This window comes from Peromyscus eremicus, chromosome 9 (genome assembly GCF_949786415.1).
Source record: "Peromyscus eremicus chromosome 9, PerEre_H2_v1, whole genome shotgun sequence".
Classification (NCBI taxonomy): domain Eukaryota; kingdom Metazoa; phylum Chordata; class Mammalia; order Rodentia; family Cricetidae; genus Peromyscus; species Peromyscus eremicus.
The window spans coordinates 67,237,718-67,374,740 of record NC_081425.1 but is presented as its reverse complement, the minus strand read 5'-3'; the positions used below and the strand labels follow the sequence as shown (position 1 = coordinate 67,374,740).

Here is a 137,023-nt window from a genome sequence, read left to right as displayed (position 1 = left end):
ACAGTTTCTGGATTCCAGGTGTGTACCACCATGTCTGGCTGAATTCTTTAAATGTGGTTATGGGGAGCTATATAAGTAATAAAAACACAACCAGAATCTAGATGTGATGCTGCCAGTTTATAATCCTAGCATTTGGGAAATAAAGGCAGGAGGATCGGTAGTTCAGTGTCGTGTTCAACACATACATAGAGACAACAGAAAATTTGAGCAGGAAACATAATATAAAGAACTATATGGTGGCTTTCATTCATCATTCACTCAGAGAAAATGTTCAGGTATTTTCTGTGTATTTAGTACAGCTCTAGGCATGCAGGCAAAGAGAATGGAAAGACACACCTCAGCTCACATGTTGCTTACACTGTAGTAAGGGAATCAAAATCTTCCTAACGTGTTAGGAGATAGTAAATACTATGAAGAAAGACAGCACACACCTTCATCCTGGCACTAAGGAGGCAGTGGCAGGCAGGTCTCTGGTAGTTCAAGGCCAGCCTGGCCTACATGTGAGACCCTGTCTAAAAATATTTTAAGTAAAGAAAAGCAAGGTTGGAAATCAGTAGATATTCTAATTTTAAATCAAATGGTCAAGGGAAACCCTCATGTCCAAGGTAACAAATAAAACCATGAATGGTGTAATTGAAAATATACATTTATTAGCATGTAAGAAACTTTCTGTATTTTCCTGTAAAAGTCATGAAAATTGTGTGTGTAAGTGTGAAGTATCACACTGTGTGTGTGTATGTGTGTGTGTGTGTGTGTGTATGTGTGTGTGTCTGTCTGTCTGTCTGACTTCCCTATTTAAATGAAGACTTCAACAAGGGTAGATCAAGATACCATTTATGGTTTTGTCTGGTGGGTAGATATTGTTCTTTCTGCTATCAGTATTTTCTGATTTGGGAGGGGTAATGAACATAAATATCTGATACAGCACCTTAAAGTTTTTTTGATAGAAAGTTTTTAAAAAGTTAACCAGTCAAGCCCTGTGGGGGCATATAAATATAAATACAAATTTATATTTCCAATCTCAGTATTCCCAGGAGCGGGAAGAGAACTAAAAACTGGGGGCCAGTCTGTCTACATATGAGTTCTAAGCCAGCAGGGCTACATAGGCAGACCTCTTATCAAAAACTTAGCCACTCAGTGGGTTGGTGAGAGGGCTCAGTAGATAACAAGGCTGGCCACCATGCCTGGTAACCTAAGTCCCATCCCACATGGAAGAAAGGTTGTACCAAGTCCCAAAAGTTGTCCTCTTACCTCTACACAAGTGCCAAGACGTGTGTGTTCCCCACCTCAAATAAATAAATAAATATAAAAAGAAAAAAAAAGTTAACCAATCATTGAAGCTAGAGAGGTGGCTTATTGGCTGAGAGCATTTGCTGTCGATGGTGAGGAACAGAGTTCGGATCCCAGGATCTGTGTCAGGTAGTTCACAACCGCCTGTAACTCCAGCTCCAGGACATTACTCACCCTCTAGTTTCTGTGAGCACCAGAACACACAGATGCACACATAAATAAAATGTTTTAAAAGTTATCCAGTCAGGCCGGGCAGTGGTGGTGGCACACGCCTTTAATCCCAGCACTCGAGAAGCAGAGCCAGGCGAATCTCTGTGAGTTCAAGGCCAGCCTGGTCTACAGAGCAAGATCCAGGACAGGAGGCACCAAAACTACACAGAGAAACACTGTCTCGGAAAAAAAAAAAAAAAAAAAAAAAAAGAAAGAAAGAAAAAGTGCCTACTGCTCTTGCAGAGGACCTGGGTTCACGTCTCAGCACCCACAGAGCAGCTCACAACTACCTATACTTCCAGTTCCAGGGAATCTGATACCCTCTTCTGGCTTCAGGGGGCTCCTATATACAAGACTTAAACATAAATCCACACAGGCACATGTATACATAGACATAAAAACAATAAATCTTTTAAAAAATACCAGTCCAGTGAAATATAATGCAAGCCACAAATAGTGTAAAAAAAACTCATTAGAAATATAAGAGCAGCTGGGTGGTGGTAGCACATACCTTTAATCCCAGCACTTGGGAGGCAGAACCAGGCGGATCACTGAGTTCATTCCAGGACAGCCAAGGGTACACAGAGAAATCCTGTCTCAAAACAAACAGAGAGAGAGAGAGAGAGAAGAAAGGAAATGAGATATAGTTGCAGACATACTTGATATATAATCTTATATTCTACTGCTTTGACTTGGCATTATTTTTTTTCCGAGTTTAAGAATATTTTGAGCCAGGTGTGGTGGTTCACGCCTTTAATTTCAGCACTTGGGAGGCAGAGGCAGGTGGATCTCTTGAGAGTTCGAGGCCAGCCCAGGGCTGTTACACAGAGAAACCCTGTCTGGAGACCCCACCCCACCCCCCAAAAAAAAGAATGTTTTGTACCTTGCAAAAGGTACAAAATAATCTTTTGTTGGATATTATGGTTTGCTTACATTTTTGACTCTTTCTAGAATTTATAGTTTTCAGTGTCATACTTAATATAGTTTATGTTTTAAAGCAGACAATGTAGATTTTTTTTTTTTTTTGAGACAGGGTCTCATGTAGCACAGGCTGGCCTCAACTTTCCTATAATTGCGGCTGGCCTTAAACTCCTAACCCTTCTGCTGTACCTCCCAGGTGCTAGGAATTCAGGAGTATGTCACCACGCCTGGCTCTGTAGGTATTTTGTTTTTAAAGACTTAAAAACGTTTGATGTATATGTGTGTGAGAGATAGTGAATGTGCATGTGTGTGTTGGTGCCTGTGGAGCCCGGAAGGTGTTGAATCCAATAGAGCTGAAGTTGCAGGTGGTTGTGAGCATGTGGGTGCTGGGAACTGAATTCAGGTCCTTTGTAAGAGGACCAAGCACTCTTGTCTTTTATTTTGCTTTGTTTTTGAGACAAGTTATTGCAGTATAGCTCTAGCTACTCATTCTGATACTCTCTATGTAGTTCAGACTGGCCTGGAACTCATGGCATCCTCCTGCTTCAACTTCTCAAGTGCTAAGATTTCAGATGTATACCACAATGCTGAGAAAACCATAACCTCAGAAGGCTGAGAGAGGAGGATCTTAAATGTGAGGCCATATTGAGCTACACAGTTAAAAAAAAAAGTTGGGGGGGTGGTGGCGCATGCCTTGGGAGGCAGAGGCAGGTGGATCTCAGTTTGAGGCCAGCCTGGTCTACAGAGTGAGTTTCTAGACAGCCAATGCTGCACAGAGAAATCCTGTCTGGAAAAACTCCAAAGGATTTAGGGGCATAGGATTTTGGAAGTACTTTCCCCACAACGGAGAGAATCCTGTGAGATAAGGACCAGTGCTAGTTACACAATCCTGGGCTTGCCAAAGGCAGAATTAAACGGTATTTAATAGTTGGGCGTGGTGGCACACACCTTTAATCCCAGTGCTTGGGAGGTAGAGATAGGCTGATCTCTGTGAGTTCAAGGCCAGCCTGGCCTATATATTGAGCTTCAGACCAGCCAGAGCTCAGTCGTAAGTCGTCGCCTTGATTCAGTTGGGTGCTGTGAAACCTTCAAGTGTTGAATTGGCTACAATCAGTATAAGAGAACTTGCTTCTGGAGTGCCCATCTTCAGTGGCCAACTTTAGTTCTGATGAATTCACAGCAAGAGGTTGACTCTGCTCCCAGCTCCCAACATCTTGAGGTAAGGAATTCCAAGAAGTGTGGGCAACAGTGGGGTGTAAGGAGTGGTGCTTCTGACTCTGGTTTGCTTAGAGGTGTTTTGCCCAGCCCTCCCCCTCCAACCATGTTAACTTTGGGGTTGTGTTTATATGCATACACCTCTCAAACTTGTAGTTTGGTCTCGATACAAAAAGTCTTCTTGTGGATTTAGCACTGCTATTCATTACCCCTGTAAATGCGTGGGAATTTCTAATAGATTGTGGGAACCTCCTGCCTCCAGGGCCAGCTCTCATGGCTATCTAAAGGTGCAGAGCTGTCTTGAGAACTTGCGTGGAGAAAGTCCTCTGGGGTCTTCAAGAAAGGTTTGAAAGCTAAGAAACTACAGCTGAAAGGTGGCACCTAGAAGGAGCAATCAGTCAGTAATCACAGCGTGTACTCTGCTGAGTGTATATCACCACTTATAGATACAAATATAAACAGCACTTGGTCCCTTGTCTGCAGGCACTCATCACCTAGTTAGGAAAAAGCACAACATTGTTAAGTGCGCCGTGGCTAGGTCCACTTGTCTCACGACAGGAGGGGAAAGCTGGAAGGCTTGCTCCCTGAGGTGGTCTGGTTTAGGAGAAACCGCACATATAGAGGCAAAATCTGGACCTCAGATGCAAGCTAGCCGAGTTCTGCAAGGTCTGAGGCCACTTGAGGAATTTTTAACCTTTCAGCTGGCCAGGAAGACCAGGGTGTTTTAACTGTCTAGGCAAGAAAACAGACTGAAACTAAGCAGGCTGAAGGTCTTAAAAGAAGATCTATGCAGAACGGGGACACAACTCCGGACTAGAAGGTCTGGGTTAGGATTAGTGAGGTTTGCCGTTTATGTCACCTTATTGGATGATGCCAGTAACTAAGTTGAGAAAAGTACACTCCCCTCTAAAAAGATCTTCAGAACATCCCACCTACCGGGGCTTTTCTTGTTAGACAAGTTTCCAGAAATCTCCGACCCTTTTCGGTCCTCTGTCTTCCAACAATTAACCCCCAGCCGTGGTTTTTTGTTTGTTTGTTTTCGATTTAATTTTTGACACTGGGTCTCTATGTAGGGCTGACTGTCCTGGAACTCGCTATGTAAACCAGGCTGGCCTTGAACTAACAGATTCGCTTGCCTCTGCATTCTGAGTGCTGGGATAAAAGGTGTACGCCACCACGCACGGCTGAGGAATTCCCTAGCTTTAAGCCTGGCAACCCTTTCGGGAGCAAGGTTCACCTGTCGCATAACGGGTGTCAGCTGGTCGAATCTCACAAGCCAATCGGCATCTGAGAATGGGCCCCTTCGGCGAGGCGTTTGGAAGATTAGGCCTTTCCACTCGCTAGTCAGGGACCAATCGGGAGCATCCTCCATGTTGTGGCCCCGCCCATGGGCGGAGGATGAGCGGAAAGTCGTCACAGTGCGGGCGTATTGTTACCTAAGGACTCGACAGGAGGTGGGGTGTGTTGATTGACAAGCATATTTCACCTACCGGGATCACAGAATTTGGCGCAGTGGCCCGCCTTAGAGGTGGGGTCTTGTTTGATTGCCAAGTAGAACTCCCCAATAGTGTTCGAGCTCGAGGTGACGGGCAGGCTGACTGACTAATGAATCCTTGGCGTGGCCGGCACAATTCTCCAATCGCCAAGCGGCGGGCCCCAGTCTGAGCGGCGATGGCGGCGGCAGCGGCGGCGGCAGCAGCAGCGGGGGCTGCGGGCGGTCGGGGCTCCGGGCCGGGGCGGCGGCGCCATCTTGTGCCCGGGGCCGGTGGGGAGGCCGGGGAGGGGGATCCGGGGGGCGCAGGGGACTACGGGAACGGCCTGGAGTCTGAGGAACTGGAGCCTGGAGAGCTGCTGCCGGAACCCGAGCCCGAAGAGGAGCCGCCCCGGCCCCGTGCCCCCCCCGGAGCTCCGGGTCCTGGCCCCGGCTCGGGAGCCCCCGGCAGCCAAGAGGAGGAGGAAGAGCCGGGACTGGTCGAGGCCGACCCCGGGGACGGCGCCATTGAGGACCCGGTGAGGGAAGGAGGCCGAGCGAGCGGGCCGGGTCATGCGAGGCCCCGAGCTCGGGCGGGAGGCAGGCAGGCGGGGGGTGGGGTTGGGCGGGGAAATAACGTGGCTGATGGCGGGCCGGGGCCGTTCGTGAACGGGCTGATGGGGCTTCGTGGGTGCCTCTAGGGTGGCTCTGGAGAAGGTAATTTGGCTTTTACTTTTGTGCTGTTCTCTCTCTCTCTTTTTTTTTTCCTCTCCCCTAATTACGATCCTCGCACGAGGCGAGGGAAATGGCCGAGCATGGATGGCTGTGGCCGGGCCCAGACAAAATGTACGGCACAGCCCCTGCGTCTGTGGCTAACCTTCTGCATGCCCTGCTCACTCGTTGTAGGAACTAGAAGCGATCAAAGCTCGAGTCAGGGAGATGGAGGAAGAGGCTGAGAAGCTAAAGGAGCTACAAAACGAGGTAGAGAAGCAGATGAATATGAGTCCACCCCCAGGCAATGGTGAGTAAAATCGGCTATTGCTTGTAGAGCCCGGGTCTTCGGGTTTATTTGTGGGGGTAGGGGGAGGCGGTGATCGGCAGTGTGGCCTTAGAGGCTCGGGACCTTGAAGCTGCTTGTCTGAGCAGTTTTTCTGGGCAGGTGCTGTGGTCATAGTCCGTTGAGTGTTCTACTGACCTTTGTTAGATACAAGCTGTTTGGACGGTGATAGTCTTGTGCCTTCCTTTGTCTCGTTTATAAATGTGTTTCTCTTTGTTCTTAGTCTGTCTGTACCCTTCTTGTGGAGATCGCCCGCTGGCGTTTGACCTTCAAAACTAATACTTTTCAGTTAGAGACCCTAGTTGGACTTAGAAGATACTGAAGACTGTGGGGGACTTATTTAATCTAGAAGTGTCAGAACTCAATCCATTGAATTTTGAATTTTGTTCACTCTGAGGCATTTCAGCCAAAGCAAGCCAATAGAAACTTGATTTGGGAAATGTAAATTCTTCTATAATTCTTTTTAAGGGGGTAATTTCTCAAATATGTATTGAAACCTACTATTCTGGGCACTGTTCTAGGAAATGGGTATAGTAGAACAGACAAATCTTAGCCTAATAGTGGTGGGGGTATATATATTGATCCAGCAGAAAATATGCTTGTTTAAAAATTTTTTTTCCCGCCCCCCCTCCCCTCAAGCTGGCCCAGTGATCATGTCTCTTGAGGAGAAGATGGAGGCCGATGCCCGTTCTATCTATGTTGGCAATGTATGTATTGAGAAAGGGTTTGATTTGGGTTTAGGGGACATTCTTTTTTTTTTTTTTTTTTTTTTTTTATTTTAGGTAGGGCTTGTTATATAGCCCACACTGGCCACTGATTCAAAGTGATTCTCTAGACACAGCCTCCTAAGTACTGACATTACAAAACTACATTTTTGTTTGTTTTTTGTTTTTTTGGAGACAGGGTTTCTCTGTGTAGCCCTGCCTGTCCTGGAACTCTTTTTGTAGACCAGGCTGGCTTCAGATCTCAGAGATCCACATGCCTCTGCCTTCTGCGTGCTGGGATGAAAGGCATGTGCTACCGCCACCTGGCAGGAGTACATTCTTATTTGAGAGAGTTCTTGAATAATTTTGGAAGGAATCTAGAATTGGTTTGGGGGTTGGGGGAAGGTTGTGAGGAGATAAAGGTAATGAAAAGATTCTAGCGTTAGAAGAAAAGAGGAACAATATTTGATGTGCCTTGGACTGGACTAAAGATGTCTATGCAGGGTACCTGTTTAAATAGGAGTTTTCCCAGTACTTTAAAATGTTCCTTTCCGTAGGTGGACTATGGTGCAACAGCAGAAGAGCTGGAAGCTCACTTTCATGGCTGTGGTTCAGTCAATCGTGTTACTATACTCTGTGACAAATTTAGTGGCCATCCCAAAGGGTGAGTAGGGGACTAAGTTGATTATTTTACCACAATTTAGAAATACATAATACTTTTGATACTACCACCACTCTCCAAGCTGGGGATTGAACCCAGGATCTTGACTAGGCTGAATATGTGTGCTGTTGAGCTGCCAGTGTGAACTCATGTTCTAGTTTTTAATATTTTTACTTTTTGAGATAGTTTTTCTGTGCAGCCCTGGCTATCCTGAAATTAGCTCTGTAGCCCAGGATGGCTTCAAACTCAGAACCACCTGCTTCTGCCTCTGCCTCTGCTCCTAAGTGCTGGGATTAAAGTCATGCACCACTACTAGCCAGACTTACATTTTATGTTTCTGTAGACTAGGAATCAGTTGTTAAAAACAAGTGGATTTGCCTGTTCTCTGTTGTCAGCAGTGGTATGTTAATATCTTTCGAAACCAGATAATACGGACTGGGCAGGGGTGCGGTTGTAAACCAGGAGAAGGGATGGCAGCATCTAGTTGGCACCAGGTGTTATGTATGGCTCTATGAAATCTGGCTTGGTTATGTTTTGAATTTTTGTGATGCTGGACCCAAGGGACTCAGGATGCCTGCTAGGCAGGTGCTCTTACTGAGTCACACATACACTCACACCCTTTTTCAGACTTTTTAATTGTGAAACAGGGTCCTAAGTTGCCTAGGCTAGACTTCAACTCTGTAGCTTGAACAGGCTTTGAACTTCGGTTGTACTGCCTCAGCCTCCAGAGTAGCTGAGATTACAAGCTGTGTTCACTATGCCCAAAGTAGTTGGAAATTTTTATACTGTTATTTAAATTATTTAATTACTTAAAAATGTTACTGTGTTGTATTCCAATGAACTGTATTTACAAGTTGGGTTTAACCTCTGAGCTATTTGTAAAATCCGATAAAATGACAAGTTATTCTTTCCAGGTTTGCGTATATAGAGTTCTCAGACAAGGAGTCAGTGAGGACTTCCCTGGCCTTAGATGAGTCCCTGTTTAGAGGAAGACAGATCAAGGTAAGCATAGTGCCTTGGCTATGGGTTCTGCACAGATTCTCTGCCTTGACTCCAAGGTTTTCTGTCCTCTCCTTCTCAGGTGATTCCCAAACGAACCAACAGACCAGGCATCAGTACAACAGACCGGGGCTTCCCGCGTGCCCGATACCGTGCCCGGACTACCAATTACAACAGCTCCCGATCTCGATTCTACAGTGGTTTTAACAGCAGGCCCCGGGGTCGAGTCTACAGGTCAGGATAGATGGGCTGCTCCTCTTCCCCGCCTCCCAAGAGCCCTTAGGCTTCATTCTCTACTGATCTGAGGACCCTCGATCCCTTGTCCTCCTTTTGGTGTCCGGGGACTTGATCTCCTTCTGTGCTTGCAGAGGGAGGAAGTAGTTGTAGGCCAGTTCAGGAGGCCAGTTCTGTTTCTTTGAGCAGAAATTGGTGAGGATAGAGATGTCTCCTCCCTCCGCTTTCTTCCTTTGGGAATTGGTGGCAGTGAACGTGTTTACACTGAGAATTGTAAGGCCTCGGAACAGGGAGAGCTCTGCTTGGATATTGATGGCTACTTTTCCCAGAGTGGGAGGTGGGGGCGTTTAAGTGGATTCCTGGGAAGCATCCAGTGGCAGGCTGACCCCCACTGTGGGAGGACTGATGCCAGTGTGTTCCAAGGTTAGCGGTTTGACGGCCTGGTGGCACCATACTGTGGCTGTGCTTTACCAACTCTGTCCTTGCATTGCAATTGTATGTTAAGATAAACCGTGCCTTTTCACCAGGTAGGGTTTAAGAGCTGTGGAGCACTGGATAAGCACTGGATCCTTTTCTGTCCCGCAGTGTCTTAGGTGTACTCCTCACCCCATTTCCCCTCAAGGCCCCCGTTTGCCAGTTGTTATTCCTGGGAGTGAGCGCTCCCTTCGGTCACGGGGCAGTGCGGGCCCACGGGGAGGGTCTTGCACTAACTCTCTAGTGACCATGTTAACACCTAACTCTCCTTCTTTCTTCCAGGGGCCGGGCTAGAGCGACATCATGGTATTCCCCTTACTAAAAAAAGTGTGTATTAGGAGGAGAGAGAGGAAAAAAAGAGGAAAGAAGGAAAAAAAAAGAATTAAAAAAAAAAAAAAGAAAAACAGAAGATGACCTTGATGGAAAAAAAATATTTAAAAAAAAAAAAAAAGATATACTGTGGAAGGGGGGAGAATCCCATAACTAACTGTGAGGAGGGACCTGCTTTGGGGAGTAGGGGAGGCCCAGGGAGTGGGGCAGGGGCTACATATCCCCTCGGGGATTCGCCATGGACACATCTCAACTGTGCAAGCTGCTCCCCGTATCCCTGCTCCCTCACCCGAGCTCTTTGGGCCTGCTCAAGGGTAGGTGGGCACGGGTGGTAGGAGGGCTTTTTTTCACCCAGGGCTCTGGAAGGACACCCAACTGTTGCTTGTCTCCTTCCCTCGTCTTCTCCCTGCCTTTTGCAGTAGTCCCTGCCTGCCTGCTCCTGTCCTGCCAGGTCTCCGCCCACCCTCCCCTTCCTTCCTCGGGCTCCCTGCCCCTCCAGTTTGCCTGGTGATCTATTTTGTTTCCTTTTGTATTTCTTTTTCTGTTTTGAGTGTCTTTCTTTGCAGGTTTCTGTAGCCGGAAGATCTCGCTCCCAGTGGCTCCAGTGTAAATTCCCCTTACCCCTGGGGAAATGCACTACTTTGTTTTGGGGAGTTTTGGGGTGTTTTTGTTTTTCAGGTGTTTTTGTTTTGTTTTATTTTTTTCTTTACCTTTTTTCCCTTTTATTTGGAGGGAATGGGAGGAAGTGGGAACAGGGAGGTGGGAGGTGGATTTTGTTTTATTTTTTTTAACTCATTTCCAGGGGATGGGAATTTTTTTTTAAATAATGTGTCATGAATAAAGTTGTTTATGAAAAAATTGTTTGGCACTTTGGGTGTAAATATCATTTACATACCAGTTCTCTTAAGTCACAGGTGGTTGTTAGTTTAGGGGGAAGTACTGGTGTTTTAGAGAGGGGTTGCTACTTGTAAATTAAGGTAGAAGTTAAATTACGACGAGTTACAATGCATTCAGTTGAGGATGGTGGGTCTTCTTGCCTGTAAAAGAATTAAGAGTGGTGAGTTTTTGCTTTTTGATACAAAGTCATGTAGCCCTGGCTGATATGGAATTGCTTGTCTCTCCTCGAAGTTCCAGTGACCCAAGAGCTTACCTTCGCCAATTCCTGGATTATAGGCATGCACTGTGCCCAGACAGATTGAGTAACATCTCTGAGCCAAACATGGCGGTGCTCACACCTTTAATCTCAGCGCTTGGGAGGCAGAGGCAGGCTCGTCTCCCCAGGCCAGCCAGAGCTGCAACGTGAGATCTTGTCCCCAAAGTGTTCCTGACAAAACCTGAGTGCAAGTGACTCCATGACCACTTTCCTCTTTGTAAGTTTATGCTTCAGTATGAATTTAAGAAATGCAAAGTAAGTGTGGACAAGTGTAAAGATCTCTTCCTGAGCAGGCTTACTGCCCTGCCCGTTTAATCGGAACTCAGGAGGCCCGACCTCCGTGAGGTCATCTCAATCTACAGAGGTGCAGGCCCGAGAGGGCTAGAGTTATATCATACTGTCAGACTGAAGTCCTGGGTACATATTACCAAGAGAAGATTGTAGGGTTTTGTTTGACTTGCCTCTGTACCATACTTGTACTACCTGTGGAGGCCAGAAGAGGGCGTTAGAATCCTAGGGACTGAGTGCTGGGAATCAAACATGGTGGTGCACGCCTTTAATCCCAGCACTTGGGGAGCAGAGGCAAAGCTGTCACTGAGTTCGAGGCCACCCTGGTCTACAGAGCAAGTTCCAGGACAGCCAAGGCTGTTAAATAGACCAGCCCTGTCTCAACAACAAAACCCCTGGGTTTTTTTTTTTTTTTTTTTTTTTTTTTTTTTTTTGGTTTTTCGAGACAGGGTTTCTCTGTGTAGCTTTGTGCCTTTCCTGGAACTCACTTGGTAGCCCAGGCTGGCCTCGAACTCACAGAGATCCGCCTGGCTCTGCCTCCCGAGTGCTGGGATTAAAGGCGTGCGCCACCACCGCCCGGCACCCCTGGGTATTCTTGAAGAGCAGTCAGGGCTCTTAACCATTGAGCTCTTAATCACTCCAACCCAAGATGTATTTTAGCCTCTGCATGTCCATTTTACCATTCACTAGTTCTGATAATGTCTTGATACTGCCTATGACCTACATGCTCTTCAAAACTCAAACAGTTGTGTTCTACATCCACGAAGCCCTAATACCTTGTGTTTCTTTCAGAAACTTAACAACCAATGTTTTTTAGCATTGGCCCATTCTACCTCTTGTAAAGATGCCTTTCTTGAGATAAATGTGTGATCTCTGGAGCTTTCTGCAGAGGTTAATTAACAGAAAGCAGTCTAAAGTCCACTATATGTTAGAAAAATGGGAACTTTGGGAAAAACTCCAGCATTTAGAATACCGAGACAAAAAGATTAGAGATCTAGGCTAGCCTGGGCTACAAAGTGTGATCCTATCTATTTTTATTTTATTTTTTTTTTAGAAATAGTACTTTTTTTTGTTTTGTTTTTTGAAACAGTTTCTCTGTGAAACAGTCCTGGCTATCCTTGGACTCACTCTGTAGACCAGCCTGGCCTCAAACAGAGATCAGTCTGCCTCTGCTCCCAAGTGCTGGGATTAAAGGCGTGCACCACCACCACCACCAGGCCTTGGTTTTTAGAGACAGAGTTTCTCTGTAGTTTTGGTACCTGTCCTGGAGCTCGCTCTGTAGACGAGGCTGGCCTCAAACTCACAGAGATCCGCCTGGCTCTGCCTCCCGAGTGCTGGGATTAAAGGCATGGGCCACTGCTGCCTAGCTGTGATCCTATTTTCTATTCTTGTTTTCTGTTGAAATTATTAGGAGGAAGGCATGTGTCTCAGAGCACACGTGGAGGTCAAGACGATAACTGAAGTTCTGGGGATCAAACCCTTGTCAGGTTCCATGACCAGGGCTTTTTTACTCACGGGCTGTTTGGTTTGGTCATCAAAAACAAGAACATCATGCCAGGTATAGTGGCTCATGCCTTTAGTCCTGGCATTTGAGAGGCAGAGGCAGGTATATCTCTGAGTTCAAGGCCAGTCTGGTCTACGTGGTTCCAGGACAGCCAGAGCTACATAGTGAGACCCTGTCTCAAAAAAAACAAAGGATGTGAAACACTGAACTTGTCCAAATAAATACTGGCTTGGTCTCACGTATCCACTAGGGGGCACTAAATGGTTAGTTCTGAAAGATCCCTACAAATGGTTTTGAGATAAGATCTCACTATGTAGCTGTGGAAGGCCAGTACACAATATAGAGACCAGAGTGGCCTGAAACTCGGAGATCTGCCTACTTCTACACCCCATGTGTTTTAAGGCATGCTGCCAGAACAAATTAGTTTTTATGAACTGTTTTGAGATAGTTTGACTATGTAGCCCAGGCTGGCCTGTAACTCACAGATCTCCCTCTGTCTTCTAAGTGCTGGGATTTCAGATGTGCACCCACACACCTGGCAGGTGAGTGGCTTTTTAGCCCTCTCTGGTCTCCATTTTTAAAAGTCCATTCTACACTTCTCACGTCGGTTATTTTCTCCATTCTGCTTTCACTGCTGGATCAACTCATTTCTTACTGCTAAAAAGACTTGTGATGCCACCAACAAGCAGAAACTCGGAATTAGGCCTTTCCAAGTTTGGTCCTAATCAGGCTGTCTTGCTGTATTTGTACCACATATCTGGACCAGGCAGTTAAGACCGTGGTGTTCCCTTGAACCCCTTGGTTACTAGTTCCTTTCCCATGCTTTAGAGGCAGAAGAATGGAAAGAAAGTTGACATTCTTGGACAGACCTAGTTTTTGGTAGATTATTTCTGTCCGATTCTGGCTAACTGAAGAATAGGAGTAAGCATATTATTGGAGTTCTGTTGTGAAAGCTGAGTATTTAAAGATTGGGGGAATTTTTGTTTTTGTTTTTTTGAGACAGGGTCTCACCATGTAGCTCTGACTGTCTTGGAACTCACTCTGTAGACCAGGCTGGCCTCAAACCCAGAGATCAACCTGCCTCTGCCTCCTGAGTGCTGGGACTAAAATAAAAGCATGTGCCACCATGCCTGGGTATACTTTTTTTTTCTTTTTTCTTTTTCTTTTTTCTTTCTTTTTTTTTTTTTTTTTTGAGACAGGGTTTCTCTGTGTAGTTTTGGTGCCTGTCCTGGAGCTTGCTCTGTAGACCAGGCTGGCCTCGAACTTAGAGATCCGCCTGGCTCTGCCTCCCAAGTGCTCGGATTAAAGGTCTGCGCCACTAGCGTCTGGGTATACTTTTTTCTAATACCAATCCAGTTAGAGTTCTTGAAATGCACTGGGTTGTCTTGGCTTGTCTTCTGTCGCTCACAGACCCTCAGTGTAGACTTTAAATTCACCAAATCTGCTGGGCATAGTGCTCTATGTCTTTGATCCCAGCACTCAGGAGGCAAAGGCAGGTGGATCTCTGTGAGTTCAAGGCCAGCCTGGTGTACATAGTTCCAGGACAACCAGAGCTACGTGGAAAAAAAACAACAAAAACCCCACTATTTTTCCTCTCTAGGCTTATTGATAATCACTTATTCAAGTATTTATTGGGCATTTCTCAAGCATGGGTTCTTCCGTTAAGGATGTTAAGCTTGTTAAAGAAAAATAGTCATTCTGTAAAGGGACCTTACTAAAGAGTAGTGTCTGTCATACCTCTGTATGCCACCAAAAACTTCTAAAAGGTCCCTAAGTTTTCATTAAAATTTGTTGTTACATTTATTCATTGTGTGGGGGCAGGGGGTCGTTCATGTGGTCAGGACGACCTGCTGGAGTAGCTTCTCTCCTTGCACCGTGTAGACTCTAGGGCTTGAGCTCAGATACCACACTCCAGAGTAAGCACTTTCTACACAAAACTGAGGAATCAACTGTTGTTATGTAATACGCTCCGTCTATGGTATTTGGTTCTAGCTGCTGGGTAGATGGGTGTGAACCACCGCATCTGACTTTAAAACTTAAAAGTTTTTAATTAATACATGTTAGGGCTCTGATGGACAACCCTGTGGAGACAGTTCTGTGGTAGCGTTACATAGGATGCAAGGATGAAATTCAAGTCGCCAGGCCTGCGTAGCAAGCACCTTCATCCTCTCAGCCATCTTGCTGGCTCTAGAAGTGTAATTTTTTTTTCTCTGTGTAGCTTTGGAGCCTGTAGACCAGGCTGGCCTCAAACTCAGAGATCTGCCCACCTCAGACTCCTGAGTGCCGGATTGAAAGGGTGGGTTTTTTTTGTTGTTGTTGTTGTTATTTTATTTATTCATTTGTTTATTTGCATTGGTGCTTTGCCTGCATGTATGTCTGTGTGAGGGTGTCCAATCAAATCTTGGAGTTAGAGACAGTTGTGAGCTGCCATGTGGGTTCTGGGAATTGAACCTGGGTCCTCTGGAAGAGTAGTCAGTGCTCTTAACCATTGAGCCATCTCTCCAGCTCCCTAAAAGGGTGTTTTTGTCAGGGAGCTTTTCCCGTCTTTCTTTAATAGAGTATAGCCCTACTATGGTCTGAATATTTGTAGCCCTAGATTTATATATTGAAACCTGTTCCCCAGTGTGAGGATCTTTGGGATCTGGGTAAGTCACATGGGCTCTGCTTTTATACAAATGATTAGTGCCCTTCTCCAAAAATACCAGACTTTGCTTGTGCTCTCCACCGTGTGAGATGCGGTAAAATGTCTCTGATCTATATACCAAACTATGCAAAGCCACTCCGTGTACTTTGTTGTATGACAGTCTCTTTTCCTTCTTTTATACCTGTCTGCATTTTCTATACAGATTGGAATTATTTGTCTTAAGAGTTTTTCGTCAGTTAAAGTGAACAAGATGAGGAACATGTATGTACTCGCTTTCAGACCTGAGGCCGAACCAGACATTGGTAGCTAGCTAATTGCTGTGAACATTGGTTGCATGGCGACCGGATGAGGTTGTCTTGAGAAGGCAGGACGTGTATTTCATGTCACTTCAAATAACGTTTTTTAAAAACAGTTTTAAAGAGTGACGTATTACTTTACTGTGTGCTGGGCGGCAGGGGTGGAGCACAGTGCTATGTGGAGATCAGAGGACTACCGTTAGAGTCTGTCCTTCTGTCCCACCTTATGGGGCCTGGTAATGGAACTTGGCCTGTTTCCAACTACTTCTTAACATTAGAGATGTACCTCCATATTCTCTTGGTTTTCCTCTCAATAGTCCATTATGACTCAGTTGTAAACCCTACTAAGACATTTACAAAGCCCAGATTTCAACCAGTACAAAAAGAATAGTCATTTCTCTTATTTGCCTGAAAACTATTTCCTTGAAATTCTTGGGGGTTCCTAATGAACTTAGAGAAATAGCCTGGTGGTGGCGCACACCTTTAATCCCAGTACTCAAGAGGCAGAGGCAGGTAGATCTCCGTGAGTTTGAGGCCAGCCTGGTCTACAGAGTGAGTTCCAGGACAGCCAGGGTTACACAGAGAAACCCCGTCTCAAAAAACCAAAACCAAAATAAGTAAATTAATTAATTTAAATAAATAGAGAAATACTTTTTCACATGGCACTTAAAATATTTCCTGTCTTGTGCTGGATATGGTGGCTCCCAGTACTTGGGAGGCTGAGGCAGGAAGATTACTGTGAGTTCAAAGCCATCCTGAATTACATAATTCTGGGCCAGTTGAACCCTACCTCAAAAAACCCACACCGTTTCTGACTGTTGTGCAGGAAGAAGATTGTAGGCTCCTCCTTCTCAAGATCTGCCTGCTTCACTGGCCAGTTCATGTAACCTTCAATAAGTTGCCTCTCCAAGCCATAGTCGTGGAACAGCCTCAGAGACAGTCACTTTTTCCTTAGGGTGAGAATCCAGTAAGGTTGTATGGTTGGAGACATTGATGTCAGTTGTTTGGGCTACACACACACGCTGACCATCTCCCTAGACTAGAGATGGGTGACCACACCTCCCAGATGGCGTGTACCTTTCTCTTGTTCACTTTTTTTCCTTTGTTTTTTTTGAGACAGGGTTTCTCTGTGTAGCTTTGGTGCCTATCCTGGATCTCGCTCTGTAGATAAGGCTGGCCTGGAGCTCACAGAGATCCGCCTGGCTCTGCCTCCCGAGTGCTGGGATTAAAGGCGTGCGCCACCACCGCCCGGCTCTCTCGTTCACTTTTATGTGCCTCCCATACAGGAGCTGTGGCAGCTTTCGGGTTGGTTTTCATCCTCAGTCTTTCTTTGGTTCTAAAGAATGAGGCTTTTCATTGAAATATCTCTTAGCCAGGACTTGGGGTAAAGGCCTGTGAATCCCAGCACTCAGACAGCTGAGGCTGGAGGATTGTGACTTTGAGGTTAACCTGGGATACAAAAAGAGACCCTATCTTGAAAAATAAAAATTAAAAAAAAAAAAAGGAAGATGCTCTACTCCAGTTCAAGCCGTAATTCAATCCCATTTCACACAAACTGAAAAGCAACACAGTCACTTGACTCCATGAACAAGAGTTGAGTAGAAGCAGCTGCCTAGCTTAGAACCCTGGCCCTGCCACTGAATGGCAAGCTCCGCAATCTCTCTCAGTTCTCATCTTCCCTGTTATGTGATGGAGCAGGAATAAAAATGGCCCCTTATTGAGGGACCGTGAAGACGAACCAAGGGTACTCCAATGAAGTCTCCAGGAACACTATTATTTGGAGCTTGGTAGCATTGATAGCGTGTGAGTGGTCTTAGACATGAATTGGCAAAGGGGAAGGAGAAGGGAATCCCAGTGTTGCCAAGAGCTAGATGACCGACCTCTTTTTTCTGGAAGAAGGATTTCCATTTTCCTAGGAAGTCTACGCTGAGAACTACGCCCAAGATAAAGCCCACCCTCTCCAACCTCTAGGCGTCTGCTTTGCCTGTGCAGTTGGCTTGAGTTAGGTGCACCACGTAAGGAATCTACCTCTGAGGGCTTCTTGCCTGTGAAGGTAAGGCCTCACCTCCTTCTAGAAGCAGTCTTCTAGCCTGGGCTACATAGCAAGTTCAAGGCTAGCCTGGGCTATATAAAAAGATTCCATGTCAGGGGCTGGAGAGATGGCTCAGAGGTTAAGAACACTGGCTGCTCTTCCAGAGGTCCTGAGTTCAATTCCCAGCAACCACATGGTGGCTCACAGTCATCTGTAATGAGATCTGATGCCCTCTTCTGGCGTGCAGGGATACATGCAGACAGAACACTATATACATAATAAATAAATAACAAATACTTCATGTCTAAAGCAAAGAAACCCCTTGATACTCCTAACCACAAACTTCTCTTCCTTCTTATATATTCCTAGTGTGGGGTCTTTGTTGTTGTGATTTTAGAGACAGTGCTTCACGTACCCCAGGCCAGCCTGACCTCTGGATGTCACAGACGGTTCCCTTGAGCTTTTGATCTCTTGCCTCCACCCGAGTGCTGAGATTGTAGGCATACACTATACGCACAGATGACCAAGCCTCAGGTTCAGGGTAAAGCACTCTCCCAACTGAGCTGCAGGCTCCCACTGCTACTTCCCAGGGAGCCGGGACAGTGAGAAACTCCGCTCCTCACTGCCACGGGGAGTGTCCAAAGTTTAGTGGGGAAGCGGCCAGCATAGTGATGGACCCTAGTTCGTTCTTCCTTTTTTTTTTTTTCCAGTGTTTGTTTGTTTTGTTTTTTTTTTTTGATGTGTCTGTGTGTGTGGTTTTTTTGTGTTGTTTTGTTTTTGTTTTGTTTTGATTTTTTTGGACAGGGTCCCACTCAGTATCACTGGCTGGCCTGGATCTATGTAGACCAGGCTGGCCTCCAACTCAGAGATCCTCCTGCTTCTGCCTCCCAACAGCTGGGATTAAAGGCATGTGCCACTGTGCCCAACAGAACTCTAGCTGTCTGGGCTCTAACAGGGTCCTACTGTCTTTGTAACTTTAGGAAGTTATCGAATCCTTGAGCACTGGTAAGAGTCATGCTATGGTAGACAGCCACTGTTCATTTCTAAACAATATCCAGTCTCACCCTAACTGCTCGGTTTTCTTCTTCATGACCCTCAGTATTAGGGGTGGAGCAGAATGCTACTCGAGCTGGCCAATCACATGCTTGCTAGAGAGGGACTTGCACGAGGCTTCCCGGAAGGAATTCTAGTGGAGTTCATGCTTGCCTCTCCATCCTGTGAGCTCTCACTTCAGCCTGCTCCCCATCGGATAAATTCCCTTTGGAAGTCAATTTCAAGAGACTATCTTATCTTCATGCACATGCATGTGGGTGCTTTCGGGGGTCAGAAGACTGTGTTAGATTCCTGGAGCTGGAGTCATAGGCAGCTGTGAGCAGACACTTGTGGATGCTGGGAACCCAACTCTGGCCCTCTGGAAGGTCAGCAAGCACTCACAACCACTGGGCCATCTCTCTACCCCCTAAAGATAATTTTTACAGCTCCGCAAAACAAAGCCTTAACTGCTCCAAACAACCTTGCAGCTGTTGTAAGGATGAAGTGAGACCAAGTGTGTGAAGCACCTAGCAGAGTCCCAGCAGGGCTGGCAGTGAGGGGTGGTCCCTGCCTATGCGCTGACACCTAGGGGCAGCGCACAGTACCGGTTTGTGTCCCACTGAGAAGTCTTTCCCCAAGAGACGAAAGGACAACACGTGGGAGGGAAGTCCAGGCTATGATATGCTCATTTATTCCAAATGTCTTTTATTGAAACAGAATGAGAGAGCGAGGAAGAGCTGAGGTCTGGGAAGATGTCTTTGGGCACAGGATGGAGCCCAGACCTAGTGGTTAGAGTATGATGCTCCGCCCACCCCGTACTGATTGTTGCTGACAATGTGAACGTAAAGCAGCGGGGAGGAGATGGGGTTGGGGACCGGCTGGAGTGAGGTGCCTTTGAGCCTTCGGTGTGGGGTGGCCTTGCCTTCCTGTCTACCTTGCTAGGGCCCTTGGTCACCTTCCTGTCCGGCCAGCCTCCCACCAGGGTGCTCAGAGGCTGTTTAGAGGGCAGGGTTGGGAGTGGCTAGCAGCGGGACATGGTCACAGCGGTTAGGTGGTGGCTGTCTCAGTAGGGAAGGCCGGCGACACAGTTCCCCATCCCGGAGTACCTCTGGCAGAAGCTTGCGCTTGGTCTCTGGCAGCAGCATAATGCTGAGGATGCAGAGGAGGGCACAGGCCGCCAGGACCACATGCTGCAGGAAGGCTCCATGGCCCATGTGGAGGCGCTGAGCTGGACAACTCAGACCCCCAAGAGCCCCAAGGGCCATGATGAGGCCCAGGCCACGGCCCCTGAGGAACATGGAGAAGGCGCTGAGCCTAGAGCTATGGGCTCCTGTCCAACAGCTTCTCTTTGTCACCCTTCATCCCTTTATCTCAGCCAAAGGCCACAAGGTCTGGCTGGCCCTGCCCCTCCCCCCCGGCAGCACCCCCCTCCCCCTGGCAGCACCCCCTTCCCCTGGCAGCACCCCCCTTCCCCTGGCAGCACCCCCCTCCCCCTGGCAGCACCCCCTCCCCCTGGCAGCACCCCCTCCCCCTGGCAGCACCCCCCCTCCCCCTGGCAGCACCCCCTTCCCCTGGCAGCACCCCCCTTCCCCTGGCAGCACCCCCTCCCCCTGGCAGCACCCCCCTCCCCCTGGCAGCACCCCCTTCCCCTGGCAGCACCCCCTTCCCCTGGCAGCGCCCCCCCTCTCACCGGACAGTGGTTGGGATGACTTCTGAAGCAAGGAGGGTACTGAGGATGGCAGAAGCTTGGGAGGAGAAGAGTCCAAGGACAGAGAAAGTGGTGATGGCAGCATCGTTCAGATCTGGGGGACGAAAAGGGAAGATATGAACGGAGGTGGGGATCACACACCCAGCCTGGTCTCTGACATCCTCCTCCTGGCTCTCAAACCCCCTGGCCCATGCTGTCTGCGTCCTGGGCATTCAGTTATGGAATGGAGGAATAGATAAATCTGCACAGCTGGACAGTGGTCTGGGGAAAGTCTGAGTCTATGTTAGATGTAGGGGCCAAGCCTTCCTGAGACACCTCTGTTGGGGTTTCCTAGCTGTAGGATTCCCACAACGTGGAGAAGGAGAAGATACTCACAATCCCACAGGCCCAGCAGGACCAGGGAGGCAATGCCCGTGAGAGTCATTGAGAGAAGCAGGATACCCCGGCGGCCAAAGCGGTCCACGGTGACCCCCAGGAAGACGCAGGCCAGGGCCGCTGTGCCACTGGCCAGCAGAGAACACAAGTAGAAGTCTGATGGACTCCCTCCTCCTCCCACAGGCTGGTAGCAGTGGCGAATGGCATGGGCGATGAAACTACGCAACAGGTCCAAACAGAGAGCAGCGTCTGAACCCCTAGCCACAGCTTCCCACAGCCTCATCCTCCGCAGGGGTTCCAGAGGCTTTCCCCACCCAACCAGCCCCTATCCCAGCTACTGGCCTGGCCCTCAGCTCAGACAGCCAGGCTCACTTGGTGAAGCCCAGGATAAGCAGATTCTTCCAGATGTTCCGGTAGTTGAGGAGAGACGCGATGGAAAAGGTGGATGTTGCAGGGAGAGGGCAGGTATTCTCCAGTTCTTTAGGAAAGAGGGGCGCAATTAGAAATGGCTGAGACCCCAGGATCCCCCGCGCTGGAGTGGAAGGGGGTGCAGCTACAGCCATGCAAAGGTCATCAGGTGTAGGGACCCCTTGCTTCTTACCCTGTAAGGCTTCCTGGGCCTCTTCTCCCAGCATCTGCCCATGGGGCCGGTTTCGCTCAGCCAGGATCCTCAGCACAGACTGAGCCTCCTCAATCTGCCGCTTCACGATCAGCCACCGTGCGGACTCCAGAAACAGACCGGGCCAGCTACGGGCAGGTGGTAGAGTACACAGTAAAGCCTTCTTTCTTTCTCTGGACCCAGGGATGGGACACTACCCCCTCTGAGGAACTGGGCAGCTTGGCGGGGGCTAAGGACTAGGCTGGAGGTAAAGAGGGGAAGAGGCAGGCCACAGATGGAGGGTAATACTGACCCATAGAACAGGAAGAGGATGCAAAGGGGCGGTGATCATTCGCTGCAGGAATCGCCAGTCCTTAGAGACAAGGGCCAGGCCCAGGAACAGGAAGTGCCCTCCCACCCCTACCAACTCCCCTGCCAGGGCCACCCGAAGCCTCTGGGTTGGGTCGCACAGCTCCAGGCCTGGAGACAGAGCAGGGATGAAGGGAGGAGAGGCCAGGGAATCAGGAGGTGTGAGAAGACAAGAGGAGAGAGGGAGGGATGGAGGAAAGGACAGAAAGCTAGGTCAGGCCCTCAGCAGAGGCTGCAGCCATCACCTCCCACAGACTGACCTCTGGGTACAGGGAGGAGGAACCTTTACCCATCTATCTCTTCAAACCCAGCTGGGCTCCAGGATCGGAGGCGCCTAGGTGCTCAGCATCCCTAGTTTACAGGTCCTTTCACATTGTTCTGTTTGACCTTCATATCGACCTTTGTCCAAGGTCAAATAAGTTTCTTAGGATTTCATTTAGGGTAGGGTTTGAGACAAGGTCTCACAATGTAGCCCAGGCCACACTCGAACTCACAACCTTTCTGCTGCAGTCTCTCGAGTACTGGAGCTACATGTATGCTGCCATACGCGGCCAATATTTCGCTTTTAAAATGGGGCTCTATTCTCTGACAGAAGGAGGGTCAGGTGAGGTCTTTAGAGATCACGGCGTGTGGAAAGAAGGTGTGGGGAGAAGCAGGACCCTTGCCTGGGCTCTTTAAAAAGCTTGGGCAGAAAGACAGCTGGGATTCTGGACAGCTGAAATTTGGGACCTAGGGGCAGTGAAAATGGCCTGGAAAAACAGAAAGGTGCCATGAGACCCAAGGCAGAGGTCCCTGGCAGGGTGCCACTTACGCATCAGGTAGACACCAAGGTCGACACCAGCCAGCAGGAAGCCCAGGAGGAATCGAAGAGCCATAATGCCTGTGGAGGTGCCTGCAGCAGCTCCTCCCACTCCACAGGGGCCCACAAGCCCCAAGGTCAGCAGCACGATTCCACGTCGGCCAAACCTGGAAAGTAGGGAGGACTTCTGGCCACCCAGACTCCCGGATGGAGGACGTACGGGGTGGGTCCTAGCTGCCTGCTTCAATACTGGTGTGAGGATGAGGTTCAGGGAGCCAGAGTCGTACTGGAGCCAGAAAAGATGGCAGGGTGTGTGTGGTGGCCCTTGCCTTTAATCCCAGCCCTTGGGAGGCAGAGGCAAGCGGATCTCTGTGATTTTGAGGCCAGCCCCAGGAGTTCCAGGACAGTCAAGACTACTACACAGACAGACCCTGTCTTAATTTGAAAGAAAAAAAAAGAAGAAAGAAAGAAAAGATGGCAGAGGATCAGGATGGGGGCTATGTAACATGATGTCTGACTACTGAGCAATGGGGTGCAGCTACGGTTTTATGGGAAGGGGACAAATGACTCTTGGGGACAGGGCGGTACATCAGTCAGAGATGAGGGCTTTAACCATGGATGTGAGATCAACCCCGAAGGTTGGAACCTTCATCCTTGTTGGCAGAGGTATTGGTCAGAGGTAATAAGTAGAGTTTGTCTTGAGTGAGAGGCGAAGGAGGTCATCCATCTAAGAAGAGCTCCTAATCTGTGCGGTAACCACTGGCCAACTGTACATGCAAAGAGTTGTTTATTCATTAGTGATGATACAGCTGTTGTCCTCTGGGGATGAGACCACTGCTTCATAAAGCTGGGGCTTGGGTCTCATTACACATATGGGTAGGCAGTGGTATGGGCCATTGGTCAGGACATGGAGCTACTGATTCAGGGAATGGGTCTACTAATCTATGGGATCAGAATAATTATTTTTGGAGACTGGAGAATTGATCTCTAGTGATAGAACAATTGAGGGTCTTAGTGTAGTGTGTGTGTTGGGTGGGGTACCAACAGTCCAAATAGATTAATCCATGAAAACAGATACTAAGGATAGGGAGATGAGTTACTAGTAACTGGTACTGGTCACTGACCCCAAGCAAGGACAGGGCTACTGATCTTTAGGAGCTGAGTTACTGACTGTTCAGAGATGAGGGATAGTCCATGGGAGATGAAGACAGGGTCAGTGGTCCTCAGTAGGAGGGAAGCATTGATACCTTAGAATAAGGCAATTAACATGATAGGTAAGAGCTATTTTTCATAAGGGTGAGCTGACTTGATTAATGTGACTCAGGCCTCTGACTTCAGACTAAATTATCCATCATTAGGAATGAGGCCATTATTCCATAGGAATATGGCTACTAGCATGTGGAAATCCAGCTACTGATGCTGGGAGATAAGCTACTACTCTGTGGGTGTAGGATCATTGGCTCACTGGTACATGTGATAATTAAGCAGGGAGGATGGCTATTGTTTTTAAGGAAACTGATCATTAATGCCTTTGGACCATAAGTCACTTAGGCAGGGGTGTAGATCACAGGTTGGTGGTCAGTGGTCCTTGTTTTCAGAAGCAGAGAAGAGAGGGATTTGGATCTACCCAGAGTTCCTAGTTAGCCAGATGAACTGTTGCTCTTTGGAGATGACACCACTGATTCATGGAAATGTGGGTTTTGGTCCAAGATGATCTGAAAGCTCTGGCCAGCCATGAAGATAGGACTGTTGGTCTGTGAGGCTCTTTTGGGAGTCAGTGATCCACAGAGCAGAGGCACTGGGTGGCAGGCGTGAAGTATGAGTTACCTTCGAGAGTTCCTTATGGAGATAGCTAGTAACCGTAGGGGATGGGCCACTGGTCAGAGATGGGGTCATCCGTTTGTAAAGTTGAATTATTGATCGATGGGAATGGGGCTGTTGATATTTAGGAATTAACATTAAGCTTTAGGAACTTGGCCACTGAGATGAGCGAACAGTCTGGGTAGGCTATTAGCCAGTGGAGATGAATCTGTCAGTCCATGAAGATGGAAAGAAAGGTGGCTGGGATGATAAGGGCAAAGGAGAGATAGAATATGGAATGTGGAGGTTTTGGTTGAGGAAGTGATGTTTAACTTTGGAGATGAGGCCACTGACTTATGGATGTGGATCTCCTGGGGATAGGGTAAGAGGTCACAAACATCAGGTCATTTCCTTGTGTGGAAGTGGGTATGGAAGGTGTATTTCTTGATGGGGGAATGAAACTGAAGCCGTTAAACACAGGAGTCCAGAGGAGACGGTAGAATACAGTCAATGGAACCATCCTTGTCCTCTTGCAATCCCAGCTGCCAGCACCCCCTCCTCTCTATCAGCCCTGCCCCCACAAAAGTCCTCACCTGTCCGTGGGGTAACCGAGGAACAGGTAGCCGGAGGCAAAGCCCAAGATGAAGAGGATCTGCTCCAGGATCACCTGCCAGCCCAGGTCACACACCAGATCCCACTGGGGACACGAGAAGAGAGGTGCAGCCGCATCAGGCCGGGCCCTCGCTGCCCTGGTCCGCTCCCACTCCAGGTCCCGCCCGGCTGCCTCACCTGACCGATGGCGTTGGTGGTGAGCACTGGGAGTCCGTTATAGTCCCAGTCCTTGAGGCAGTGGTTGAAGTCCGGCGGGGCAAAGCCACTACACGACGGGTCGGTACTGGTGAGGACTCGGCTGGCGGCGCTGGCTGCTAGGGCCGCTCCGGCGGCGACGCTGACGCCGCTGGCGTTGGGGGGCTGCTCCCAGCCCGTAGCGTTGGGGGGCAAGGCGCCGTAGTGGCAGTGCAGCGGGGGCGCCAGCGTGAAGATGGGGTCTGAGGCCATGCCCAGCGCCACGAAGAGCACGGGCAGGCAGCAGAGGCCGAGCTGCAGCTGCTGGCCGCCACCCAGCGCCCCCACCTGGGCGAGCAGAGCCTCGAAGCTGAGGGGGCCCGGGGGCGCGGCCAGCGACAGGCTGCTGCCCAGCGCGTCGCCCTCCCCCTCCCTCCGGCGCTCCCGCTCACCCTGCAGCTGCTCGGGGGGCACCGCATCTCCGAGGCTCCCGACCTGCTGCGGCGAGGGGTGGGGGAGAGAAGGTGAGGCGGGGGAGGCCGTGGGCACGCGGGGGGGATGCAGGGGGATGCGGGGGGACGCGGGCGGGGAGGCGGGGCGCACGGCGCGGGCGGGGAGAGGTCGGCAGAGCCCCCCCCCCCCCCCCCCGGGCGCAGACACTTACTCCATTGGCGTTGGGGGAGATCTCCACGGTGCTGTCGATTTTGTTGCCGCCCCCGCCATTGGGCTCGGGGGTCCCGGTGGCCACTCGGGGAGCCAGCTTGGCGACCGCAGGGGCCCAGGGGGCCGCGCCGAAAGGATGATCTGTTGTCTGGCCCGGCTGCGAGCGGAGGGCTGGCTGGGGCGCAGAGGGCCAGGAGACCCCGCTCTGCAGCTCTGCAGCCGCGGGCGCCTCCTCCGTCTCTACTGTCTCTGCGCGGCTTTCCCCTCCCCTTCCTCCAGACTCTCCTCCCCTTCCCACGTCAGCAGAACCTGGGTCCAGACTGTTCGTCAGAGATGAAGGGGGGCCAGGGCCCGCGTGGAAGTAGGGGTCGGGGGTCCCCGTTGTTTGTTCCTTGGGGCTGGAGGCCATTGCGGTTAAAAAAGAAAAAAAAAAGAAAATGGGAGGTGAAGGATGGGAGATAGCTGGGGCGAACGCCGCGGTTCCTCCTCATTCCAATCTTCTCCGTCACTCAGTCATCCACCCTCCACCCCTCCACATTCATTTTATCGATACAATTTATTAAGTGCCTACTGTATCTCAGGCCGTCCGTGAGGTCTGAAGGGTTAAAGGATGGACAAGATAGCCTTAGAGGTGGTTTCTAGGGGAGGCAGATATGTAATTCCGTAATTGCAGGATGGTTTATGCAGATGGAGGAATTGGTTGGCACCGTGCGTGCGTCGCTCTCTAGCTTCAGTGCTCTGCTGGGGGACAGGTCTCTGGGTTTCCACACACCCAACTTGATTGACTCACCATTTTCCAGCAACATTTGGCACTGTTGACCACCTCATCTTCTAAACTTCTTCTTTTGGCTGCCAAGTCTCACCTTCTCCTGGCTTGTTTTCTCCACAGCAGTCACATGCTCCTCCTCCTCTTCTTCAGCATCACTTAGAGCTTATGCCTACCTTCTCATCTCACACCATTGCTTCGGTGCTATGTGCATAGACACCATCGACCCAGACAATACACACCTGTTTCCTATTTCCACCTCTTCTCAGAGTCCTGGGTCAGTGAAGCAACCTCTTGGTAACCCACATAACCTTGAATGTCTCTCTCTCTCAGTCCTCAAGAGAGGAATCATGAGACACCCTCCCCCATAATCTGGGTATCTTCGGAGGCTTCCCTCTTTGAGGAAATGGCACCCTCAACAGCCACCCATGGTCAGATGTTCGCTGTTTGCCCTTGGAATGCCTTCTTCACCTCATGACGTCCCTCACAAGATCCTACCTGTGTTACTCCCTCTATAGTTCTCTCGCTCAGGTGGACTGTAGTACTCTGAGTTCCCAACTGGTGTTCTGAGCCCACTTCCTTTCTCCCCATCTGTTACTTGAGATTTAAATTTTTTATTTATTAGTGTATAAGTGGTGCTGTGTCTGGGTAGGTGTGCACGACACGCTGCGTATGTTGGAGGTCAGAGGATAACTTTAGAGGTCTTCCATCTTTTCATGGATTCTGGAGAAGGGTGACTGCCAAGTTTGCATGCCGAACCACCTTGCCAGGCCCCCAAACGGGGGTCTGACTGTGTCTCCGGCTCAACTGCCTTCAATGACTTCTCTCACCAAGGAAAACATTTCCAGACAATGCACACCTGGGCCTACATGCCTGGTCACGTGCCCTCAGTAGCCACATTCCACTTCTCCCCCCCCCCCCCCAACTCCGCATTTCAACCACCCGGCTGGCTGTCTTTCCGTTTTTTCCAGCATCACAGGGCTTTTGCACAAGCTGGTTCCTATGCTCAAGGGCTTCTTCAACATTCCCTCATCCTTTCGCTGTCAGGTGAAGCATCTTTGCCTCCAAGAAACCTCTCCTGAGCCCCAGACTTGGTATGCAAAGTGTGGCTGAAGGATTCACAGCATCCGCATGGCTTGCGAGACTGCTAAAAATGCACAATCTTGGCATTATCTAGACCCTTGAACTGGAACCAGTAATTTTCTTTCTTTTTTTTGTTTTTTTTGTTTTTTTTTTTTTTGTTTTTCAAGCCAGGGTTTCTCTGTGTAGCTTTGTGCCTTTCCTGGAACTCACTTGGTAGCCCAGGCTGGCCTCGAACTCACAAAGATCCGCCTGGCTCTGCCTCCCGAGTGCTGGGATTAAAGGCGTGCGCCACCACCGCCGCCGCCGCCACCACCACCCGGCTTGGAACCAGTAATTTTCAACTGGATAACCAGGCATACAGATATTAAAATTAGGCATGTATTCCTCAAACAGATGTCACCCTCAACCACAGAAGTCCAAAAAGGAGTATCAAGTCTCAGTAAAGAAATCCTATGCTATTGTTTTTCTCCCAAGCCACACCGGAAGAAGTCTAGGCCACAGAATCATTCCTTCATTACTTCCTCTGCTCAGAAATTTCCCAAATACAGGCAACTCTTCTCTGACGTAAGTACCCTCAGACCATCTCCCCTTAGTGTCTCTCAGAATTACTGTGCTTCTTATGGCCTGAATTCACCGGGGCTATTTGGGCTCCAATCCTCTATCTTGAAACAATTCCTTAATATTTTTTTAAAGACATGGTCTCACTATGTAGACCAGGTACAGAAATCCACCTACTTCTGCTTCCTAAGTGCTAGGAGTAAAGATGTTTGGTAACCCAGCTTAATAATTCTTTAATTTTATGCATTTTTTTGTTTTCCAAAATCCTGTAAGACCATTTTGATCACCCTCATACTAAAGCTAAAGGCAGGACTCGGGAGAGGGGTGATTTACCTACAGACACACAAGTACATGACACAGCTAAGACTTGAACTCATGACACATCTAAGATATGAACTGAAGACGACCCCTTTTCCAAGTTCAGAGTCCTTTCTGGAAAGCATATCTGGGAGATGGGGATGGCCTTCAATGTATCGGGTGAATTTGTTGGCTCCCATATCTGAAAATGTTTTCCTTCAGGTAGGATGAGAAAGGTGCTCAAAACCGAAGAAGCAGATGCACAGGGGTGCTAAGATCCAAAGAGTCTGATTGAAACGTGAGGTGCCCTGACACAGTCACCGAGCCAGGTTCCTGGGACACCACAGCCAAGGCGACGATGGCTGCCTTCTCTTGTGGTTAATGGCTGGCGTGAATGTCATTTAAGCCATGGGCTCTAATCGCATCAAAGTCTCGCGGCTTTCTAACCTCCTGCATTCATCTGCGGTCTCAGCTACTCTAAGCGATGGACCCGAGTAAAGCAGAAGGGATGGACTCTCCGGAAGTCACCTAAGGACGCCAATCAGCCACCAGCAGCTTTTCGGTTGATTAGCATTGGCCTGTGGTGGGACACTGAGGCTACCTTTCTAGTTGGGGTGCTCTTGAAAGAGGGACCTTTTGAGGCTGTTGTGGCCAAATTCTCCGCATCTGCACCTCTTCAATGACATCACGTGACAACGAAGTCTGGAGGCACTAGCCACAGACCCTATTTGGTTCTTCCATTCTGTGTCAGCTCAGGAATCACCTCCCAGCCTTCCTGGTCAGGATCTCCCTCCCCAATCACTCCATTCACCTAGTCTCTCTTATCACACAATTATTTCCATCACCAACAACTTATTTGAGACAGGGTCTCATAATGTAGACCAGGCTGGCCTCTAACTCACAGATCCACTAGCTTCTGCCTCCCAAGTGCTGGGATTTAAGGTATGCATCCTGATACCTGGCTTTTTGTTTGTTTGTTTTTCCTTAATGCACTCACAGTAACTGACTTGACGTCTACCCCAGTTTTGCTGGAAGAGTACATTCACTGTGTACCTGTAGAACTTTGTCTGGCCCATTGCAGGGGCTGAGGACTAGTCTACCGAATAGATTTTGAAGGAGCAAAATTATCCCTCATCCTGTGTGTCCCACAGGAATGGTGAGGGGTGCAGGTCTTCCCCCTCAGGCTCTCAAGAAGCATAGTCGGGGAACCAGACGGAGGGTTTATTGAGGTACATGCCATGCCCGTGGCCAGCTTGCCTGACCTGTGAGGGGTCGAGCCCTCCAGTGTTCCCCAGACTATTACATTCTGGGCAATTACTGCCCTGGCCCACTCTCAGAAGAGAGTGAGGTGCTGGTCATCTTCAGCCAAGAAACGGGAGAGAGGCTCTGTGTGGCCCCAAGTCTCAGCGACCTGACTTTCCGTGTTCCAAACCCCCCAAAAGGCAGAAGGCAGTACAGCAACCTCTACCCCAGGCTGACGAGGACAAGGCGAGAAATATTAAATATAAATAATTTATACAAAATGGCTCATACAAAAAGCAGTAGGTATGGGGAGGGGGAGGCGGGAAGAGACGCCTCGGCGAGTGGCTGAGATGACCCAAAGAGATGAAAAGGGGAAGGACCCTCTCCTTCCCTCAAGCAGAGTCCTCTAGCTACCGTCAACATGGAGCAGGGCTCTGGCAGGCAGGGGAAGCTAAGGCTGCACGAACGGGCGCTCAGGGGAGCAGGCCAGCGAGCAGGGTGGTGAAGCGCAGGGCCTGCCCCGCGAGCTCTGCTACGCATCGCGCCATCTCTTGGACGGCAGTACCAGACGGGTAGCCCAAGGCGGCCCCCTTGACAGCAAGCACAGTGGCCCGCAAAGTCTGGCCGAGCCTTGAACCTGCAGCCCCAACCTGTGCTCGGAGAGACGCGGAGGCTGCCAGCCGGCCGAGGGTGTCCCCAACGAACACCAGGCGGTGAGCAGCTACCACCACTCGCTTGCCGTGGGGCACGAAGAGGCACGGCGGCTGGTTAGCCTGGGTACTGGCCATGAGGGCTGCCACGGCGGCCTGCAGGGCCGAGTAGTGGCTCTGGCATTGCCCTGCGTAGAAATGCAGAAGCTGTAGGTCTCCAGTGGACAGGACCAGCGGCTCCTCGGGGGACGGGACTTCCTGTGGAGCAAGAGGAGGGTCAGCGAGGACAGGGTCGGCAAGGCCGGCGTCCCTCATGCCCTCTGCTCCCTGTTGAGTGCGATCCCTTCAGCTCTTTCTCACCCTCAGAGAACTGAGATTCTCAGGGACAGCAGCAAAGGGCCCAGAGTTGACAGAGAGGTCTGGATTCAAACAGGCAACTTCAGAGAAGTCGCTGAATTTCCTTGGTTCTCTGTCTCTGGAGCCTAGAGCTGGGGATGGGGTTCTTTGTCCGAGACTTGCCCAGTCTGGGTAAGGCCTGCACTTGACTCCCAGTATCTCGAGAACAAACAAGCAAAGCCAGCCAGGGAGTGGCGCTCTATACCGTCCACCGTAAACGACACAAGCCATGTTTTTAGCAGCCACATTAAAAAAGTAAAAACGTTATCTACGTCCAAATGTTTAAAAAGTCAGAGCATCCAAATGTGATCAACTGACTTATGTTCATACCAGCTCTGCAAAATCAAGTCTGAGCCGAGCATAGTCGCTCACACCTGTATCTCCAGTACTTGGGGCCCTGGGACAGGAGGCTTACTGTGAGTTCAGTCAGTCACGGCTGTATTAAAAAAAGAACCCACAAAAAAAAAAAAAAAAAAAAAAAAAAGCCGGGCGGTGGTGGCGCACGCCTTTAATCCCAGCACTCGGGAGGCAGAGCCAGGTGGATCTCTGTGAGTTCGAGGCCAGCCCGGGCTACCAAGTGAGTTCCAGGAAAAGGCGCAAAGCTACACAGAGAAACCCTGTCTCGAAAAACCAAAAAAAAAAAAAGAACCCTGATACGTTTTTTTTGTTTTGTTTTGTTTTGTTTTGTTTTGAGACAGGGTTTCTCTGTGTAGTTTTGGTGCCTGTCCTGGATCTCCCCTGTAAACCAGGCTGGCCTCGAACTCACAGAGATCAGCCTGCCTCTGCCTCCCGAGTGCTGAGATTAAAGGCGTGCAGTACCACTGCTGGGCTGTATTTTAGTTTTTAAACATTTATTTAGTGTGAGTGACTGCATGTGTGTTGCAAACATGCCATAGCATGTATGTGGAGGTCAAAAGACAACTTATGGGAGCCAGCTCTTCCACCATGTGGGTCCTAAGGGTCCAGCTCAGGTCATTAAGCTTGGAGCAAGTGCCTTTATCCACCAAACCACCGCACCAGCCTCTGATACACATCCCACTTGAGTTCAGACTAGCCACATTCCAAGCGCTCAGAAGCCACACGAGGTTAGCTATTAGATGGTCTAGCCTGGATCTCGGGATACGGTGAACACCAACTGAGACAAAATGTTGAACTGGCTTATCACAGTGTACTGCATGCGGTTTAAGTACCGCATGAGCATTACCTGTGACCGTGATGGCACATACAGCCTTCCTAGCACAGGATCTGGGACTCAGGAAATACCTGATGAACAGGGGGGCTACTGTTCAGCCTCCTGGCCTTGGCTAAACTCAGGTATAAATGGGGCTGAGGAAAATGCCTCACTTTCAAGGCCCAGAAGGATAAAGCAATTGCTACAGAACCCCAGGTTACTCAGTGGTGGAGCCCAGCTTAGTCTCTTAGGAACCCAGGAATTCACTGCTGGAGAGAAGGCACCTGGCCAGCTCTGATCCATCGCCCAGAAATTCTTTCTGCTCTCCTAGCTACCTGACTTCTTTCCAGCACATTCTCCCTCTTTTCCTAAATTCCCACTGAACTCTGCCATGTTCCAGCACCTTCTGTTGACTAACTCCTCTTTGCTTTGTCCTTGCTTCCCATCTCAGGCCCGCCCCACCCCATCTCAGGGACCGTTTGGTCAGGAATATCTATCTACTCCCTTAGGCTCAGTCCGTCTTGTCTAGCACACCCCTCCAGGTTTACCTGCTGTTCCGGCAGCCCCCTCTCCAGCAATTCGGGATCCGCTGGGAAAGCTTTATCCAGGGGTCTAGAAGTCTGAGCTTTATCCACACCCTGCAGAGGGATCCCGTGTCAGTGGTAGGGAAAGGGGGCAGACTGCAGGCCTCCATGGCCTCTGGGCCCCTCCCTCCTCCCCTCCTTCAGGGAAGTATTCCTGGAATCAAAGCTTGCAGGCCTAGCACTGCCCGGGACAGCTGTTTAGCTTTGTGCTGGGATTAGGGTTGGATGTGGCACTCGCTCAAATGGTGTGGATGAGTGCTGGAGTCCCAGGCTAGAGGGCAGAAGGCCAGAGGGAAGGAAAGAGCTCGGGAGACCCTCCTGGCGGGGCTGCCCAGGGTCTCACCTTGAGGTGCACATAGTCGTATTCCTCAGCCATCGGGATGCCTTCATACTCGTTGTGAGGGCCCGCTGGATCATCGTCTACCTCCCTGCACTCTGGATCTCCCTCAGGTTTGAGGCCCCCATAACCAGGCAGGCAGGGTGGGGGAGGGGGTAGAGGCCTGTCCTGGATACTGCCCTTTCGGCCTGGGGCAGGAGAGGGAGCTGGGGAAGGGGTGGGAGCCTCAGAGACAGGCAGGGCAGGCAGAGGGCGGCGGGACAGGCTCTCGGTGGAGGGCAGCCTGGGCCTGTGCTGGGGCGGAGGACTTTTGGTCAGAAGCTGGGCCACAGTGTCCAGGTCAGTGGCGGAAGACGCTCCTGGAGAGGGGGACTCTGGAGACGGGGACTCCGGCCCCAGCAGCGGCACATCATAGATGCCTTCATCTGTGTCCCTGCTCTCCCCATTTGCCAGTAGTTCCTCGGGGGCTTCATACAGGTTGAGGAGAGCTGAGGCCCGTTTCAGGTTTGAAGGGGCAGCGTAGAGGGGAGGCCCTGGTTCCCGGCCCCCTTCCCACTCCAGATCTGACTCCAGATCTGGCTCCAGCTCGGCAGAAGGCTTCAAGGCCAGAGGCACGTCGTAGGGAGCTTCATCCTCTCCAGGGGTCTGTGGGACAACTGGAGCCAGAGGACAGGAAAAGGAAGCTGGGGAGTCATACGGACAGTTGGAGGGAGCCCGGAGGATGTTGGGAGGCACATCATAGACCTGGAGGGAGGGATCAGTGTTAGCCTTCAGCTCAGCAGTAGACCACCCCTGAGAATTCTGGCCCTCATCCGACATACACAGAGCTCTCACCTCTAACACATCTCTGGGGGCAGTCAGCTGTGTCCCATTGACTCTGGGGACCTTGTAGATGGACTCGGGAGAGGGTGAGCAGGATCTAGCTGGAGGTCCCGAGGCAGGGCAAGGTCGAGCTGGTGGTGGTACCACATACACCTAAGGGATGAAGAGTATGTCAGGAGTGGAAGTCGTTGGTTGACACAGGTGTGTAACTTCAGGAACTTACATTGTATCCTCCTCCTCCCTCCACACTCCCTGTGCTGAGCTTAGAAGCAGGTGGCAGAGAAACATCAGCCAGCTAAACGACTCAGTCAGGATCTCCCCGACACCTATCCCCAGGCCCTGGAGTGGGCCAAGAATGCCAGGCAGGCCTGGGATGATGAGAGGCCCCAGTTCTTACCTCCTGCTCCTCACTGCCACGCTCTGGGGTGGGACATGATGAGCCAGGCTGGGTGAGAGGCGCTGGGGAGAGGCTAGGCTTGGGTGCCAGGCCAGCAGGCAGGAGCTTTACTCTGTTTGCAGGCACAATACCCTGCTGGCCATGCAGGGAGCAAAGGCACCAGCCGTCCAGTCCACCAGCACCCTCCCTCTGGAGTACCCGTAGAACATCCCCTCGGCGGAAGGACAGCTCCTGAGGGGACTCAGCAGTGTTGTCGTAGAGGGCCCTGGCAAGCTGGGCCTGGTAGGGGAGGTTAGGAGAGGAGAGTTCTCACACACAGATACGAGGTCATGTAGAGACTAGACCAGCCTCCCATTCCATTCAAGCTTAAAAAAAAAAATCGTATCAGCTGTTCCTGATTAGGCTCTGCCTGGCCACCGTCATGGAGGGCACACTCCTCTTCCTTCTCGGTCTCTGACCTCTTTCCCATCTTGGTGCCTTTGCACTTATATTTTCCCTACTCCAAGTACTCTTTCCTGACTCCATCTGACTGATCCTTTGTCATCCTTCAGTTCTGAGAAAACGTCTCCTCAGAGAGGCCTTTTTACTCCCTTCCCATCACATTCCGTGTCTGTATCCACTTACTGTTTCCTTCAGAACTCTTTCTATTACTTAGGTTGCGTTATTATTGAGTTCTGCTACGACACTAAAAGCCCTGTAAGAACAGGGGCTGCTATACCCCATAACCCCTACAGTAGGGTCCCACTCAGAACTGGTCCTCCATACACGTTTGTTGAGCACATGAAGAGGTCTCGCTTGGGTCTCCAACAGAATTTCTTTTACTCCTCCAAGTAAATGTTAGACTGAGCAACTATGGAGACCCACCTTTCTGAGGGAGCCTGGAAGAAGCCTCGTGTAGACGGAGTGTTAAGGTATGCTTGAGAAAGCAAGCAAACAGAAGCCACCGCTCTTCCTAGCCTGGACAACCACACACAGTTCCACCAGAAGAGGCAGAGGCAGCGGGAGGACGTCTCTTTCCAGGCCTGTCTAGCAGGGAACCGAAGCTTTTCCCATTGAGGGCCGTGAACTCAGCTACCAAGTCACAAACTCAAAGCGCCAGGGACTGTTTCAGTCTTTACACTAGATCTAGTTCTCATAATCTCCATGTTAGAGGAAAACGGGGCACAGGTTGAGGCGTGGTCCCGTGGCATGTGGCTGATGCACCCGTCAGAGCGTGGACTGACGTCAGAGCCTAGACTCTCTCAAGAGCGCTCTCTGTGGCCCATCTACAACCACAAGTGTGATGTCCTTTCCACATGTATGTATTCTGTTTGTGTGTATGTGTGTCACAGTGCACATGTGGAGGACAGAGGACAACCTGCAGGAGCCGGTTCGCTCCTTCCACCGTGTGGGTTCTGGGGACTGAACTTGTGCCGTCAGACTTGGCCGCAAGTGCCTCGGCCTACTAGGCCATCTCACCAACCCTTCTTTCTTTTAAAGTTTTTTATTGTGTTAGCACAGCAGTAGAGTAGAGGGACAGTGACTCCCAGGTGAGTAAGGTGCGTCTATGGCTCCTGTACTCGCCCGCCCTCAGTTCTAGCTCCTCAGCGCTCTTATTCCATGATGTCCTTTAGCAGACCCGAGTTTATTTTATTCACTCAGAATATCACAGCACATTATCGGCTTCAGTTGTGATTTCTCAATGACCGACTGCCAGGAGGATCCCAAGCAGCTGTGGCTCACCCAGAGACACCAGAGAACAGCCAGGCAGACACTGCTGGCCAGGTAGCCAGATGGACTCTCTAACTCAGTTAAAAGTCTCCAGTCAGGGGCTGAAGGGATGGCTCCGTGGTTAAAAGTGGACACTCATCTTCCAGAGGACCCACGTTTGGTTCTCAGCAGCCACACTGTCTAACTTACAACTACATGTTAGTCTAGTTCCAGGGGATCCAATGCCTCTAGCCTCTGTGGGCACCTGCACTCATGTGTACATAGCCACACGCAGATACACACGTACACATAACTAAAATAGATAAGTAAAAGTATTTCATTAAACTGAGTCTGGCGACAGAGGCCTACAATCTCAGCTACTTGGGAGACTGAAGCCATCCTCTGGTTGAAAGTTTGAGGCCAGCCTGGGCAACCGAGTAACACCCTATCTCAAAATGAGAAGAAGCCTGGGGGACTTGGGTTGTAACTCAGTTGGTGGAATGGTCACCTTAGCATGCGCAAAGCCCTGGAGTCTATCTTTTGCTACTGGGGTTGTGGTGGCACACGCCAGTTACCCCTGCACTTGGGAAGTGGAGGTATGAGGATCAGGGGTTTAAGGCCAGTCTGAGCTACATCATACTTTGCCTCAAAACAAACAACAAAACCACCAAGTATCTGAGTATGTAACTCAGGGATAGCACACTTCCCTAGAATGTTTGAGGCTTTAAGTTCAATCTGTAATACTATAAAAAAACAAACAAACAAACATCATCATCAAACAGACAGACGAATCTCCATCGGCAGCGGGATGCTGCTAGCCGGCGGGAGAAGGAAGCTCTGCTCGCTCACAAGCAGGCTGGTCCTCTGGGATCCGCTATGTACCAGAAGGCAAGTTGTCCAGCCCTTTCACTCCTTCCAAACAACCACCCACCCTTCCTTCCCTCCTCCGGGTGCTGGGGTCAAACTCAGGTCCTTTTGCATGCCAGGCAAATGCTCTACCACTAAGCTACATGCCTGGCCCGCACCACACTGTTTCTGATTATACTGCAGCTTCTAAAGGATACAGGCTACAAAGAGAAAGCACACTAAACACGTAACACAGATTGCTGGTTGGCTCTGTACTCTCCCTTCCATGTGTATGCACACGCATGAGGAGGAGGCCAGAGGCTGATGGGGGGCATCTTCCTTACTCACGCTCCACTTTATTAATGTTTTTGAGAGAGTCTGAATCTGGAGCTCACTGATTCAGCTAGACCAGCTGGTCAACAAATGTCTGGGATCCTCTTATCTCTGCCTCTCCGGTGATGGGACTGCAGGTACACACCCCTGCACATGGCTTTTTATATGGGTGCCAGGGATCAAACCCAGATCCTTATTTCAGGCAGAAATCACTTTACCAACTGAGCCATGTCCCCAGCCCCTACACCTTTTGTTCTAACCGAAAACCAGAAATTAGTACTTTGGATCTAGCCAGAGATTAAGACAAAGTGCAGGTGGTCTTGGGGTTGAGTCCCTTTCTTGCCTGGATACCTTAAACTGGTTTTAAACATCACTGTACTGTAGTTTCCTCCTTTATAGAATTTCTATCGATAGCCAAATACCTATTTTGGGATGGTAACATGTCCTCATAAAGTTGAGAGCTCCATGGAACAACGCATCAAAAGATCACGGCAAAATTTAGCACAGGGCCAGGTACGTAAATTATAAATGTCACTATTGTTATGGTCGGTCCTGCGAGTTTCATTAGTATAAATACCCTTCCCCCCCACACCTTCTGGACTTCAAAGGTGACAGTAACTCCAGGATGCTGACAGCAGCTCTGGCACTCCCAAAGGCACCCTGCCACCAAGGGACTAAAGGGTTTTGTCTAAGGAATGAAAATTGGAACCATGCTCACGGGGGAACAGGAGGGTGGGTGCCCTGCGGTCCATGCTTTTTACTTTCATAGTTTTTCTTCCCACAGCCAGAGTGCGGGGAGGCAGGTGGCCTTCCCTGGGAATGCCCAGCAAGGGCTGGAGAAGCGTGAGGAGGAATGGGCTTGATCTACAGACTCCAGGACAGAGCAGAGGTGGGGCTGTGTGGCTCCTCCCTGTATTAGGTTTGAATTCTACCCAATGGGGCCCCGTGCTTTGCCGTTTGCCTAAACCCAGGCCAGAGCTGCTGAGAGAATGATGGATAATGGGTGTGATCACCCTACTCTATCTCCTCCTAGGGGCCTAGCTGACTGGTGAGGGAATGGCTGACTTACTGGGGTGGTGGTGTGCCACTGCATTTTCTGGTAGGCCTCCTCCTGCAATCTCAGCATGCTTCCCTTTGTCCCCAGTTAGCAGACAGTGGCCCGAGGCAGGCTGATACCATCTCCCCTGTTCTATATTATGTTCCCTTGCTTGCTCACGGGCTCCATTTTTTTCCAACCTTCTAGAGTTGGGCTTCCTTGGCCTTCCATTTCCCTTGGGCTGCCTGGTCTCTGCCAGAAAACTCCTTTTACTTACCTCCCAGTCCCGAGCCCCTGCCAACCACCAGTGGCCACCTGTTCCCACCCAGAAAAGAGCAGATAGGGCTGGGGTTACACTCCCCCACTCCTCCGTCTAACCACAGCCACTATAAAGAAAGAGAGTAGGGAGAGGGGAGGAGGGGCCAACCCAGAACCAGAAGGCACGGGGAGAGGGAGAAAGAAAACAAAGAGAGGACACAGCTTCTGGGAGAAGAGGTCACAAAGAATGGGTACAAATAAACGCGACAGTGCCATAGAGCGGGTTGGGGGTCTCTGCTTGGCAAGCCTCCTCTCCCTGGTGGACTCACCGACGTGGCAATGGCCATGGCTCTGGCCTCCAGCGTCGCCGTCGTCAGACCAGGCTCAGTTTCGCTGACTTCAGCGATGGCTGCCCCTCGCCATGGTTCCCGGCCTCCAAGCCAGAAGGTCACCCCAAGCTGTGGCGCTTGACGAGATGCCTCCCCCAAAGTTGGAGGAAGAGAAAGAAAACCCACAAAACTTTCCAAAAGGGAGGCAGCTTGGCCAGGCAGGAGGAGGAATGGGGCGGGCCTGGGCGTCGCTGCGGGACCTCATCCAAGGGGCGCGATCTAAACTGTCTCCAGGGTCTCCCGGGGGGCACAAGGCCCCCCACGGCTGTGGCCTTAGGCTGCAGAGGCCTCTTGGCCACACATGGGCCCAAAGCTCCGGTCCCAGGCCGCCGAGGAGGCAAGAGGCAGGAGCTGCGGCTGCTTTCGACGCCTCTCTCCAGGCAGCTCAGGCTAGCCCCGAGGGCTGGGAGAAGCTGCCCGGGTGGTTGGGCTGGACGAGCGACTCCTGGGGCCAACCCTCCCCCCCGCGGCGCAGAGCGGTGCTCCCAGGACTGTGGTCGCGGCTGCCGGGGCACTGCGGCGGGACCCGCGGGGAAGGAGGAGGAGGAGGAGGAGCGAGAACTCCACTGCGTGGCTCCAAACTCGCCCAAGTCAGCGCCCAGGCGGGCCGGCGCCGAAGGCCCACGAGCGCGTGGCAGTGGAGCTGGCCGCTCTGCCCAGGCCCGCACCGAGGCGGGCTCTCCCGGCCACCCTTCGTTCTCAGCACTGCCGGGTTCTCGAGGCGGCCGCCAGGCACCTCTCGGTCTCAGCGCCCGTGGGTGCGCGCCACCCTTTGCCCCGGGCACCCAGTCCCCGCTCACACTCCCTGGACCCGGCCCCTCGGCGCGCCCCGGAGCTTAGGGAAGCTCCTGGTTATCTTGGGGGAACGAAGAAAAAGGCCACCGAGCCAAGGGAGCAGAGAAGGGGAGGAGCGGTCCTTGTAGGCTCGCCTGGGGTCGGGGTGCGGACACAGAGGGCTAGAAGAGGTCCGGGGTCGCGCGTGGCCCCGCTCACCCCTCTCACGCCGCGCCCCTTCCCTCCCCTGCCCGGGCTCCGGCTCCCGGGGACTCAGCAAGCTCTCTCTCCTCCCCGCACCGGGCCCACTCCTCCCTCGGGGTCTCAGTCCAGGGGATTAAGAGAAGGGGAGGGAGGGGGAAGGGGAAGCTGCGGAGAAAGGGGACGATCCTTTCCGCGGCGGTGTAGAGTTTCAGCTCCCGACCCTCGGGCCAAACGGCACGCCCCAGCCGGGCCCCTCGTCCCTGCACCTTCGTCCTCCGGACCAGCGCGGCCGACCGGCGGGTGGTCTGGTCTGCGCGCTCGGGGGGGGGAGGGGGGGGGGGCTCGGCTCTGCCCGCCACGCCTCTCCCTGCCTCCCTTTCATTAGCCCCACATCTGTCTTTTCCCCCCGGGAGGGAACGCGCTGCTTCCGCCGGGCTGGGCTCCTGGCGTTTTTCACCGTGGCTGACTTTGCAGCGGGCGGCGGGAGGGCGAGCCGGGGAGGTCCAGCCGGGCACAGGCTTGGAGTCTGTTGTCGAACAAAGATTCAGGCCCTCGAGAGAAAACGTGAAGCCTGAGCGCCTGGCCCCAGATCGCAGGCTGGCCGGTTGCGCCGCCTTTTAGCCTCCTTTGCCAGTCTGGGCCTGTTTCTCTTCTTCTGGTTGGCTCTCGCTGCTACTGGAGCCGTTGGGGTGGAGACCGTGGGCAGAACTCTTTCAGAGGGCCTGGAATCGGGACTTTCAGCTGAACTCGATCTCTTTGCCTTCTAAACTCTTCCTTCCGGCCTCCCTCCAGCACCCCTCTTCGCTGGCCCTTACTTTGAAGAGATTACACATCAGAGCTTCTTGGAGGGTTGAGAGAGCCCTGTCTTCTTCCACTGGAGCTGGGGTGGGGATGTTCCTGGTATTTGGAAAGCAAGCTGCTAAACAGAGGTGGAAAGCTGTAGTGTATGCCCAGTGTTTACGTTTAACAAATGAACGCTTAAAGCATGAAATAGCGAGCTTAGTCGTAACCTCTTTAGGAGAGAGCATCTGAAATCTTATTTAAGGACCTTTGTGAACGGGAGGCTTTGAGGCCACTCTGCCTCCAACGCATCTCAGTGTTCCACAGGCTTACCCACAGGCACTTCCCAAGACCACCTGTGGGCAGAGTGTTTGCCCCAGACCCTTTCCCACCGTACTCCGTGGAACCCTCTGCAGAGGGGAGAGGTAGCATTTAGGGGATGGCTCGGTTGAGAGTTTCCGGATGAACCTAGGATGAACGGTGGTGATTGATGGCTCTGGTCAGGCTCAGCAGTCGTGCTGGCGTGCAGACCTCATGCACTGCTCAGAGATCTTGAACATACTCAGATTCTATTAGAACGAGAAGGAACTTTAAAGTGTCTAAATACATCTGAAGTGAGAGTTCTCCTATCCCATTTCTAGTGTGACTGGCGGTGGTCACTAGGGAAGACTTTCTATCCTCCAGACTCCAGTCTCTGGGGGGAGATGATCTAGCTTGGCTGCCTTGGCATGATGGGGAGTGACGGGGTATGACCCCTTACCCAGGGTCACCAGTACAAAAACAAAGGTGGATGGGACACTTTGGTCCCCAGACATAAGTGCTTGGATGGGCATAGAGAAATAGACACATGGGGTTGGGGATTTAGCTCAGTGGTAGAGCGCTTGCCTAGCAAGTGCAAGGCCCAGGGTTCGGTCCTCAGCTCTGGAAAAAAAAAAAGAAAAAGAAAAAGAAAAAGAAAAAAAAAAAGGAGAAATAGACACAGGCCAGAAGCTAAGGAGAAAGGATGTGAATGGTCCAGGGAAGGTAGTAGTTTGAGCGATGGGCGGGGCTCTCAGGGCCTCAGGAATGAATACAGGTAAGGGGCAGCTTCTGTATTGGGAAGGAGTCCTGGCTTATTAGTCATGTTACCTTGGTCAAGTCATAGACCATCTTGGAGTTTGAATTCCTCCTTGCTTTGGTGAGGAGAACGCGGATGGAAAGTGCCTAGCACTTTGCTTTTCTTCAAAAAATAGCGAATTTTCTTCGAATAACAGCTCTTTCATGAAAACAAGATGTTCTTAGTCAAGGGAGTGGGAGCCTTTCTTCTGCCCTCTGAAGGTACTCGGGAGTTCAAATAGGAAGAGTTCTGGCCCCAGGGTACAGACAGAGGAGAAAACTCCTCTGGGGCTGAAACCTTGCAGAGAGCAGCCTCGTGCCAAGGTCTGCCCTGGCCACATTCAAAGAGTAGCAAAGAAGGAACTCTTTTCTGTCTTCCCAGGCCCAGCCTTCTTTTCTACTCTTTCTTCTTCCCAGCAGGGTCCAGCCATCTTCCTTCCTTGTCCCACCCTGATGTTCCACCTCATCCCACCCCACTCTCCTCTTCACCCCGAGTTTTCCATTCACGTTGTCCTGTGTGCGTCTGAAATGTGTCAAATGCTTACCCACCTCTAGGACTTTGCTTAGGCAATCCTTCCTCCAGACCCTTCCTGTCATCATGCCAATAAGGCTTTCCCAGAGTCTCTTCCCACCGTCTCCAGACTCTCACCTCCACAGCAGCTCGGTGCCTGCCCTTCCTATGTCATAGCACTGTTTCGTTTCTTTCTTTTTTTTAAATTTTATTTATTTTTATTTTATGTACATTGGTGTTTTCCCTGAATGTATTTATTGTCTATGTGAGGGTGCCAGATCCCCTGGAACTGGAGTTACAGACAGTTGTGAGCTGCCATGTGGGTGCTGGGTATTGAACCCAGGTCCTCTGGAAGAGCAATCGGTGCTCTTAACCACTGAGCCATCTCTCCAGCCTCCCAGTTTTGTTTTCTTCTAGTGTTTTCTATTATAATCTGAAAGTAGCATCGTCTGTCTTGTCTTCCTCTTCATTTCTTTTTTTTTTTTTTTTTTTCTTTTCTTTTTGGTTTTTCAAGACAGGGTTTCTCTGTGTAGTTTTGGTGCCTGTCCTGGATCTTGCTCTGTAGACCAGGCTGGCCTCAAACTCACAGAGATCCACCTGGCTGGGATTAAAGGCGTGCGCCACCGCTGCCTGGCTCCTCTTCATTTCTAACACTTGGAATGTCAGCGACTGGTGTGTAGTAAGTAGACGCTCAATAAATGTTTGGTGAGTGGATGAATGGACATAGGAGCTGTGAATACAGGGCCAAACTGAGTTATCCTCAGAGAGGTGCCTTTCCTGGGTCCTTGTCCTCTTCATCTGCCAGCTCCAAGTGTTTCCCAGATCTTCTGAGCTTATTTATTCTGTAGTTATCAATTGTACTAAAAATAATTAGCGGGCTGGAGAGATGGCTCAGTGGTTAAGAGCACATATTGCTCTTCTTGAGGACCTGAGTTCAATTCCCAGCACCCACATCAGGTGGCTCACAACTGTCTGTAACGCCAGCTCCAGGGGGATCTCACACCTCTGACCTCTGTGAGCACTTGCATTCATTGTGCACATACTCCCCCCCCCCCGCCCCCCATACACATAATTCAAATAATAAAAATAAATCTTTTAAAATGATTAGCAGCCAGGGCCATTATCACCTACAAATCAGAATGTGGGAATACTGTTCCAGAGTATCCATCTTTGTCCCTAGAGAAGTGTGGTGGGGATGCCCCATTGCTAAGAGCAGTACCTCAGTATCCTAATAATCCATGTCCTAGCTTCTTATGAGCAGAAATGAACTGAATCCCGTGGATGCTGCACTGTCTTAGGACCTTAGGTCCAGGGCAGCTAATCTTAGGTACCTCTAAGGTCACTCACATCAGTGTCATCCCCCACCCCACCCCCAGGTACACATATACTATACCACGTACACTCTTACCAATGAGGAAGGCTGTGCGGAAGGATCGTCCAAGGTCATGAACAGACTAAAATGTCAAGGCAGCAGGTAAGGGCACGAGTACCCTTTTGATACGTTGTGGGGTAGTTGTATTTGATCTCACTGCAAGCACCAAGAGCTTTTCCAAGCAAAGGACAGAAGCAGCTCATGCCATTTTCCCCTGCCCTTTCCTGGCAGGTGCTGACCTCTTTTCTCAGGGACACAGGGGTAGGAATGCCAGCCCTGTTTGGCTGCCAGATCAGTCTCAGGCAAGCAGGGACGTGTTGGGAGGGTACTCCTAACGTCAGATGTTGGGCCAACCCTTCCTTGCTCCCGCCCCCAGGAGTCTCCCCATTACCACCCCCACACCCCCAAGGATTCCCTGGAAGCTGAAATGACTCAGGGATTCCAAAACTAGTCACCCCAGGAGGAAACCCTCTGGAAAATGTTTCTCATGGCAGGGAGTCACCCTAAAGAGTCCCACAAAGCTGCTAATGAGATAAGGCCAGAGGCTGAGCAAGCAGGGTGGGGTGGGGGCCTGTGGCTCAGAGAATAGGTTCATGGGTCAGTCTGGTCATCATGGTATAGGGAAAGCCAACCCCGGGGAAGACCGTGTACTTAGAGGGATCTTCCATCTTCCTTTCAGAGGTTTCCTCTGTCCTGAGGTACAGAGGTAGAGAGAGACCCCGAATGCCTGAATGCCTCTCGTGAAGAACAATGTCCCAGTCACCCAGGCCAGTTCCATCCTGCAGTGTCAGCAGTTGAGACAAGAAGCTGGGATCATTTTCAGTGCCTAAGAGCACCCCCTTGTGCACTGTTCAGGGTCTGCTCCCTAGGGCTGTGACTGGGGGGACCTGTAGGAATCCTGCTCTTTGAAACAGCACAGGCTAGCTAAAGGATCCTCTTCTGGGCTTGGGGTTGCTAAGGAACACCACAAGCCACCTGAGGCCATGTGCCAGACAAAAGCCTGAGGAACAGGAAGCTGGAACAATGGATCCCAGCCAGCGGGGCTGAACGCCAAAGTGGGCAGGAATGCCCTGTGGTCTTGGGCAGGTGCAAACGAAACCATCCAGCACAAGTCCAGGTGAACAGGGACACATTCACTGTGGGGGGCACCCCTTCCATCCGCAGCCAATGGAGGATTGGCTCATGCTAGGAGCTTAGGATTGGAGTTATTGAGGGCTGGAATGGAAAACCAGCTCAGGAGTCTTTCTAACTGCATAAACCTTGGGTAGATTATTAAGTTTTGTTGGGTCTCACTTTCTTCATCTGTAATATGAGGATTATAGTTTTCATGTCATAGTTTTATTGTCAGGACAGAATAAGATGATGTGATTAGGGTTCAGCACCACATCTGGCACACTCAAGTGCGTAGGAGCAAGACCAGCAGCGTATATAGGGAGATGGTATCCAGGAGCACCGGGCCAAGGGTGGGCGTGGGCATCGACTGAAGATATTCCTGGCCTTATTGCTCTTCCTAAGTGTCCTAACCCTGGCCGCCAATGGTTTCTCCTCAGTGCCTCCCACTGTTCCATGCCCCAGGAGTCACCAAAGCAGTTTCTTCCAACTCTTGAGAATGCCCTCCGTTGTTATGACACCTCTTCTTTGAGACTATTTTATGGTCCTTTATGCTACACACGATTTGGTTCCCTTTGTTTACTCTCTGATCCCTTGGTTACTTCAGGAGTATTTTCTGAGGGAAAGCACATGCAAATCACTAGACATTATTCTAGAGACAGTGTGTATGAGTGTATTGGGGTGGGGCAGAGGTCTCTGGGCAAACAGAGGAAGTCTTGCCCACCCAACCAGAAAACCCCTGTGTATGCTTCTGGTAGCCCTGCCTGATGAGGGCTGCATCCTCATCCCAGGAAGAGGTCAGGGAAGGTCTAGGGACAGGGATGGGGATGGGGTAGCAAACTGAGAGGCAAAGGGACATTGAGGGCAGTAATGGACAGTGAAGGAGAACTCATGCTCACAAGATGATGGTGCTCCAAAGAGTGGGGGTCATCAAAATGAGGAGGAGTCCGAGCACAAGGGGAGGGAGGTCAAAAAGATCCAGAGGAGGGGAATGTCCGTTAAGACGGGTGACCGGGGACATCAAGTAAGAAGAGGGACAGTTGGAGGTCAGGGCCTAGGCAGGAGTGAAAAATGGTGCCTCTGGAAGGGAGACCAGATGACATTCTTTAATTTGAAGTGGTATACCAACCAGGGAAATTCCCATCATGCCAATTCACAGAGACAGAGATAGAATTACAGAAAGCTATTACTACGACCCCCGCCCGGAAAGTGCTAGGAACAAAGTTTACCCAATCAGCTGCCAGGCTGATAATGACAGCCATTACAGCTTCCATGAGGGTAGCACTTAAACAGCTTTTGGCAACACTCCAGGGTTTTATGTTGTTGGGGTTTTTTTGTTTTTTTTGGTTTTTTTTTTCCCTTTGGTTTTTTTTTTTTTTTTAATCTCAGGTCACTCCCTCCAAAAGATAGTGGAAATAAATTTGAATAAACAAAACAGGTTTGCTGAAATAAAACCAGGACACCTCCACTGCTCCAGTCAGCCTGCTTCCAGAAGGCCTGTCAGACAGGGTAGTACCTGTGACTGAGTGAGCAGTGTCCGGCATGTACCAGGTGAGTGGCCCTGATGTCTGGCAGAGGCCTGGCCGAGAGGGAAAGGAGCAGGGATGGTACTGAGTGTGTAGGGAAGCTAAGCTTCCAGGTTTCTGGTCTCAGGGAGCTGCCAGGGGAGACTCATAGAGGATGGAGACCTGAGAATACCTTTCTCACTGGCCTTTGCTTATAGGTTGCTGCATTCTTGGCTATGATCGTGGGAACCCACATCGTCAATTCGGAGATCCGGAATGACTGTAGTCATTGGCCCAGCTGCTGCCCCAGCAAAGAGCAAGACTCCACTCAGGAGTTGCTGACGTGGAACCCTGCATCTACGTCTCCCCCAGAGCCTCTGAGTCTCACCTACCACCCAGAATCCTGCAAGGCCAGCAGGGATGGACCCCTCAACAAGAGGGCCATCTCTCCTTGGAGCTATGAGTGAGTTTACTATTTCCCTCCTGAATGTGTCCTCCAGGGGATGTATGAGGGACCCAAAAAGTTCCATTCAATTTGACCTACCAGCCTCTTTTAATTGTATAGACCAGAAAAGTTTGGGAGTTACACAGGCCTGATTTTGAGCCTCAGCTCTGCCCTCTTTGCATTATGTTGGGTGATGTTTTCCAAGTTCAGGCTGGCTTCCTTCCTTCCTTTCTCTAGATTACATTCTAGAGGCTAATATATAGATCAAACGAAACAGTGTATCTACATCTTGTATTCATGTTGACTCTGTTTCTTGTTTGGTCTGTACCATAACTCACATTTTTCTAACTAAAGTATCAAGCAGTAATATGCGATGCAGACACCAAGGACTACTATGCTGGCACTCGACTCTTGTGGGGCAGGTGGGTGGCTAGATCCCTCGGCTTGTTATTTTTAATCAAAAATCATGGTTCTCTTGGTCTTTTATACAATTTGTCACATAAGTAGTAGAATTCTCTATTTGTACCATGATATGAAATTGGGATAGAGAAACAAAGTATTACAAATTAGAGTCTTAGGGATCCTGAACGTGTTTCTGCAGTTCTGCATTTTTCCCAGGGTTCTCTGTTTCCACTCCTCACGTGTCTCAGTTGCCTAGCTTTGCCTTTGAGGGGTGTGGTGGAGATGTTCCCTGGTGCAGGGAGCCGGTCAGCTCCAGCTGGTGTTACGTCTAAGACACCAGTTCGTAATACTTTGGAGTAGTCTCAGAGGCTGCCTGGAAAATCTGTTTGGCGTAGGCTCACCTGTACCCATCCTCTCCTCCGAGAGGCAGTAAACCCTGACAAGCACTTAGCAAACTTTCTCCAACATATGCTCTGTACAACACGTGTCCCACAAGCTGTTTCTCAGACAAAAAACTATGGTGTCAAGTGAGTTTGGGAAACACTACACAGCCCCACCCCTTCATAGTGATCTCCGTGCATTGAAGTTGGCAAGAAATCGACAAGAAATAACCATTAGTTTCCCCCGAACTTATTTGATTGCAGAAGCTTTAAAAACAAACAAACAACAAAAATCCCAGGGTATTTATTATGGAATCTACTCTGGGAAATGCTTGCAGTAGCTGGACCCCAATTTCCCAGAGTTTCAATAGGAAATGGTTCTAGTATAGCGGAGCTTCCTGCTAGGTTACTAGACACAATACTTTTTTTTAGTATCTTCAGTAGTTGGGTTTTTTAAATTTTGTTTTGGCCTGGCTTTGTTTTTTTTTTTTTTTCTTGGTGCCACAAATCTTTTTTTTTTGTTTTGTTTTGTTTTGGTTTTGGTTTTTTCGAGACAGGGTTTCTCTGTGTAGCTTTGTGCCTTTCCTGGATCTCGCTCTGTAGGCCAGGCTGGCCTCGAACTCACAAAGATCCGCCTGCCTCTGCCTCCCGAGTGCTGGGATTAAAGGCGTGCGCCACCACTGCCCGGCCACTGCCACAAATCTTATCTGAATAGGTTAAAAATCCTTGTCTGTGTCCTAAATGTGCTTGTAATATATGCCTGGACAGTATCTGGAAGGGTGGATATGGAGCAGCTCTCCCTGGGAAGTAAGACTCATGAAAGGAGACGATCAATGTTTGTTATATGTTTTTTTGTACTTGGCTTTCAGGCAGTTGGAGTTTTTTGTTTGTTTGTTTGGGTTTTTTTTTGACACAGGGTCTCTTTCAATAGCCCTGCTAGACTGGAGTTCTCTATGTGGGACAGGCTAGCCTCAAACTCATGGCACTCTGTGCCTCAAGTGCCAGGATTACAGGCATGTACCACCATACAGACCTCACACCAGTTTTGGAATAATTGTAATTTTAAAAACCTCACAAAACGTATAATACCTTACTAAGAAGCCTCGCGCATATCAGAGAGATGCCGGGCTGGTGTGCTGGCAGGATGCTACTCACCTCCCTCTGCTTTGGGAAGAAGCTGCTATGGCTATGGCCTGGCATTCAGGGCCACTAGGAAAGCTACTCTTTCGTCCCCTACTTATACTCTAGTTGGAGGAAGTGAATCTGAGAGAGGCGTGGGGTGGCATTCAGAGTTATACAGTCTGGGGTGCCAGTACAGATTTAAGAAGTCGAGTCCACAGCCACGCATTCTCTCCCCGCAGCTGCTCCACCCCACCTGCCCCTTGCTTCTGGCCTGTCCCTCCAGAACTGATCAGCTCTGTTTCTACAGGTTGGACAGGGACTTGAACCGGGTCCCCCAGGATCTGTACCATGCAAAATGCCTGTGCCCACACTGTGTCAGCCTACGGACAGGCTCCCGCATGGACCTGATGGGCAACTCGGTACCCCTCTACCACAACCAGACGGTCTTCTACCGGCGGCCATGCCTCGGACAGCAAGGTTGCCATCATGGCTACTGCCTGGAGCGCAGGCTGTACCGCGTCTCCTTGGCTTGTGTCTGTGTGCGGCCCCGCGCAATGGCGGCTTAATCACGCTTGCCACCTACCTGAGGCTGATATCTTGCCGCAGTGGGCCAGGGTACCTGAATGCTCAAGCCCTCCAGAGCCCTACCTGAAGCACCAGGATCCTGGGACCTGACGGAGAACTTGGGGAGAAACCCTGACTTTTGCACTTTTTTGAAAGAACTTTTGGGAAGGAGCAGTTGCAGCCCGGGGCTGCTTGGAAGATGCTGTCGTGGCATTTCCTCCCAGAAAAGGTCTCCAGAGGGCCTGCCGGTCCCTGGAAGCTGTACTACTGACTCTCCCTTCCCTCTGGATTCCCTGACCAGCACAGGCACTTTCTCTGTATTTCCCCCTTTGCCCTTCATTTTGTTGGCTTGTGAATACCAGCGCTGTAGGCAGCCAGGTGTAATCACTTTGACGTGGATAATTCTGAGGAGAGAGCTGTTATTGAACGCGAAGAGATTTATCCAAAATAAATATCTGTATTTAAAAATGATCTCGTCTGCCTTTGGCATCCGTGGTACCTGAGCACCCTGTGGTCCCCAATTGGGTCTTCCTTCCGTTTCTAGCACTTTCTCTACTCTGCCACTCTTCCGGGTGTCCATGGCAAACACCCGTCCCCTCCTCTGGTCCATCCCTGAACATAAGGGTGGGGGGCAGACAGCTCAACATGGGGAGAGACAGAAGCCCATTGAGGCACTGCAGTAGACACACAGCGCCCCCTTGTCTCCCCAACAATCCCCCTTTGTCCTCTGGTCCTGGCTGTTGCAGCTTGGTCCAGCAGGGTACTGCCCGGGCTGGACTCCAGTTCCCACCTCCCTTAAAGGAAAAGAGAGAAAGGCCCAGCCAAGGAAGGGGGCTAAGGCTATGGGAGGGGGCATACGTGTCTTCAGGCTTTGGTTACTGGAGAACTCCTTGCTCTGCCTCGGTCTCTCTCATCCCCCGACTCCTCTGGTCTCTTCGCCATCTCTTCCCCTCCCTGTTCCCTCTCTCCTTCTCCAGCTTGGGTTAGACTGGAGGAAGAGGAGGGTTAACCACCTCTCCTCACCCCTCCCCATGCCTCCTAAGGGCCCTGCAGGCAAGAGCAGAGGCACTCTGGGCAGCTGGGTGAGCCCATCTGGGCAAGCCTCCCCGAGGTACTGCCTTCTCCCAGAGTCCCACAGCAGGCCCCAGCTTCACTTTCGGGCTCTTGAAGTGCCCTCTCCCCCCTGTTGGCTTCCCCAACCAGACTTCTGTCTCCTTTCCTGGGCTGTCTGGTGAGGGAGAGCCTGCGCCCTGTGAGCCTCACAGACATGTTCAGTGCTTGGGATCGCCGGGAGCGGCCCCCAGAGGAAGGAGCAGCCGCAGGGCTCCAGGGCTTCGGTGTGGACAAGACCTTCCTGTCTTCCCTCAAAGGCATCCTGCTGGAAACTGAGCTGGTAACAGCCGCCTCCCCACCCTGGTGCCTCCATCTCTCCCAGCTCCCCGGCGCAGGCCTGTGCTGGCCTCCTAGGCTGGCCTCCTGTGCTTACCATTTCACAGGCCCCTTCCTAGGTCTCTGTCCTTCCCCTCCCAGGCATTCATTCCTTCTGCAACTCTTAGCTTTCTGGCTGCTTCCCTCTGGAGACAGTTACAGCACGCACCATTTGCTCCAAGCCTGAAGTTAGATGGAAAGATAACTTTCCAGGGTACTGAGGGAGTGAGATGTCGGTAGGGGGTGGGGAGAGGATGGACAAGAAGGAGGCTCCTCTGTCTCCCTCCAGCTCCTGGGGCTGCTTCTTGGCATGTCTAAGTTTAGGTATCCAAAAGGGTAGAGTTCCTGCAGCCATGCTTTATCTGTCAGCTGCGGCCCATGAACATCTACCCTCAGGCTTTCCCTGGCTCTTGAGCAAGATCACAGTGCTAACATGGGGCCTCTTTCCTATGCGCCATTCTATATGCAGGAGCTGCTGCCTCTCAGCCTTTCTCAGCATGGAATCAAAGGCTCTGGCTCTTGTCGTCGGAGTAGGGAAAGCTTTGTGGGGCAGAGGTGCTGTGGCTGGCCTCTGTGGTGTGTGTACTGTGTTCTGTGCTCCAGGGGACTCCCCCGGGGGATGTGCAGATTGACCAAACATCTGGAGTTGCTGGGATTCGAGGATGGAGATGTCCTTGATGGTCCCTGACACCAGGGACGGAGCACTTCCTTGTCTTCACTGAGAACTCCTCCTTCTCAGTGAGGCTGGCTAACAAGAGAAAAGGGGGCCCCCGACTACCGTGGCCTGATCTACGCGTGGGTCTCCTCAGACAGGGCCCCATGCTTGGTCCCGCAGGCCCTGACCTTCGTCATCTTCATTTGCTTCACGGCCTCCATCTCCGCCTACATGGCTGCCGCGCTGCTGGAGTTCTTCATCACGCTAGCCTTCCTCTTCCTCTATGCCACCCAGTACTACCAGCGCTTCGATAGGCTTAACTGGCCTTGTCTGGTGAGGAGCATGCCTCTCCCACCCCACCCTGGTCTCTTCCTTCTTCTGATTGCCCAATTTTCCTGTGGTCTCATGGCTCCCCTTCATTTCCACAACCAAGCCGTGCGTTGACTCACGTTGTGTCCTGTGCTCAAAAGTGAACTTTGGCCCATCAGGGTGCCCCTGTCAGGAAGGACATACAGACTAGCCCTGCTCTCCCACGCATCAGAGGCTTGGCTCAGGCCTGCTCCATTTGGCTCTGCCTCCTGGCTGATCTGGATTGATCTGCTTCCATCCTCTGGGTAGTGTTATGAGCTCACTCCCTTGAAAGTACTTCACACGTGTCTAGGGGCCATCCCTGGGCAGGAATTCAGTCTCTGAGGAGCAGACTGGGAGGGCTGAGTAGCTTGGAAAACCTCCAGGTAATGATCCCCACACCCCATTGCCTCCGGCTCCCCAGGACTTCCTACGCTGCGTCAGCGCCATCATCATCTTCCTGGTGGTCTCCTTTGCTGCTGTGACCTCGAGGGAGGGAGCCGCCATTGCTGCTTTTGTGAGTCCGTCCCCGCCCTCATCGCCAGCCCCCAGGACTTGTGGCCGGGGTATTGGCACACTTCCTGTGTCCAAACCAAAGCCTGCATCTGCTCATACCTCATCCCCCCCCATTTCTTCCCGGCCCCACTCCCCTAGTTGACAGCCTCTGCTGTGACACCCCCATTCCTTTCTTCCCCGCAGGTTTTTGGCATCATCCTGGTCTCTGTCTTTGCCTACGATGCATTCAAGATCTACCGAACTGAGTTGATGCCCAGGACCACTGAGGGTGAGTGTCTATGTCCTAAGAGAGGAGATGCCCCTACCTCTGTCCCAGATACTGTCCTCATGCATGGTTTCCCTGCCTGGCTGCATCTCCACAGGGGACCAGCAGTGATCCCAGGGTTTCCTGGCTCCCACGACCAGACACAGGAAGTGCAGAGCCCGGATGTGTCCCCTTTGGAGTCACTGAACCTCCCAAGTGCCCACCATCTACTCCACGTCTACAGAGATATGTGCTTGAGAAGTCCCAGGGCATCTGTGAAAAGTGGTGACATTCTGGGGGTCGGGGTAGGTTGCTGTGCCTCCAAGTCATTCTCAAATTAAAATATTCAAATCCTGGTGGTGGGTCTTCTTCTTCCTTGAAAATTACACAGAGTAAGGAAGCTGAAGAGTTACTCATGGTTTATAGGAAAGAGTGACCAGAGAGCCAAGATCCCTCTGTGGGGTGAGGGTTAGATTGAAGAGGCTGAAGACATATGTCAAAGGCAAAACTTTCTACCTCAGCCTGACACATCAGAGGAACGTGCCGAAATGCCATGTACCAGGCTGCTCGGGAGCGGGATGTCTAGGTTTTCCTGATGCTTACAGCCCAGCACACCTGTTAGGCATGGGCTAAGGTCCTTCTCTGGGGCTTGTGTAGAGCTCCCCCTTGTGGTATGGTGAGGGCTGGGCGGGCAGACCGTTCGGAAGAGGACAGCCAAAGGTCTTAGGAGAAATTCCTAAAATACCGGCACCTGAAAGAAAAGCTCTTAGCTATGAGCTGGTCACACGCCCTCGTTCTGTATAGGAGAAAACTGGGGCTTAGTTAGGGGAAGTGACCTTCTTATCTGTAGCAGAGCTGGGTCTAGAACATCTTGACATTGACACAGAACTGTCTCAGATACTGTTTTGAGTTCTTTTGAAGCTCTGAAAACAGGGGCCCATCCCTTTGCCGGCAGACCCACTTTCCCAGCCTGCCACTTCCTAGGAACACATTTCCTGAGTGTTTCCTGTCTGCAGAGCCTATGCTTGACACCAGAGATTTAGAGCTAACAGTTGGGCCTGAAAGGGCAAATTGGCTTGGAAAGGAGTTTGAGTACAGACAGTATAGACAGGACTTCTCTGCCCGGCTGGAGGAACCCATCATGTTCCATATAAGTGGTTCCATTCCAGCTGCCTTCTCGTCCACTCTCTTCAATGTTTTGTTCTCCTGAAATGCCTTTTCCCCTCTAGGATGGGCCTTTTAGCGTGGGCTGTGGCCTCAAGCCCTGCCTGTGTCCTGGGTAGTGTAGTGCCATGTTTCCCTCTGATGACTATCTCTTGAGTAGATTTCCCCTGCTTCCTGTTTCCTGTCTTCCTATCTTTGTGTTCTGGTACCTCGTCAGGCCGGGCAGCTGCTCCAGAGAAGGAGCCAACTGGACTTTGGGTTTCCCTGGGTTCAGCTCCTGGTTCTCAGGCTTTCTGCACAGTCTGCACTTGAGTCTAGCTGACTGCCGTGGTCAGGAAGATGGAGGTAGTGTGGCCATAGTCTCAGAGGAGATAGAAAGGCTGGGCTAGGGAAGCAGCGGGAAGAGCAGGGGTGAAAAGATGGGACAGGGGTCTGGAGAACCTTGCCCAAATTCCCAGAAGAGGGCATGGGTTTGCATTCCAGCAGATCTCAGCTCCCTCCCCCAAGCAGCTGTGTGTCTAGTCTGCCAAGAAGCTGGGGATGGGGCCGTTGGACTCATACCCAGCTGTGGGTCTGTCTGTTCATGCACCTATGTATGTCTGTGTGAGGGATACAAAGCAGGGACTGTCCCTGTTTGGTCCATTCCCCACACTGATTTGGGCTCAGCATTATCTGGTACTTGAATCCTGGAATGTCTTCATGGTGAGGCCTGATTCACAGAGGCTAGGACTGATGTTGGGGGTGGGAAGATACGCCCTGTGGGCTCCGTCTAAGGAGCCAAGTAGAGCGGGGCCTCAGCTCTTTCCCGAGTATCCCACAGCAGTTTCCTGCGCTTCCATCCACAGCAGGGCAGACACCCTCTTGGCATCAGTGGGCAGTTCATTTTAGAAAGAACACACAGCCCAGAACAACTCTAATTTCTGCCAGCTCAGGGGTGGAGTGGCTGAGGACGGTTTCCGCCTGCGCACCAAACTTCCATGCCCCGTGCGTGTCTGGAGTCGGCTTGCCTGTTCAGTGCCTTTGCTCTCCCTACTCTTTGAGGGGGTTGTTGTTTTGTTGCTTTTGAGGTAGGGTCTCACATTGCCCAGGCTGGCTTTGAACTCGCTTTCTAGCAGAGGCTGCCGCTTGCTTCCACCTCCTATGGCCTGCTGAGACTATAGGCTTGGGTCATCGCACCTGGCTTTCGTTTCTCCCACTTTTGAAATTTTTCTGTTTCTTGACTTGTGCAGTTGACAACACAGAGCTGGGACTACTGAGACGGGGCACCTCACTTCTCTCGTGGTCTCTTCCTCCACAGATACGGGGTGCTTTTGATCCCACAGCTCTGACACTAAGGCCGTGGCCACCCTCCCCTGGGGCCACCCAAATTCCCACCTCAGATGGACAGCTGGTAGAAAGGACGAAGGGGACAGGGAGGATCAGGTATTTGTGTTTATTGTGGGCTAGCAACAGCAAGGTTCTTCAGGCCACATCATTCCTCATCGTGCATTTTCTGCTGAGAAAGGAATAAGAGGCATGAGGGCAATGGGCAAAGTGGTCTAAGGAGGAATCCCTAGAGCTTTCAGTGGCTTTAGGAAGACGCCCTTGGAAAGGGGGGCGTTTAAATCTCGGGGATCTTGAAGTCTCATGACAGGGATGCTGGTTGTTTGGAAAACAGACCTAGGGCTGCTGTGAGTGTGTGAGAGGGAGAGTGGATTCTCAGGCTTAGGTGTCTGTGAGACCCTCAGGTTGTGCATATTGCCTGTTCTCCATGTCTAGATGTATATGGGATATACACATAGCTGTTCAGAACATCATGCATGCAGGGACATTCTGGTGAGAGTGTGGCTAGCAATTTCAGGGGAGGGGCCCACCTTGGCACCAATGTCGCGGCTCTTGGCCCGCAGCTTGTTGACCTGGGACTCGGCGATGTCCGCTCTCTCCTCTGCCTCATCCAGTTCATGCTGCACCTTGCGGAACTTGGACAGGTTGGTGTTGGCCTGCTCTTCCTATGAGCGGATAAAAGGGATGGGAGGATGGGGTGAGAAGAGCCATGGACGCCCAGAATCTCACGGTCCCTGTCCCTGAACCACTCCTCACTTCCTGTGGCAGCCCTCCCAGGGATGTCCTGCTTGGTACCCTCCTCAAACTTGTCTGGTGCTTAAAATCCCTCATGGCCACCCACTGCCTGGAATGAACCCACGCTGCCTGGCATACCCCTGCTCAGAATCCAGATTCACGGCATCTATTCCGGTTGTGCCTCGGACAGATGCCTGTAGAGCTGGGAGTTTTCTGCACAGCTGTGCTCATCCACACCGCACCCACAGGTTTCTGTCTGCCCAGATCTCTTCTCTTTTGCTTTGTGTCTAGTTAGGTTCCCTTTCAGCCCCGGTTCCAACGCTTGGCCCTTTCCTGTCCTCTGCACTGTCCCCGCTCCCTCACTTGGTCTTACATATGTGGACTGTAAGCAGCTAGCGGGCAGACGCAGGCAGGACACACACAGCACTGGTGCTTTGAACCTGGGGTACTAAATACAGCTCTGATTGTACTAGACATGCAGAACACACGGCTGAGCTGTAGGTTAGCGCAGACCCTTGTCTGGGCCCCACGGCGGCAGCTGCTCGCTGGCTCTCACTAGTAGGTGTGTTGATAAAAGATAGCAAACTATCCACTCACCGCCTCCTCAGCCTGGCGCTTGTAGGCCTTCACCTTCAGCTGCAGCTTGTCCACCAGGTCCTGCAGCCTCAGCAGGTTCTTCTTGTCCTCCTCTGTCTGGAGGTGGGTGGGAAGGAAAAGCCAGTTTTGGGGAAGAGGAGCAAATGCGATCATCATCCCCTCCTCCCTCAGCCTAGTCTTCTCCCCAGGCCTCAGCTGCTTCCCCCTCCAGTGGCTGTCAAGGGGGTGCGGTCTCTCTTTGTAGCTCAAAGGGAATTTTAGTCGGGGACCCACAAGTTAATGAGTGTTGGGGTGCTGTGGGAAGGTTCTCAGAGCCACAGGGAACTTCCTTGTGTGGTCGTGTGGAGGGTTAGGGTCTACCCGGCCTCCATCTGGTGAACAGAGTTCCCCTTGCAGCCACATGGGCACTTTCGGCCAGTGGTTAGAGGAACAGTAAAGAAAGCGAAGGAAAAGCTAGGGTTATCATTGTCTAGATTATCCTAATTAACACAGCCCGTTATTCCAGCATTCTCCAGAGCCAGAATTTGGGCAGCAAGGTCAGTGGCTCCAGTGACCCTTGGTCATTCCTGTCTCCATGTCATTTGATGTTCTAGGATGCCACCACACTTTTGTCCACAATAGGTAATCAATCTTTACCCTGTGCCTCTTGTATCCCCTTCTTTTTTTGTTTGTTTGTTTGTTTTGAGACAGGGTTTCTCTGTGTAGTTTTGTGCCTTTCCTGGATCTCTCTCTGTAGACCAGGCTGGCCTCGAATGCACAGAGATCCGCCTGCCTCTGCCTCCCGAGTGCTGGGATTAAAGACGTGTGCCACCACTGCCCGGCATTGTATCCCCTTCTTAAATGGACCAATCTACCCATCTCCTTAGCATTCTCTTCCCAGAAATTGAGACTAGCAGGTCAATGGTCAACCTCAGCTGTGCAGGTGGAGTTCAGACACTCTGAGGTGCTGCTCTAAGGCCTTGGCTTCCCTTCGTTCTCCCCATAGTTCCACAGAAGATCTCTGTTTTCTCCCGTGAACTGACTCTTGTTCCTAAAGTGCCATATGGCGTTTCTTGGTGTCTGGCTGGCAGAGGGCAGAGGGACTCTTCGGACTAGTTGGAAGCTTTAATTGTAGCACTTTGAAATGCTAAAAAACCTGGGGAAACGTGGAGTGAAATAGTGAAGTAGGGGGTCTCCATTTACTGCAAAAATTCCTGGGCTCAAGCTGAACTGCCTCCAGAACCTGTCAGAGAAACTGCAGAGAGCATCTAAAGGTACTGGTGAGAAGTGGTGCCTGGCATTAATGAGTGATGGCCCAGCGCAGCAGGGCCCTGTCTGAGCCCAGAGGTGGGCCGGTAAAACCATTGCTCAGTCCTGATCCATCCCGCCAACCTGGTAGGTGAGCTCCTTGATGCGGCGCTCACTCTTCCTCATGCCCTTCACAGACTCCGCGTTGCGCTTCTGCTCAGCCTCCAGCTCGTTCTCCAGCTCCCGAACCCGGGCCTCCAGCTTCTGCAGCTGCTTCTTGCCGCCCTTGAGGGCGATCTGCTCTGCTTCGTCCAGCCGGTGCTGCAGGTCCTTGATAGTCTGCTCCATGTTCTTCTTCATGCGCTCCAGGTGGGCGCTGGTGTCCTGCTCCTTCTTCAGCTCCTCTGCCATCATGGCGGCCTGTGCATGGGAGAGGAGGGCATGTGGTCTGCTCAGGTCCTCGTGGGCTCACTGTGCAGGCTGGGGAGATGCTGGCTTGGAGTGGGTAGGCAGGGTAGGGGACTCACGTCTGTGATGGCCTTCTTGGCCTTCTCCTCTGCGTTCCTACACTCCTGCACTGCCTCTTCCACCTCAGTCTGGAGTTGGGACAGGTCTGCGTCCATCTTCTTCTTCTGGTTGATGAGGCTGGTGTTCTAGATATGAATAGAGAAAAGCATCAAATACACACTTTTGTGGGAGACCAGCTCCCACCTTTTAAAGGGTTCCTATGAGGAGGAGAGAGGAATAAGAAACTTGTAGATGGCGTAGAGAAGAAAGACAGAAACACAGGATAGCTTCAGGAGGACCTAGATCAAAATCCAATGGTCCCTTCTGCCTCATCAAAAGGGCTTTTTATAACAATGCCAAGGGGCAGGGCAAAAGATCTCCCCTTTGCTAGATCAAAGCACACACTGCACAGTCAAGTGCAGACCCTTCCAAACACCTGGTACCCCTGTCCGTGGTCAAATCATCTCCTTATGCAGCCCTGCTGGATAAAGCAAACTCCTTGGATCCTGACTAAGTTCTCACTAGGAAACCTCTATGAGTCTCTACATACTTTATTGCTTGGTTCCATATTTTTGTTCAGAGAAAATTAGAAGGGGTCATTGAAAAGAAGAAGAAGTTAAAGAAGGGGGAGCAGCAGCAGCAGCCGCCTAAGGCTGGGGAGGTGTCTCGGTGCAGCACCTGCCACACAAACACGAAGCCATGTGGAAGCTGGCGTGGCAGTGGCGCGCATCTGTAAGCCCAGTGTGGGGAGCTTAGAGACAGATGAAGCTCATCGGCCAGTCCAGCCAGCTCTCCCTTATCTCAAAAGATAAGATGGAGAACCATAGAGGAAGACGCCCATTCTTGACCCCCGGCCTCTACACACGTGCACACAAGAACATGTGTATACCGCACAAATAAAAATTAAACAAGCCTAGCTTTCAGGATATTCCTTACTTTTCCTTTCTTTATGGGGATGGATATGGTCCAGGAAATTACTCAGCTCTGAAGAAAGGCTCTAAACAGCCCAAGGTCTGGAGTTTTACCCTTGAGTGCTTTAGTAATATGTTTGTGTATCGGGACAGGGCAGTGTTCCAGGGGAAATGGAAAGATTTTAAGGAAAAATAACTAGAAATGATTATAATTAGAGAAAAGTGTACTTGACTAAAGGAGAGGACAGTCAGTGGATGGTGTCATTTACACATATGCTGAATTATGGAACAAAAATCACACCCACAAGACACTGCAATAGTTCGGCACACTCATTGCGAGTAGAACCAGATACAATGGGAGTGTATAAAGTGGTGTCCTCCCCACAGTTTGCCTGGCAGGAAGATGAGTTATGGCTCTTCAAATTTTTTTTTTTTTAAATCCGGGTATATGTGTGTGCGTGTGTGAATATACACATGTGAGTACAGGTGCCCACAGAGGCCAAAAACATCAGGTCTTCTGGAGTCGGAGTTATAGGACATTGTGAGCCACCTGACTTGGGTCCTGCAAAAGAGCAGTAAACACACTTGACTGCTGAGCCGTCTCTCCAGTCCCAGCTACACATCTTTAAATTCCCTAGCTCGCCGGGCGGTGGTGGCACACACCTTTAATCCCAGCACTCGGGAGGCAGAGGCAGGCGGATCTCTGTGAGTTCGAGGCCAGCCTGGTCTACAGAGTGAGTTCCAGGAAAAGCGCAAAGCTACACAGAGAAACCCTGTCTCGAAAAACAAAAACAAAACAAAAAAAAAAAAACAAACAAAAAACAACAAAAACAAAACAAAACAAAACAAAAAACCCCAAAAAACAAAACAAAACAATACAAAACAAAAAATCCCGAGCTCCTGTCTTTACAAATCAAGCTGGAGGCTGCCTTCTTGATCAAGAACATCAGGTGACAAAATGCAGTCCATGGTCCCCAGATTTGTGACTCACAGGCATCACCGCTCAGTCACGACGTACTTCGTTTCTGAGTCTATTCCTCCTCAAGATTCTAGTTCTCCTAGCTGCTACTAACAGACGAGAGTTGACCCAAGAAGTGAGATACTTTGCAATCCTGCTTGGCTTGCTCTAAAATTATCCTGGGCTCCGACACCCAGGGGGTTTCTGCGCAGGGTCCCGAGCTCTGTCACCTGAGAGTGCAGCAGCTGCACCCGCTCACTGGTCTCAATCAGCTCCTGCTCTGCCAGCTTCCTGGATCGCTCTGTCTGCTCCACCACAGCCCGCAGCTCCTCCAGCTCCGCCTGCAGCAGGGTGTTGCGCCGCTCCACGATGGCGATGTTCTCCTTCAGGTCGTCATTGGCGTGGAGGGCATCGTCCAGCTGGAGCTGTGTGTCCTATGGAGAAAGTGTGAAGGGAAAGGACCTAGACTTCATGCCATCAGAACCTCCCATTTGGGGTCTGGCAATCCCATCTCACCCCATCCAACAGCCTCTTGTTAACAGAAAGATAAGTACCTATATCTCATTATTCTCTAGTCCTAGGCTAGACTGGTCCAGAGCGCACTGTTCCTCACACCTACGAATCCAGGAGGTATGAGGTTCCTACTTTGTCGTATTTGTGATTCCCTGTCCTTTACTCTCTCTCTCATTCAAGTGTGAACCAAGCCCAGTCCTGCTTAGCTTCCAAGATCGGACAAGATTGGGTCAGAATGATATGGTCCTAGACCTTTAGCATCTTTCTGGACACTTGTACTCACCACCTCTGAGCCCCCTGGCTCCTGTTACCTTCAAGTGGGCTTGGGAATTCTTCAGGTGCTTCTGGGCCTCTGAGGCTATTCTATTGGCCTGACTGAGCTGGATCTCCATCTCATTGAGGTCGCCCTCCATCTTTTTCTTCACCCGCAGGGCCTCATTGCGGCTGCGCGTCTCTGCATCCAAGGAGGTCTGCAGGGAGTCCACCACCCGCAGGTGGTTGCGCTTGGCCTGCTCCATCTCCTCGTCCTTCTCTGCCAGCTTCCTTTCGATCTCTGCCTTGATCTGGTTGAACTCCAGCTGGGCGCGGAGGATCTTGCCCTCCTCGTGCTCCAGGGAGGCCTGGAAAGTGGGGGGGGAGTCAAAGGTGGGTAATCAGGGCTGAATTAGGTGGGATGTCGGGGATGAGAGGATGACAGACTTTCACCAGGCTGTGGCCAAGAAAGGAGCTGTGGTAACAGGCCCTGTACCCAGACTGCTGTGGGAGAGGAAGTACTGGACGCCTAGGGCCTCCTGACTCCTGGACCTAACTCTGAAAAGGAAAGAATTTGACTTCTCAGTCACCAGACCTTTGGGACTAACACAGCAGGAGTTCCTGACCCACCAAGAAAAAACAGTCATAGAAAAGGTTTAAGTTGGGGTTGGAGAGATGGCTCAGTGGTTAAGAGTACTGGCTGCTCTTCCAGAGGACCCAGGTTCAGTTCCCAGCACCCACATGGCAGCTCAAAACTGTTAACTCCTGTTCCAGGGGATTCGGCATCCTCACACAGACACACATGCAGGCAGAACACCAATGCACATAAATTAAAAATAAATAAATTTTTAAAAAAAAGAAAAGGTTTAAGTTTCTGTAGCCCCAGTCTGGGGCTGTTCCAGCTTCTTAGCAATGCACAGTAACAGCGGCTAATATTTAACAAGTTCTTGACTGTGTTATCTCGCTTCACCTTCATAATAATAATCATCCAAACAATCTTATGAGGTGTGTTATTAATTCCACCTCACAGATGAGGACAGCAAGGCACACGGACGGTCTCATGCCGGGGTTCAAATCCAGGTCCTTTGACCCCGGAGCCTATGTCCCTCCCAGGCTGTGTGAGCTGTCGTTATGATGGCCAGATTCCAACCGGGAAGCAAGCCTTCCGCCCTGAAATCGGACCGTGGCATTGTCCGATGTGAAAGCCTTAGCTTTGGAGGCAGTCATGGTTACTGGGTACATGATCCTCTACTAAGAACGGGAGCCAATAGATTTTTTTGTCTGTGGGTCAGGGTGACTCCTGTAAGGAAGGGCACAGTAGGACAGACTGGAGAATGCAGGGAGAGTCAAAGCCTCACCTCGGCCTCCTCCAGGGCCGACTGCAGCTCCATTTTCTCCACCTCCAGCTGCTTGCGGATCTTCTCCAGCTCGTGCACATTTTTCCCCCCTTCTCCCAGCTGTTCAGTCAGGTCTGAGATCTCCTCTGAGGATCAGAGGACCAGAGAGATCAGTATTCCAGTGCTGCCTGATCCCACTTGGTCCACCTTTCCCTGTGGCCCTTCCCTGCCCCTCAGCTCACACACCCTGAAGGTTCTTGTTCTCCCTCTTAAAGGTCTCCAGGTGCTCCAGTGACTCCTCATAGGCATTCTTGAGCTTGAAGAGCTCTGTGCTCAGGGAGCGCGCCTCCTTCTGGGACGACTCCAGCTCTGACTGGGACTCCTCATACTTCTGCTTCCACTCTGCCAGGATCTGTAGGGGAGGGGCACACTGGCCAGAGTTGCCCCAGGCCCCTCCCTCCCCTGCCTCCAAGGAGAATGCTCTGGCCTTGAGCTGGCACAGACCCCACCATCACCATGCACACTGCCCACAGCCCCACCGTGAGGCTACCTTGTCGAAGTTCCTCTGCTTCTTGTCCAGGGCAGCGGCGGCGGCGTTGGAGCGCTCCACGTCCACCATCAGGTCCTCGATCTCGTTCTGCAGCCTGTGCTTGGTCTTCTCCAGTGAGGAGCACTTGGCATTGACGGCCTCCACGGCCTCCTCGGCATCCTGAAGCCGCTGGGCCAGCTTCTTTCTGTCCAGGGGAATGTATGTGACTGTACTTGGAGCAACAAGGCCTTGAGATAATCCCCTTCTTCCCAGTTTTGATGAAAAAAGACCCAGTTTCTCCCCACAGCTCCCTGAGATGTTGGAACCCCAGCCTAGAGGAGGTGAGGCTGCTGGTGCCTAGAATCTTCTAGCATAGGCTGCTCAGGCTCCCCTATACACACAGCAATCTGGGTGGCAGTGCCTACCCCCCCCCCCAGGCTGAATACCCCCAGGCTGAATGATGGTAGCTCCTCTGACTAACAAGCTTTTTGCTCGTCTTATACGTGAGTATCAGGTATAACCCGGGCCAAAAGCTCACCCGTCAAAGGAAATAAATCAGGGCCAGCCAGATGTACGTCTGATACAGGTTGCAGGACTCAGGCTTTTCTACCAAATGCCTCTATTGCTCACCAGGCCTCCCCATTTGTCTGTTCTCCCACCCCAAAGCTCTTTCCTGCATCTACTCTGCCTGTCATCATATCAGATGCTCTGCTCCTTCCTCTTTGCAAATCCAGGTGGGAGTCACAGTGGACTCACTTGGCTTCCTCCAGCTCCTCGGTCCTCTGGATGGCGTCCGTCTCATACTTGGTCCTCCACTGGGCCACCTCTGAGTTGGCCTTGGACAGGACACGCTGTAGCTCGGCCTTGGCCTCCATTTCCTCCTCATACTGTTCCCGCAGCAGGTCACAATCATGCCGGGCTGACTGCAGTGCGTGGGCCAGGGCATTCTTGGCCTGGGAAGAGGTGGGCATTAAGGAAGTGGGGCAAACCCAGCGCCCCCACTCTCTAGATTCTTATGTCTATTGACGTCAGTCAAGGCCCAGACTCGCCCAAAGAAAGTGGATTCTCCACGTCTGTGAGTGATTTTCATTTGCCAACCTTTCTCCCTTACAAATAAGGAGTCCTTAAGTGACCTTGAGGGTCTAGGGAGATAGGTTAATAGACTGTCTCTGGCTTCCAGGTGCATTTCTGGAGTTAACGTCACGTCCAGGGATGCCATCAAGTCTGTGCCGCTGTCGTCAACGGGGCCTCACCTTGCCTTCCTCCTCCAGCTGCCTCTTGAGGTCCTCCATCTGCTGGGTGTAGGAGAGCTTGCCTCGGGTCAGCTGGGAAATCAGCGCCTCCTTCTCTTCCAGCTGCCTCGCCAACTCTCCTGGAGGTGGAATGAAGGGCTCTTGGGTCACGGAATGGGGCAACCAAAGCCCTGCCGAGGGCAGGCTAGGGCATGGTCAGGGGCACCCACCATTCTCGGTCTGCAGCTTGGCTCGCTGAGTGGTGAAGTCATTGAGCGAGCGCTGGGATTCCTCCAGCTTTACTCGATACTCATTGGCCTGGTCCTCCAGGGTCCGAGACACTTTCTCCAGGTTTGCCTGCGCACAGTAAGGAGCAGAGGAAAGGCGAATGTGGGAAGGGCCAGGACTGGAAGGGAGGAGGGGTTGTGTAGACCCAGAGCAGAGGAAGAAAAGAAATGGAGAGAGCACAGAGGACAAGCAGGAGGGTGACATAGTCAGAGCAGAAGGGACTCAGTCTGAGGAGGGGACGTGGATCGAGGGAAGATGAGCAGAACGTAGGTGAAGGCTATGGAGAAGCAGGGCAGACAGGAGGTGAAGGCCAACGGGGAATAAAGGGGAATGGAATGACAAGAGAGGGCAGAGAGGACAGGAAGGCACCGCTGTGAGGGGCGGGGGGAGGCAGCCCCTCACAGGGTGGGAGGGCCCACCTTGGCCTTGATGATCTGCTCCATGTTGGAGGTGACGTCATCCAGCTCCAGCTTGAACTCGCTCTTCTCCTTCTCCAGCTTCTGCTTCACGCGCTGCAGGTTGTCGATCTGCTCCCCCAGCTCGGCCACACTGTCCGCGTGCTTCTTGCGCAGGGCCGCGGCCGTGGCCTCGTGCTGCAGGGTGGCCTCCTCCAGGTCCCGCCGCATCTTCTGGAACTCGGCCTCGCGCTTCTTGTTCATCTCGATCTGCACAGACGTGGCCCCGCCGGCCTCCTCCAGCCTCTCGCTGATCTCCTCCAGCTCTCGGGACAGGTCTGAGCGCAGCTTCTCCACCTTGGCCCTGGCTGTGCGTTCGGCCTCCAGTTCCTCCTCCAGCTCCTCGATGCGGGCCTGGCCGGGGACGCGGAGGTTCAGACCTGCTTCCTGGACCCCTCCGTGGAGGTCCCCCTGCCCCAGGGCTCTAAAAGGCTCCCAGTACTAAATCTCTAGCACTGGTTTTCAGCCATTGGGTACAGCTGGCTGTCCTGGATCTCGCTCTGTAGCCCAGGCTGGCCTCAAACTCACAGAGATCCTCCTGTCTCTGCCTCTCAAGTGCTAGGATTAAAGGCATGCACCACCACTGCCTGGAGCCTGGAGCCATTTTCAATTGTGTGGACTTGGTAGAGGATGCTATGGCAGCTGTAGGTAGAATCAAGGGGTGCTGCTAAACACCCTAGAATGAACTGGCCGCCATTAGGAATTCGGCTGATGCCCAAGTTTTGAGGATTTCAAAAAGCACCCGCAACTCAGTTTGAGCACCTGCATCTGAAGCACTGAGGACCCGTGTTTGGGGTGGGGGGGAAATCTTATGAGATTATGAACCTCAAAGAATCCAGCTTCGCCTGACTCTGCTCCACTAACCGTAAGGCAGGGAAGTAAGTGCTCATGTTTTTACAAACGTTTGCGGCAAGCTCCCTCAAGAACAATCAAATACTGTTGTAATTGTCTGAGTCAACCATGAAGTCTAATCGAATGCACTCCCTGCTCTTTGTGGATTTCTTAGTTATGCTCAGGCCCGAGCTTAGCCCGATTGGCCCTTTCCAAGCCAGGTATGTGCCCACAAGGTGCCCTCTTCTCCATACCCCACCTCACTGCTGTGGCCTTCGTCTTGGTCTTGACTAGATTTGGAGAGTGCCCCACCTCGCATTTTGGCCCTTTGTCTCTGTAGGGAAGATTTGTGGGACCCCAGTATTTGGTGTGATGGACAACTTAAATGAACCAGAGTGGACCCTGGGTAGGAGAGAGGAGATCTACACCTCTTCTCTCAAGGTGGAGAAGGTTGGACTTGAACAGAGAAGGAGACGCTGTACCCCAGTGCCGAGACCTGGTGAGGATAACAGCATTATTGTCTCCAAGAGGCCAAACCACTTGCCCAGACTTGTGGCAGAAGTCCCCGAGGATAGCTCAATCTTCTGGCTAAAACCAGGAAGGTGTATCCAAGAAGATGGGGGGACAAACCACACACGGATGTGGGTAAGCCTTCGTTTACAGTCTTACTGCCTTTGTACAGTGAGATGAATACTGAGTAGAAGGGAGGGTAGGTGACTTACTCCAGGAGGTAGGCGTGAACTTCATTTCAGGGATGCCTATGGGTTCTCAGCCTGTGTCAGAGGTTGGGGTTAGTACCCGAGGATTGGGAGCAGAGCTGCCTATGGGAAGGGGCTTCGTGAGGGTTTGTCTCACCCCGTGCAGAGGGGAACAGAGAGGATCAGGGGAGAATTGAGTCCTCTCAATTGTTCCAGAGCAGAAAGTCCATCAGGCAGAGTGCATCTTGGGAAAAAGAAGCCCTATTTCTAGGTATGACTCTCCCTCAAAACAGCTTTGCCAAGAAGATGACACATTCTTGCTCAATGATGGGAGGGCTAGTGTTCCTGTATTGAGGAATGCTTGGGTCTTGAACCGTCTGGAGTCCCAAATGTTGTCTAGAACCTTAAGCAGCCCCCACAGCCTCCAGACTCTGACCCACTTTGGTCACACAGGGATAAGGTCACCTGGTTTTCCTTCAGTTTCTTCTGCAGCTGAAGAGCCAAGGCCTGCTCATCCTCAATTTTACTGTTCTGCTGATTAATGTCGAACTCTTTCCTGGAGTGGAAGGGACATGTGACTGATGATCTTTTTTCCTCCGGGCCTGTTTTCTTTTATTGCTTTATGCCAGAACCAGCCCCCTGAAATCCTGGCCCTGACAGTGACGGGGGGTGGGGGGGGTGGGGGGGTGGGGGGGTGGGGGGGGAGGAGGCCTGATGGATCTCACTTCCCCTGTGCTCAGGGCAGCCAAGCCAGTGGAAATCTAGCACTCTGTGCCGTGGTTACCAGGCCAGCTCCCCTCGTCAGCCCCTCCTGCCCACCACGGGTCATACTTCTTGAGTTTTTCTTCCAGCTGAAGCTTGTCATTCTCCAGGTCCATGATGCTCTCCTGGGTCAGCTTCAGGTCACCCTCCAGCTTCCGCTTTGCTCGCTCCAGGTCCATGCGCACCTTCTTCTCCTGCTCCAGGGATCCCTCCAGCTGGTGGAGAAAATAAAATAAATAAATGCTGGAAAAGCCGAAATCCACAGTGTATGTCTTAAATTTGGAATCCAGTGGGGTTGGTACTCAAGCCTGCACAGAACTTTCTGGAAATACAAAGGACTCAGCGTTATGCCTGATGAGGAAGCACAGAGAACAGAAGAGCTCCTGGGGTCGTAGACCTTAGATGGGGAGGGGAGAATTCCTCACCTCTAGGCACTGACTACAAAGTCTCGATCTGAGAGAGGTGTGGAGCATGGCTCTTACTACTTACATCATCCACCTGCTGCTCCAGCTTGACTTTAGACTTGGTCAGAGTGTTGACCTTGTCTTCCTCAGCCTGAAGGTCATCCAGGGCCTGCTGGTGGGCCTCTTGCAGAGCTTTCTTCTCTTTGGTCAGCTTGGCGATGATCTCGTCCAGCCCAGCCATCTCCTCTGTTAGATTTTTAACCTGCCCAAAAAAATAAATAAAAATAAATTAATAAAAAGCCCATCACATTGCTTTTAGGGTCAAAGGACATCATCCCAGAGATACCTATAAAGATGCTACCAGCTAGGCCTACGCTCTGGTCTGGAAACCTTCAGGAGACCTGGGCTGAACCCGAGGAAGCTGGCCTCACCTTGTTCTCTGTGGCATGCTTCTCCTTCTCCACCTTGGCCAGTGTCAGCTCCAGGTCGTCAATGTCCTTCTTAAGCTCCGAGCACTCATCTTCCAGCTTGCGTTTCTTGGCAGTGAGCTCTGCGTTCATCTCCTCCTCGTCCTCCAGCCTCTCAGTCATCTCCTTCACCTTGGCCTCCAGCTGGATCTTGTTCTTGATCAGCTGGTCGCAGCGCTCCTCTGCATCATTGAGGTTGTCTTGTTCCTGGGGGAAGAGGAGGAGGAGAAGTAATGATTAAAGAGAGGAAAGATGCAGGGTCTTTCAGAGGGCTGGAGCTTCTGGATTCCTAGACTCTGGAGATGAGATGGGCAATAATCCAGGAGACAGAGAGAAAGAGGGAGGAGAAAGCCATGTGGCCTCACCGCCTGCACTTGGAGCTGCAGGTCATTCTTCTCCTGCAGCAGCGACACCATCTTCTCCTCCAGCTCCTTGCGCCGAGCCTCAGACTTCTCCAGCGATTCTTTGACTCGTCCAAACTCTTCCTTCATGTTGGCCATCTCCTTCTCTGTCTCTGCGCTCTTCAGCAGTGGCTTGATCTTGAAGTAGAGCTTCATCCATGGCCAATTCTTGACCCCCATGAAGGCCCGGATGTTCCACTGGATTACCAGCAGGGCATCCCTGACAACAAAGTGTGGAATCAGGAAGAAAGCTGGAAGGAAGTCTCCTCAGTCATTCTATCGGTTGCACTGGCCTCCTCCTCTACCTAAGCAGGTTTGTAGGCAGCAAGGACAAGGGCCATTGTAGCCCGTGTGTCCTTCCAAGCCAGGATCTCTACACTGAATGGGGATTCATGACTTAGTGACGTCAATGAAAGGGTGATGTGCACTCCCCTACTGGGGCAGGAGCAGAGAGTGTCTCCTGTGCTCACTGCTTCATTTTCAGGAGACCTTCAGATAAGCTACAGACTATGTAGCACTTGACATCTCAGCATTCCTGTGACATGCATGGCATGAAATATAAAAACAAGATGACTGCTTGTGAACCCACCCCCTGAGCAGGAGATGGAGCCTCCAGACACTGAGCTAGCAGTGTGCTCCGCCCTCTGCCTTTCCTGGGCCTCTACTAGAAGCAGCCATTGCTGCTGCCCATCTTAGTTTTCATTTTCTTACTTAAGTTTTTTTTTTTTCTGAGTGTGGTAGTGCACACCTTTTATCCTAGCGCTCAGGAGGCAGAAGCGGGTGGATTGCTGTGGAGGTCAGCCTGGTCTACATAGTGAGTTCCAAGCCAGCCCTGGATACATAGTGAGACATGGTCTCCATTTTTTAAAATTTGTGCATGTGTTGTATACAGACACACGTGTGTGAGTGTGCATGCCCATGTGTACCTAGAGGCCAGAGGAGGACATTAGGTGTCTCTGTCACTCTCTGCCTTATTCCCTCGGGACACTGAACCTGGGATTTGCCGGTTCACTTAGGCTGGTCTCCAGCAAGTCCTGGTGAGACTCCTGTCTCTGCACCCCACATCGCTGGGATCCCAGGTTTATGCAGCCACACTTGGGTTTTCATGTGGCTGCTGGAGATGTACTCATGTTTGCACAGTAAACGCCTCCTGAGTCATTTCCCCAGCTCCTCATCTCCTCACTTCTTCAGAGAAAATATTTTAACAATGTACAAAAGTAACTTTAAACAATGCATTTCTGAGCAGGGCATGGTGGTGATGCTTTTAATCCCAGTACTTGAGAGGCAGAGGCAAGAGGATCTCTGTGAGTTCGAGGCCAGCCTGGGCTACAAAGTGAGTTCCATGACAGCCAGGGCTGTTACACAGGGAAACCCTGTCTCAAAAAACAAAACAAAACAAAACAAAAATTAAAAAAAAAATTTGAAATGCATTTCTGTTTTTATTATTTCTGAGCTTTATAAAGAAATACTGTGTCATGCTGAGTGTCGGCTTGTATGACTTGCTTTTGTTCCCTAAGTGACTTATGCTTTTAAAGTTCAAATGTTTGTACCATGTAGTTACAGCTTAGCCGTTTTCATTGTTTCGTAGTATTTCACCAAATGACTGGAATACAGTTTAACCACTCCCTTTTAGATGGAAATTGAGGTTTTTTCCAGGTCTCCGCTCTTAAGATTAAGACCTCTATGAAAACTGGTTTTTGTCTCATGGTGTACATGTGAGGGGCTTTCTCTGTGGGACTGTCTTCAGGAGTGGAATGGAAAAGTATGATTAAAGTATGATGATTCAAAAGAAATAAAGACATGAAAGCAAGAGGGGGCTAGTTAGGAAGAAGAAGGGGTGTTGGGGAAGGGGCAGTGGGGTGAGTATGGTTACAGTGTATTGTATATATGTATGAATTTGTCAAAAACTTGAAAAAATTAAGAGCACACGATAGTCCATCTTTAAAGAGGAGACCAGGGCTGGCGAGATGGCTCGGCATTCAAAGACTGTTGCTGTCTAGCCTCGCGGCCTGAGTTCAGTCCCTGGATCTGAACAGAGTAGATGCGGAGAACTGACTCCTGCAAATTGTCCTCTGACCTCTAGATGCACCATGGCTCATGCACAGATACATACATATACACACATAGCACATACACACGGACACACGAAATTAACAAATAAATGTAACATAAACCAGGGCTACACAGAGAGATCCTGTCTTTAAAAAGAAAGAAAGAGAGAGAGAGAGAGAGAGAGAGAGAGAGAAAGAGAGAGAGAGAGAAAGAAAGAAAGAAAGAAAGAAAGAAAGAAAGAAAGAAAGAAAGAAAGAAAGAAAGAAAGAGCAAAAGAGGAAAGCTGAAAACTTGAAGACCTGAGTTTGAGTCTTTGGACCCAAACAGTAGAAAGAGACACCCAACTCTGTGGGTTGTCCTCTGACTTTTATATATGTGATATGGCATCTCCCCAATAAATAAATGAATTTAACTTTAAAAAACTAAGAATGTTAAAAAGAGAATAAAACGTTTTTCAACATCCTGTACTAGTTTATACATCTACAGACTTCTTAATTAAGCCAGTGTTTTGAGGTGTCTTTGGAGCCTTTAAAACAATGGTTCCAAATGAAACCTGTAGCAGTAGCGTTGCTCGGCCACATCACTAGCAAGCGGTGGAGCCTGGGTCTGAACCCAGGTCTGCACTGCCTGCCTGCCTCTCCCCTGACACCTTTCCCTTCCCTCCTGCCTCACCTGCGTTCCACTATCTTCTTGAACTCAATGCGCATGAGCTGGCCTCGGGCCTGAGCCTGGATTCTGGTGATGATGCGGCTCAGCCTCTCATCACGCATCTCCTCCAGCAGCCCCAGCAGCCCCGCCTTGAAGAACACCTGTGGGCAAGTGGGTAGAACCAGCGTGGGGCACAGCCTCAGAGGAGGGTGACCAGGGTAGAGGTGGGGGAAAGACTGTCCAGTGAGCTCCCGGGGACCCGTCACCTCTGCATTCGGGGTCTGACTGTGGGGATGCAAAAAGTCTCAGCTGTGCCACTCAGCGTGGCCACCTGCTCTGCAACCGTGATGTGGAGCTCCAGACTCACCTTGGTGTGACCAAACTTGTACTGGTTGTGGTCAATGTCCAGGGAGCCCAGCAGCTTCTCAGCCCCTTTCCTGCTGTCAATAAATTGGCCCTCAGGGATGGCTGCTGGGTTCAGGATGCGGTACCTTGGGAGGGAAGTTCTCAGAGTCATTTGCATTCTGTGTGGGTCTGCTCTGCCTACAGAATTCCAGGGCCACCATAGACCCCCCACACCCACCAAGTCAGCCCACCCCTGGCTCCCGGAGCCCTGGGGCACCCCTTACCCACCTCTGGCGGAAGTCCCCATAAAGAATTCGGTTGGGGAAGCCCTTCCTGCAGATGCGGATGCCCTCCAGCACACCGTTGCATCGCAGCTGGTGCATGACCAGGGGGTTGTCCATCACCCCTGGGGCAGCAAGGGGAGAAGGGAATCAGCCCCCAGGTAAGCGGACGGCAGGCAGCCTCCCTTGACTAAAACCTCCCTGCGGCTCACCTGGAGCCTTCCGCTCATTGGGGATGATGCAGCGCACAAAGTGAGGGTGGGTGGTCCTAAGGTTTGTCATCAGCTTGTTCAGATTTTCCTGGATGTGAGTAGAGTGGGGAGTCAGGGGCCGTGAGGACCGTGGGGCCCTGAGCACTGGGCTCCAGATGCCCCATCAGCAGAACCACCCAAGGAAGCAGGGTGAGTTCAGTCTCATACAGTGTTTAAATACCAAGAAAATGATCATGTAGCTAGCTTCTTTCCTTCCCACACACAGAGCATCAGGAGAGAGTTACAGCCTAAAGGCCCCCGAGCCTCCCCGCTACAGGTGTTCTGGAATCTCTGGGCCCTTCTTACCCGGTGGAGAGCAGACACTGTCTGGAAGGACGAACCTTTCTTCTTGCCTCCTTTGCCTTTACCACTGTCGCCTAAAAACACGAGAAGGACCAATGAATAAGAACTTAAAAACACAGGCACTCCTGGGCAAGGGCAGGGCAGGGGCAGGGCAGGGGCAGGGCAAGGGCTGTGTGACTTTGGGCCAACTGTTTTCCATGAGGGTGGCAGTAACCACCTCTAAAAGCTAGGGAGAGTGCTGGCTGAGATAAGCCTATGAGACAGCTCACCTGGAGTTCAGAAAACACTCTCAGGGCCCTGTTCTTCCTCTCTCCTAACCTCTCCTAACCCCACCTTCACGCTCTTTCCATTCTCTCTTTTTCGACTTCACCCTAGTCATTTCAAACCACACCTGTTTTCTCCATTCTCTGAACCGGGGGCTCATCTGTCCTACCCTTTGTTCAACGATCTTCTCCGTGTGCCTTAAAAACTCCTTTGTGCTTGCTCTGTGCTGGGCATCTACAGAAATGTGTGTGCCACCCTTGCTGACCACCAGGCGCTCTCAGCCTTCAGGAGACAGACATGTGTGCCAGCATCCATGGCACAAGGTAGGGAATGGTACAGGAGAGTGGAGATGGACTGGCTGGGCTCGGCTGCTGCCTCTGGACCCCACATCTGTGAACCCCAGCCCACTGTGGGGGTTGCCCCCTTACCAGTATCAGCAGAAGCATAGGTGGAGAAGAGTGTGGCCATGAGCTTGAGGGAGGACTTTTGGTACAAGCCCACCACGGTCTCATTGAGAGGGTCCTTGTTCTTTTCCAGCCAGCCCATGATGTTGTAGTCCACGGTGCCGGCATAGTGCACCAACGAGAAGTGGGCTTCCTGCTTCCCCTTGACGTTGCGAGGCTTCTGGAAGTTGTTGGACTTGCCCAGGTGGTTGTCATACAGCTTGGCCTTGAAGGTCATGTCTGAGGCCTTGGGGAACATGCACTCCTCCTCCAGGATGGACATGATGCCCATGGGCTGACAGCGTAGACCAAGGAGAGAAAGAATCCCTATTTACACTCCCACACTCTGCCAAGAAGACTCAACAGACCTGCATTGCTAGCGTGGTGAAGGGTGCCTGGATGGAACCTCTTGGTCCAAGATAGGAAGAAGTATTCTTTTCTTTTCTTTCTTTTTTTGGTTTCTTGAGACAGGGTTTCTCTGTGTAACAGACCTGGCTGTCCTAGAACTTACTCTTTAGACCAGGCTGGCCTCGAACTCACAGAGCTCCTTCTGCCTCAGCCTCCTGAGTGCTGGGATTACAGGCGTGCGCCACCACTGCCCGGCTGATTATATTCTTAATTAACCTATATCCAATTGCATCGGGTGCTAACCCACATAATTCTTTCCCCCAATAGCAAAATAGCTATGCATTCCTAATCACTCCCCTCAAGGCCTGCAAAAACTAGAAAAAGCTTCTTTTTTAGGCTAGGGACAGATGTGTGTCCACAGAACTAGGTAGGCTACAGAGGCAGCCAGACCCCTGTCAATTCAAGGGTTGGCTGGGGGGGGGGGGTCTAGGTTCTGAGACTAGAATTCTTTTAAGAATTTGGTGAAGTTGGAGACCCCTTCTCTAGAAAGATGCATATGCCTCTCCCACTGTTTAGGGGATTCTGTGGTCTCTGGAAGATGAGAGCCTTGGTCTAGAATTCAAGTAATGACTCAGCTTGTGGGACGTTCCCATTTTCAGTGGCTAGTGACCGACTGCATGCAGGTCAGATACTGGGCTCTGGCCTGCAGCAAAGGGCAAGGCACACTGCAGGAAATCATCATGGCACAGGGGACACTCGTCTCCTGAGGAGACCGGTTGGAAATTGGTTATTTCTCAGCAAGCAAGAAGAGTAGACATTTCCAGTTTCTGTCTAGGATCTTTCCATGAATGATGTTTCTTATGTGATAGAGAAGGGTCAGGAGTCCCTGGGAGGTGACTGTCATATAGTAGAACAAGAAAACAAGCTTTCCTCAAAGTCTGAGGAAAGAGGACAGCACTTGTGGGGGCCCGTGACCTCGCCACAGTGGGTGAAGCTCGGCTGGGGAGCAGCTTGGGATTCTGGGAACTGTAGTTTCCTGAGGGTAGAAAGGATGGACCCACTACTTTGTCTGGGTTGGCAGAGAAGGGAGCTCAGTTAGCGGAGACCGGACACACCTTCTCAATGAGGTCGATGCAGGCCTGCAGGTCCATCCCGAAGTCGATGAACTCCCACTCAATGCCTTCCTTCTTGTACTCCTCCTGCTCCAGCACGAACATGTGGTGGTTGAAAAACTGTTGCAGCTTCTCGTTGGTGAAGTTGATGCACAGCTGCTCGAAGCTGTTGAACTGGAGGGTGTGGCAGCCGGTCAGGCAGGCTGACTGAGGGTCCGAGTGGCCATCAGGCTCAGCCTAGGGCTGTGCCACACACCTGCCCGAGCCCAGCACAGGCATGGCTGGTCCCCTCCCAGGTCATGACAGGGGAAGGAGAGCCTCTCCTGAGGGCAGGGACAGGGATTGGCTGTCACTCCTCGATCCCCACTGCCGTCCTGTGCCTGGCCCACGGCTGGCCCTCCACATGGGACTGAAGGTGTGAGTGAGTGGGTGAGGGACCAGTGGGGTCCCAGGCCAGGGCTGCCAGACTCACATCGAAGATCTCAAAGCCGGCGATGTCCAGGACACCTATGAAGTACTGGCGTGGCTGCTTGGTCTCCAGGGTTGCGTTGATGCGTGTCACCATCCAGTTGAACATCTTCTCGTACACTGACTTGGCCAGTGCCCCGATGGAGTAGTACACCTGCTGTACGCTCTGCCCCTTGGTGACATACTCGTTGCCCACTTTGACTCGAGGGTGGCACAGCCCCTTGAGCAGGTCGGCCGAGTTCAGCCCCATGAGGTAGGCGGACTTGTCGGCATCTGAGTGACAGGGAGAGTGAAAGTGCTTTCAACACCTCCCTTCCTAGTCCCAACCAACTTCTGATTGGTGTGTGGGTCCACTTGCCAAGGCCTTGTCCCACCCTATCCCCCACTCCCTCTCTCTATCCCACAAGCCTCAGTTTCTCCAGCCTGCCTGGGTGAAGATATTGATCAACTGCTTCTCATATTCTTCCCAGTTTCCTCCTACTTTCTGTATGATGGTCCAAACAATTTTGTTGCCAACCCAATTCCTTAAGGCTTGTTGAAAGAACCTCTGGGCACAGCCTGGGAGACTTGTCCCTAGAGACTGTGTTCAGCATGTGAGGTCAACAGGCCTCTTCAGCCCATGCAGCACCCCCGGTTCCCTCAGCCCTGCACCTCCTCCACACCTTCGGTGCCGTCTGGCTCCGCCTGCTCCTCCCGCTGCTTCTGCTTGAACTTCATGTTTCCATAGTGCATGATGGCGCCCGTCAGCTTGTAGACACCCGCCTTCTCCTCCGCCGTGAAGCTCAGCACGTCAAAGGCGCTCTGGGACAGAGGGAGAGACGCAGAGGGTGGGTGGAGGGTGATCCAGGAGCTCTCCAGAACCCCCCAAAGGCATCTCCAGCCTCCTCACTCACATCAGTGGCCAAAAGCTCCTCGGAGTCATCGATGGAGGCCACAGACACCTCTCCCTGAGACACGAAGGCGTAGTCATAGGGGTTGTTGGTGACCAGCAGCATGTCTGTGCCAAGCAGGGAGGGCAAGGTGGGGATGGGGGAGAAGGAGGTAGAGAAGGGGAAGGAGGAGAGAATGGAGGAAGAGTGGAGAAACACAGGACAGGGAGGAGGTAGAGAAGAGGACAGTCAGTGAGTGCCAATGAGCCAATACAAAAGAAGTGAGGGACCAGGAAAGAAGCCCCCAGGCCCCGGTAAAAAGGGAGAAGGAGAATGTGGGACAAGAAGGAGGAGGGAGGAGGAAGAGAGGAACAGACCAGCAGGGAGGAGGGAGGAGAAGAAGGGAAAAAAGGAGGAGGGGAGAAAAGGCTGAAGAGAGCGAAGACCCAAGTAAGGAGCAAGGTACTTGACAGTCATCAAGAGAGGGCAGACCAGCAGGGAGGAGGGAGGGAAAGAGAGGACAGACCAGCAGGGAGGAGGGAGGAGGGAGAGAGGGCAGACCAGCAGGGATGAGGGAGGAGGGAGAGAGGGCAGACCAGCAGGGAGGAGGGAGGAGGGAGAGAGGGCAGACCAGCAGGGAGAAGGGAGGAGGAAGAGAGGGCAGACCAGCAGGGAGGAGGGAGGGAAAGAGAGGGGCAGAGGAAAGAGGGGAAAGAGAGGTTGGACAGAGCTAGGGGAGGAGCCCCATGGGCAGGCTGGGGGAGGACATGGGCAGTGGTCAGGCTGGCCTTACCCAGCAGCTCCGGCTTCTTGTTGGACAGGATCTGGTAGAAGATGTGGTAGTTCCTCTCAGCCTTGAGCTGGAAGATCACCCGAGACTTCTCCAGAAGGTCTGAGGAAAAGAGGAGGGTAGGCAGGTGAGAGGAAAGAGGTGAGTCAGCAAAAGGGTAGGGATCAGAGCAAGAGGCTCCCACATCGTGGTGAAGAAACCCAGGAGAGACTGGTTTCAGTGAAGAATATTAAAGCCACGAGTAGGCAGAGATCTAGGCAGAAGACCGAGGGAGAGAGGAGATGGGGCCGTGCAGCGGGAAGGGAGCAGGCGTGGAGGGTACTCACAGGTCTCTATGTCTGCAGAAGCCAGCTTCCCAGTGGCTCCGAAGTGGATCCTGATGAACTTCCCCTGTGGGTAGACCAGACAGAGTGAAGGAACTGCGCAGAAACATGGAATCACATCTGGGACTTTAGCCCAACCCAGAATGGATGATTGGGATATAAATGGATGATTCTAGAAGTAAATGGTCTATTTGGCGTTGTAGTTTAGCATCAGTAAAACTAAGAAGAGACAGCTCACTCCCAGATACCAGTGAGAGGCTGCAGGGAGAGCAGCAGCCAGGCTGAGTCCATGTCAAAGCCTGGTTTGTGCCTGTCACCTCGTCCCACTTCACCTGGCAGTGTCCCGTGGGGTAGGAGCCGTTACCCCGTTTCACAAGTGAAGGGCTTGGGCTCAGGGAGGTTGGTGACTTGCTCAGCCTGTAGAAATTCAGGCTTTTGGCCCCAGAGTGTGTCTTTCCTCTCAAGACCAAAGTGAAAACATTTGGGAAATGCTCATCAGAGATTTCAAATATGGCCCAAATCAACTCTGCCACATCTGTGGACAGTTTGGATCTCTTTCCTGGGTTCCCAGAACTCAAGGAGCCAGGTTGGGTCAGAAGGGTTTGCTCTGTGTGTGTGTGTGTGTGTGTGTGTGTGTGTGTGTGTGTGCATACACATGTGCTTAATGATATCCAAATTCAGGGGTGACACAATCAACCAACTATGTTGATTGTTGGCAGGACAGAACTCCCGTTTTCCTGACAAGTTTGGATGAGACCGTCTGGTAGTGGTCCAGGATCACTCACAAATCTGGAGGAGTTGTCATTCCTGACGGTCTTGGCGTTGCCGAAGGCCTCCAGAGCGGGGTTAGCCTGGATAATCTGGTCCTCCAGGGTGCCCTGTAGAAGGAGCAGAAGTTCGAGGGGTTCATCTACTATTCGCTTCTAGAAGGTTTTGATTGGCTGGATGCCTACTCTGATCCCCAGGAGTGGGTGGGGTTGGATGGGTGGTGAGTCTTCAGACCACACCAGATCTCAGGACACACAGGCACGCGTGTCCTGCCGGGAGGATCTGACACGCACAAGCCCTGTTCTACACACAGATCTCAGAGCACGTGTGTGCTGCCGGGAGGATCTTTAGTGACACACAAGCCCTGTTCTACACACAGACCTCAGAGCACGTGCGTGCTGCTGGGAGGATCTGACACGTACAAGCCCTGCTCTACACACAGATCTCAGAGCACGTGTGTGCTGCCAGGAGGATCTTTAGTGACACACAAGCCCTGTTCTACACACAGACCTCAGAGCACGTGTGTGCTGCCAGGAGGATCTTTAGTGACACACAAGCCCTGTTCTACACACAGACCTCAGAGCACGTGTGTGCTGCCGGGAGGATCTTTAGTGACACACAAGCCCTGTTCTACACACAGACCTCAGAGCACGTGTGTGCTGCCGGGAGGATCTTTAGTGACACACAAGCCCTGTTCTACACACAGATCTCAGAGCACGTGTGTGCTGCCGGGAGGATCTTTAGTGACACACAAGCCCTGTTCTACACACAGACCTCAGAGCACGTGTGTGCTGCCGGGAGGATCTTTAGTGACACACAAGCCCTGTTCTACACACAGATCTCAGAGCACGTGTGTGCTGCTGGGAGGATCTGACACGCACAACCCCTGCTCTGCCCCCTGCGTCTCCTCTGCCGAGCCTGTGACCCACACTCACCTTGTTTGCATTGGGATTGTCCTTCTTACGGTCCCCTATGGCCGCAATGCTGGCGAAGTACTGGATGACGCGCTTCGTGTTCACAGTCTTCCCCGCTCCGGATTCTCCACTTGAGGCAACAAGGGACAATCAGAACCCAGGAACCCCACACTATTGTTCATACAAACTTCTCCACACTCTTCTTTTCCTAGTTCAGGCCACCAGAGCCCAGCACCCCCTGAGATTTGCCTTCTAAAAAGAGCCCAGTTCCCCATACTCTTGCAGTTATTCCCTGGAAAGCTCTCCTTCCCACCTGTACCCCAGGGGTCAGCCTGGGCATCCCCACCCACAACCCCTGTGGAGGCATAGTGCTTGCTCACGTGATGAGGATGGACTGGTTCTCCCGATCTGGAAGAGAGAAGAGGAGAGGCAATGGGTTGGGGCTAGGTGGAGACTAGGGAAGAGGGGACCCAGGTCCCGGGCACTAGGCTCACCCGTCAGCATGTACTGATAGGCGTTATCAGAGATGGAGAAGATGTGGGGCGGGGCCTCGCTCCTCTTCTTGCCCCGGTAGGCAGCCACTACTTCAGCATTGTACACTGGCAGCCACTTGTAGGGGTTGACGGTGACGCAGAAGAGGCCTGAGTAGGTCTGAGCAGAAGACAAAGCCGGTGTGTGGTTGATAAGGGGAGCCTAGGACTGGCAGTCGGGGCCGTCAGAGGCATCCCCAGCCACGTCAGCTGGCTCCCTTCACTCTGCAGCTTAAGGGGGCGGTCAGGGTGAGAGGAGAATGGGCCTTTTGGGAGCTTTTCTACCCCCTGTTTTTTTTTTTTTTTTTTTTCTTTTCCGAGACAGGGTTTCTCCGTGTAGCTTTGCGCCTTTCCTGGAACTCACTTGGTAGCCCAGGCTGGCCTCGAACTCACAGAGATCCGCCTGGCTCTGCCTCCCTAGTGCTGGGATTAAAGGCGTGCGCCACCACCGCCCGGCCTACCCCCTGTTTTTGTGAGTCCCCTGGCCTGTGGAGGCCTCTGCAGCGTGTAGCAGCCACTCACGTAGATCATCCAGGCTGCGTAGCGCTCCTTGAGGTTGTACAGAACAGCAGGCTCGTGCAGGAAGGTGAGCATGGCCATGTCCTCAATCTTGTCAAACTTGGGCGGGTTCTGCTGCATCACCTGGTCCTCTTTTACGGTCACTGTCTAGAGAAGGGGAGCGGGTGACAGGATGGGTGACCACTGTCCTGTGGGCTCTTGTCAGATCCCGTCTGCCAGCCCTGTGCTCTTTCTCTTCCCCGGACACAGTCCTGGCTTGGCATCATTCTCAGAGTTATTAGGTGACAAGGATCCCAGCTTCCTGCCCCTAACTCCTCTAGGACTCAAGACCCAGGTGATTTTCCTGCCTGTGCTCTAAAGATATTCTACGGTCCCTTCCTCTCGCCAGCTTCCGACCCTGCCCAGTGATTGTTTCTTTTCTGTGCCCATGTTTTAAATATATAAAGGCAAAGCTGAGGACTAGCAGCTCCAGAATCTGTGTACACTGTGTCGTGTGTGACTCTTGGGTGCTGTGGGATGGTCTGTATGGCAAATGTGTTGCTGATTGGTCAATAAATAAATCACTGATTGGCCAGTGGCCAGGCAGGAAGTGTAGCCGGGACAAGGAGGAGAATAAAGCTGGGAAGTGGAAGGCTGAGTCAGAGACACTGCCAGCCGCCATGATGAGAAACAGCATGTGAAGATGCCGGTAAGCCACGAGCCACGTGGCAAGGTATAGATTTATGGAAATGGATTAATTTAAGCTGTAAGAACAGTTAGCAAGAAGCCTACCACGGCCATACAGTTTGTAACCAATATAAGTCTCTGTGTTTACTCGGTTGGGTCTGAGCGGCTGTGGGACTGGCAGGTGAGAGAGATTTGTCCTGACTGTGGGCCAGGCAGGAAAACTCTAGCTACTCTAGTTGTCTCCTGAACACCCCAACTCTGTGCTCTTCATCAGTCATAGTTGGGGTTCAGTTGGCATCGGTTTGCTATGCCTTGATGCCAATACCATCTGGCCACCGGGATTCAAGTGTTTTTACAGTGGATCAGTGGTGGCTCTTAACAGCTCAATGATGTGCCTTCATAGTGACCAGAGCTGGCTGAACCAGGACTGCTTAGAAACCTTTGTGGGTTGTAGCTGTCGATCCACACATCCTTGGGAAGCAACATTTGGGCAGTAAACCTGTGAGACACACAGCTCCGAACCCTACTGGTGACAGGGGTGGGTCTCATGGGTAGACCGAGGGAAAAGAGGCGTTTGGGTGTATGCTGGCCTCAGGCCTCAGCTCTCAGCGCTAAAGTTCTGCCCTTTATATTCATCTGGGTCTGAATTTGCTCTTGGTTTAGGGGAAGGGAATTTGAGAAAGTGAACTCTTGGGGGAAACTGAGGCACGGACAAGAGGGATGTAGCTGCCAGAAAGGGGAGCTGCCTTTAATGCTGCGCTTGTGCCCTTCATCTACAGCCCTCCCTGAGGAGGAAGACAGCATCGGTGCAGGTCTCCTTTCTGGCAAGAGAGCATCTCTTGGGTGACACTTTGGTGCACCTGCTTAGGTCCCTTGAGAGGGTTCTGATGCTGAGGTTCCCAAGGGAGCACACCTTGGTGTTCTCACCCTCTTCTCAGGCTCTTAGTTCCCAGTACAGGTGGCTCCACCCGGCCCCTTTCCCAAAGCTGCCCCGCTCCCCTACCCCCACCCGCACCTCCCGCCTGCCCACCCCCACCCCGCCATCTTGCCGCTGTGGCACACACCTTGCCATTTTCAGTCTCGGCCGTGACCTTGCCCCCCTCCCGGGACACGATCTTGGCCTTGACATACTCCTCCTTGTCGTCAGGCACGAAGCACTCTGTGCGGATGTCAAAGGGCCGAGTCTGGGCCTCCAGGCGCTCCTTCTCGGACTTGCGGAGGTATTGGGCTGCTGCCCCAAAGTCAGCCATCTGGGCATCCGTCATCCTGTCACTCTTAAACTCTGACGAGGGGGATAGGAGGGACCTGTCATTCCTGGTGTGGGCCCAGGCTTCTTTCTACCCGACCCCTGCCCTGCCTCTTCTATACCAGCTCCTACAGCTCTCCCACCATAGCTCCATGTAAAGTGCCTGCCTCCCCGACCCTGAAGAGTTCCGCTTTCCTTGACTCGGAAGTCATCTGAAGGAGGTTCTCTGCAACAGAACCCTCTTCTCAGGCTCCTTAGTTCCCACTACAGGTGTGGCTCCACCCTGACCCCTTTCCCAAAGCTGGGGTTGCTAGAGTTTGCTAAGGGAAGGAACTGAGCCACTGGGGGAAGAAAGAGAGGTCTGGCAGCCTGGCTTCCAGGAGAATCATGACCTGCTGTCTGCAGGGGAAACCGGGGGTATTCTTACCTGGCTAAGCTTTTCACAGAGAATCCTGAAGAATTTGAACCACAGCTGGAACGGGGCACCACAGAGGTGCAGCCGGACAGGCAGGAAGATGAGCAGGAGATGCGGGCAGGCGGAGAGAGATGGACTCAGAGATCCTGACTAGGCTAGAACAGGCCAAGATAGGGAGGGAGGCAGATAAGAAAGGACATTGGACGGCTGAAGCTGTGGCTTGCTGGTAGATCGCTTATTTATTATGCATGAAACCCTGGGTCTGATTCCCAGCACCGTGACATAGAAAAACAACAACAACAAAAAAAAAAAAAAAAAAAAAAAAAAAAGAAGAAGGATAAAAAGGAAAAGGAAAAAAAGGTGGAGTGAGAAATGGGTGGCAAAGGAAGAACACACGAGAAGGCAAGGCAGACAGACAGAGACAGACAGCAGAGAAGCACGATCAGGGCAGATCTTGCTGAAAACCAAGAGGCAAGATAAAACCAAACCAAGGGGAGCAGGCATCCGCAGGAGGAGAAGGAAGGGGCAGTGTGTGAGGGAAGGGGTGTCTGGTGTTCCCTGCGGAACCCGTGCCAGGGAACTTCCCAGGCTGGCGGAAAGGCTTCCTAGCAGATCCCTGACTGACCTGAACCCCACTCCCAGGGAAGGCAGTCTCCTTCTGGGTGGAAACAAGTCTGGTGAGGCTGGAGAGCCCCCACCCACAACTCCCTCTTACCTGGGCTGGAGAGGTCTCTGTCTGAAGACTCTCAAAGCTCCCGCTCCTTTATATCCTGTTTCCGCGTGCCTGCTGCCTAAATTTGGAGTCCATCTGGAGGGACCCTCCCTCCCACTTCTCTCCTGGCTCCTCCCCCTTTGATCCCTTGGCTCTGGAGGTGACAGGAGGACAGCAGGGCCCCAATGTTTGCCCATGAAAGGTCTGTTGCCCTAGCCCCTCTGGCTCCAGGGCCTTTTTTTAGTCCTTGGGCACATTCCTCCTCCCCAAAGGGCCGATGGGCAGAAGGAGAGACAAGACTGTCGCACACCACCTCCCCTACCCACACCACCTCCCCTACCCACATGGCCCTTACCTCAGTTATTTTTAATCTGAAGGGTGAATTGAGCACACTGGGTGAGGGTCACCTTCTCTTACAGGCCTAATATTTATCCTCTGTTCGACTCACAGGCTCCCTCCCCTCCCCTTTCCACCCTGGTTATCTGTACAGCTTCAGGCTGAGGGGTATCTCCTACCCTCTGAGACCTGGAGCTCCACAGTGCTAGATCTCAGAGTCAAAGTCAAGATGTCCGGGGGCAGGGGGGTGGGGTGGGCATCCATTGCTCAGGTGCACGACTCCATTTCCCTTTGTTAGGAATAGAATTCTCTCTCCTTCTCTTTTCGTCTCTCTCCTTAATCTGTTCAGATGCTGTCTACGGTCTCTGTTGCCCATGTCTCTAGACAGGTATCCTCCAAAGGCCTTGCTATCTCCGTTTGGGGACACATATAGTCTTCATCCTATTCTCAATTCTCCCCAACACGCAGGTCATCATCCAATCTCTTTAAACCATAGGAGGGATTCACTCCACTCTGCCTTGGGCAATTTACACACAAACCTAAAGTCTAGTAGCTTCCCATACAGAATTGAACAGCTGCACATCCATGCCTATTTTTCAGCCAACCCCCCCCCCCCACACACACACACAAAACTTCACACATTAACCCAGTTAAGCTGGCAGATTTTCTTTTTTGCTTCTACACATACCAATGCCTATATCGGAACACCCATGTTTTGGACACATAAGTTTTTACTCTCTCTCTGCAACTCTCCACTCCTGATGGGAGATGGGAGGGTGGAAAGGCCAGAGGTGTTAATCCTGGGGATGAGGGAGAAGGGGTGTAAGTGGGGGGTTGCTCCCTTCCGCCTCTCCAGGCTGCCAGAGGATGCAGGTGCTGCTTGGGATGGCTGGCAGGGGCGCCTGGCAGGCCCAGGGATTTATACCACTTGGCCCCAGGCTCTGAATTCCATGGGTGGGGACTCTGCAGACTTCCCTGTGCCCAGGTAGAACTCTGGTGCCCCTTTCTAACCTCCTGGGGCTCACATGCCCTTCTTTGTGGCACCCTCAAGCCCCCAGGCCCTAGAGGCACTCCCTGTCCTTCAGGGCTGCCATTTCTCAGAGACCGTAGGTGTTAGGTCTTTAGCAGGTTATGCCTGTTACAACTAAGCAGACATTGTGTTCAGGCGACAAAGCCGGACTCCCCTGCTCTGGCTTTCCCCTACACCCTCACACCCAGGAACACCCGCCCAGCTCCCAGCTCCCGCCCTATCGACTGTCACCTCTCAATATAGCTCCAGAGTGTGGAGGTGGCTAGGACACACAGCGGTCACTTTCTCTGGGTAGAGCACTCTGAGTCAGTGATGTGGCATCCTCCCAAGGTCACCAGCCCCTAGGACAGTTCACTGCCCCATCCTGGGCTCAGGGACATACACTTCTCTCCAGGGGTCTTAGAGCTTGTACACAGTGCTCTTGAAGGGACCTGAGCCAACCCTGCATTCCCATCTGAAGGTGACTATGCCAAATGATTGTTCTCCGACGATGCAAGCCACCTGTCTGCAGCTGGGTCACCGCAGGTCACTTGAGGCCCCTGTGCTGCAGGGTTAGCCTATGGCCTAATATGTCACTGCCGGGTTTCAAGGTCCTGAGGACATGATAAGGGACTGAGAACATTGGGTCAGCCTGGGTCAGGTCCAAGTGACAAAGACCAGGCTCTGTCCTCAGGGAACCCTGTGTGCCAAGCAGGCCAAACTTGGTATAGGTAGTGGGGGTTCATGGGAGGCTGTGGGCACGGAGTTCCCATTGTCTCCTATGGAAGATTCGACAAGGAAAGAGTTAACTCAGTTCTGGGCCCTCTTGTGCGGCCTGGTTTGCCCTCTTCTTCCTTTCCTAGGCCCCCTTCTCTCCTCTGGCTCTCACATACTCTTCTCAGCTGCCTCCCAAACCAGCCCGGCATTCTGAGGAAAGTTCTGGAGTATGTGGACACAGATGGACGCTCTGGTCACAGGTGAGAGGGACCCAAGGGCCGAGCTGGCCTTGGAGATGCAGTCCAGCCCTTTGTTACCTGGCTTCCCATGTCTCTGTCCGTTCCCGTGTCTACCTTCTGTTCGCTGTCGCAAAACCAGACCTCGCCTCCGCTGTGCCGGGGCTCACACCAGGGCTCTGCCTTCTGCGGGCTGATCTCGTGGAGCGCTCAGCCTGGCTTGTCCCCGCTTCCGTATCTTGCCCCAGGTTCTTCCTCGGCTCTCTCCAGCCTTCTTCTTGGCTTCCACGATTTACAACTAAAGGTAGCCTGAGTTTTCCCCTTTACGGTGTCGCCTCCAGTGCCTACAGATTCTCTGTTCCAGGCTCCTCTTCATCATCTCTCCTCATCCATTCTCAGCATCTCCCTTCTATGGAGGCTCTACCTGTCCTTGACCCCCTGTCTGCACCCAGCCTGGCTACCTTCTTTGCAGCATCTTTCCTGGCTACCTTTGCAGCATCTTCCTCTCTTGCTCTTTTAGGCTCTGGCTCTTATCTTTCCTGGGCTTCTCCACACGCCTCCTCCTTCCAGTGTGATCCTCTTTTGACTCTACCAATCTCTTCACTACTGTTCAAGTCTGTTCTAGGGAGACGAATGGTTTTGGAGAGGGAGAAGGGGTGAGGGTAAGAAGAGGAAGTGTGGAGGACCTGGGCTCTTTCTGCAGCTTCTCTCTGCCCAGGATCTCTTTCTTTTCTGTTTCCTCTGCTCAAGCCATCCCTGGGTTCCCCATCTATTCTGATTAGGCCTTTCCTTTTCCCTTCCTTATTACATTCTCTGTTCTTCCTCACCTGCTGTTCTTGTTATTGGAATCCCCCCATCCTCAGTACAGGGCCCACGCTCTCGGCCTCAGCTCTCAGAGATTAGAGACCAGGGAGTTGTTGAATAGGAGTCAGGTCACACACAAATGTGTCTATGGGAATGGTTGCAGGGAGATTCAGGCCAGGGCTGAACCAGGTTCCTAGAGATGCATTAAAATCCCATTGTTTCCCAGACCCACATTCCTAAACCTGCCCTCAGCAGCCCAGCTGTGGGAGAATGCCAGGGGAACTAGACTTGCTTAGCTGGAGAGGACTTGCTTGCTCTTTTTTTCTACCTCTAGGCCCTTCCACGATTAGTCCCCCTCCTTCCAAAATCTGGTCCCTCTGTTGCCCGCTTCTTCTTGAGATGGCTTGCCACATATGGGCCAAACCTCATCTTCCAGCTGCTGTAGAGGTAAAAAGCTTTGCAAATGGAAGTCACAGGAGGGAAATGAAGGGTAAGAAGTGAGTACCGTAAAGGGACTGAGTCCTGAGAGGATGGAGAGAAAGAAAAAAGGTAGGCCAAGGTTACTGTCCTCCTGCTCAAGTGGGAGGGACATGGGCCACCGTGGATGGCTATGTTTAGAACGGCATGTGACTACATCTGTGATCCTGTGTCCTCTCAGAGGTCTACCTAGGATGGGGTCTAAGGGGACATTACCACATCCTCAGACTGAAAAGTCACTGGTCAGCCCCTGTATTCTGGGCCTGGTCCCATGGTCCAGCTCTGAGTTCTGTCAGTGTGGGGTACTGATTCGAACTGGCATGTAAGTGTGTGATGGATGGGCTCAGTGCTCCAGGTGAGTTGGGAGGCTCCTCTGGATGCTATTTCAACCTGACAGCCACTGGACCGGGGGAAAGGCTGAAAGGACCGAGGTGTGGCACTTCTTGCTAGGGTCTGCTGGAGGGGGATCCAGGGACCAGTGCTGCATCAGGAAGACTCAGAGCTTCCCAGGGTCCTCGGGGAAGGCCTTTGCCTTTGAAGACGCCCCTCCTTCTTGCAAGCCGCGCCTCCCCACCCCGGAGCCCCAGGGCTGGAAGTCAGTGAAGAATGGAGGCGGGATCTCGGCTTCAAGAATAATTGCTTTATTCGGCTTCCTCCCAAGGGACTGTTACAAAGGCTCCAGGTCGGAGGGCTTCACAGGCACCTTTAGGACTGGGCAGCTCAAGATCTACTCCTCATTCAGGCCCTTTTGAAATAAAACAAAGTCCAAATTAGCTCTGGAAAGGCTGGCATTCTGGGGACAGGGCATGGAAACTGGAACTGGAACTAGGGCACCTGGGAGGTGGAGACCCTTGTGTGATCTGTTGGAAGCCCCTGTGTAGGCATGGATGTATTTCCAGGGATCAGTTTAGAAGGGGGAAGTTCTGGAGGAAAGGGCTCTTGAGTAGGCTCTTGAGCAAGCTGCCTCTGTGAGATCAGTGCAGTTCGTGGGATATTCTTTTCACATTTGAGAGTTAAGGTTAGGAGCCAAAACGAAGTGGGAAAAAAAGAGCTGGTAGGTGGGGGGAATTGGAGCTAATGGGTGTATATAAATTGGAGTTGCGTAGGGTTTCTGACTCCTCTTGATCTGGGATTCCCAGAATCACTGAAAATGAGATCATGAAGAACCTTAGAAGTCACTGGGAACTCAACCACCTTAGCCTTTGGGATTTTGTGGTTTGATTAGGGAATAAACGAAATAGTACTATATAAAGGGACAGAAGAGTTGTGTCTGCTGTGGGAGGTGACAAGTCAGGTCCAGAGGAGGAACCCACCTTGGCACCAATGTCGCGGCTCTTGGCCCGCAGCTTGTTGACCTGGGACTCGGCGATGTCCGCTCTCTCCTCTGCCTCATCCAGTTCATGCTGCACCTTGCGGAACTTGGACAGGTTGGTGTTGGCCTGCTCCTCCTATGAGCAGATGAAGGGGATGGGTGAGAAAGGACCTAGTCTCTTAGCCTTCCAGTCTTGGGGGCTGGTACCCCGTGTCCCTCTTCCAGGCTTCAACCCCAGCAGGGTCACTCACCGCCTCCTCAGCCTGGCGCTTGTAGGCCTTCACCTTCAGCTGCAGCTTGTCCACCAGGTCCTGCAGCCTCAGCAGGTTCTTCCTGTCCTCCTCTGTCTGAAGGTCAGGAGGGGGTCAGAGGTGAGAGGGCACAGTCCTAGGAGGCAGCACCCTACCCTGGCTGCCCTTGACTTCTGCATTCTCAATGCTATGTTCTGAACCAATGCTACCCTCTGGACCTCACAGAATATTTGAATTTGCTTATAATTTCTCACCCAAGGAGCATCTTTTTGAGACATGGACTCTCTATGCAGCCCAGGTTAGTCTCAAACACATGATCCTCCTGTCTCAGCTTCCTGAGTATTGGGATCATAGGCATGCGCCACTAAGCTCACTGGGAATGTGAATATTTTAAATAATTACATAAAGAAAGAATCCGATGAGCTAATGGAATTCCTGAAAGAGTATAGTGACCAGGGAGCAGGTCCCGAAGGCCCCGGAACACCACAGAACATAAACCCACTGGCTGCTGGCCCAGCATGTGCGGGGAGTGACTCGGGTTGTGAGCGTGATGGAATTTCCTGGGCTGCAATAATGGACTGACACGAACTTGATCTAGCCTCAGGACAAAGTGTGCTTGGAGGGCGCAGCATTGCTAGACTGAGACACACAAATTCTAGCGGAGAGTCTCACTCTACAAAGCACCACAGAAAGCTGGGTTTATATTGCCTGGGGTACCTGAAAGTTTGGAGACTTAGTTGAATGGCTCTGGTGTCTTTGGTGGCAAGCCTGGCTATAAATTTTCTTTTGGGGAAGGGCAGTGCTGGTTGAAACTGTGCCTGTCTGTGCATATCTCTTGTGGATGGACAGAGGGTGCGTGTCAAGGTGGAACACACAGGCTGTGAGGCTCAACCGCTGACCTCTGGGCCAGGGGACAAAGTTGGTCATGATAGGGCAGAGGGCAGAACATCCAGGGGCTGCATGCCAACTCTGGCTGGGAAGAAGGAGCAACACCTCTCTGTCCCCTTTGGCTGTTCCTCACTGTGGCTTCATGGCGCAAGGGCTGTGACCACAGTTCTGCGCCAACCTGGTAGGTGAGCTCCTTGATGCGGCGCTCACTCTTCCTCATGCCCTTCACAGACTCCGCGTTGCGCTTCTGCTCAGCCTCCAGCTCGTTCTCCAGCTCCCGAACCCGGGCCTCCAGCTTCTGCAGCTGCTTCTTGCCGCCCTTGAGGGCGATCTGCTCTGCTTCGTCCAGCCGGTGCTGCAGGTCCTTGATGGTCTGCTCCATGTTCTTCTTCATGCGCTCCAGGTGGGCGCTGGTGTCCTGCTCCTTCTTCAGCTCCTCTGCCATCATGGCGGCCTGTGCATGGGAGAGGAGGGCACGTGGTCTGCTCAAGTCCTCGTGGGCTCACTGTGCAGGCTGGGGAGATGCTGGCCTGGAGTGGGTAGGCAGGGTAGGGGACTCACGTCTGTGATGGCCTTCTTGGCCTTCTCCTCTGCGTTCCTACACTCCTGCACTGCCTCTTCCACCTCAGTCTGGAGCTGGGACAGGTCTGCGTCCATCTTCTTCTTCTGGTTGATGAGGCTGGTGTTCTGGGAGGAGAGTGGCAGAGCAGGAAACACTCTGGGCATCTCTGAGGGGCTCCTTCCCCTGCTACCTACTGAGCTCGGGCATGCACAGGGCACCCCCTCACCTGAGAGTGCAGCAGCTGCACCCGCTCACTGGTCTCAATCAGCTCCTGCTCTGCCAGCTTCCTGGATCGCTCTGTCTGCTCCACCACAGCCCGCAGCTCCTCCAGCTCCGCCTGAAGCAGGTTGTTGCGCCGCTCCACGATGGCAATGTTCTCCTTCAGGTCGTCATTGGCACGGACGGCATCATCCAGCTGGATTTGAGTGTCCTGAGGATCAGCAGAATGAGCATAAGATAGAAAGCTGGCCTTGGTGTCTTCACAGGGCTGTCACATAGAATTGGATGTGGGTGGGAAGTCCACTGTGGTGGCTCAGGGTTGACCTGTCAGATATCTCTACAATGACTGTGTGACAAGAGAGAGCTAATGCCTCTACCATCCGATTAGCCCCCATGGGAGCGAGGCCCCTCTCTGGGTGAGGTGAAGCCCTGTTTCCAGAAGTCTCTGAGTACCTTCAGCAAACTCTGGAGGCTCTTCACTTGTTTCTGGGCCTCAGCAGCCATGCGGTTGGCGTGACTGAGCTGGATCTCCATCTCATTGAGGTCGCCCTCCATCTTCTTCTTCACCCGCAGGGCCTCATTGCGGCTGCGCGTCTCTGCATCCAGGGAGGTCTGCAGGGAGTCCACCACCCGCAGGTGGTTGCGCTTGGCCTGCTCCATCTCCTCGTCCTTCTCTGCCAGCTTCCTTTCGATCTCTGCCTTGATCTGGTTGAACTCCAGCTGGGCGCGGAGGATCTTGCCCTCCTCGTGCTCCAGGGAGGCCTGGAAAGGGTGTGAGGAAAGGTTTTGCAGGCAAATTAGTCAGAGTCCAGGGCAGAAGTAGGGGTCTGTCTACAAACTCATGATCCCGAAGGAGTTCGGGAATTGGTATACATGGCTCAGTAATCAGGTGCAGGGAACAAAAAGAGAGGGTGTGCACAGAGAAACAAAGCAAGCTGAGGAGAAGGTGATGCAGACTCCCAGCAGGGAGAGCCAGATTGGAAGACAAAGAGGAAAGTGAAAAGTGTTGCCAAGGAAACCGAGGCAATCAAGCAGAGAGTGTAAAAAAAAACACAAGCAGGCAGAGGTGGATAGGGGCTGAGCGGAAACAGCCTCTAAGGTGCAGTAGTATGTCAGATGTGTGCATGGAGAGAGCTGAGTGACCCTGAACTCATCCGTTGACAAATGTTCCCTGGGTGCCCGTGTGTGTTTGTATGTGTCCAGCCCCGGCCTGGGCCCTGGCGATGAGCCAGGCAGGAGGAAGACAAGGTAAGGGGAGATGGAGCGAGCACCCAAGTCTAGATCTCAGCCCCCACCCCAGGCCTGCTGTCTCCTGCACGCCCACCTCAGCCTCCTCCAGCGCAGACTGCAGCTCCAGCTTCTCGGCCTCCAGCTGTTTGCGGATCTTCTCCAGCTCATGGATGCTCTTCCCAGTGGAGCCCAGCTGCTCAGTCAGGTCTGAGATCTCCTCTGCGGGAGGCGACACACACAGGGACTCAGTCTGAAGTTTCTGTGATCTCAGTAGGGTGGGGTGTGTTTCTCTGCCTGGACTGCAGTTGGGGCCCTCAGGCATGGGGACATGACCCTTCCCCATCCCTGTGGCCCTTCCCCACCCCTCGGCTCACACACCCTGAAGGTTCTTGTTTTCCCTCTTAAAAGTCTCCAGGTGCTCCAATGACTCCTCATAGGCATTCTTGAGCTTGAAGAGCTCTGTGCTCAGGGAGCGCGCCTCCTTCTGGGACGACTCCAGCTCTGACTGGGACTCCTCATACTTCTGCTTCCACTCTGCCAGGATCTGTAGGGGAGGGGCACACTGGTCAGAGAGGCCCCAGGCCCCTCCCTCCCCTGCCTCCAAGGAGAATGCTCTGGCCTTGAGCTGGCACAGACCCCACCATCACCATGCACACTGCCCACAGCCCCACCCTGAGGCTACCTTGTCGAAGTTCCTCTGCTTCTTGTCCAGGGCAGCGGCGGCGGCATTGGAGCGCTCCACGTCCACCATCAGGTCCTCGATCTCGTTCTGCAGCCTGTGCTTGGTCTTCTCCAGTGAGGAGCACTTGGCATTGACGGCCTCCACGGCCTCCTCGGCATCCTGAAGCCTCTGGGCCAGCTTCTTCCTGTCCAGGGGAAGTAGGAAGGGTGGCAGGGTAGAAAGGGATGGGGAGAATGGAGGAGGTAGATTTGGACAAGAGGAAAACGTGTGAGCCTTTCAAAAGACTATCCTTGACAACCCAGAAGCATCCAGAAAAGCCTGAGGACTGGCTCCAGAGGCAGGCAGATCTTGGTAGCTGAGCATGAAGACGTATAGCACCAGTGGAGACCATGAGGGTCCCTTCTTCTCGGCTGCAGCCGCCATTCCCTCCGGCACCCTACCCCAGGTGGGAATCACTCAGCCCTCAGACAAACCTTTTGTTCGTCTTATATTCGGATGAGAAACATAACGCGAGCAAAAAGCTTCCCTGAGAGGAGCAGGAGGCGGGGCTGGGGCAGGGCCCTCCTGCGCGGTCACACACTACCTAAGAGTCCCCTGTGTGGGCTCTATTGAGCGTCAGACTGGGCTGGTTGCCCAGGACTCACTTGGCTTCCTCCAGCTCCTCGGTCCTCTGGATGGCGTCCGTCTCATACTTGGTCCTCCACTGGGCCACCTCTGAGTTGGCCTTGGACAGGACACGCTGTAGCTCGGCCTTGGCCTCTGTCTCTTCCTCATACTGTTCCCGCAGCAGGTCACAATCATGCCGGGCTGACTGCAGTGCGTGGGCCAGGGCATTCTTGGCCTGGGAAGAGGTGGGCACCAAGGAAGTGGGCCAGCTTTTTCCATAAGGTCACTCCTGGCACACCTTTACCCCAGTCTCAACATGCTCCCTTGGCCACAGCTACTTCCAAGTCTCCAGTGAACCTGGAGTGGTTTCCTGAGCTAGAATGACCCTAAATAGTAAAACAGTACCACACTGTTTACAAAGAAAGTCCTTGTGCCCACTGCCTAACAGTCCTTGCAGCAGATCTTTTCATCCATTGCGTTTATAGGTGCAGAGACATCAGGATGTTTCTATTTCTTATAGAATCTATCTTATAGATTTCACCAATCTATAAGAGGTAGATTAGCATTGAGCTTTGGGATTTTGTGGGGAGGATGTTGGGTGTTTGTGCATGTGTATGGAGGCCTGAAGTCAACCTTGGGTATCATTTCAGACACTGTCCACCATATTTTTTGAGACAAAGTCTGTCTCTGAGACCTAAAGATGACCTCTGTCTTCTTGGTGCTGGGATTATAAGAGTGCGCCATGCCAGGTGGTGGTGGAGCAGCCGGGCGATGGTGGCACATGCCTTTAATCCCAACACTCAGGAGGCAAAGGCAGGAGAATCTCTGTAAGTTCAAGGCCAGCCTGGTCTACAGAGCAAGATCCAGGACAGGCACCAAAACTACACAGAGAGACCCTGTCTCGAAAGAAAAAAAAAAGAGTGCCGCCATGCCCGGCTTTTTACGTAGGTGATTGAACTCAGGTCCAACCTTCTTCATGCTTATCCGGCAAGTACTTTACTGACTCAGCTGCAGCTCTGGCCCTGGGATTTTTAAGAACTTACTCTCTTGTCTCTTTTTCACGAACTCAGTACTGTGCTAGGCATAGGCTCCTTTCCTTCCCCAGCTCTCAGATTGTCTCATAATCCTAAAACCCTTTGTGCTGTCCCTGAACTCCATATCTGCACCCAAGAAGGCTGTCTCCTTAGAGCAGTGGTTCTCAACCTTCCTAATACTGAGACCCTGTAATACAGTTCCTCATGTTCTGGTGACCCCCCCCCACCATAAAATTATTTCGTTACTGCTTCAAAACTGTAATTTTGCTACGGTTATGACTGTAATGTCAAAGTCCAATATGCAGAATATCTGATATGTAACCCCACTGAAAAGGTCGTTCGACCCCAAAGGGGTCGCGACCCACAGGTCGAGAACCACTGCCTTGGATACTTTCCTCTCTGCCTCTTCACCCCCACCCCAGCATGGCAACAGGAGAGCAAAGGGCCTCTTCTCAGCCTGGGGAACAGATTTAAAAGACACTTGGGAAAGGCTGGGCTATCGTTTCTTTTTAGACTTTGTAGAGAATTGTGGACCAGATCAGCCTCACTCTTAGGAAAGAAAGAGACGCAGGTTCAAGAGCAGGTGGTGCATGCCATGCTTGGGCCAGGCAGAGTCCAGGCCTCACCTTGACCTCCTCCTCCAGCTGCCTCTTGAGGTCCTCCAGCTGCTGGGTGTAGGTGAGCTTGCCTCGGGTCAGCTGGGAAATCAGCGCCTCCTTCTCATCCAGCTGCCGGGACAGCTCCCCTGGGGAGGCACCAAGGTACCTTCAACCCCTCCCCACCCTCAACCTGTCCCCCAACCCTTGGGCTCCATTCTCTGGAGACACTGTGGGCCCATGAGGGGCATGTACACCCAGGGTGGGGTGGCTCAGGAGGTTGGGCGCGTGGAGCTCCAGCCCCGGGGCTCACCGTTCTCTGTCTGCAGCTTGGCCCGCTGGCTGGTGAGGTCATTGACAGAACGCTGAGTCTCCTCAGCCTTGCTCCGATGCTCATTCATCTGGTCTTCCAAGGTCCGGCACATCTTCTCCAGGTTAGCCTAAGAGAGGGGGGAGTTATAGAGTAGGGGCAGGAAGGGAGTAAAATGGAGTGAGGACTACAATTGAAGAAGAAATGGAGAGGGACCCATGGGAAGGAAGGGGGACACCATACAACAGCATAGAGGAAGGAGGAAGACAACGAGCAGCCAAGGAAGAAGACAGGAGCTGGAGGCAGATGGAGGGAACTGGGGGAGGGGGAGGCAGCCGCGAGGGCCCACCTTGGCCTTGATGATCTGCTCCATGTTGGAGGTGACGTCATCCAGCTCCAGCTTGAACTCGCTCTTCTCCTTCTCCAGCTTCTGCTTCACTCGCTGCAGGTTGTCGATCTGCTCCCCCAGCTCGGCCACACTGTCAGCGTGCTTCTTGCGCAGGGCCGCGGCCGTGGCCTCGTGCTGCAGGGTGGCCTCCTCCAGGTCCCGCCGCATCTTCTGGAACTCGGCCTCGCGCTTCTTGTTCATCTCGATCTGCACAGACGTGGCCCCGCCGGCCTCCTCCAGCCTCTCGCTGATCTCCTCCAGCTCTCGGGACAGGTCTGAGCGCAGCTTCTCCACCTTGGCCCTGGCTGTGCGCTCGGCCTCCAGTTCCTCCTCCAGCTCCTCGATGCGGGCCTGGCCGGGGACGCGGAGGTTCAGACCTGCTTCCTGGACCCCTCCGTGGAGGCCCCCCGCCCCAGGGCTCTAAAGGCCCCCTGGTCTACAGAGAACAGCAAGTGAGTGTGATGTGTTACTGGAGAGGTGGACATAGGATTGGGGGAAGGGGTCTTGCACAGCCCAGTCAGGTTTTCTTTAGGCTTGAGCATTGCACGCTCTCTTTATTAGAAGAAAACAGATCTCTTGGAGAAGGACAAAGAAATTTGTGTTTCCTGGGCTTTTCCAAGCCGTTTAGCGGCAAGAAAATAGCAAAAGTCTAACTGAGAAAACCACCCCTGTTTGATACAATAGCTGAAGACCTAACTCAGTGCCTGCTAAAGAGGAAAGAACCATAAAGGCTGAAGGGACTTTAAAGGTCACCAGATAACAGGGTGGACATGGGGACCTAGAGGTCTGCTGTGGACTTCTGTGATTGCTTGACTGGATAGAGCTGAGACAGAAAGCCAGGAGTTCTGCCCTCCAGACCTGTTTTTCCCCCCATGGTCTCTTCTTTCTTGGATCATATAAGCCCCTCTTGCAGGGAGACCTGTGCATTGTGTCCCCTTTCGTGGACACACAGTTCCTGTGATGCAGGAACAGCATACGCTGGAGGGGATGCAGGGATGCACAGCTGCAGTCCCCCACCTTACCTGAAGCTCTTTGAGCTTCTTCTGCAGCTGGCTCCCCAGGGCCTGCTCATCCTCAATCCTGGCATTGAGTGCATTTAACTCAAAGTCCTTCCTGTACGGAGGAAAGGGGGCGGGTGGGGTCAGAGGTCAGGAAGGCACCTGGAGTATCCACCAGAGATCAGAGACTAGAAAACAAATGAAGTGTGGGGGGTGGGGGTGGGAGTGAATGCTTCCAAGAGTGATTTAGGTTACCCAAAGAGTAACACCTGCTGTCCGATTCAAGTCCAGTAAGAACGTAACGGGAAAAGCCCTGAGGCAGAGTGGCAGGGCTGACCTCTATGGGACTGTCCCCTCTATGGAACTGTCCCCTCTTTAGGCCATGTTTTCTCATCTGTGAAGGGAGGAGGAGACTATTTCAAAGACGTGTGTGTGTGTGTGTGTGTGTGTGTGTGTGTGTGGTGTATGTGTGTGTGTTGTGTATGTGTGTGTGTGTACGTGTGTGTGTGTGTGTATGTGGTGTGTACTGGTGGTCTTTAACTTGTCACTGTTAGTTTAGGCAAGTCATAGCCTCTTTTTTTTAAATTGGGGTATATACATTGTACATAGTGCAGGATTTCATAAAGATAGTGTCTTACGCCTATGCCATGTACTTTGATCACACTCGCCTCCTTCTCATCACATTGACCTTCCTGAGCTATCTCTTTGGTAAACTTGGGCTACATCATCTTTATAAGGAGACTGAGGAGGGGCTAGGGAGCCGGCTCAGCCACTGAGAGGAAGCAAGATGTTCTCAGCCTTCACATCCGGCAGCTCACCACCAGCTGTAACTCCAGCTCCAGGGGATCTGACACCCTCTTGTGACCTCTGGGGGCACTACAGTCACATGTACAAACACACACACACACACACACACACACACACACACACACACACACAAAATTAAAAATAAAATATTAAAAAAGGAGGTTGAAGAATCACTCACTAGGACCAAATATAATTCATCCATTCACTCAACAAAGTCTGTGCCTAGGGAAGTGTGAAAACTCCTGTGCAAATGCAAGTTGAAGTGTGCTAAGACCCTCAAATGTAAAAACATGTTTTCGCAGCTCACTATTAACCGAGTCTGTGTGTGCACCTTTTAGAAGGTCTTGCAATCAAGACTGGGACTAGAAGTTACCTAGAAAGAAGAAATGGCCCGACCCTTTCATTTTTTTGAAACAGCAGAGCCATTTTTTTTGTGATTCAGTTTGCTTTCTGCGGAAAAACCCAAAGGAGACTTTCCCGGGAGGCTTTTGTGTGCAGCCTTCCTCCCTGTCCAACTGAGTGCTCACAAAGAAAGCAAGCTTTGATTTTCGCCTCTCCTAAGGGCTTGAGGGATCCAAACACACACACTGCACTACGTACAATGTATATACCCCGGGGGCCTTAATGTGTACAGGAAAGTACTCTTCCTGAAGGTCTTTGCCCTCAGTCTGAGCATCCACCGCCTCTTAGCATGGCCCCTGGGTCAGCTTGTCCTGTCGTGAGCTGAGCCGGGCTGAGAAGAAGGAGCCACAGCAGTGAGGGAACACGGTACTTTTTAAGTCGTTCATCCAGCTGCTGTTTGTCATTCTCCAGGTCCATGATGCTCTCCTGGGTCAGCTTCAGGTCACCCTCCAGCTTCCGCTTTGCTCGCTCCAGATCCATGCGCACCTTCTTCTCCTGCTCCAGGGATCCCTCCAGCTGGAGGAGAGAAGGACCAGCTATGTGCCATGAGGTAGAGCATCCTGACCTGGGCTTTGTTACTCTACACTTTGGAAATCCTTGGGAAATCTAGGACTCTGGAAACTTCCCTAGAAAGGACCAGTGTTCCCAGGGAACCATGAGAGAGTCTAGAACGGAGGGATTGCTCAATAGATATTTGATGAATGAATGAAATTGGGATAAGATTCCAAAGCTATAATCATTCATTCAGCATCCTGTAAGTACCTACTGGTTCCAGGCTCTGTGTGGGGGTACTGAAGACACAAAACTGAGTAAACTCAAGTTCTCATCTGAAGGGAGCTCTTAGTCCTGCGACTGAGACAGATACTTAAGTTATTAGGGCAGAATGATAAGGATTTGATGGAGATATACACATATGAGGGGGCAATGGTCACTCAGGATCAGACTCTGCCTAGATCCTCCTCAAAGAGGCTCACGGTTTATCCAAGAGACTTATAATGCTCTTAGGAGATAATCCTCTAAACACTATGGTCAAAAGTAGAGTTACGTGGGTTCAAATTTTAAACTTTAAAGCTTAAGTTAAAGAAAAAAAAGCTCTGTTACTGATTATAACAGTAAGATTGGATACATTATTTGAAGTTGATAACCCTCATGCTTTCTATCCCCCAGTTTTATTCTGTGAAGATATCAGTAGAAAAACACTTTCCACTATCCTCCAACACTGCCCCCCCCCCCCGCAAAACACACACACTCACACATACCCCTCAACACAGATGGACATGCTACATCAAAGCCAGTTACGCCCTGTCTACTTACATCATCCACCTGCTGCTCCAGCTTGACCTTGGCCTTGGTCAGAGTGTTCACCTTGTCTTCCTCAGCCTGAAGGTCATCCAGGGCCTGCTGGTGGGCCTCTTGCAGAGCTTTCTTCTCCTTGGTCAGCTTGACAATGATCTCATCCAGTCCAGCCATCTCCTCTGTCAGGTTTTTCACCTGCCAAGCAAACAAAAATTCCCTTAAGTCAAAGGACACCACCTGGGGACACCTAGAAGAACCTCCACGATGCAACAAGGAACACACTGTGGTTCGGATCCCGAGGAAGCTGGCCTCACCTTGTTCTCTGTAGCATGCTTCTCCTTCTCCACCTTGGCCAGTGTCAGCTCTAGGTCGTCAATGTCCCTTTTAAGCTCCGAGCACTCATCTTCCAGCTTGCGTTTCTTGGCAGTGAGCTCTGCGTTCATCTCCTCCTCGTCCTCCAGCCTCTCGGTCATCTCCTTCACTTTGGCCTCCAGCTGGATCTTGTTCTTGATCAGCTGGTCGCAGCGCTCCTCTGCATCAGCCAGGTTGTCTTGTTCCTGGGGCCAAGGTACAGAAAGGGAGGCTGGTCTGAGGACCAGTCCTTGTCCTCACAGGCGGCGGAAGGGAGAGGTGCATCACCCAGATAGGAGAGGGACCCCAGCTTATTCTCAGCTGAGAAGAGCCTCAGGAGGATAGGAAGGGGATTTAGGATGGTATGGCTTGGGAGCACTGAGGGGGATTTAGGATGGTACGGCTTGGGAGCACAGGGGAGGGGGGTTTAGGATGGTATGGCTTGGGAGCACTGAAGGGGATTTAGGATGGTGTGGATGGGAGCACTGGGCAGAGGGGGATTTAGGATGGTATGGATGGGAGCACTGGGCAGAGGGGGATTTAGGATGGTACTGCTTGGGAGCACTGAGGAGAGGGGTATTTAGGATGGTACTGCTTTGGAGCACTGGGGAAGGGGGATTTAGGATGGTACTGCTTAGGAGCACTGAGGAGAGGAGCAGAGGAGGAAACACAAAGTCTTCACACGGTTTCTAGTTTCTTTGCTTGAAGAAACTGCATTTGCTGATGTCACACACTGTGAATGTTAACCTATAAGACAGGTAGCTTGATTCCTGTCTAAGGATGAAGGAATTTAGGCTCGAGGAAGATTTATAGTTTCCCCTAGGATCAATCTCTCTCTGTCTCTCTCTGTCACTGTCTCTCTGTCTGTCTGTCTCTCTGTTTGTCTCTCTGTCTCTGTCTCTCTCTTTCTCTCTGTGTGTGGGGAGGGGGGAGCTAACAATGGCCATGTGGCCTCACCGCCTGCACTTGGAGCTGCAGGTCATTCTTCTCCTGCAGCAGGGACACCATCTTCTCCTCCAGCTCCTTGCGCCGAGCCTCAGACTTCTCCAGCGCATCTTTGACTCGTCCAAACTCTTCCTTCATGTTGGCCATCTCCTTCTCTGTCTCTGCGCTCTTCAGCAGTGGCTTGATCTTGAAGTAGAGCTTCATCCATGGCCAATTCTTGACCCCCATGAAGGCCCGGATGTTCCACTGGATTATGAGCAGGGAGTCTCTGCAGGCACAGTGAGAGGAATGGTGTGAGAACCACCCCTGTTCCTTCCCATCTAAAACCCTTCCTCCTAGATAAAGCCCCCTTTCCTTATCTATCTCACCCTCCCCAGGGCCTTCAAATGCTAAGGAACGTCTTGCGTTCATGAGGTCCCTTCCTAATGGTTTCTTCTGATGAGCCCACGAAGTCTTTCCCTTGACGCTGTCATTGAACTAGCCTGGACCTCAGGAGAGCTAAGGACCTCCTTTGAAGTCCCCTCACCTGCGTTCCAGCAGCTTCTTGAACTCCATTCTGGAAAGCACACCTCGGGACTGGGCCTGGATTCTGGTGATGATACGGCTCAGCCTCTCATCACGCATCTCCTCCAGCAGCCCCAGCAGCCCTGCCTTGAAGAACACCTGTAGATAAGACATGTGTTGAGCATGACTAGAACCGGGTATGAGGGAGAAAAGGTGATGGGCATTTGGGGACAACTGAGGGAAGAATTGGAAGGAGGATGCCATGGGCAGTTGGAGATGGGATGGGAAAGTGGTTCTGGGAGTGGAGAAGTACCATGTGGTTCAGATATATCCTTTAGGATAATTGGTAACAGGGTGGGAGGAAAAGATGAAGAACCAAAGGAAAAGAGATGTCTTTAACTAATTTGTCTCTTTCCTTTCCTCACCTTGGTGTGACCAAACTTGTACTGGTTGTGGTCAATGTCCAGGGAGCCCAGCAGCTTCTCAGCCCCTTTCCTGCTGTCAATGAATTGGCCCTCAGGGATGGCTGCTGGGTTCAGGATGCGGTACCTTGGGAGGGAAGTTCTCAGAGTCATTTGCATTCTGTGTGGGTCTGCTCTGCCTACAGAATTCCAGGGCCACCATAGACTTCCCACACCCACCAAGTCAGCCCACCCCTGGCTCCCGGAGCCCTGGGGCTCCCCTTACCCACCTCTGTCGGAAGTCCCCATAAAGAATTCGGTTGGGGAAGCCCTTCCTGCAGATGCGGATGCCCTCCAGCACACCATTGCATCGCAGCTGGTGCATGACCAGGGGGTTGTCCATCACCCCTGGGGCAGCAGGGCAGAAAAATGATTGGGGAGAGTGTTAGACTAACACCAAGTCCTCTGGGTTCCCATCCTGGCTCTGGCACACATTAGCTGGTTAATTTAGCAAGTCAACCTGTCAGTAAGAATTCTTCATTGGTTTCATTTTTCACCGTAGCCACACTTTTAATAGTAATCAAAAGATTTCCACATTTATCATTTTATATAATTTATCCTTATTATCATGTGGTTCCAGGACAGATCTATCTCACTTTCTAGGAGAGTGAGCTAAGGGATTAAGTGACTTGTAGAAGGTCACTGATCTTATTGAGATCTGAGCCAGGCTTTGAGCCAAGATTCTCTGATACTTTGTTTCCTACAGTTTGAAAACAGATAGCTATTTCTTATACGCCTCATCAGGGGCTATAAGTCACACATGAGGTGATATCTATAAAAATGCCTTACATGTTGCCATGAGGTATACATTCCCAACAGAAGGTAACACTGGGAGGGTAGTCTAGGAGAAGAATATGATTTGGAAACCAGCAAGGCTTGGAGATGACTTGGAAGGTCCTGTCTCTGAGACAGCGCATGTTCAGTGTGGGATAGCTCATGATCGGGGCTCACCTGGAGACTTTGTCTCGTTGGGGATGATACAGCGTACAAAGTGAGGATGCGTGGAGCGCAAGTTTGTCATAAGTTTGTTCAGGTTTTCCTGTGGCAGAAAAAGGTGGGAAAATAAAAAACCAGAAAGAAGGAGAGGAAGGAATGGAGAGGATGGGGAGGATATGGGAAGCAAGGAGGCGAAATGATGTCCGGGGAAGACACAGGTGAGGAGAGAGGTTGACGGCAGATGAGAAATGAGAGAGGCATGTTGGGAAGCAAGATTCGAGGCTGGGAGATGAAGAAAGCCATGAAAAGCGTCCGAGTGAACCCGGGAAAACTGGTGTTGAGAGGAGCCGGGGATGTGCAAGGCAAGGAGCTAGGACCGAGGGAGCAGGATGAATGGGGCTCCGTGCTAGTGGGGCTGAGCACACACTCACCCTGTGCAGAGCGGACACAGTCTGAAAGGATGAGCCTTTCTTTGCCTTGCCTTTGCCCTTGTCTGCAGCTGTGGGGAAGGGAGCCAAGGAAAGGGGCATCAGTGGGCGTGTAGGGAGGCCAGGAGCAGGGGCGGAGACCTACAGCCTTCCTCACATTTTGTCCTCGTTTGGTGACCAGACAAAGGTTTTCTATGTGGCTGCTTCAACGTCTCCACCCAATTCCATCTCACTGAGTCTGTTCCATACACCTCAGGGCATACCATGATGGGGAAGCGGTGGTTTTTCAATTGCGGTGCCTCAGAACGACGGCATAAACCTTGGAGTGCTAATGCCTGGGGTACTTACGTGCATCCGCTCCAGCATAGTTGGCAAACAGATTGCTGAGCAGCTTGAGGGAGGACTTTTGGTACAAGCCCACCACGGTCTCATTGAGGGGGTCCTTGTTCTTCTGTAGCCAGCCTAGGATGTTGTAGTCCACGGTGCCGGCATAGTGCACCAACGAGAAGTGGGCTTCCTGCTTCCCCTTGACGTTGCGAGGCTTCTGGAAGTTGTTGGACTTGCCCAGGTGGTTGTCATACAGCTTGGCCTTGAAGGTCATGTCTGTGGCCTTGGGGAACATGCACTCCTCCTCCAGGATGGACATGATGCCCATGGGCTGAGAGTATAGGGAGAGAATCGTTGAGTAAGTTTCACTTGGGTACACATGTATTCTTCTCTATCTGAGTATTTACTCATACATGCCTGTAGGGTGTTAATAAACTAGGCTCAGCTCAAGGATAGCAGCTATCTACTATTTGACACCTGTAAGTCTTCCACAGGTAGGGATTTTGTTGATGTCAGGGGGACTTGTGTTGGTGACTACTACTGGTGCCTTTAACATCCTTCATCACCCAGATCCCTGTGATGCTGAGGTTAAAAATAGGTGCACTCTTATGACTCCCATACCACCTTCGCATTTCCCGATCCTTGGAAGCGTGTAACCCAGGGCCAGTAAACACGCCAGTGGGGAAGGCCAGTCTCCAGATGCCCATCTTTCATGTGGCCAATCTCAAGCCCCTGGGAACACAGCTATGAGTGGGAACACAGTTATCGGCTCTCTGGCATGGACATCCTGGCTGACACAGAACTCTGCAAAATAGAGTCCCTCTTCTGATACTTAGACTGAATTCACCAGAAGGGACATGAGCTACCATCTTATCTGGAGTTCTGGAGTGTTCATGTGGAGTATAGATGGGAGGCTCGGGTAGTGGAGACTGGACACACCTTCTCAATGAGGTCGATGCAGGCCTGCAGGTCCATGCCGAAGTCGATGAACGTCCACTCAATGCCTTCCTTCTTGTACTCCTCCTGCTCCAGCACGAACATGTGGTGGTTGAAAAACTGTTGCAGCTTCTCGTTGGTGAAGTTGATGCACAGCTGCTCGAAGCTGTTGAACTGGAGGGTGTGGCAGCCGGTCAGGCAGGCTGACTGAGGGTCTGAGTGGCCATCAGCCTCAGCCTAGGGCTGTGCCACACACCTGCCCGAGCCCAGCACAGGCATGGCTGGTCCCCTCCCAGGTCATGACAGGGGAAGGAGAGCCTCTCCTGAGGGCAGGGACAGGGATTGGCTGTCACTCCACGATCCCCACTGCCTTCCCATGGCTGGCCCACAGCTGGCCTTCCACATGGGACTGAAGGTGTGAGTGAGTGGGTGAGGGACCAGTGGGGTCCCAGGCCAGGGCTGCCAGACTCACATCGAAGATCTCAAAGCCGGCGATGTCCAGGACACCTATGAAGTACTGGCGTGGCTGCTTGGTCTCCAGGGTCGCGTTGATGCGTGTCACCATCCAGTTGAACATCTTCTCGTACACTGACTTGGCCAGTGCCCCGATGGCATATGACACCTGCAGGGTAGGGGAGAAATCCAGCTGAGCCGTGCTATTGGAAAGGATGAATTTGAAAGCTCGTACCCCACCCCGCCATGATCTCTGCTCCATTCGCTTATCTCCCAAAGACAACCCACCTGCTGGACATTCTGTCCCTTGGTGACATACTCGTTGCCCACTTTGACTCGAGGGTGGCACAGCCCCTTGAGCAGGTCGGCTGAGTTCAGCCCCATGAGGTAGGCGGATTTATCAGCCTCTGGAAGGAAAGGGCAGGTGGCAGAGCTAGTACAGGGATACACATTCTGCAGAGGTGGCCCTCAGACACCCCCAGTTTCCTTGCTTCCCACCTTCGGTGCCGTCTGGCTCTGCCTGCTCCTCCCGCTGCTTCTGCTTGAACTTCATGTTTCCAAAGTGCATGATGGCACCTGTCAGCTTGTAGATGGAGTTCTTCTCTTCTGGAGTGAAGCCCAGCACATCAAAGGCACTCTGTAAGCAGGTCCCATATCAGTGAATCCGGAAAAAGAAACATGACTGGTTAATGAGATTCCTTGTACGCTGAAGAGAGAACTTGAGTGTGTCTCCCTAGTCCCTGTACAGTATGTGATTCCCACACCCAGAGAGGGACTTGAACCCAAGACAGACAGTACATGATCAGGGCCCTGCTTATCACTGTCCACTGTTAATGGTCATAGCTGTTCTCCATAGCTGCTGTGGGCTACCCATCTACATTCTCAGCCTTTCCACTCACGTTCCTGCCTAGGCTTTCACACCTGTGTGCATCTCTCCTTACCCACAGCTTCTTCCAGCCCCATAGGGTCTACATGATTCTCCTTCCTGCTTCTCCTGTGGTATTACTTTGTTCCCTGCCCTTCCTATCTCTCTGTCCGTGGTTCTTGGCACTCTATGGTTTGATAACACCAAATACTGGCCACTCTCCTGTTCCACCGCATGCATCTCAGCACACCCTGTTCACAGGGCACATGCCAGCTCTCGAGGAGGGTTGTACTGCTTTAGAAATCAGACAGCTAGCATCTCTTGGCTCTGTTCCTGATCTGGCACCATGTGCCACCCTTACCTGTCCACCCTCTGGCTGAGTCCTCACATACTTACATCAGTGGCCATGAGCTCTTCAGAGTCATCAATTGAGGCCACAGTGGTCTCTCCTTGGGAGATGAATGCGTAATCGTAGGGGTTGTTGGTGATCAGCAGCATGTCTAAGAGTGGGAGGATTTAGTTCAGTTGTGCCATAACCCCTGGCTGTCATGGGGCTCTAGCACATGGGCCCAGAGGAAGGCTCAGACAGGCTTGGGCTTGACCCACAAAACTGATTCTAGCAGTATCAGAAGGCCCAAGGCATACCAACGGAATCCAGCCACAAGCAGAGGGGACTGGGTTGCCATAGAAATAGCTGGTCTCCGTCTGACTCACCTAGAAGCTCGGGCTTTTTATTTGACAGGATTTGGTAGAAAATGTGATAATCTCTCTCTGCTTTCAACTGGAAAATAACCCTGGATTTTTCCAGAAGGTCTGTGAACAGGCAGATAGAAGGAGAGGAATGAGGGGTTGGAATGTGGGTACCCAGAAATAAGGGAAAAGGGATGAGGAATGCGGCAAGCAAAAGGCAGAGGAAGAGACGAGGTCACACAGGAAGATGGGGGTAGAGACCCAGGAAAGACAGCATCTTAGAGAAAAATCCCCAAGAAACGTGCGCTGGTACCCGAGAGAGAGGAAGAGCCTAAGGCAGACAAACACAGTCAGAAAGAGAAAGCAAAAATGGGTGCTGGGGGAAGACATTGAGACCAGACTGTGTAGAACCAGGACGGGCTCAGCCCTGGTAGACTCGTGGAACTTACAGGTCTCTATGTCTGCAGATGCCAACTTTCCAGTTGCCCCAAAATGGATCCGAATGAATTTCCCCTGAATAGATGGGTAGAAGAGGGTGGTAATAAGCCTGGGAAAGGCTCACATTTGAGGCCAACCTTCAGTCAGCCCAAGTCCCAAGTTCAAGGTGGAGTATCACTCACAAATCGAGAGGAATTATCGTTCCGGACTGTCTTGGCGTTGCCAAAGGCCTCCAGAGCGGGGTTGGCTTGGATGATTTGATCTTCCAGGGTACCCTGCAAGAGGTCATGAAGGATGAGGGCTGAAGACTTCCCACTCCATTTTTCATAACGCAGGCCCGTAGGTGCCAACAGGCCTACCTTGCCTGGGGTCTGGTCCTTCTTGCTGCGGTCCCCAATGGCAGCAATAACAGCAAAATACTGAATGACCCTCTTGGTGTTGACAGTCTTTCCAGCTCCAGATTCTCCGCTGTTGTGAAGAGCAAAGGGTCAACAGGTAGTAAATAATGCTGCTTACGATCAAGAAGCCTCAGCCAGGCGGTGATGGCGTACGCCTTTAATCCCAGCACTCGGGAGGCAGAGCCAGGCGGATCTCAGTGAGTTTGAGGCCAGCCTGGTCTACAGAGTGAGATCCAGGAAAGGCACTAAAACTACACAGAGAAACCCTGTCTCAAAAAAAACCAAGGGCGCTGGAGAGATGGCTCAGAGGTTAAGAGCACTGACTGCTCTTCCAGAGGTCCTGAGTTCAATTCCCAGCACCCACATGGTGGCTCACAACCATCTGTAATGAGATCTGGCACCCTCTTCCATAAATCTTAAAAAAAAAAAAAAAAAATAGAGGGGAGAACCCCTATACTATTGGAGAGGGGGCGCTCTCATCAGGAAGCTGCTAGAGAATGGCACATAGGTCGGGTTAGCAAGCAGGAAAGAGGCTAGGAGAGGACACGGGGTCCATCAGACGAGAGGACTGTTTTGGGAGAATAGATGGGGAGGAAAGAAAAGATTTCAGAAGGGAAAGATAAGGAAATGAAGCAGTGAAGACACATGGGCAGAGTTAGAGGACACCGGGCGAAGGAAGCCAGACAGAAAAACGAAAAAGACAGAAGCAGAAGGGAAGAGAGACACAAGGCAAAGAGCCGGGGCAAAGAGCAGAGAAGAAAGAAATGGGCCTGGGGGTGGAGAGAGAGAGAGGACCCCAGGTGTGTGCAAAGGAGTCTGGGTGCCTCAGGGGCTAGCATTAGGAATTCTGGAACTATGCTCACGTGATGAGGATGGACTGGTTCTCCCGATCTGGAAGAGAGAAGAGGAGAGGCAATGGGTTGGGGCTAGGCGGGGACTAGGGAAGAGGGGACCCAGGTCCCGGGCACTAGGCTCACCCGTCAGCATGTACTGATAGGCGTTATCAGAGATGGAGAAGATGTGGGGCGGGGCCTCGCTCCTCTTCTTGCCCCGGTAGGCAGCCACCACTTCAGCATTGTACACTGGCAGCCACTTGTAGGGGTTGACGGTGACGCAGAAGAGGCCTGAGTAAGTCTGGGGGTAAACAAGAGGAAGCGAGTAGTCAGTGATGCACGTGAGGGGTGATTTTTCAGAATTAGAGAAAGACCCCAGGAGAGGAAGAAAAGCTCATCCCAGTGTTATAACTGAGCCAAAGGAGCAGGGGCCTGTGTAGACGGCCATGCTTCCTGGACATAAAACAAGCAGGTGGCGGGGCTTCTTGCCCAGGAAGCTCTAAGTTCTGGGGGACAGACTCATGCCGCACTCACGTAGATCATCCAGGAAGCGTAGCGCTCCTTGAGGTTGTACAGCACAGCGGGTTCATGCAGGAAGGTGAGCATGGCCATGTCCTCGATCTTGTCGAACTTGGGCGGGTTCTGCTGCATCACCTGGTCCTCCTTCACAGTCACCGTCTGTAACAGCCCACACAGGCCCTGTCAACCCGTGTCTGGCCCGCTCTATCAGCGATGAAGGGAGTAGGGAGAGGTATGGGTGGGTGAGATGGTGTTCAGCCGAGAAGGCTCGTTGGAGAGTTTGGACCCCCATCCTATCCAAAGGACAGGAGGCGTGGTGGTCCTCGGATGGGCATGCGCGTACCCTCTCTGTGCACCCCAGTTGTGGGGCTCTCTGGGGGGGGGAGGCTTCCCATACCAGTACCTACACCTACCTTGCCATTCTCTGTCTCAGCAGTGACTTTACCACCCTCTCGGGACACAATCTTGGCCTTGACAAACTCTTCCTTGTCGTCAGGCACAAAAACATCTTTCTTGAGGTCAAAAGGCCTCGTCTGCGCCTCCAGCCGCTCCTTCTCAGACTTGCGCAGGAAGGGGGCTGCAGCCCCAAACGCAGCCATCTCCGCATCCGCCATGGCTGAGCCTGGGGTGAGTAGCAACTGTTACCTATATGCTTTCCCCCTCCCTGGGCTCTCCCCTTCAGTGGCAGCCCCAGGATCTGGCATCATGCTCGGCACTCGAGAGGAGTCCCCCGAGAGTCCCTGGTTCTTCACGCTTACCCCTAAATGAGAGAACAGCCTGGCAACTGTGCCAGGCAAAAGGGGCAGCTTACTTTTGTTCAAGTTGGGGCATTCTTTGGGGAGTGTCCTGACCTTCTTGCAGGGCAGGATTCTGTCTGCCTCTGTCTCACGGTCAGCAGACCCTGCCCCTCACTGACCATAGCTAAGGAGCTCCTGGAAACCAGGTCATTGTCTCCAAGCAGGGCAAGAAAGGGCAGTTCCGGTTTGGCTTTGGGCTACCATGTTCAACCTCCCCAGATCCCTTGAACATCTGCTTTGCTCACCTTGGTTTCTCAAATGTGTCTAGTGATGAGGAAGTAGGAGGGAGACCTGGAGAAAGGTGAGGGCCTGTGTCAGGTCAGGCTGTAGGCCAACCTGGCTGCGGCTGCCTCCCTCCTCTCCGGCTGTGTTCTCCCACACCCACCCTCCTCCACACCAAAGACAGATTAGAAGCTCTGGTCAGCCTCTCTGCTCATTCTCTTCCTTCCTTTTCAAGCTCTATTTCCTTTTCCCCAAAGACTAATTTGAACAACTTCCCGGTGCCTCTGAGCCGTCTTCTCCCCTTGGGGGCCGTTCTACCCTTACCTGTGCCCGGCTGGGGAGATGTCTTTCCTTTGAGCCACCTACAAAACAGTAACAGTGACATTGGTTCAGTGTTTTCCAGACGAAGCACTTTTATTCTTTTGCTCGATGGTCACCCCTTGGTCACGTGAGGCAATCAAGGCTGAATGGTTTGCTTTTCTCAGAGCACAAAACAAGAGTCAAGACTCCGGGTTCAAGTCCCAGGATTCCAACAGCCCTCTTACTACTATCATCCATCCCAATGCCTCCTCCACAGCCTCCAATGAACATGCCTGCTGTGTGTGCACACTCTTTCCATAAAGGATAGGCTTCCTCCCATCTGAGGAGGGAATGGGTGCCCAGCATGCGCGCCCCCACAGTGTTCATGAGCCTCAACAATAGCCAGGTACAGAGACTAGCTCCTGTGGGTGCATATTCTTCAGAACAGTGATCAGAGACCCCTACACACACATGCATGCCTCTGAGCCCCTACCACAGAGAATACACACAGAGTCATAGTAATGACTCCTCCGTGTATAGTCAGGTCCTTCCACAAACACGGACAGGCTCCACTATTCACAGAACTGGCTTCCTTTAGAATTATTCTCCACCATTCTGCCCCTCTTCCCCTAAAATGCTTGTAGCCAGGCATGATGGTAAACACATGTCTTCTATTGTATCTTACGTGGTGAAATGTACACTCATCCTTACATTTAAGACACGGATGCTTGTACTCAAGTGTGCACCCACATGTGCGCAAGCACACACATACACACACACACACACACACACACACACACACACACACACACACACCACTGTTGCATTCTGGGCCATAGACAGATACAGATATCCCTCCCCGCCCCGGGGGAACACATGGGCCCCCACATTCCTGTGGCACAAGCATGCATATTTAGATCTGCACAGGTGTGCTCAATCATAACCAGGTACTCCATGAAGTCCTGCCAGAAGCCTGCTGTTCTAGAGGAATCTCTTCCTGAACCTGGAGTCCCCTAATCCCAGAGGAAGGCCTCTAGCTCCCACTCCTACCTGAGGGCAGCAAGGAAGAAAACAGCAAGAGACTGCTCAGAGCCAGACCTAGCCTGGGGACTGTATATATGGGGCGGCAGGGTGCCCCCACCCCCACCTGCACCCAGTCCCTAGCCAGATTTAGAAAGAGCTGTTGTCACTAAAAGCATTTCCCCCTGACTCCCTCCCCCTTCCCTTGTCCAAACAGTGCTCCCCCCCTCCCCCCCCCCTCCCCAGCCAGGAAACAATTGGAAGTGGTCGTCATTGTTGTGGCATGGCATGTTCAGGGTCTGAGTTCCAGGGGGTGGGGTGGCTCAAAGCGAAGCAAACATATCTCTTACATTCCACAGCTCACTGGAGAGTAAGCTGACAGCGACCACCGTGACCTCAGGCAGGCAGGGCCCTGGCCCTGGCCCTGCTGCCCCTTAGAGCCCCTGCCCCCAGCACGAGCCCTGCTGCTACTTCCAGGATCCTCCCTACTCTCCTGGCCTGAGTCCCACCTCTGACTGAGGTGGGAAGGGGCTGAGTCACGGCAGCATAGAGGGGCAGGGCAGAGCTGGGGGCACGGCCCTGGTATGGTAGCTGGATTGGAGCTGCAGGGAGGCAGGGTCCTAGTTAAGTGGTGAGGAGAGTGACCAGAGAGTTTAGACACTGGAACTCTGGCTCAGGCTCCACTTTCCTTGGGCCAGCAGGCAATGTGTTGAGATCATTGAGCTTGAGAGCCAGGCAAGTCTCTAGTGAACCATCCAACTGCTTCGCTTTATGGAGGTGGGACCTCGAAGGTCACACAGCTTCAGGGGAGCCAGAGTCCAAGTGAGGGACCTCAGCAGATAGGAAGTTGATCCTGGCCAGGGAGGGAGGGCGAGGGATTCCAAGGAAGTCCTGGCCACTAGGTGTGGAGGAGTTCCAGTTGCCTAATGGTTAGAGCTCTTTCCTGACTGTTTCCATAGCTCTGCCCTGCAGATTCGAGAGGCACAAGGGGTGAGCCTCCCAGGGCTGCAGATAAGACAGCTACTGTTGCCTGGCCCACCCGACCTGTGTTCAGACGTGGATGCAATCTTTGTTCTTGCAAGTGGAGAAAGGGACAGGACAGGAAAAATCTCCCCTTTTCCTGCAGGCCCTGGGAGCGACGCTGGCGCCCAGCCTCTGGACAGAGCACAGGCGGTCCTTGTTCTCCCAGTATGGCCTATGCAAGCTTTGCTGCTTGGTGTCTAGGCAACCGCTTCATGGTTTGGTTTGAAATCCCCTTTCTTCCCCAGCACAGCTCTGAGCGCATGCGGATTAATCCAGCTGCTTGGATGTCAGTGTGAAGGAGAGAGGCAGGCCTGGGGGATGGGGTGCAAAGCAGGTACATTTTGAAGGTGGGATGGGCACAGCAGGAAAGGGAAATTCCAGGAAGGGCTTCTCTGGGGTTTCTTGGTAACCGAAGCACAGTCAGAGGACGCAGAGCAGCTGTGTGCACAGTGCGGCGTGGGGGGAGAGGCTACAGACTGTAGGGGGTGCATCCCACTGCAGCTGGAGCTCTGCAGTCCTCAAGCTTGAGGTTGCAGTTGCTAAGGAGCAGCTCCTGCTGCTGACATGCCCAGTAGCACAAATTTTGGGGGTCCCTTCCAGACCTTGCCAGGTATTAATGGATCAGCTTCGCTAGGAGGGACCCCCAGGATTGGAGGAAGGTTGCTCTTTCATACTCTTTTAGCTTTCTAAGCACAAGGCACCAAGCATAAAGATGCCGCCCTGCCCTGCTCAGGAATAGGGCTCAGGCACAGGTGCATAAATGGATAAATAATGCCTGGGACACAGGTGAGGCCATTTTAAAGCCGGTGTCTTTACGCTGGGCTGGCCTGCGTGGTGGAGGGATTGGCTGAGGGATTGGGACACTGTCTCTACAATTAGTAACTTAATCACTCCCCTTTTCCGCCTGCTTCCAGGTTTGGAGAGCTTTGGTCTATGAGTATTTGGGTGTATTGTTCTCAATGTCCCCAATGCAGAATATAAATCACTTTCCTAACTTTAAGTTCTCTGTCTCATATCCCAGATTAGAGGGTCTGGTGGCCTTAAAAATTCCCACCCCGTCTCCAGCCCTTCCAACACCTGCTTTGGAGTCCTCCTTCCGTTTGCTGCTGTTGGAAGGTTGGGTAGCTTTGCCCATCCTTTCCTAAGCAAGTATTTACTGAGTGTCTACTATGAGCTTGGCACCATTCTAGCTGATGGGTCCCTGCTCCGGGGGGTAGCTTTGTCCAACTGTTTGTAGTGGTGCCCCCCCCCCCCCCGTGCACAGCCGGTGTGCTTCGCACACATGCACGTTCCTAGCGGGGAGAGTGGGGGCCCTACCCATGTGAGGAGTGGGTGGCAATTGTGCAGTGCACTGCAGAGTGACAGCCGACAAGACAAAGGAGACAGAGCAGATGCTATAAATAAAGAGGGGCTGGAGGGAGGGCCGCTTCGCCAAGGTAGACCAAATAAGGCCTGAGTGGAAGGAAGGTGATCTGCCTCCCTACCCCCCCACCCCCTGCCCCCAGGCATTGTCTGGGCTCTGTCACCACACTGATCAAATGTCAGGCCCAAACAGGAGCCATGTGCTGTGAACATGCCAGTGGAGACCAGCGGAAAGTGTGCTAAAATTACTACCAGGAATTAGGGTGAGGTGGGAGGGGGCGGGGGGCACACAGGCTAAGCCAGAAGATACCTGAGCATGAAAAGAGAGAAATCTAAAAGGAATCCCAATACCCACAGGGAGAGGGACAGAAGGAGACGAAAGAGGTAGGCATCTGGCCCAAGAGAAGGAAGGAAGCATCAGTTGTTTGTGAACAGGAGAGAAGAGACCTGGGAGTGGGAGGCAGCTCTCCTAGCGGCCTGCCCCTAGAATCTCTGACCTTGGGGGACCCTGTGCCTGGCTCCACATGGGCCTGGGATTAGGGAGCTGAGCTATCCTGTCTCAGGTTTCTCTTTACAAACAGCTGCTACTTCTTGTCATTCTTTTGTGTTCCGGCTGGCTCCAAAATCTTTTGTACTCTGCATGCCAGCGGCCACAATAGCCCAGACTCCCTTCTCCTATTGATAGATGAGGGCCAGCTGGAGAGGCAGCCCGGATTCAATCAGAGTGCTGTAGGCAGGTAGATCTCCTCTGCAAGAGTGTTTGGAGAGGACACTGTCTTAGAAGCCCGAGGGAACTTAGAAGGGGCTGTCTAGGGGTGCAGAGACCCACTTGGAAACCCAGCTCCTCAGTTTCTAGCTGTGTTGGTCTAGCTCAGTCACATACGTTTTGTCATCAATGTGTTTGTTTGCAGAGCCCGTGAAGACTAGTCATAAGTGAAGAGCTTAGCACACACCAGCACATAACGGACTTCACAGTGGGAAGTTTTTATCCTAAGAAACACGGACATCAGGAATTCAGACTGCAGACAGCAGGGCCAGTCATCCGCTGTAAGTCCTTGGCCCGCACATTTCCCTCAGCCCCACCACGTCTCCTCAGTTGAAGGCTATGTTCTTCAGATGGACCTAGACCCAACCCATCTTCACAGGCTAGCCTTGAGCCAGAAAAGCTACCGCTGCTCTGCTGCTGTCTGCGGAGCTTCTCTTATGACCAATGTGTACCCCAAGACCCCCAGAAGTTGGCCCAGCTTAATGCTTTTTGTGTCCTGGCCTGAAAATCTCAGGGACTCTGCGTGAAGCTGCTGGTGGAGATGGGCAGGCAGGTTATAGGGAGGAGACAGGCTAAATGGTAGCCCTCAGGAGGTGGGACAGCCAGGAATCCTCAGATATCCTTGATCTTAGGATCAGCCAAGGATGTAGCAACCTCTGAAGGAGAAGGATAGAGTATTGTTATGTGAAAAAATTGGGCACACTTAGCTTAGCAAGATGGTATAGGTCTTTAGTCCCAGCACTCAGGAGGCAGAGACAAGCAGATCTCTGTGAGTTTGAGGCTAGCCTGGTCTACATAGAGACTCCCAGGACAGCCAGAGATTCTCATGAGACTCTGCCAATGAAAGACAGCCATTGCGGGAATGCCCTGACTGTTGAGTCACCCAACTTCAAGGACCGAGTAACTACCGAGTTCTCAGCTCTCAGTCAGGATTCTGCGGCTGTTACTATCCTCAAGCTAACTTGGTAAATTCTTTAGTATATGCCTTAGTTAGGGTTTCTACTGCTATGATAAAACACCATGACCAAAAGCAACTTGGGAGGAAAGGATTTATTTCGGCTCACAGCTCTCAGGTCCATGCTCCATCAGTGAGGGAAGTCGGGGCAGGCACGCAAGGCAGGAACCTGGAGGCAGGAACTAAATGCTTGCTGGCTTGCTTTTCTGATTTCGTGTGTGTGTGTGTGTGTGTGTGTGTGTGTGTGTGTGTGTGCGTGTGTGTGTGTGTTTTGCCTGAATGCATGTCTGTGTGAGGGTGTCAGATTTTGGAGTTACAGACGGTTGTGAGCTGCCATGAGGGTGCTGGGAATTGAATTCTGGTCCTCTGGAAGAACAGGCAGTGCTCTTAACCACTGAACCATCTCTCCAGCCCCTCATTCTGATTTCTTATAGCATCCAGGACCTCCTGCTTAGGGGCTGGCACCACCCACACTGAACTGTGCCCTCCCACATCAATAATTAATCAAGAAGGCCAACCTGATGGGGGCATTTTTTCAATTGAGGTTGCTTCTTTTCAAATGATTCTAGTTGTGTCAAATTGGTACAACAACAAAACTAATCAGGACAGTATGCATATTTTAAAAAATGGGCAAACTGAAAAAGAACAAAAGATGGGGCTGGGGAGATGACTCACTGGTTAAGAGCACTTGCTGCTCTTGAAGAAGACCTGGGTTTGTTTCCCAGAACCCACACAGCAGCTTATAACCTTCTATAACTCCAATTCCAAGGGATCTGATGACCTCTTCTGGCTTCCACAGGAACTAGGAACACATATAATGTACATGCATGCATATAGGCAAAAACCCATCCATGTAAAACAAAAGTAAATAAATCTTTCTTTAAAAAGAGGAGAAAATTTGGATGTGGTGGCACATGTCAATTCCAGCACCCAAGAGGCAGAGACAGGTAGATTTCTATGAGTCCAAGGTCAGCCTGGTCTACAGGGTGAGTTCTACAACAGCCTGGGCTATAAAAAGAGACCTTGTCTCAAAGAGGGAGGGGTAGAGAGATGTTAAGAACACTGGAGGCTCTTCTAGAGGACCTGGGTTCAATTCCCAGCGCCCACAAGGCGGCTCACAACCATCTGTAATGAAACAGGGCCTGGATCTAGAATGACCCAGAGGCTAAAAATCTCTTCCTCTATGAGCCCGACACAGTTACATATATTAAGGTGGGAACACAGACCTGGAGTTTAAAGGAGGGGAGGGCTTTGAGAAACGCTGCGTGCCAATCTATGTTCCCAGCAGTGAAAATCAGTATGGCCCAAAGCATGGATGGTGAATGGTGTGGTGAGTTAGAAAGGACTTGAGGGAAACCTCTCTTGTCAGATTGCTGTGTGGTTTTGGAGATGTCAGGTGGAAAGGAAAAAAAAAAAAAAAACCATGGTCTATATGTGAGTACCTCTCGGCACAGGGTTAGACACATCTCAGTCAATACAACCATCTGTCATTCAAATTACAGTCTGTGCGTCAGCAGTGGGGTTCAAAGGGAATAAGACGTTTGCCCAAAGTCAGGCAGGGAATGTGGCCTTAGGATTCAAGCTTGGGTCGGCTTTGTTCCAGAGTGCTTTCTACCGATCTGCCATATTTCACAGACCAGCAAAATGTACAATATCATCGTGAGAGCAATGAAGAGTGACTGCAGCTCCAGACCATGGTCAGTGTGACATCTTAAGGACAGTTTGAGGGTCCGGCTGGGTCCTGGGGGGAGGAGAGGCCAGAGGCCAGGAGACTGTAGCAGAGGTTAAAGCCTCAATCAAAGTTGAGAGGTATGAGAGGGAAAGGACCAGACTGGTAGGCATTCCTAAGGAGAGGATACAGTGCACTTCAGCAGACTGGCTCTGGGAGATTGGGAAGGAAAAATCATACGGGAGGGCATCAGCAAGGATGGGGGGGCACAAAGGGGGCAAGCCCTCAGACGGGCAGGATAGAGACTCGGTGTGAGTGGGTTAGAGGTAACAGGGGACAACTAATAGAACATGTTTTGTGTCCCAGTAGCAGGTGAGGATTGTGGCCTGACAGGTAGGGCTGGTGGCTGAGAGCTGGTTACCTTGTGGTGGTGTGAGATGCCATGAGCTTGGAGACAAGAGGAAAGACTCAAGAGAGACCCACAGCCCAAGGAAGAAGGAAAGGAAAGAAGAAGCTCACAGAGACTAGACGGAGATGGTACGGTGAGCACAGTACTTGCCAGGGAAGTCTGATGACCTGTGCTCGATCCCAGAGTCCACTTTATAAAGCTGTGTGTGGGCTAGAGAGATGGCTCATGGATGCTCTTGCGGAGGACTCAGGTCCTGGCACCCACATGGCAACTCACAACCATTGGTGACTTCATTTCCAGGGGCCAACGCCCTCTTCTGGCCTCCATGGGCACTGCATGCCTGTGGTACCCTGACATCCATGCAGCACACACACACACACACACACACACACACACACACACACACACACACTCCTAACATAAAAAACAAATAAATCTTTAAAAAATAAAATAAAATGTTGGATATGGTAACAAGCATATATAATTCCAGCACTCCTATGGCAAAATGGGAGGTGAAGCCAGGAGAATTGTTGGGACTAGCTAGTCTGGAAAATGTAACAGAGCAGAAAAGAGGGCTTGCCTCAAAATTATGTGGAAAGAAGGGACCAATTCTGAAAAGTTGTGCTCTGACTTCTACATGTGTACTGTAGCATGAAAATATCTATTATACATCATGCATGTGCACATACATACACACACACACTAAAGATTAGATGTCTACACACACCATGCATGTGCACACACACACACACACATTAAAGATTAGAATGTCTACACACATCATGTATGTGCATACACACATACACCACACACACTAAAGATTAGGAAGAGGGGGAAAAAAAGAGCCAAAGAGAATAAGAAGAGAGAAGTTTCCTAGAAATCACAGAAGTATTTCAAGAGGAGCAGGTGGCCAGTAGTGTCAGATTCCAAAGAAAGGCCAAGTGACAGAGAACAGAACTTGGGTCATCTTGCAGGAAGCAGCTTCGGGAGAGTCACAGGCAGAGCCTGGCTGCTGATTTAATTAAGGAGAAGGATGGGGTGGATGAGAGTTAACAAAGAACGGGATAGGAAGTGCAGGCAGTGGGGGTTAGCCTTTCAACTGAGTCATTTGGCAAATGGAATGAAGAGACCAAACATTGACCGAAAGGGAAGCAGGCCAGATAGCATGGTTTATTTTGTTTTTCAGATAAGGCAGCCCCAAGCACGTGGGGTAGGAGTGAAGAGAGACCTCCTTGCTTTGTTCTCTGTTCCCTTTTGTCTTTTCTGGTACTGTTTTCTCATTCTCAGCTCTCTTTCTGGAACTTAGGAGGGTGGCTTGTAAATACTCAGAGAGTATGAGACGGACTCGCAGATGCAAAGGCTCAGAGGGCTCCCTCCTCACTTCCACAGACGCATGGAGGGAGCTTGTCCTGGAGAGTCCCTCACTCTCAGTCTTGGGCTCTCACTGATTGGCCTGACAAGCATCTCAGTCTCCAGAGGTCTCTGCTCTTAAGGTAAAATGGGTACATAGAGGTCTGAGAAATAAACCATGCCTAGAGACCCAGGGTCAGCCTTTGCTCATGTTTCAATGTCTGCCATTTATCCTAGAATTACAATGTTTATAGGTCCAGAGGCTCAACCTATAACCCAGGCCTGGGATGGCTCCCTTACCTCTGGGTTGGGCCCTTGCTGCTCTTTAAGAACTTGGTAGAATGTTCTCTGATGTTCCTGTACTGCACAGACATGTAGCCCACCACCGAGTGTCCAACTTTCCGAACAAGAATTAAAAACGAATTAAGTCCATGAATAGACACACACATGCCGGCTTTTCTGAGCATGGGAGAAGGTAGTAAGTCACTCCCTGATCTGAGGCTCCAAGTCACATTTGGAAGAAGGGACCTTAGGGGCTGGCTGCTGCTTTCCTCAAGGGATGCCTGCCTTCCAGGAGCTGCAGGCGGCCTGAGGCTTAGAGTAGTGCGTGGGCCTGTGGACAGACAGAAACTGAGAGCTGGGCAGACTCCCCGAAGTCTGAAGAGATGAGGCTGTAGAAAATTGCTCAGAATTTACCAGGCTAGAAGAGCTGACCCATTCTGAGCAGGAAGAACGGGAAAGGCGCAGGAGAATGTGGTGATTGGTTGTTTTTTTTTTTTTTTTTTTTTTTGGAGAGTGGGAGAGAAGAGCAGATGAGACTGTCTGCAAAGTCCAAGGGTGGGGCTGCCAGAGGTTGGCCCCACCGGGCTCTGGACAGGCCAAGTCCGTAGAAAGAGTGTCAGAGCTTGGCTGCTGTGTGTGTGTTTGTCACAGGGGAGGTGACCTTGCCCAAGGGCAGTGCATCATGGTGGAGAGAAACCAGGGCAGAGGATTGGGCTTGTGCAAGGGCCCCGTGCTGGGCCCCTCGTCTCTGAGATTACAGCCTTGGCTGCCAAGAGCAACTCTGTGGGGGTGGAATGAGACAAAGCGAAGGTCCTTTTGTGGGCCTGGGTTCCTAAGAATAGCCATGGCTGGGCTCTGCGAGGTGCCTCTGTAGCCTGTCATGTCCCAAGCCCTGTTCTCAGAGGTGTCCCCGTGCCTGGTGTCGGGGGATTGGAGCTCATTAGCCCCACCTCAGCCTCTGTCGCCTGTGTTTGTCCAGCTCTGCTGTAAGGGCAGAGGAGGAGTGGGCACAGAGTTGGCATGCATGGGTTAGGGAGGGAGGCAAAGGCCACGAGCCTGGAAAAGCAAACTGGAGCCCACAGCTGGAAATACTGATGCTCCTGGGAGGAGAGAAGGTGGAACAGGAGGAGCCGGCATTGGCCAGATGTGGGAACCAGGGACACCAGGGGTCGGGAGACTTGTGGGAAGTAGCGGCAGGAAGCACATGGAGGCAGAGAAGTGCAGAGGTGAAACCAGCCGTGGAGAGAAAACTTGGGTCGGGGGGTGGGGTGAAGGACCCATGGGGGTTGAGCTGATGAGGATGAAGTAAGTGACAGTGGTATTCCTCAGCCACACAACATCAGGGGGGTGGCACAGCTCTTGGGAAAGCTTGGGAAAGGCTCTTGAAGGCCATTCCTGTGAGATAACAATGCACTTCAAATCTGTTCCTAATCTCCCCTCCTATTATTAGCCCTGAGCCCTCTCTGGCCAGCAGAGAAGCCACAGGCCCCAGGGCGCTGTCCTTTCTCCCATGCCCTTGGCTAGAATTAGACAGTCGTGCCTGTCTGTGTGATCATCTGCTAAGCAAGGTCGTTCTGGCTCCTGGGCAGTGTCACTAGAGAAGAGGGTGGCGAGATGGTGGGGAGGAGTTGGAAGGTCACTGAACACCCCTGTGGACATGGCAACTCCCCGACACGAAGAGGGGTAGACCCCCAGGCCTGTACTGAGTTCTCAGATGATGAATAAGTAAACACATCTTCAATGCGGTAATGGTGCGGGGTGGCAGCTGTTAACCTGTGCAAGGTGGCTGGAACCCCAAGCATGGAAGCAGAAGTGCAGAAGCAGCGTTGCTAGAGGGCAGGGCGGGGGTGGGGGTGGGGGTGCGCTCCTGGCAGGTGAGCCTGAGGAGGGGTCTTCAAAGGACTGGGCTTCCAGGTTACACGTCCCCAGTGGCTGGCCAGTGCTGTGAGCACTCCAAAGGGAAAGAGAAAGGCTCGGGACAGTGGCTCCTGTGGCAAGTCTTGTGGCCTAAACTCTAGAGGACTAGATCCTGGGGAGGCCAGGGACTTGCGAGTTTCCCTCAAAACTACTGCCCTCTTTTTTGCCCAGTTTGCTCCTTTGGTGTTTGCCCTTTGACCTCCCTCGTGCCTCCAGTCCCCTAACGTTGTCCATTGTTTTCAGGGGTTGTGTTTGTTTTTAATGGACAAAGGTTATTGCATGAATTTTATCTGGAGCTCCTTTGCCTCTGACGAAGCTCAATAAAATCAATGCATGATGAATAAGGTACCAAAGAAGGCTAGCAGCTGCTATTCTTGCGATGCTGCGTGCTGCAGCATGATGGGACATGGATGGGATTCCCCAGATCTTCCTCTGGGACAGCAGGGAGGAGAGGGCACAGCCTGCATGTCCCCTGAATCTCGTCCTTTCTCCTCCCTCTCTTCCTCCCTCCTTCCTTCACTCCTTTGTTCCTTTTCCCCAAATAAAGCCAATACTCACTTTAAAAGTGAATGGATTCCTATAATGCAAGAGAAATAAAGGCCTTTCCAAAGGAGAAACCTGATTGCTCATTGGTTTGGTTTCAGTTGGGGTCTCATTGTGTTATCCAGGCTGGCCTTGAGTTCCTGCCTCAAGAGATCTTCTTGAATCAGCCTCTGGAACTACAGACATGTGCCATCATGTGTGGCATAAGATGGCTTTTAACTAGAATAAACAAAAGTAAAAATTATTTATGATTTTTTGAGGGGCTTCTCGTGTCACAGTGATTCCAGGAAGAACTCCGATGGTCACTTGCATTTGAGCAGGGGCCAAAGATCCAAAGGCTCAAGCGTAATCAGTTCTCAAAAAAGAATCAAACTCCGCAGTGGTGGTGGTGCACGCCTTTAATCCCAGCACTCGGGAGGCAGAGGCTGGTGGATCTCTGTGAGTTCGAGGCCAGCCTGGTCTACAGAGCAAGTTCCAGGACAGCCAGGGCTATATAGTGAGGCCCTGTCTCAGCTTCCCCTCACTGGATTAAGCTTGGCTGTCTGCATGGTGTCACCCATGGGACTTCCTGAGCTCTCAGATGTCACTACAGCAAATTAGAGATTCTTCTAGTTGGCATTTAAAGACATTCCTTATACTAACAGGTTGCCTCCTGTCCTTTCTTCTGCCTGCAGATCTGACCGGTCTACAGCAATACCGGTACCAGCTTGGGTTCTCCCATGCCCTGGCTCCAGTGGGACTTTTGCCTGTCTTCTCAGGCCCAATCATTGAAGTGGCTTCCAGTCCGGTACCACCCACCTATCCGAGACACATAAAAGCAATCAAGGGAAACTTTGATGGCACCTCAGATCTGCTCAGTCACACCGTTCTTGTGTCTCCAGTGTTTTTCAAGAGATGTGCGTCTAAGGAGTGTCGGAGAGCATCACATATCCTGTTAGTGGCTGTTAACATATGGATATGTGTGTGTGTACAGTCTTAAGAGTCTCTCAGTCATAGTTCCCACACTGCTACAATCACACCATTTGTATAACTTCGAATGTTACACTAATAACTATAAAAAGAGGATTAAAAGGGGGTGGTGCTGAGGCCCAGCTCATCGGATAAAGTGTTTGAATCCCCAGAACCTACATAAAAGCAGGTGGGTGTGGTGTCCATGTGTAAAAGCAGGTGGGTGTGGTGGCCATGTGTAAAAGCAGGTGGGTGTGGTGGCCATGTGTAAAAGCAGGTGGGTGTGGTGTCCATGTGTAAAAGCAGGTGGGTGTGGTGGCCCATGTGTAAAAGCAGGTGGGTGTGGTGGCCATGTGTAAAAGCAGGCGGGGGTAGTGGCCCATGTGTCGCTCCAGTGTTTGAAAGTCCAGGACAGGGGATCCTTGGAGCAAGATGGCTTTTTATATAGAGACCCTGCAAATGAGTTTTGTGCTCAATTAAGAGACCCATCCTTGTCGGGCAGTTGTGGCACATGCCTTTAATCCCAGCACTTGGGAGGCAGAGGCAGGTAGATCTCTGTGAGTTCAAGGCCAGCCTGGTCTACAGAGTTCGTTCCAGGACAGCCAGGGCTATACAGGGAAACCCTGTCTCAAAAAAAAAAAAAAAAGGAAGAAAGAGAGAAAGAGAATAACTTGTTTTTAAAAGAGGGGGGGCCTGGAGAGTTGGCTCAGCGGTTAAGATCACTGGCTGCCCTTCCAGAGGACCTGGGTTTGATTCCTAGCACAAACATGGTAGCTCACAACCATCTGTATGTAATTCCAGTTGCATGAAATCTGTTGCCCTCTTCTGTCCTCCAGAGACACTGAAAGCACGTGGTACACAGACATGCATGCAGGCAAAACACCCATACATGTAAAATAATTATGTAAATACAATCTTTAAAACAAATAAGGAATGTCTCCTAAATATAAAGACACAGATATATTCAAAGTGAAAGGACGGATCTGGGCTGTGATGGTGTGTGCCGATAACCCTGGTTTTCAGGAGGTAGAAGCAGGAGGAAAAGATCCAGAATTCAAGATCAGTTTAGGCAGAAAAAAAAAAAAGTAAAAGGATGAAAAATAGACACAACCAATACTGACCAAAACAGAGATGGAGTAATTACATTGATTTTAGACCACAAGGACCTTTAAGGAAAGAAAATTATCAGGGGTAAAGAGCGGCATTAAATGATAAGGAGGTCAGTTCTCCCGAAGACACAATAGTTCTTACTGTTGGCTACTGAAGTGCCAGGAAAAAGCCTCACCTCTGTTAAAGATTCTTTAGGCTGATTAACTGGTTAGAAGTTCCGTGTTGGGGAGAGTTTGGAATGTTGCAGATCTAGAGCCGACTTATCTTGGCTATCATTAGCCCTATTAATAGCCATCAGAGCCCACTTCTGTGTCTGGCCTAGCATCCTTGTGAGTATCAGGTGACATCTTTTGGAATATACAGTTTCCACCAACCCAGAGCTGAGACTATCATCAGCTACACCTGCCGCCCAAGCTCAGGCTTCTTTGCTGGGCCTGCCGGGTCTTGTTCAGGGTTTTCTCTATTCTGTCATTATAACAACTTCATCAAACTATTGTCATGTTGAAACACAGTATTGGGTAACCTAAATCCATGTTCCCAGGTCATAGCCACTCATAACTGGTTCCAGAATAAACCATCTCTTATTCCCTTTGAAGTGAGAGCTATGTCCTTGTATCAACACCTAACAAGAAAGGGTCAGAATATATGAGCAAAAACTTCCAGAAGTTCAAGAGATCTAGATAAATCCAATATCATAGTCGATGATTTCAACTTCCCTCTACTAAATGATAGACCTCAGAAGCAGAAAGTCTCAAAGGCCTAACTGAACCAAATAGCAATCAATTAATTAGATCTAACTGGCTAGTAAAAACACTTTCTCCAGCCGGGTGGTGGTGGTGCATGACTTTAATCCCAGCACTGGGAGGCAGAGGCAGGTGAATCTCTGAGTTCGAGGCCAGCCTGGTCTACAGGACAGCCAGGGCTATACAGAGAAGGTCTGTCTCGAAAAATCAAAACCAAACAAACCCAAAACAAAACAAAGCCAAAAACCAAAAACCAAATAAGCAAAACTGAATGGACCAATATGTTGCATTTATATATACTTATGTGTCTATCTATACATTTGTATCTATCTATACATATGTATATACATGAATACATAGATGTGTGTGTAAAACAATAATCAAGAAGAAATCATGAAGTTGAGATGGAGAGGGAGGACACAGACCGAGTTGGAGGAAGGAGAATATTGGGTAGAAATTGTGTAAATACGTACACATATGAGATTTTCAAAAGTGATAAAAGAAATGTTAACAATTAAAATCACAATTAAATTTGTATTCCTAAAGAATGTTTTCTTGCTCAGTATATACTTGTAAATGTTATGAGTACTTACCAGTGCGTGGAGCTATTGAGAGAAACAAAAGTCAAGAAATACCAGTTTAATGATCTTGTGTTTCTTGCTTGCAGTTGAATCTGAAATAACTGTTAAAGGATTTATTGCATTGTTAACTCTAATATTTCTTGTAATGCACGAGGTGATTGGTATTTTATTTTTTATTTTTATTTTTGGTTTTTTTAGAGACAGGGTTTCTCTTTGTAGTTTTGGTGCCTGTCCTGGATCTCGCTCTGTAGACCAGGCTGGCCTCCAACTCACAGAGATCTATCTCCCTGGCTCTGCCTCCTGAGTGCTGGGATTAAAGGCATGTGCCACCACTGCCTGGCTGTGATTGGTATTTTAAGGATAAAAAATAAAGGCAGTATTATTTATTTTCTTGGATATTGCAATAGTTTGTCCATAACACATATGAACAAACTTCAAGTTCCAAAGAAAGCAAAATCTTATTTGTGTTGGGAAGGAAGAATAGTGCTTCACAAGCAAATCCTAATGGACTTGTCCACTAGCCTGACCAACTGAGTTCTATTTCCAGGACCATATGGCGGGAGGAGATCCAACATCCATTTATTATCTCCTGACCTCCACACCTGTGCCGCACGCATACAATAAATAAATCTTTTCTGAAAAGACAAACAAAACAAAAAGTCTTGACTAGGCTGTTACAGTGCCCTGACTCCAGTGAACCTTCAACCGTAAACAAATCTCAGAGACAAATCCTCTGTCCCATTTTATGTAGTTTCCAAATGTGTAGAAATGAGGATATTCTATCCAGAATGAGAAATACAAGAGGCCTATTCTTTTTGCTTAAAAAAAAAAAAAAAAAAAAAAAGCCTCTGGGCTGCGGCGGTGGTGCATGCCTTCATGCCTTTAATCCCAGCGCTCAGGAGGCAGAGGCAGGCGGATCTCTGTGAGTTCAAGGCCAGCCTGGTCTAGAGAGCGAGATCCAGGAAAGGCGCAAAGCTACACAGAGAAACCCTGTCTCGAAAAACAAAAAACAAAACAAAAAAATCATTTATGTGTATGCCTGCGTGTGTGTGTGTGTGTGTGTGTGTGTGTGTGTGTGTGTGTAAGGAAGGGTCTAAGATTCCCCTGGAGCTGGAGTTATAGGTAGTTGTGAGCTGCCTGATGTAGGTGCTGGGAGTGGAACTCTGATCCTCTGCAAGAACAGTATGTTCTCTGAATCTGAGCCAACGCTCCGGCCCCGTTTTTGTTTTGTTTATTGAGACAGGGTCTCACAATGTAGACCAGTCTGGCTTCGAATATCTGTTTGTCTCTTGACTCCGGAGAGCTGGGATTAAAGGCGACAGCTCCCCCTCAGACTAGATTTCCAGTCCGAGGTCCCCTTTTCAGTTGCGAGGGAAACATCGGAGGCCAGCACCGCCCTTCTAGTGCTGTATCCTGTAATGCGGATGGATGATAAGGAGTTGTTACTCAGTCCCACCGAGTCCACCAGCCTGTGACAGGCAAGGGAGCGGGTGTGTTGGAAGATACTGAGAAAAAATGAGGGGGAGAAAGGAAATACCCGCAGCCTGGGTTTTCACCCATTTTTGCCGTGGACTAGTGGAGCCAGAAGGAAGGCATGCAGATTGACCCGTTTCCTAGTGTTTTCTCTAGGGAGGTGTGCAGGGCGCACTGCAGCCTTTGCGCAGCGTCCTGCGTATACACGGGGAGGGTGAGCCAGTGAAGCGGCAGTCTGAACCGTGGCTCCGGGCTCCTCTATCCCAACCGTCCAATTCACTGGAGAAAAAGGGCTCCACTGTCGTACAAGGACGATCAGAGACGCAGGAAGGAGACACTTGGCAGTTCAGGGGGCAATGGCGGCACGGCCGCCCCTCCGGGCAAAGCCGAAGACCGCCACCCAGTGGTCAGTTTGGGTACTACACGGAAAACGCCGTGGAAAGACTGGCACTGCGGCATCTGGGAGCCAATGAGCTCTCCGGTCGCTTAGCTAACTTCTTTTTCCCATTAGCTGCTCTCGCTGTCAATCAGGCGTTTACGCAGCTTTTATTGGAGATAGCTTCAATCATTCTCTGTAAACCACGAATCACATGTCTCGGCCCCAGCCTATCTTTTACGCCTTTAGCTCGCCTCCGCGTCTGACGAATATAGCCAATTTCTGTATCCCATTGGCTAGATGAGGTCCTGCCTCTCTGGGCAGCGGAAATGAAAGCTCTCCTATTTCCATTGGCTGAAATTGGCAAGCGGTGGTTGTCCATCAAATTTATGACCTCACGTTAGCGCCCAGGAAGTTCGGCCCCGGAAAGGGCGGGCTTGGCGAAGATGGCGGCTCCGGTGAGTGCTCTCTCGTCCCTTCTTCCCGTAGCTACTGTGGACGTTTCCTTCCGCCCCCGCGGATCGAGGCAAACCGTTGTCACCGTGGCAGCGTGGTGACGGAAGTTGTTTCCGGGATGTGCTCGCCCTGAGACAGCAGTCAGGGGAGGGAGAGGCGGGGCAGGCTCGTCCCGGACAGGAGGCTGACACGAAATTATCCTTCAGAATGAGCTTTATCGAGAGGGCCTCGTGGCCATGCCGGGCGGTGATCCGGCCCTGAGGTGGGAGAACGTTACAGGAACGTCAGGAGAGAAGAGCGGTCGTGGACAGTGTGGCGGGGGCGCAGGGCGAGAGCAGCCGCCAGGTTTGGGGGCGTGGTGGGAGTCCTGGCCTGGAGCCGAGGCTGCCGGTGCCCGCGCGGGAAGAACGACCCAAAGGCGGGACTGTTGGAAGGAAAGGAGGGCATTGGGTAGGCAGTGCTTCTCCTGCCATCTCGTCGCCTAAAGAAAGAAGTTGACCACCCTTTCCTGTCCCCCCCTGTCTGCCTGTAGGAGGTGCTGGACTCAGACGTGTCAAGTTCGGTGACACTTTTGAAAAACCTCCAGGAGCAGGTGGGTACTGTCCCCTTTTAGAATAAATTAGTCAGAGGTTAGCTTCGACTTTGTATATCCCATCCACACTTACTTTGACGATTTAGGGACAGATGGTTGAATACTACCAAAATACCTTAAGTGTCAAATACAAGTCTTCGTTCCTGCGCCCAAAGAAATACAGGAAACTGTTTTTTTCAGTTATACTCACAGTCCTTGGTTTAAATAACTAAAAACAGATATTGGCAATAGCGACATATCACTACAAGTGCCACTTAATATGCATTTACACAGTTTGATGTTTTGTAAGTTCTCTTGGTACAGATAAAATTACTCTCTTCAGCCTTTGTGCGTGGTGGTGGTGCACACCTCTAAACCCAGCGGTCGGGAGGCAGAGGCAGGTGGATCTCTGTGAGCTCGAGGTCAGCCTGGTTTGTAAAGTGAGTTCCAGGACGACCAGGGCTACACACACACACACAAAATACTATACTCCTCTCGCTGCTCCACACCTCTCCTCATCCCCTTTTCTTGGTTTCTCAACGATCCCCTCTCCCAGCTTTGGAAAGCAATATGAAGTTTTTTTTCTCTGCCTCTTAGAGAACTGTTAGAAACCCTGTGTTCGGCAGCAGCATTTCAGATCCAGTTTTAGGTGGCATTCATTACTTAGCATTCATCCTTCCCGATTCACACACATGACTAGTCCAGTCAGCGATTCGAGTTTACTTTGCTCAATTTCAGGTGATGGGTGTGACGGCACAGGTACAGGCACTGACGAAGAAAGTTCAGGCTGGAATGTACTCCACAGAGAAGGTAAGAAGAGTTCCTGAAGAAGGGCCGGAGGACGGCTCCGGGGCTAGCACAGCTTGCCACTCTCCCAGGGAGCCCGAGTTTGGTTCCCAGTACTCATGATGTGAGGCTCACAACCCCAGCTCCAGGGGCACCCTGCACATGTGACGTGTACACACACACACACACACACACACACACACACACACACACGTAAATCTTTAAATTAAAAAAAAGTCTTGAAGCGAGTAGCTCTGTGGGGTTTTGTTTTGTTTTGTTTTTCCTGAAGGTTTGTTGTGTGGTATTATGCCCTAAGTGTTAGAGCTTCATCTAGGAGGAGTTAGATGTGGTTTCCATGCAGGAGCCTGGTAGGGATGCAAAACAGAGGACTAGATATGAGTGTGGCAATCATTTTACAGAAGTCACGAGGAGGGATATGCCAGCCAAGCAGAGAGTCCAAAAAGGTATCTCAGAGAGTGCGGGATTTTGAATAATAAATGTGAGCCACAGATACTCACGATTGCAGTGTTCTGGGGGAGTAAATGATTTTGTGGAGATACATTTATATGGATATACATATATTTTGTATGTGTGTGTGATGTGGGTAGGAAGTAAGATTGGAGTAGTCACTCCAGGGAGCCGTAGGACAACTAAGGAGTTGCTCTTTCGTTTCATATAATCTTAGATGATGTTAATGGGGGCATGGTGGCTTTATACACAGAAGTCCCCAGTTTCATTTTCTGTGACTTCAGTTACACTTCTTAAGCTTTAAATAACTTATATTAGTGTATAGTTAACAGTTATTCGATATTGCTAGTTATTGTTAACCTCTTAACTCCACATTTATAAATTAAAATTTATCATTGCTGAGGAAGAACAGTGCATGATTCAGGTCTCTGTCCTTGCAAGCATTCATTGGCACTTTGGAATGTATCACTTGTGGACAAAAATGCCATCAGTCTGTGACAGGATACCTTGATTGAAAGATGCATCCCAGTTTGAGATGCTAAAATACGAAGATGATGCATCTGAAAATGAGATGCAGTAGCCTCCTTTCTTCCTTAAACCCCCCCCCCCCCCCCCCCCCCCGTTTTGTTTAGACAGGAGCTTGCTATGAAACACAGGCTGGCCTTGAACTTACGATCTTATTCTTCCACCTTCCAAATGCTAGGGTTATAGATTCTCTGATGTGCAGTGAAATAGACTGGTTTTCAAATTAAAATTTGAAGAAAAAGAAATCAGAATTTTAGAGTACATTCTTGGGGATTATTGGTGTTGGTAGAGGATGTCGCTCAACTGCTTGACCTGCCTGAACTGGAACGCTAGGCTGTTTGTTTGTTCATTTAATTATTCGGGCTTTCGAAATGGTCTCACTGTGCCAATCTTCCTTCTTCCACCTCTTCAGTTCTAAGATTACAAGCACAAACTACCATGCTTGGCAGTTTTATTTATTTGTTTGTTTGTTTATGTGTGTGTGTGCGTTGGTGTTTTGTCTGCATCCTACACCTGCGTGAGGGTGTAGGATCCCGTGAAACTGGAGTTACAGATATTTGTGAGCTGCCATATGGGTGCTGGGAATCGAATGGGTCCTTTGGAAGAGCAACCAGTGCTCTTAACCACTGAGCCATCTCTCCAGCAACCATCACCACCCCCATTTTTATTTTTATTTTTTATTTTTTTGGTTTTTCAGCACAGAGTTTCTCTGTGTAACAGCTCTGGCTGTTCTGGAACTTGCTTTGTAGATCAGGCTGGCCTTGAACTCAGAGAGATTCACCTGTCTGCCTCCCAAGTGCTGGGATTAAAGGCACATGCCACTCTGCCCAGCATTATTACTATTTTTTTTTTTTAAAGATTTATTTATTATATGTAGAGTGTTCTGCTTGCATGTATGCCTGCATGCCAGAAGAGGGCACCAGATCTCATTATAGATGGTTGTGAGCCATCATGTGGTTGCTGGGAATTGAACTCTGGACCTCTGGAAGAGCAGCCTGTGCTCTTAACCTCTGAGCCATCTCTCCAGCCCTTATTACTATTTTTTAATATTAGTCTCTCTCATGTGCTGTGACCCAGTTTGGAGTTGACATTCCCTAGAAGATCCCACTTGTCATGTTCTCGCCTGTCCTTGTTCTGGGTACGAGTCTTTGATAGGTTTTAGTGCTAGGCTGCTCACATACTTTTGTTTATCTGTAGAATAGATGTGTATTAACTTAGCTTTTATGACCAAATACATTTATAAAGTACAGGTTACAGAGTGCTTTCATGTTATCAGATTGTGTGTTTCAAAAATTTTCTTAGGGCAGGACGGAAATATTGTTATTATTTACATATGAGGAGAATACAGTCTCAAGTTCAGCTGATTTTTAAATCCTTTGCTCCTCCTCGGAAGCACTCTAGGGCTGTTGTTTAAAAGCCACCCAGGACTCGGGCTTGGATTCACACTGAGTATGACAAGCATTTGTACTCTTGCTGTGTAATTTTGGTCAGAGCATTTAACCTGTCAGAAGTATATTTTCCCATCGCTATGGACTGTCATTGTCTTTTTTTTAAAGATTTATTTATTTATTATATATGTATACAGAGTTCTGTCTGCATATATGACTGCAGTTCAGAAGAGGGCACCAGATCTTATTACAGATGGTTGTGAGCCACCATATGGTTGCTGGGAATTGAACTCAGGACCTCTGGAAGAGCAGTCAGTGCTCTTAACTTCTAAGCCATCTGTCCAGTCCTGTCATTATCATGTTTATGCAAGCATAAGACCTTGTCTTATTTCTTAACTACAAATGTAAATCATGCTTGTCCATATTACTATATTTTGTTTGAAAGTCAACATGTAAATATAAACTCTTAGGGTTAGGGATTGAACCCTTCCACATTCTAGATAAGCACTCTACTGCTGAGTTGCGGCTTCCAGCCCTGTAACACAATTTTAATTTTGGGAACTTTGGAAGATAGATAATTTAGCACAAAAAAGAAAACATTTTTTAAATGATTTATTTTCATTTCATGTGCATTAGTGTTTTGCCTGCATGTATGTCTATGTGAGGGTGTCTGATCCCCTGCAGCTGGAGTTACAGACAGTTATGAGCTGCATGTGGGTGCTGGGAATTGAACCTGGGTCCTCTGGAAGAGTAGTCAGTGCTCTTAACCACTGAGCCATCTCTCCCCAAAAAGAAAAAAAATTTAAAAAACAGTATAGTTACCACTTCAAGAAAACCAATAGGGTACAGGCTTGATTTATTTATTTTTTTCTGTTGTTTTGTTTTGGGGGTTTTGTTTTGTATTTGACACAGGGTTTCTCTGTGTAGCCCTGGCTGTCCTTGAACTTGCTCTGTAGACCAGGGTAGCCTTGAACTCAGAGATGCACTTGCCTCTGCTTCCTGAATATTGGGATTAAAGGCGTGAGCCACCCCACCCTACCCCTACCATACCCTCCCTCCAGCTCTTTCTGGTTTTTTGAGATGGGTCCTCAAGTAGCCCAGGCTGGTGTTGAACTGATATTCCTGCTTCCACCTCCCAAGTGTTGGAATTACACACCCTCTACTGCACCTAGCTTTTCTTTCTTTCTTCGTGTCTTTTAACAGGAGTAATATGTGCTTGTTGAAAAGGTACTTTTTCATAGTACAAGCACTCCATTTCTCTGTTATCCTCAGCTCTCCAAACAGTTTTTTTATGCATAAAAAATGTGTACAGCCAGCAAGATGGCTGAGGCATGAAAGCACTTGTGTGCCAGCCTTGTTCATCCCCGAAACCCACCTAATGATGGAAGGAGAAAACTGACTCCACAGAGTTGTCCTCTGACCTCCATGTGTGCGGGGTTGGATGCATGTGCTCATCTTACATAATAATAATTTCTTATAAAGTGTATGCATCGCACAGCCCCATTGGAACCATATTATAAGCACTTTTTACAACTTTTGTTGATATTGATTTAGTTCCATGTCAAGATATATGAATCATTTGTCTTACCCATATTGTAATGGGGATAAGATTGGTAATTGGTTTGGATAGTTTAAAAATCATACTATATGGAGGCTCTTTTGGTCCAAACTTGGCAAGGTCTGTCAGTGAAATGAGGCCACGGGTGAGTTGAATGCACAATGGCGCAATGGTCCTCTTTTCCAGAGAATCACGTGGACTCAGATGTCAGCAGCTATGAGACTGTGACACTTTTAGTCTTTGGGCCACTTGGGATAGCTTCTTCTCGAGTAGCCAGCCCTTATCCTGGGGATGCATCTCAGGACCTCCTGTGGGCGGGCCCCTGAGACCTATGCTGTGCTGCTTCCTGTAGTCTGCGGTCTTGCTGCACAGCACCAGGGTTAGCTTTCGCTCCACATGCTCTGCTTATGCCACTGCTCTGGTGCCTGTGTGGAGAGGCTCTTAAGTAAAATAGCAGTTTCTGGAACCAAAGTCATTGGTGCTTTGACAGTTGAACTGGGGTGGTTACTAAGTGACTGGCAGCATTTGCATTGTGGATGTGCTAGGTAAAGGAATGGGGTAAGGTGGCACAAGATTTCATCACCACGGTAGAGCAGTACACAATTCAAAGCATGAATTGTAGTGACTGGTGGTGCAAACATTTTTCCAGCACTTGGGAGGCGGAAGCAGGAGGGTCATAATTTCAGGGTCATCCTTGGCCACACACAGAGTTCCAAGCCAGCTTGGGCTACATGAAACAGATTCTTGATAGCTCTGACTGGCCTTGAACTTGTGGCCGTCCTCTTGCTTCAGCCTCCTAACTGCTGAGATTATAGGCGTGAGCCTTACTACTCGTCTAGGATTTGGACTGCAGCTCATTGAGTGACCTAGAAAGCAAGACTGCCAATGAGGAGGGATATGTTCCATACTGACATGGACTAGTTGGGAGAAACTTGGACTTGGAAAAACATTATCCTGGTATTTGCCCTGCATCTCCTCCTGATTCTTTGGCTAAAACTAAGAATCTGCCTTTCACTGTTTTGTTTAACTTAGGGTTTGAGCTTCTTGGAAGTGAAAGACCAGCTGTTGCTCCTGTACCTTATGGACCTGAGCCACCTCATCCTGGACAAAGCTTCAGGAGGATCTCTGCAGGGACACCCTGCAGTTTTGAGGCTGGTGGAAATCCGCACGGTATGAGACCTTTGCATATTGGAGTCTTGTTTCTAAGCCCTGCACTCCAGGGCTAGCACAGTAACTCTCACATAAAGGAGTGTTCTGTTTAAGTAAGGAAAGGGCAATTTTGTCTGCGTTTGCTCTACTTTGTGAATGTTTTCATTGCCTTATCTGGAACAACAAATGGACCCTGGTGTGTGCCTGATTTAGGGAAGAAAATGTAATCCTTATGAATTACCACATTGTAGGTTTTAGAAAAACTTCGTCCCTTGGACCAAAAACTGAAGTATCAAATTGACAAGCTGGTCAAGACTGCGGTGACAGGCAACCTCAGTAAGTGGCGGACCATCATCAAGTTGTGGGATCATTATACAGTTCCAGATCTTACAAACTCTCTTCCTGTTTCAGGTGAAAATGACCCACTTCGTTTTAAGCCCCATCCCAGCAATATGATAAGCAAGGTAAGGTTTGTGTCCACCGAGATTAATCCTATGGTGACCCTGGTCTTCCAGGACTCTCCAGACTGGCTTGAAATGCTTCAGTATGAGGCTTCCTTTCCCATATTCATGGTTCCATCTTCTTAGGGTGCTGTGAGTTTTTCTTCTCATTTCCCGAGTTTGCAGGAATCAGGAATGTTTTTCTTCTTCTTTTGTAGTTGAGCTCTGAGGACGAAGAGGAAGATGAAGCAGAGGAGGGCCAGTCTGAGGCCTCAGGGAAGAAATCTGTAAAGGGAGCGGCTAAAAAATACATCCCACCACGCTTGGTTCCAGTGCACTATGGTATGAGTTGTGCCTGTGGCCTCCTTGGTGGGAGTTTTGTTTGTTCCTTGTGTCGATTCCAGAGTAACCCCTGTGGACTTTATCACATAGATGAGACAGAAGCTGAGCGTGAGCAGAAGCGCCTGGACCGCGCCAAGAAACGAGCCCTGAGCAGCTCTGTCATCCGTGAGCTTAAGGAGCAGTACTCAGATGCCCCAGAGGAAATCCGTGATGCCCGGCACCCTCATGCCACTCGCCAGAGTCAGGAGGATCAGCATAGGTCTGAGTTCTTGCAATTAGAGGTTCTTTCAAGTCTGGCAGAGGAAAACAGACATTATCTAGAAAGTGGAAGGAAAAGCTTGGGGTGATAGTTCAAGACTGATGACTTTGAAGTACAGATGAGAGCTAGGGGAAAAAGTTGGTTTTTTGTTTTAATTATTAAAATTGATTTGTTTTCTTCTGTCTGCTTAGGCTCAAACAAAAGCTATATAGAGAAGAATGCATTCAGTTCTTCATGAGGGGCTTTAATAGGCCGCCTTTCATTACCAAGTCACAGTTCTTATTACGACAGGTTTTATGTTGGTACTGAAGAGTCTTCTGTACATTCAGGAAACAATAGAAAACAGCCGACCTGAATGCAGGCTTGTCAGCTTTGCGTAGGTTCAGTCTTTGTAGCTGATGATTTGTACAAAAGAGCCCGTTCAGGGAGGCCTGGTTCCCAGAGCCGGAAGGGTGGGAGGCTTTTCTCTTAGACATGCGAAGTCTTTGTGTGGTTGGCCCATATAGTCATCCCTAGGGATGAGGGAGGAGCAGTGAGGAGGTTTGGGAATGACATGCCGCATTCGCATCCTTAGCTAAATACTGCGTGATCTGTGAATGAGGGTGAGTAAACACTGGGGCCCGAGTCACCCTAGTCTGAGCCTCTGGAAACTCTTTCTGGCAGGATTAACTATGAAGAGAGCATGATGGTGCGCTTAAGTGTTAGCAAGCGAGAGAAGGGACGGCGGAAGCGAGCCAGCGTTATGTCCTCCCAGCTTCACTCCCTCACACACTTCAGCGACATCAGTGCTTTGACAGGAGGAGCCCCCCATCTTGACGAGGTGAGACTGGGGTGCAGTGGTGGCAGGCAGCTGCTGTGCTTTTAGCCACACGTGTGGGGCTGTGCACAGTGATCCTGAGAAGGTTGCTGGTGCTCAGAAGTGCACAGCCATTTCTTCTGTTTGTCTCCAGGACCAGAACCCTGTTAAAAAGCGGAGGAAGGTACCTAAGAAAGGCCGGAAGAAGAAAGGTCAGTGAACCACAGGAGTTAGGTGCCCAGGTGGAAAGTCTGAGTTGGAATTGCATGTTTCCTCCATTCTCTTCATTAATCTCTTTAGATAGGCTTTTCTTTCTTTATTTTTCCCAAGCCTGAAATCAGCGTCATTCACAAGGGAGTCTCTGGATTATACTTGTGTATAATCACGGTCAGGTGTCTGTAAATAGATTATAAAAATGTCAGCTGAAGGGACTGTTCTCTGTACCTGTTCTTCCTCCTGTGAGTCCTAGATGGAGGGAGTACTGCCTCAGCCATGCCTCCGTTGAGCCCTTTTCTAAAGGCCCCTTTCCTGCTTTTTGTGGTTCCAGCCGGCCTTTGCCTTATTCTTGGTTTCCTTTTGTTTCAGGTTTTCGGAGGCGCCGGTGACGTACACTTTGTCATCCTGGGGTCTATTGTCACTGTATGTGGCTATTTTCCTTGGGCCTGCTGGCCTTGGAAATGTGGAAAGATCTTTACTAAATAAAACTGCTTTTGCTTATGAATGAAAGCCCCTTTTGCCATACACAGTCTGACTGGAATTGCTGGGTGTATGGGTGAGTTCAGTGAGTGATAGTGGAAAAGGAAAGATGATATTCTGGGCAGTGTTTGAGAAGTTTGTTTTGTTTTCTTTGCTGGTACATTTTCCCTAGAAATTTGGAATTGATTATTTTACAAAAATAGAGGTAGAATAGTAGAATCGGCCTCCCTAACCCTGTCATCCCACCCTCCTGCGTGGTTTGACAAGTCTAGAATTCTAAGGTTTTGTTGATCTATCCAGCTTGGCCACCAGGTGGCATTAGTGATTCAGGAAACCTGTGGTTGCTTAATAAACTTAAAAAGCCAGGTAGGCTGGTTCTGCATCAGCAAGTTCTACTTGTCCCCATTTTTCTGAATGCTTTTCTTTCTAAAATGTCATGCTTGTAAGAGCTGATCTTTGGTCAGTTCTGGAAAGAATTTGTAAAGAGTGGCTGAAGTGATAGATGAAGAGTTGGTGTAGTCTTGTGGTCTAGCCTCTGTCTCTCCTTCCAGCCGAGACCCCAGTTTACCTGGTCCAGCCCTTTTAAAAGCTCTGCAAAAGAATGTCAGCAAGTAGGGGACAAAAAAATCCCTGGTGTGACAGCTAGAGGAGTGAATAGTCTACAGGAACTGGAGCCAAACCCAACTCAGGATTCTGATCTGAGCTCTCGTTCTGTGTGGGGAATAACCTCTGTCGGTGAGCGCTTCCGTAAACCTTGAGTGCTGGAAGCAGACGGTTAAATGAGAAGAGGGGCTGTAGATGGAATGCACTGGAACATCTGATGTTAGTGTCTGGCTCTCCTGACAGGTGACATGGGTAGGAAGAGAATTTGGGTCATTACATCACTAAAACTTCATTGATTCTGAATTTGGATTTCTTTTTTTTTTTTTAATTTATTTTTTATTTTTCAAGACAGGGTTTCTGTGTGTAGCCTTGGCTGTTCTGGAACCCACTGACCAGGCTAGGCTCTCTGCCTCCTGAGTGCTGGGATTAAAGGTATGTGCCACCACTACCTGACTTGAATTCGGATTTCTGCTGGTCATCCTGATTGAGGCAAGAATCAGTCAACTACAACTTGTAGAAATTAAAAGACTAGATTTATGGGTGCTCTACTAGATCATGGTCATATGACTTAATATCTTAGTCTTTTAATTTTCCTCAGCTGGTAACATAAGTATGCTTGAGTCCTAGGGCTATACCTCAATGGTAAAGGACTTATATTGAAGAGGCCCTAGGTTCAGCCTCCAGTATTGGCGTGGGGGAAGGGAACTGGGGGGGATGGCTCATTGGGTAGGACTCCATGCTCTGTGAGCATGAGCTTGACTTTTAAGTCCCCACACCCACAAAAAAAAGTCAGGATTAGGGGCTGGCAAGCAGGCTCAGTGGGCAAAGGTTCCTAACAACCTGAATTTTATCCCTGAGGCCCAGAGGAGAACTGATTCCTGAAAATGTTCCTTTGAATTTTACATGCCTGTGTCCCCTTCCCACAGGATTTCAAAAAAGTAATAAAAACAAGTTAAGCCTGGCTGTACACACCAGTAACCTCCCCAGCATTCTGGCGGGCAGAAATGGGAGGATGGGTGAGGCTTGCTGACTGCCAGCGTGGTTCCAGGTTCAGTGAGAGACTTCCAGGAAATAATGTGGAGTGGGATAGAGCAGAACAGAGCACGCACATCTTTGGCCTCGGGCGTGCACACCTGCACGTGTGTGTGGGCATACACCATGTACAGACAACTAACAGTATACCTGGATCTCTGAAGATTCCTTCTGTATCAAGGAGTCTTGAGTTTTTGTGGATTACTCCAGGATGGGCTTGCTTCTGGGGCATCTTAGCTCCTGGTAAATCTGAGGGATCCTGTGTGTGCCAAGACCTTACACTAATATTTACTCAAGTGAGTCCAAGCAAAAAGCTGTAGCAACAGGTTTAGAGCTTGTGCCTTGCCAGCTGAACCACTTAGACGAGTTAGCTAAGGTACCCTTTGGAAGCTAGATGACGTGTGTAGCTAGAGTTTTCCTGCCTGGCCCACAGTCAGGACATATCTCTCTCACCTGCCAGTCCCACAGCCGCTCAGACCCGACCAAGTAAACACAGAGACTTATATTGCTTACAAACTGTATGGCCATGGCAGGCTTCTCGCTAACTGTTCTTGCAGCTTAAATTAATCCATTTCTATAAATCTGTACCTTGCCACACGGCTCGTGGCTTACCGGCATCTTCACATGCTGGTTGTCATGGTGGCGGCTGGCAATGTCTCTCCCACCCAGCTTCCTGTTCTCTCCATTCTCCTCTCTGTTAGTCCCGCCTGTACTTCCTGCCTGGCCACTGGCCAATCAGTGATTTATTTATTGACCAATCAGCAACACATTTGCCATACAGACCATCCCACAGCAGACGTGGCACAGGCCTGTCAGGAAGGAGGCCGGAGCAGGAGGGATACCTGCACTACATAGTGAGTTCAAAGCCAGCCTGGGAAGCAGTCAGACCCTGGCTTCTACTCAGAGCTGGGCCTATAGCTCTGTGGTAGAGCACTTGCTTAGCATAGTTCAAGACCCTGTTTAATCCTAGTGCCATGGGGTGTGGGGGATAAACAAAGGTGCTTTGGAAAGAGCCATCACATTCACCTGATACAAACTCTAATTTTGCACTTTTGAAACAGAATCTCAAAATAGTCTGTGTTGGTCTTGATTTTGTTACATGATGAGGATGACCTTGAGCTGTTGATCTCCTTGCCTCTACCTCCTAAGCGATGGGATTATAGGCAGGCATCACCATGCTTGGCTGCTGTTTCTAATTTATTAAAATGTAAGATTACTTGCTGCCCCGTTTCTGCTAGAGGTCTTGCCTTCAGAGACTACAGTCTGTGTACTCTGGGCCTTCCTGGTATACCAGTAAACAGAAAAAACTTCGGCCTTTGTGGGCCTTGTAATTAATCTAAGTGAGTCTTTAGTACAGGGTTTTTTATTTCTGGCCTTTTGGCACCACTAGAAAAAGACTTCCAACAATTATTAGTATTTTTTCCTGAGGATGTTTATATCAGCATCATTAATAGATTATATCATCTGACAGGATTTTATGTAGATTGTCAGTGTAAAACATGTCAGTGGGGTTACTTTTACTGAAGTAGGGAAGAGGCATCCTGGAATTCCTTTTGGTTACAGCCTCCTTTCCCTGACCTAGTAGGAGCCCCAAGGAACCTTTAGTCCTCGTGGGATAGTTTGAGAGCCACTGTTAACATAGTAGAACAACAGAATTAAGGGTCTGAATTGCAAGGGTTAGGCCTGTTCTGTTGTTCACTTCTGTATTTCTGTTCAGGCTGAGTTCTTTTCCTTTTTCAACCCGACAAGCTAATTTAGCTTCCCCTCAGTTTTTTCATCTTAGGGAATAGAGAAGAGAGTTTGACAAAATCCCATTTTTTTCCTCCAGATCTTTGTTTTGTTAGGGCTTTATGAAGGCTTGGGGAAATATCTATCAAAGATTCCCAAGGGTTTCTGGATCCCTTCTTTGGAAAAGGAACTTCGGCAAATGAGGAAGGGATGACCTGGTTGCCGCAGACCAGGTTTCAGCACCGTGGAGAGCTCAAGCTCCCCGCAATCCTGTCTCCGGGTGTGGAAGGTGCAAACAGACCCTTAGAGTGGCGTGGGGTAGACTTGGCCTTTGGCACCCAGTTTCTCTGTCATCT

General features: G+C 50.9%; 8 protein-coding genes and 1 long non-coding RNA gene across 11 annotated transcripts in view; 4 read left to right on the top strand and 5 right to left on the bottom strand.

The window, feature by feature from the left end:
• Window positions 1-9,645, top strand: part of LOC131919427 (polyadenylate-binding protein 2) — a 15,842-nt gene extending 6,197 nt beyond the window's left edge. The window contains exons 1-7 of one of the 2 annotated variants that reach the window (XM_059273627.1): window positions 5,103-5,646; window positions 6,014-6,128; window positions 6,804-6,871; window positions 7,426-7,532; window positions 8,444-8,531; window positions 8,611-8,762; window positions 9,519-9,645. In XM_059273627.1, the coding sequence (XP_059129610.1) occupies window positions 5,308-5,646; window positions 6,014-6,128; window positions 6,804-6,871; window positions 7,426-7,532; window positions 8,444-8,531; window positions 8,611-8,762; window positions 9,519-9,558 (909 nt within the window). In that variant the 5' untranslated portion in view covers window positions 5,103-5,307 and the 3' untranslated portion in view covers window positions 9,559-9,645. Of the gene's footprint in view, window positions 5,647-5,720; window positions 5,825-6,013; window positions 6,129-6,803; window positions 6,872-7,425; window positions 7,533-8,443; window positions 8,532-8,610; window positions 8,763-9,518 lie in introns of those variants that run through there. The other variant, XM_059273630.1, reaches the window with a different exon arrangement.
• LOC131919428 (uncharacterized) lies at window positions 3,312-5,423 on the bottom strand. The gene is made up of 2 exons (XR_009381248.1): window positions 4,874-5,423; window positions 3,312-4,130 (listed from the first exon to the last, which is right to left on the bottom strand). It is a non-coding gene; the product is annotated as an uncharacterized LOC131919428 (long non-coding RNA).
• Window positions 9,646-19,203: 9,558 nt separating the features above from the next.
• Window positions 19,204-25,873, bottom strand: Slc22a17 (solute carrier family 22 member 17). Its single transcript, XM_059274430.1, is given in 11 exon segments — window positions 19,204-19,802; window positions 20,206-20,317; window positions 20,599-20,816; window positions 20,971-21,076; window positions 21,200-21,345; window positions 21,510-21,532; window positions 21,534-21,676; window positions 22,377-22,531; window positions 24,758-24,861; window positions 24,954-25,448; window positions 25,615-25,873. Coding segments are annotated over 10 exon segments (1,566 nt in total). The 5' UTR covers window positions 25,224-25,448; window positions 25,615-25,873; the 3' UTR covers window positions 19,204-19,513.
• Window positions 25,874-29,523: 3,650 nt separating this feature from the next.
• Window positions 29,524-38,960, bottom strand: Efs (embryonal Fyn-associated substrate). The gene is made up of 6 exons (XM_059273626.1): window positions 38,408-38,960; window positions 33,917-34,195; window positions 33,532-33,672; window positions 32,704-33,441; window positions 32,325-32,414; window positions 29,524-30,467 (listed from the first exon to the last, which is right to left on the bottom strand). The coding sequence occupies exons 1-6, from the start codon at window positions 38,423-38,425 to the stop codon at window positions 30,033-30,035; spliced, it is 1,701 nt and encodes a 566-aa protein (XP_059129609.1). The 5' UTR covers window positions 38,426-38,960; the 3' UTR covers window positions 29,524-30,032.
• Window positions 38,961-45,746: 6,786 nt separating this feature from the next.
• Il25 (interleukin 25) lies at window positions 45,747-49,154 on the top strand. Its single transcript, XM_059274429.1, has 3 exons — window positions 45,747-45,864; window positions 46,037-46,281; window positions 48,475-49,154. The coding sequence occupies exons 1-3, from the start codon at window positions 45,856-45,858 to the stop codon at window positions 48,731-48,733; spliced, it is 513 nt and encodes a 170-aa protein (XP_059130412.1). The 5' UTR covers window positions 45,747-45,855; the 3' UTR covers window positions 48,734-49,154.
• A 785-nt stretch (window positions 49,155-49,939) lies between these two features.
• Window positions 49,940-52,278, top strand: Cmtm5 (CKLF like MARVEL transmembrane domain containing 5). 2 transcript variants are annotated; one of them, XM_059274427.1, is made up of 5 exons: window positions 49,940-50,124; window positions 50,995-51,147; window positions 51,587-51,679; window positions 51,862-51,946; window positions 52,041-52,278. In XM_059274427.1, the coding sequence occupies exons 1-5, from the start codon at window positions 49,999-50,001 to the stop codon at window positions 52,052-52,054; spliced, it is 471 nt and encodes a 156-aa protein (XP_059130410.1). In that variant the 5' UTR covers window positions 49,940-49,998; the 3' UTR covers window positions 52,055-52,278. The 2 variants fall into 2 exon arrangements, with proteins under 2 accessions (XP_059130410.1, XP_059130411.1); XM_059274428.1 differs by lacking the exon at window positions 50,995-51,147.
• A 2,601-nt stretch (window positions 52,279-54,879) lies between these two features.
• On the bottom strand, window positions 54,880-80,682 carry LOC131918978 (myosin-6). The gene is made up of 36 exons (XM_059273085.1): window positions 80,472-80,682; window positions 78,745-78,888; window positions 78,187-78,343; window positions 78,073-78,100; window positions 77,714-77,822; window positions 76,796-76,888; window positions 76,014-76,077; window positions 75,691-75,789; window positions 74,922-75,025; window positions 74,691-74,829; window positions 74,033-74,301; window positions 73,564-73,734; window positions 72,086-72,395; window positions 71,397-71,467; window positions 71,052-71,139; window positions 70,847-70,964; window positions 70,581-70,704; window positions 70,238-70,374; window positions 67,478-67,733; window positions 67,077-67,319; window positions 66,731-66,907; window positions 66,311-66,456; window positions 65,945-66,035; window positions 63,915-64,304; window positions 63,438-63,564; window positions 63,229-63,347; window positions 62,732-62,928; window positions 61,997-62,180; window positions 61,693-61,858; window positions 61,468-61,592; window positions 60,169-60,477; window positions 59,575-59,778; window positions 57,496-57,621; window positions 57,113-57,388; window positions 55,742-55,837; window positions 54,880-55,074 (listed from the first exon to the last, which is right to left on the bottom strand). Exons 1-36 carry the CDS (start codon window positions 80,670-80,672, stop codon window positions 54,880-54,882), a joined length of 5,853 nt encoding a protein of 1,950 aa, XP_059129068.1. The 5' UTR covers window positions 80,673-80,682.
• A 5,404-nt stretch (window positions 80,683-86,086) lies between these two features.
• On the bottom strand, window positions 86,087-106,638 carry LOC131920003 (myosin-7). The gene is made up of 38 exons (XM_059274426.1): window positions 106,438-106,638; window positions 106,040-106,183; window positions 105,650-105,806; window positions 105,536-105,563; window positions 104,634-104,742; window positions 104,457-104,549; window positions 104,286-104,349; window positions 103,861-103,959; window positions 103,543-103,646; window positions 102,780-102,918; window positions 102,570-102,688; window positions 102,301-102,450; window positions 101,832-102,002; window positions 100,914-101,223; window positions 100,569-100,636; window positions 100,153-100,240; window positions 99,432-99,549; window positions 99,166-99,289; window positions 98,763-98,899; window positions 98,249-98,504; window positions 97,255-97,497; window positions 96,959-97,135; window positions 96,015-96,160; window positions 94,460-94,550; window positions 93,399-93,788; window positions 93,053-93,179; window positions 92,770-92,888; window positions 91,148-91,344; window positions 90,504-90,687; window positions 90,200-90,365; window positions 89,916-90,040; window positions 89,045-89,353; window positions 88,599-88,802; window positions 88,372-88,497; window positions 87,989-88,264; window positions 86,923-87,018; window positions 86,673-86,807; window positions 86,087-86,104 (listed from the first exon to the last, which is right to left on the bottom strand). The coding sequence occupies exons 1-38, from the start codon at window positions 106,636-106,638 to the stop codon at window positions 86,087-86,089; spliced, it is 5,808 nt and encodes a 1,935-aa protein (XP_059130409.1).
• A 17,528-nt stretch (window positions 106,639-124,166) lies between these two features.
• Ngdn (neuroguidin) lies at window positions 124,167-133,334 on the top strand. Its single transcript, XM_059273625.1, has 11 exons — window positions 124,167-124,328; window positions 124,859-124,918; window positions 125,636-125,707; window positions 130,655-130,792; window positions 131,023-131,107; window positions 131,183-131,235; window positions 131,430-131,553; window positions 131,644-131,812; window positions 132,476-132,632; window positions 132,763-132,820; window positions 133,194-133,334. Exons 1-11 carry the CDS (start codon window positions 124,317-124,319, stop codon window positions 133,211-133,213), a joined length of 948 nt encoding a protein of 315 aa, XP_059129608.1. The 5' UTR covers window positions 124,167-124,316; the 3' UTR covers window positions 133,214-133,334.
• The last annotated feature ends 3,689 nt before the right edge of the window (window positions 133,335-137,023 follow it).

Bases quoted from the DNA above. Each gene is read 5' to 3' on its own strand.
- Cmtm5 (XM_059274427.1), top strand. From the start codon at position 49,999: ATGTTCAGTGCTTGGGATCGCCGGGAGCGGCCCCCAGAGGAAGGAGCA. The intron at 50,125-50,994 runs GTAACAGCCGCC...TTGGTCCCGCAG, and splicing joins TCCTGCTGGAAACTGAGCTG to GCCCTGACCTTCGTCATCTT. The intron at 51,680-51,861 runs GTGAGTCCGTCC...TCTTCCCCGCAG, and splicing joins GAGCCGCCATTGCTGCTTTT to GTTTTTGGCATCATCCTGGT.
- LOC131918978 (XM_059273085.1), bottom strand. From the start codon at position 80,672: ATGACGGATGCCCAGATGGCTGACTTTGGGGCAGCAGCCCAATACCTC. The intron at 71,140-71,396 runs GTAAGAAGGGCC...ACTCACATCCAG, and splicing joins CAGTGTCTGCTCTCCACCGG to GAAAATCTGAACAAGCTGAT. The intron at 55,838-57,112 runs GTTGGCGGGATG...ACCCACCTCCAG, and splicing joins TCAAGGAGCTCACCTACCAG to ACAGAGGAGGACAAGAAGAA.
- Il25 (XM_059274429.1), top strand. The intron at 46,282-48,474 runs GTGAGTTTACTA...CTGTTTCTACAG, and splicing joins ATCTCTCCTTGGAGCTATGA to GTTGGACAGGGACTTGAACC.
- Ngdn (XM_059273625.1), top strand. The intron at 130,793-131,022 runs GTATGAGACCTT...ACCACATTGTAG, and splicing joins GGCTGGTGGAAATCCGCACG to GTTTTAGAAAAACTTCGTCC. The intron at 131,554-131,643 runs GTATGAGTTGTG...TTTATCACATAG, and splicing joins CTTGGTTCCAGTGCACTATG to ATGAGACAGAAGCTGAGCGT.
- Efs (XM_059273626.1), bottom strand. The intron at 33,442-33,531 runs GTGAGAGCTCTG...CCCTCCCTCCAG, and splicing joins CCCCCAGAGATGTGTTAGAG to GTCTATGATGTGCCTCCCAA. The intron at 32,415-32,703 runs GTGAGACCCTGG...ATCCCTCTGCAG, and splicing joins ACGACTATGTGCACCTCAAG to GGTGTGGATAAAGCTCAGAC.
- LOC131920003 (XM_059274426.1), bottom strand. From the start codon at position 106,638: ATGGCGGATGCGGAGATGGCTGCGTTTGGGGCTGCAGCCCCCTTCCTG. The intron at 102,451-102,569 runs GTGGGTTGTCTT...CCTACCCTGCAG, and splicing joins AGGGACAGAATGTCCAGCAG to GTGTCATATGCCATCGGGGC. The intron at 89,354-89,915 runs GTGGGCGTGCAG...CACCCTTTCCAG, and splicing joins CTGCGCTGGAGGAGGCTGAG to GCCTCCCTGGAGCACGAGGA.